The 144179-nt window shown below is 44.2% G+C and overlaps 1 long non-coding RNA gene across 1 annotated transcript; it reads left to right on the top strand.

Annotated features, from left to right (window-relative positions):
- Positions 1-53799: 53799 nt before the first annotated feature.
- On the top strand, positions 53800-132914 carry LOC141086052 (uncharacterized). The gene is made up of 3 exons (XR_012231487.1): positions 53800-54035; positions 54127-54198; positions 131483-132914. It is a non-coding gene; the product is annotated as an uncharacterized lncRNA (long non-coding RNA).
- The last annotated feature ends 11265 nt before the right edge of the window (positions 132915-144179 follow it).

The raw sequence follows: 144179 nt of genomic DNA, 5'->3' as shown, positions 1-144179 counted from the left end.
ACTTTTTTGATCGCTTTTTATTCCGATTTTTGGGACGCAGAATGAACAAAAACCAGCGTTTCATGAATTTCTTTTTGGGGGGTGTGTTTACACCGTTCCGCGTGTGTTAAAATTGATAAAGCGGTTTTATTCTTCGGGTCAGTACGATTACAGCGATACCTCATTTAGGTCTTTTTTTATGTTTTGTCGGTTTTATGCAATGAAAACTATTTTATATAAAAAATTATTATTTTTGCATCGCTTTATTCTGCGAGCTATAACTTTTTTATTTTTTCGCTGATGATGCTGTGTGGCAGCTCGTTTTTTGCGGGACAAGATGATGTTTTCAGCGGTACCATGGATATTTATATGCGTCTTTTTGATCGCACGTTATTACACTTTTTGTTTGGCGGTATGATAATAAATCATTATTTTTTGCTTTGTTTTTTATTTTTATTTTTTAAGGGGTTCGCTAAAGGGGTTAACTAATGGGACAGTTTTATAGGGCGGGTCGTTACGGACGCGGTGATACCTAGTATGTGTACTTTTATTGTTTTTTTTTTTTTTTTTTCAAAAAATGGATTTATTTGGGGGAATATTTTTTTTTTTTTGTAATTTATTTGGCGATTTTTTTAAAATTATTTTAACACTTTTTTTTATTTTTTTTTACTTTATTAAATAGTCCCAGGTGGGGCATCACTGTTCTGTGACAGATCGCTGATCTGTCACATCACAGATCACTGTGACAGATCAGCGATCAGTCACAGGCAGTGCACAAGGCTTCCTCATGCCTGCGCTTTGCAGGCACTGAGGAAGCCAGCTTCCTGCAGGTCCCCGAAGGCCCCCGTCGCCATCTTGGATTCGGGGGCCTGCAGGAAAGGAGCCCCCGGCAGCAGCGCTGCACATTGCGCTGCCGTGGGGGGCTCAGGGAAGCACGGAGGGTGCCCCCTCCCTGCCGATGCTTCCCTTTAACCCCCGGTACACCGCGATCATGTTTGATCGCGGTGTGCAAGGGGTTAACGTGTCGGGGGCGGTCCGTGACCGCCCCTGACACATTGTGCCGGGTGTCAGCTGTGATAATCAGCTGACACCCGGCCGCGATCAGCGGCGCTCACCACGGCTCGCGGTAGACGTACTATCCTGTCCATGGGCATAGGGGCCCAGGTCCCATGGACGGGATAGTACGTCTGATGTCAGGAAGGGGTTAAGGAAGGTGAAGAGTTCTTAGACAGAGCAGAATTATCTGTTCATGTTACAGAAAGAGAAGAAATTCGAAGTTTACCTGAAGAAGCAGAGGAATGGAGACATGTGACCCAGAGAAGCAGGAGGATCAGGAGGCAGTCAACACCCATACTGCTCAGGAACCAGTACCAGGCTCTCACGCAGGAAAATGATGAAGAAATACATCAGGATAAGACTTTTCCCACAAACAGCAACCTTGTACGCCTTCAGAGTCCTCCTGGATGGAGAAAGAAAAATGCTGTGAAGAAGAAACGGAGAGTGGTGGTCATGGGGGATTCCCTGTTGAGAGGAACAGAAGCCGCTATCTGCAGACCAGATATAACTTCAAGAGAAATGTGCTGTCTTCCAGGTGCAAAAATTAAAGATGTGTCTGACAGGATATCAGGACTCTTCAGACCTACAGATGACTACCCATTCCTGCTACTACATGTGGGGAAAAATGACACCGCAAGAAATGACCTGGAAACCATCTTCAGAGACTTTGAAGACTTAGGCAAGAAAGTGAAAGAACTGGGAGCGCAGGTGGTCTTCTCTTCCATCCTCCCAGTGGATGGCCATGGAACAAGGAGGTGGAATAAGATTCTGCAGGTGAACAACTGGCTACATCGATGGTGCCGTCAGCAACGATTTGGATTTATGGATCACGGAGTGAATTACCTTTATGATGGACTACTTGCTAGAAGATGGGGTGCACCTTACGAAGACTGGAAAACATGTATTTGGAAGTCGCCTTGCTACACTTGTAAGGAGAGCTTTAACCTAGAACAACATGGGAAGGGAAGCAAAGACAAAAGAATCTAATTAATAAAAATATTGGAGAAAGAGAAAACAATCACAAACTAAAATGTTTCTACACTAATGCACAAAGCATGAGCAACAAACAAGGAGAATTGGAACTACTAACACAGGAAAAGAAATATGATGTCATTGGAATCACTGAAACTTTGTGGGACAATACACATGATTGGAATACAAGACTAGAAGGATACAACTTATTTGCAAGAAACAGACTTGATAAACGAGGAGGAGGTGTCGCATTGTATGTTCGAAACGCGTATATCTGCACAGAGATTGAAGCTTCTGAGACCGGGAGTTCTGTGAAACTGTTTGGGTAAGAATACAAGGACAGAACAATGGAAAGGACACCATTGTAGGCATTTACTACAGGCCACCTGTGCAAGCTGAAGATATGGATGAATTCTTTATGCATCAAATGGCCAAGTTCTCCAAAAAATATGACATAGTTGTCATGGGAGATTTCAACTATCCAGACATTTGTTGGGAATCTCTCTCAGGCAAAACTAACAGGTCAAGAAAATTCTTATCCTCTCTTGCTGACAACTTTATCTTCCAAAAGGTAGGGGAGAAAACAAGGGGAACTGCTACCTTGGATCTAATCCTTATAAACAGGGAGGAAATGGTTGAGGAGGTAAAAGTGGATGGGACCCTAGGAGGTAGCGACCATGCTATTTTAGAATTTTGGATAACTAGAGGAGGAAGACCTGTGAAGACTCAGACGTCAAGGTTAGATTTCAGAAAGGCAGATTTTAAGGGATTCAGAAAGAGAATTGGAGGGATCCAATGGCTGGATATCCTTAAAGACAAAAATGTCCAGGAAGGATGGGAAATCTTGAAAAATGAAATTCTCAAAGCACAATTGTTAACAATTCTGAAAAGAGGGAAGAATAGGAAGCATTTAAGGAAACCAGGATAGATGATCACAGAACTTAAGCACATGCTAAAAAGGAAGAAAGAAATGTTTATAAAATGGAAAGAGGGAGGCATATCTAAAGAAGAATATAATGCTGTCTGCAGAACCTGCAGGGCACAAATCTGATTAACTAAAGCTGAAAATGAATTGAGGCTTGCAAGAGATGTCAAAAGCAATAATAAAGGATTTTGGGGATATGTCAAAAGAAAAGTCAAAGATGCTATAGGATTTTTACCCAAACACCGGGTGTTTCTCGCTTTGCAATGTGCTTGACAGGGCGGAAAACACTGCCTCTGATTGTTGGTAAAATCAATACTGCTGGTCAGACAGTTGTGGTTTGTCTCCAGTCACTGGCGTCAATTGATGCTCCCCATAAGTGTACGCCTGCTGCCCCTAGTAACAGTGAGAGCAGGTGGTGGCTGACGGGAGTATTCATCAGCCGGCACCTGCGCTATAAATAATTTAAAAAAGAAAACTGGTGTGGGTTCTACTGTATTTTAGATTAACAGCCAGGTTATCTAAACAAACGCTGGGAGAAATTTTTCATTTCTGCACTGTGAGACTTTTCCTCCAGTGCTAATGGGGGGAACCACACGTCATTTTAAAATTATTTATTTAAATAATTTTAAAAAAAATGGCATGGGGACCCCTCTATTCTTAATAACCAACCTTGCTAATGCTGACAGCTGAGGGTTGCAGCCTGCACCTGTCATTTTTAAGAAAAATGTGTAATGTCCAGCTCAACGAAATAGTGAAGGCAAAATATTTATTCACTGAAACGTGCTCAGATGATAAAAACATCAGCACAGTGGAAGTTAAGTAGTGATATTGACGCGATTCTGGTGGCTAAGCACCCTTGAGCACGTTTCAGTGAATAAATATTTTGCCTTCACTATTTCGTTGAGCTGGACATTCCACATTTTTCTGGGATCTCTTTATGCCTTGACACAGCGGGTCAGTGCTCCGACCATCACAAGATGCATGTATCGGTGAGCTGGATGTTTCTTTCTAAGTATCTGTCAGTTTTGCCTGGCTGGTTATCAAATGTATAGGGAAACCCACACCAGGTTTTTTAAAAAAAATAATTTATTTTAAGAGCGCAGGCATCGGCAGATGAATACTCCCATCAGTCGCCTGCTCCTGCTGTTATTAACAGCAGGCATAGGCTGACGGGGAGTAGTAGACCCATCAGCTGAAGCCTGAGACCGGAGGTAAACTCACGTTGTCATTTTGACGAAAAAAAAGTTTTTCATATTTACCTCTCATACGATCCTCAGCAGCTCCACTTCTGAACTGGCATCCTGGTGAGTGGCACGCATACATGACATGGCATTATTTTGTACGTGCCATCACTAGCGTGTCACAGAAGAAGCGGAAAAACCCAGTTGGAGCTGCACCGTTCAGTTTTGACAGCCATGGAGCTCCAATAAGCCTCCCCGGGCAGGTATGTGCACCGCCAATGGCGTCACGCCATCGCATGCTACTTTATTGTACCCCGATGCCCGGTAGTCAGAAGCACAAGAGAGGGGTTCCGGTCTGGCACCGTTCTCCTCTCTTTACTTCTGTTCACCGGGCCCCATACACCAGTAAGGGCAGTAATGCTCAGATGGGGGACCAGAGTGCAGAAGCTCAGCCATTAGCAGTTCTAAGCTCCTTCTATGGTTGGTCCGGAGGTGCAGATTGATTGACTGATCACAGCCCTCTGACTGCGAGGACCGATGGTATGGGTCACCACACCTATTCCAATGCCACTCAGGTGTCACTGTCAGCTGTCAGCATGGGACTATCACTGCATGTTTGCATGCAGTGACAGTTTAAAATCGTGATGGACATAGCAAGTCATGGTGTGGGATTTGACACTCGTTCATGATGTGCTATGTCCATCACTAGTCATAAAGGGGATAAAGAAACCCGCCAATGATGAATCGGAAGCATTTACGAATGTAAGAACTCCATTGGAAAATGTTCAGTCAGTTAGTAGTAATTCTCATACTGTAATTTCAATGTTAAAAATACAGAAATAAGCAATGAACCAAAAATAAAATTAACACAGCAGTTCAGGTATCCCTCACAATACTTTCATGTTTTTGACAGTTTATAATTAGGTTAGCGATTAAATAACATGAATCAAATTAACACTACATTAATGTGACAAGTCAACATTCCAGCCCTTTTAATGGATGCAATATAAATAGTTGGGTTATCAAATATATCTCAGTTCTTCCGGAGTAGCAAATCAAGACATGCAAGGTAAAATGAGTTAATGAATTTCCCACTGCAATACAAAATAAGCCAAATTCAATTGTATGCCAATAGCTTAGAGCTCTTGGAAATTCCCTATCCTTGCTCTACGAAATTCAAATGCCTGTAAGGGCTTCATATGTTGATATATTGATGCAGATGTTGATATTTATCATACTGAGCTGATTAATTGTGTTTTAGTAGCTAATAGGTGTTACATGGCTCTGTCAGTTGTTGCCTGTCAGCTCTAAAATGGTTACCATGAACAGGCTTAACACAGACTATTTCATATACCAAATCACAGGAGTTACCCTGAACTTCCTTTTTAACCCTGTATAGGAGTAGGAATTTACATAGGGGCCCCAGGGTTGGGGCCAAGGAGCCCACTGTTGATCAATGGTGCAGGCTGTCCAAAATAATCTGGTTGCTGGCTCAGAACCAAGGGGAGCAGTCAAGGAACAAATGAATGATACCAATCAAGCAGAAGCAGCTAGCACAAGTGTGAACCAGAGCAGAATTAACTGTATCTGGCAGCTGTCTGCACTAGCCTGGTAGTATTTGTAGGGTGTGGTGGTATCCAATTGGCCAATTAATTGGATGTCACTATAGGTTCCAGCTACCATAGTCTCAGTGGCTGGACACAGCCTATGTAACCCCTGGGATCTGGTAGATGAAGTAGTTTGCAGATCAATACGCCCTAACTACAGTATTTAAGAAAACCAATAAAGTAAATTTCCATATTAGCAATACCTGTAAATAGTGTTGAGCATTCCGATACCGCAAGTATCGGGTATCGGCCGATACTTGCTGTATCGGAATTCCGATACCGACTTCCGATATTTTTTCAATATCGGAAGTCGGCATCGGAATCGGAAGTTCAAAGTTGATTGACAGCCTGACGTCATCATGATGCGCGGTGTGTGCGCATCATGATGCACCGTCATTTCGGGCCTTCCGGGGGTCTCTGACGGCCTGCCGGGGGGCTGTGTGGACTGCCCGGGGTCTGTACCGGCCTGCCGGGGGGCTGTGCCGGCCTGCCGGTGGTCTGTGCACCCTGTGGGGGTCTGTACCGGCCTGCCGGGGGGCTGTGCCGGCCTGCCGGTGGTCTGTGCACCCTGTGGGGGTCTGTACCGGCCTGCCGGGGGGCTGTGCCGGCCTGCCGGGGGGCTGTGCTGATGTCCGGGGGTCTGTGCAAGCATCGTCCGATGGGACTACAAGTCCCATCTGGCGATGCCTGCTACCATGACAGTGATTGACACATTAGCCAATGATGGGACAGTAGTAGTCCCATCATCCGGCTAATGTGTTAAATGTTAAAAAAAAAAAAAAAAATACTACATACATACTACATGCATGCTACATACAGTACATACTACATGCTACATACATACTACATACATACCACATACATACTACATACATACCACATACATACCACATACATACTACATACATACTACATACATAACACATATACTACATGCATGCTACATACATACTACATTCTACATATATACTACATACATACTACATACATACTACATATATACTACATGCATGCTACATACATACTACATGCTACATATATACTACATACATACTACATACATACATACTACATATATACTACATGCATGCTACATACATACTACATGCTACATACATACTACATACATACTACATACATACCACATACATACCACATACATACTACATACATAACACATATATACTACATGCATGCTACATACATACTACATGCTACATATATACTACATACATACTACATACATACATACTACATATATACTACATGCATGCTACATACATACTACATGCTACATATATACTACATACATACTACATACATACATACTACATATATACTACATGCATGCTACATACATACTACATGCTACATACATACTACATACATACCACATACATACCACATACATACTACATACATACTACATACATAACACATATATACTACATGCATGCTACATACATACTACATGCTACATATATACTACATACATACTACATACATACATACTACATATATACTACATGCATGCTACATGCTACATGCATGCTACATACATACTACATACATACTACATGCTACATACATACCACATATATACTACATACATACTACATACAATACATTCATACAATACATACATAGACATACAGTACATATAACATAGAGTAACATACTTACCAATACTTGTCACATTGTTCCCCGAAGCCATTGTCTTTTACGGAATAAATATTAACATAACAAACCACAAAAATACTCACCCACGATCCGAAGCAGTCCACGAGTGTGTCCCACGACGATCTTGGGTAGAGAACGGCAGCATCAGCTGTTGCTGCCGTTCTCTATGGGCTGCAGGAATCCAATGACGGAAGGTAGGTATCCTTCCGCACTGTATTCCTCCGCCACTTAAAAAAAAAAGTCCCTAGTCTCACTTTATGCCATTGCTGTGTGGGAAATTCCCACACAGCAATGGCATAAAGTGAGACTAGGGACTTTTTTTTTTTTAAGTGGCGGAGGAATACAGTGCGGAAGGATACCTACCTTCCGTCATTGGATTCCTGCAGCCCGTAGAGAACGGCAGCAACAGCTGATGCTGCAGTTCTCTACCCAAGATCGTCGTGGGACACACTCGTGGACTGCTTCGGATCGTGGGTGAGTATTTTTGTGGTTTGTTATGTTAATATTTATTCCGTAAAAGACAATGGCTTCGGGGAACAATGTGACAAGTATTGGTAAGTATGTTACTCTATGTTATATGTACCGTATGTCTATGTATGTATTGTATGAATGTATTGTATGTAGTATGTATGTAGTATATATGTGGTATGTATGTAGCATGTAGTATGTATGTAGTATGTATGTAGCATGCATGTAGCATGCAGTATGTATGTAGCATGCATGTAGTATATATGTAGTATGTATGTAGCATGTAGTATGTATGTAGTATGTATGTGGTATGTATGTAGTATGTAGCATGCATGTAGTATGTATGTAGTATGTATGTAGTATATATGTAGTATGTATGTAGCATGTAGTATGTATGTAGCATGCATGTAGTATATATGTAGTATGTATGTATGTAGTATGTATGTAGTATATATGTAGCATGTAGTATGTATGTAGCATGCATGTAGTATATATGTGTTATGTATGTAGTATGTATGTAGTATGTATGTAGTATGTATGTAGTATGTATGTGGTATATATGTGGTATGTATGTAGCATGTAGTATGTATGTAGCATGCAGTATGTATGTAGTATATATGTAGTATGTATGTAGCATGTAGTATATATGTAGTATGCATGTTGCATACATGTAGTATATATGTAGTATGTATGTTGCATGTAGTATATATGTAGTATGTATGTTGCATGTAGTATATATGTAGTATGCATGTTGCATGCATGTAGTATATATGTAGTATGTATGTTGCATGTAGTATATATGTAGTATGAATGTAGCATATATGTAGTATGTATGTAGCATGTAGTATATATGTAGTATATATGTAGCATGTAGTATATATGTAGTATGTATGTTGCATGTAGTATATATGTAGTATGTATGTAGCATATATGTAGTATGTATGTAGCATGTAGTATATATGTAGTATATATGTAGCATGTAGTATGTATGTAGTATGTATGTGGTATGTATGTAGCATGTAGTATGTATGTAGCATGCAGTATGTATGTAGTATTTATGTAGTATGTATGTAGCATGTAGTATATATGTAGTATGCATGTTGCATGTATGTAGTATGTAGTATGAATGTAGCATGTATGTAGTATGCATGTTGTATGTATGTAGCATGTATGTAGCATGTAATTTTTTTTTTTTTTTTTTTCTACATTCAACACATTAGCCGGATGATGGGACTACTACTGTCCCATCATTGGCTAATGTGTCAATCACTGTCATGGTAGCAGGCATCGCCCGATGGGACTTGTAGTCCCATCGGACTATGCCTGCACAGTGCACAGACTACCGGAGCCTGCACAGCCCCCCGGCAGGCCGGCGCAGCCCCCCGGCAGGCCGGCACAGACCACCGGAGCCTGCACAGCCCCCCGGCAGGCCGGCACAGCCCCCCGGCAGGCTGGCACAGCCCCCCGGCAGGCCGGCACAGCCCCCCGGAGCCTGCACAGCCCCCCGGCAGGCCGGCACAGACCACCGGAGCCTGCACAGACCCCCTGGCAGGCCGGCACAGCCCCCCGAAAGGCCCGTACAGACCCCAGAGAGGCTGTACAAGGGAAAAACAGGATTTTTCTTATTCCGATACCGGAAGTCCCATAGACTTGAATGGGACTTCCGGTATCGGAATCGGCGATACCGATACTTTTTTTTTAAGATCGGCCGATCCATTCCGATCCGATACTTTGAAGTATCGGACGGTATCGCTCAACTCTACCTGTAAACAATGCAGCATATACTTACTCAATGTACATTAATATTAATTAATCCAAATTGTCTACAAAAGACGAAAATTATCTATGGCACTTCAAAAAATTCATATATCACAAACCAGAGTAAATAAACTCCAGATAGAAGAGTTCCATTTAAAATAAGGTTTATTTCAATATATTTTTTTAAAAAAGACATACACAATAAAATGAAACAAGATGTCTCCAAAATGAGACGTCACCACAAATAAGTTAACCACCATCTATACAAATTTTATGGTAAACAAAATTATACAATGAATAAATTCACATTCATATGCAAGCTTTGATTACTCGGACCCTGGCTGATTCACTGAGGCTGGTAATTTCCTTTTTTCCTTCCTTTTAACCTTAATATGCCGAACGGCAGTACGCATGCGCTGATTACCCAGACCCAGGCCAATTCACTGAGGCGCTCATTATGTGACCACATCTAATTGCAGCTGTGGTTCACTGAGCGGTTTCTAGGGAATCGATGGTTACCATGGGGCGTGGCATCAGCGTTCATGCGTCACTATGCCGCCGGAAGGTACTTATTAACCCGACACTGCTATTGAACACCGGTATATTTAAATACCTTTCTTCCCCCACTAAACCATGCCCCCCGAAAGAAGCAAACCGCGAAATGCGCGTCGGGGTAGTGAGACGCCGCCACCACATATTACCAGGTATAAATTTATTCCTTATAAGAAGCGCTTAATATGTACTCTGTATCACCTGATATATCTAATTTATCTCACTGAAAAGAAGCATATGATTACGGGGTTAATATAGTTGGGCTCCGATTTATATAAAAGATACATTACCTGGTATTTTTTTCAATAAAACTTATATCAGTCCACTATAATTGTTTGGTATTACAATACATTATATACTTTGAATTTGATGATTGTAAATAAGTACACTTAGGTATATGACTTTATAGCCATGTGTATTTATATATATATATATATATATATATATATATATATGTATAGAAGGAGAGATATTTTCTTGTGAATTTATTCCTTGTATAATTTTATTTACCATAAAATTTGTATAGATGGTGGTTAACTTATTTGTGGTGATGTCTCATTTTGGAGACATCTTGTTTCATTTTATTGTGTATGTCTTTTAAAAAAAAATATATTGAAATAAACCATATTTTAAATGGAACTCTTCTATCTGGAGTTTATTTACTCTGGTTTGTGATATATGTACATTAATATTAGTAGAAAAGTTATCAAAACCATTATGGTGATGACATTGCTCTGTGCAAAATAGTGGAGATCTAACGACCCTGACAGGAATATAGTTCTATAGTGAAAAACTTTATATAGTTTAAAAAATACACATTTCTATCAAGTTCAACAGAGGGATGCAAAAGAATAAAGGGAATGGGGAATGGGGCTTAGGTACATTCATAAAGAATGATAAAGTCTGTACTAAAGAGCAAATTTTAAGTTACTCAATACTGATCAGTAGCGTAGCTACCGGGGAGCGGTGGCCCCGGGGCCCACGCTCTGAGGGGGTCCACCCGGAGCTACGCTACTGTAACTGTATCGGCGTGTGCAGCGTGCCGATGCAGTTACATTCTGTGGCAGAGCAGGGAGAATCGATCTCCCTGCTCTGCCGCCCGGCTGCTATGGGCCCCTGAGCAGGCGGGGGGCCCGGTGCCAGCAGTGGGCCACCCCACCTGTCATTGATCGCAGGTTCAGCTGCCGATACAGCTGACCTCCCAGGCTCCCATCATCCTCCTCTCGCTGACAACAGGCGCAATGACGTTACTACCCAGTGCCCGCTCTCAGGAGATGAGCGGGAGCAGTGAGCAGCGCAGGAGTTGGGAGCAAGAGAGGTGAGTACTGTATTTATTTTTTTATGGGGTGCATTATACTACAGTCTGCCTATAGGGGGACTGCCTTATGCTACAGTCTGCCTATAGGGGATGGGGAGGCTGCCTTATACTACAGTCTGCCTATAGGGATGGGGAGGCTGCCTTATACTACAGTCTGCCTATAGGAGATGGAGAGGCTGCCTTATACTACATTCTGCCTATAGGGGGACTGCCTTATGCTACAGTCTGCCTATAGGGGATGGGGAGGCTGCCTTATACTACAGTCTGCCTATAGGGATGGGGAGGCTGCCTTATACTACAGTCTGCCTATAGGAGATGGAGAGGCTGCCTTATACTACAGTCTGCCTATAGGGGATGGGGGTGCCTTATACTACAGTCTGCCTTAGGGGATGGGGGGTGCTGCCTTATACTACAGTCTGCCTATAGGGGGGAGTGTTGCCTCATATTACAGTCTGCCTATGGGGGGGGTGCTGCCTTACATTACAGTCTGCCTATGGGGGAGTGCTGCCTTATATTACAGTCTGCCTATGGGGGCAGTGCTGCCTTACATTACAGTCTACTTATGGGGGGCTGCAATATACTATTAACTCTGTCTATGGGGGGACGGGGCTGCATTATACTGTAGAGTCTGCCTATGGGGGCTGTATTATACTATAATTAGGACTATCTTGTGTATTATACTATATGGAGACAATCTAGGAGGCCATTATACAGTGTGGAGATTACAGTAAGGGGCCATCATACAATGTGGAGATTACAGTGAGGGGGCCATCATACAGTGTTGGAGCCATCATTGGGGCATACTAAGGGGTCTGTATGTATATGGTGAGGGTGCATTATACTGTGTATAGGGGAGCTGTACAGGGGGAGAGACTCAGGACATTATTAAATGTAAAGTGGGCACTCATTGTTATAGGGGAAATCAGGTTACTGTGACTGTCAAACGGGGCACACAGAGGGCATTATTACAATCTAGGGAACAAAATGTGGGCACTATTTTCTAGGACACTTGCACCCAGCATTACTATATTATAGAGGGATGCTTTAGAATTTAGAGGGCACACAGAACCACACAATAGGTGAAGTAATAGGGACACATACAGCGGCAGCGGCTCAGCCTTGGGGTATCAGGTGCAGTAATAGGGACACACACGGCAGCAGCAGCTCAGCATTGGGGTATCCGGTGCAGTAATAGGGACACATATGGCAGTCGTGGCTCAACACTGGGGTGTCAGCAGGATGAGAGGTTTGTGCAGGTTTGGGATACATGGTGATGGGGCTGAAATATGAGACGTGAAACGTGTCTTTGTTGTATTCTCTGCCGCCGAGTCCTGGCTGGAGACGTTGTCATTGTCGGTCTGGGCCAGATGGAAAAGACGTGAAAAGTGAACGATTCCATCAGAAAGAACATCAGCGGTAAGTCACCAACTATAAATGTGCAGTAATCACTTATATGTTTTGTAGGACTGGTATTTACCACTGACCATATGGTGGTAATATCCATGTTGGTCTTTATATAGAGATTATTTTTAGTAACAGTGCAGTCATCTCCTACATCCACTATTAGGGGGCGTCACCGAGTTGTAATCAAAGTTACCTGGTTAGGAGCCCACTCAGAAGTTTTGCCCCCCCCGAACCAATACCCTAGCTATACCTCTGTGACCAGCTGATGAGATTAGACTGTTCCACAGAATAATAGTTCTCATGATAAAACTTTTTTTCTCCAAACGCAGGAAGTGCCCTCTTGTCTTTTCAGAGGTTTTTACATGAATCTGCTTTTGACTACACATAGTAAATAATTTTGAAATTCCAATTTGTCAGATGCGGTGCATTTTTCTTAAAAATTCAACTAGTGGCAAATTTTTTAGTGTTACATTTCACAGAGTCCATTGCCTATGAACAGTGTGTTGCACATTTTGCCATTCTCCATTTTGCCATAGTCATTCAAGGAAAAGTACTGCCCCAATCCACAAAACAACCAGTAAGCAAAGAGAGACTGCATACCTCAAGAGACAACTTGAGAATACCCATTTGAGCTTATAGGTATGTAATTAACAAAAGTAACAATGTTCCCCGTCCTGAACCCTATGTTCCTCCATCCTGGGTCACCATGTCCCCCATACTGGACCGCTATGTTTCTCCATACTGAGCCTTTATTTTATTCCATCCTGGGCCCCTATGTCCTCCATCCTAGGCCCTTATGTCCTACAAATTGCACCCCTATTCCTGGATCCTGGACCCCTATGTCCCTATGGCTCTAATCCTGGGCCACTATGTCCCCCATACTGCAGCATCCACAGAAAGTAAAAGCCCACCTCAAGCGGCATCCTCTTGCTGCTTCATATCCATTGCGGTCATTAAAATGGCCACTGGCCTATCAGAGGCCAGCAGCTAACAACGGACACTCTGATCACAGCTGCTGGGCAAATGATAGGCCGTCAGCCATTTTTATTATTGTAGTACAGGAAGCTGGTGGCTTTCTGCACCACAATACATTTCGACTGAATAAACATCTGAGGACACACATTCAGCTGAAGCCAGTGCAGTTATCAGTGGGTTCCTCTTGGTCCTGTTCGGGGGCCCACCAAGGACACGGGGCCCATCGAAGAATCCTCTGGTGTCACACCGGGCCAATCAGACCCTGCCTAGATCTATGAAACCATATGAAGAAATTAAAAAAACATGAAAATATGTTTTCCAAAATGAAAAAAATTCTAAAATAAATAAATGTTTTATAAAATATAGAAACAACTTATGATTGTATTATTCTTATTATTTAACATGTTACTTGCTCATTACTTCTTTATTATTGTATATTTTTTTAAATAAAAACATCATTCTATAAATGGGTTAATGGTAGGTTAATTCCTCCTCAGTCCTATGCTGCCTTATAGATAGGAGTGTACTTTTTACTAAAACCTCTATATGAGAGAACAGCTGTAAAAACATCTGGTTGATTCATCATTTCCTGAATATGGTCATAAAAAAAGACATGTATGGTAGTTTTAAAGAATATTTCTACTTAAATTTGCTGAATGTCTTCTGGGAATGATTTAACCAAACATACCCATATACAGTCTATAGTCGTTTGCACCTGTAGCACCTGAGATGTATTAATAGCAACCTATTATCTTAAATAACATATTGTGTTATATATGGAGGGTACTTTTTTTTGAGTCGTAATCATGCAGGAAGTATATATATTGCCGTTATGTTATGTCAGCAGTAAAATACTCTACAAACTACTAGTTCTTCCTGCTACAATACACAAAAATTAATACAAAACTGAATGAAAGAAAAATAAAATACATTTTTCCTCTAAAATGTATCTTTAGCACCAATCTTTTTAATTTTACAAGGGATAGTAAGAGAAAATGGATCCCCAAATTTGTTATCCAGTTTCTCCTAAGCGCACTGATATCTACATGCAGTTAGAAACCTGTGTTTGGACAAATGGCAGGGCTCGGAAGGGAAGAAGAAGCACCATTTGAATTTTGGAACGCAAATTTGGCTGAAATAGATTGCGTGTGCCATGTCACATTTGCATAAAGTACCTAAATCCCCAACAAGTGACCTCATTTTTGAAGCTACACCCTCAAGAATTTTATCTATATGTATAGTGAGCATTTTGAACCCACAGTACTGTACAGAATTTGATAACATTAAGTCATGATATTGAATATTGTCATTTTTTTTCACAAAAAGGTTGCTTTAGCCCCACATTTCTCACTTTTGCAAAAGGTAAAATTAGAAAATGGAGCCCACAGCTTGTTAGCCACTTTCTTATGAGCACAGCGATACCCCACATGCAGTAAAAAAGTTTGGTTTGGGCAAATTTGCATAAATGTTTTTTTTTGTAAATTATGCCATTCAATGTATTTATATAGGGAGGTAGTGAGTAGTGTGATTCCAACATTTTTTATGCAGTTGATGCAATACAAGTTTGAAAAAGTACAATTTTCATTTCTTTTCACTGTCACATTTATGAATCTTTTGGTATGTTCTGAGATACACTCCTCAAATTTTATTACACTAGTTTTTCAGTGTTCAGAAAAACATTGAATATGGCACCAGTTTGAGTACTGGCCTTATGACTGTGTCTACAATAAACAGTGCACCATTTGGTCTTCAAGGTAAAATTCATTGAATTCCAGGAACCATTTCAAACCTTACAGAGACTGTAAGAAGATGAGCCAAACAGAGTCAGCGGTTCTCTATGCACGTTAGGGCCGGAACTATCGGTACTGTCACCACTGTTCCGGGGGATGATTTATCCGAGTGGAGAAGACCTTTGCAATGGACAGTAGGGGGCATGGGGGAGAAAAAAATGACTGAGCACGGGAACAGGGGAGATTTGGCAAGAATTCGACACGAGAACATGGTGAAGGTTGACTCCGTCCCCACTTCTCTGACGGCGAACGCCACAGACTCGAGTTCCCTGCAGATTGACTTACCCTCGGAAAGTGTCCTTACTGAGCTGCCCTTAAATGTTCCTGTACTGGCCCGGTCCTTATCGCTCACAGTGAAAGATACTTTTACTCATCCTGAACATAGTGAGCCCGATAGAGGTCCGCACGCTGCCGTGGCCTGCGAGCTGCTCGTGTTCTGCAACATCCTGGAGGAATCAACAAAAGATATTGTTCCCACATAACAACATACTCAAGCCAAGCAAGCCCGTATACATCGGCACAGTCGGGAGGCAGTGCATTTTGTTCCTCCGCAACAGAGCCAGAGACATTGTCCATGGACTACGATGCCGGCAGGAGATATTCCAGCCTCTCTCCAACAAGACCTTCAAGCGATAAGTTACCTCTTTCGTACATCTCCTTTCCCCCCAAATATTGTGTTTTTGTGCATATTCTGTTGTTGCACTCAGTGTTCCTGTGCTATTTTGTTGTTGATTTCATCTCCTTGTGCAGAATATCCCTTGAACTCAAAAAATCCTGTTTAAAGTAAACTCTGTTAACCCCTTCTCTGCCTCCTGGTCTTCACTGCATCCAACGAACCTCACTTCCAGTATCATTTACAAGACACTGAGCTACCAAACAAGAAAATCCTTCCATGAATTAATAATCACAAACGGAGTCATGCCTCTAATATCATATATGCTGATTATAAAACTTGTCTTGCTAACAAAACAGTTGTCCTACCATTGCGTATATTCAGAGGTGTATCTAGGCTTTCTGGCACCCGGGGCAAGAATTTGGTTTGCCCCCCCGCACACATGCAATTTGCACCCTTAATCATGTACCCACGGGCTGCTCTTAATAATGCTCTCAATGTTCAGTAAAAAACTGAAAGAAGCAGGAAGAGAAGCTCTTGTCACAGAACCATAAGTATTAAAATTGCATATGAGTAAAGTGTCCATGTGATGACTGCTGGAACCTGCAGAGCTGAATCCTGACATTGCAGGCTTCTGAATTCTCACAACGAATGCACTGCGCACATTTAGGATCCTCCCTTGCCGATGTACAGTCATGTCAGCACAAGTATGTGATTTGTATACTTCTGGCCACATTCCGACTAGACGTGCCCTGCTTTGCTCTGTTCATTTTCATTGAGTGAGGCCAGTCAGCATGTGACTGCATGTATGTAAATTACCAGCTTGAGAGAATCCTAACAGCGTTCAGTGAGCACTGTGAGAATTCAGAAGTCTGCAGTCACATAGAATGACTGCAGACTCATCACAGACCTGGACAACCCCTTTAATGTTCCTAACGAAAATAAAAGCATGAGAATAAGTCAGTATCACAAATAACATTTACATCCCGGTACCTTATAGATGACGTTGTCTCTGCAGTACTTCTCCTTTTCTTCTTCTTGTCCAGACCCCATGATTAGTTTTCTCATCTACAGCCGTCTCTGCAGACTTCCATCTTCTCTGGTCTTCTGCACCAACTCTCCACACAATGCCCTTAAAGATAGAAGTGTCATTATAATGCTCCTAAATAAAAATAGCTGCAATATACTGTCACTTCACACTTTCCCCTCCCTCCTCATACTGTCTCCTCTAACATCCCACCTGTTCACCATACTGTCTCCTCATATATTTACCCCTTCACTCTCTATATTGTCTGCTCACACATACCCCTGACTCTCCCCATACTGTGTCTGCACACATCCCATCACCCTCACTCCCCATACTGTGTCCACATACATTTTTACCACTGCTACTCATACTGTCTGCACCCATCCCCATTCACCATACTGTGTCTGCACCCATCCCTCATACTGTTTCCTCATACATGCCCTCATACATACTCTTCATTTTGTGTTCTCAAATCTCCCCACACACATTAAATCCCCCCATCACCACTCCAAATCCCCCACACACATTAAATCCCCCCATCCCCACTCCAAATCCCTCACACACATTAAATTACCCCCTATCCCCATGTCAAATCCCCCCCATACATTAAGTATCCCCCATCCCCACTCAATAACCCCAGTTCCTACTCAAAATCTCCCCACACATTAAGTACCCCCATCCCCACTCCAAATCCCCCCACACATTATGTACCCCCCACTCCAAATCCCCCCACACATTAATCCCCATCCCCACTTCAAATGCCCCCACACATTAACCCCCATCCCCACTCCAAATCCAGCCACATATTAGCCCCCATCCCCACTCATTAACCCCATCCCCACTCCAAATCCCCCACACATTAATCCCCATCCCCACTCATTAACCCCATCTCCACTCCAAATCCCCCCACACATTAACCCCCATCCCCACTCATTAACCCCATCCCCACTCCAAATCCCTCACACTTTAACCCCCATCCCCACTCATTAACCCCATCTCCACTCCAAATCCCCCCACACATTAACCCCTATCCCCACTCATTAACCCCCATTCCCACTCTAAATCCCCCCACACATTAACCCCCATCCCCACTCATTAACCCCCATCCCCACTCCAAATCCCCCCACACATTAATCCCCATCCCCACTCATTAACCCCCATCTCCACTCCAAATCCCCCCACACATTAACCCCCATCCCCACTCATTAACCCCCATCCCCACTCCAAATCCCCCCACACATTAATCCCCATCCCCACTCATTAACCCCTATCCCCACTCCAAATCCCCCCTATCTCCCATCTTCAGTGGTTCTTCAGCTCCACAGTGGAGCACAATTACCACCAGCGTTGGCTCTGGGTGCCAGTACAATTGATCCATGGGAGCTGGCGCGCTGCAGCTTCTCTGCGTCAGCTTGACAGCCGGCACAGAGAACAGCCGACTCCCTGTTCGGGGGGCGGCGGAACACAGCCACCAGGGGAGACACTGCGGACCGCCGCATTAGTGTTCAAAATTTGGAGGAAAATGCAGCAAACTATGTGGCAGACCAGAGTTTGTTCCAAAGATGAAAGAACACCAGGAGGGCTAGAATGACAGGTTTACCTTTCAAAGAGATTGGTTGTACGTTGGTTTAGCTCCATCAATATAAAGGACAAATGTGCCAAGTGACGTGGTATACCATAACAGGCTCCTGCCAGCCAAGGTAGGAAATTCTATGGGCACAAAAACAACCAATCCCCTACAAATTTTTAAAAGTAGTTATTGGTACTGGAGGTTCAGCAAGAACCATGCAGTAAAGTCCATAGTGTACGATTATAAGTACGGAACAGCCTCATTGTTAGAGATCCTCTAATAAAATGATCATGTCCGTATCACCAATATAAATACATAAGTAACATAAATGCAAAGAAAACTTCTGTGTAGCAAGACTTACAGTGGAGAAAATAAGTATTTGATCCCTTGCTGATTTTTTAAGTTTCCCTACTGACAAAGACATAAACAGTCTAGGTAGGTTAATTTTAGCATTGAGAGATAGAATATCAAAAATAAAGTCCAGAAAATCACATTATATAAATTATATAAATTTATTTGAATTTTGTCGTGAGAAATAAGTATTTGATCCCCTACCAACCATTAAGAGTTCTGGCTCCTACAGACCAGTTAGACACTCCTAATCAACTTGTTACCTGCATTAAAGACAGCTGTCTTACATAGTAACCTTTATAAAAGACTCCTGTCCACAGACTCAATTAATCAGTCAGACTCTAACCTCTACAACATGGGCGAGACCAAAGAGCTTTCTAAGGATGTCAGGGACAAGATCATAGACCTGCACAAAACTGGAATGGGCTACAAAACCATAAGTAAGATGCTGGGTGAGAAGGAGACAACTATTGGTGCAATAGTAAGAAAATGGAAGAAATACTAAATGACTGTCAATCAACATCAGTCTAGGGCACCATGTAGAATCTTACCTCATGGGGTATTTTTGATCATGAGGATGGTGAGAGATCAGTCTAAAACTACACTGGGGGACCTTATTAATGATCTCAAGGCAGCTGGGACTACAGTCACCAAGAAATCCATTGGTAACACATTACGCCATAAAGGTTTAAAATCCTCCAGTGCCCCCAAGGTCCCCCTGCTCAAGAAGGCACATGTGCAGGCCCGTCTCAAGTTTGCCATTGAACACCTGAAAAATTTGACCTCTTTGGCATTAACTCAACTCGCCATGTTTGGAGGAAGAGAAATGCTGCTTATGACCTAAAGAGCACTGTCCCCAGGGCCGCAGCTGAGGCAATTTGAGCCAGCTGCTCAAGTGGCAGGCAGCAGGGGGCGGCATTATGCGCTCCTCTACCCGCAGCACCTACAATTTAGCCTCTGCACGCTGGTGCTGCGGTCGTGCAAGAGGCTTGTAATTGATGAGGTCACAGGAGGGAAGGAGTCAGGGCCCCCTGATCATGTGACCCGTGACTCCTCCCCTCCTGTGACCTCATCACAGGTCCTGTGCGTATCAGCCCTTGGTTTATGCAGGACTCTGCTGTGCTGCTTGTCATCATGCTGGATGAGGGACGTTTATGTGTGGGGTCAGGGGGGTTTACAGGGTGTACGGAGCAGAGCTGAGTGTGTGAGGTGTACGGAGCGGAGCTGTGTGTATGCGAGGTGTTCGGAGCGGAACTGCGTGTGTACGAGGTGTAAGGAGCAGAGCCGCATTTTTATGAGGTGTACGGAGCGGAGCCGTGTGTGTGTACAAGGTGTACGGAGTGGAGTCGTGTGTGTGCGAGGTGTACGGAGCGGAGCCATGTGTGTACGAGGTGTACGGAGCAGAGCCGCGTGTGTGTGAGGTGTACGGAGCAGAACCGTCTGTGTACAAGGTGTATGGAGCAAAGCCGCATGTGTACAAGGTTTACGGAGTGGAGCCATTTGTGTACAAGGTTTTCAGAGCATGGCCACGTGTGTACAAGATGTACGGAGCAGAGCCGCATGTGTGCGAGGTTTATAGAGTGGAGCCATGTGTGTACTGAGTGGAGCCGTGTGTGTGCGAGATGTACAGAGCTGAGCTGTGTGTGTACGAGGCATAAAAAGTGGAACCGTGTGTGTATGATGTGTGCGGAGCCATACGTGTCCAAGGTGTATGGTGGGAAGCATTCATACCTCCCAGTGGGACAGTCCCGATTTTGAGAGAGATTCTACCCCACTGCCCCAGCTGGGAGCTCACTTTTCCCGCGGACACAGGAGTACATGGCGGAGCCCCGAGGAGCACTTTAAAATTCACTTTAAAATTAACATGTGACGTTCCACCGGAAGTGACATGCTAGAAGCTGACCAGAAATGAGGTAATTTCGGGAGGAGATTGTGACGGAACCATGGAGGCACTTCAGGGAATGCTTCAGATCCATCACCTTGTCCTCCTCCAACAGCATGGACAGCAGGATCGCCTTGGACTCGGGGATGCCGGCAATGTGAGCGAATCATGATATGTCCTGCATCGGGAGGCTCAGGTGGGCACTACAGTGGGAGCTGGGCTGCTATAGTATCTTTATAGAATCTTTCTTTTTCTCTCTGTTTCTTTATCTCTCTAATCTTTCTTTTTTTCTTTCTCTCTCTCTGTTCTTTCTTTCTCTGTCTGTTTCTCTCCTTTTTCACTCTTTCTTTCTTTCTTTCTTTCTTTCTTTCTCTGTTCTTTCTTTCTTTCTTTCTTTCCCCTTTCTTTCTCTCGCTCTTCTTTCTTTATTTCCCCTCTTTCTTTCTTTCTCTCTCTGTTCTTTCTTTCTTTCTTTCTCTGTTTTCTTTTTCTCGCTGTTCTTTCTTTCTTTTCCTCAGTACCAGTCAGTGAGCCCACAGTACCAGTAGAATAAGAGGGGTAGGAAACTAGGTGGCACTGGTCACATTGAGCCTCTCATACTTTTTACTGGTGTATAATCATATGTCCTGAGCACCCCCATAAAGTGGGCCAGCCCCAGACAACAGGGTACAAACAAATCACTTTTACTTTCAGTCCAAGTGGACAATTATATATGTAAAGTTAATGATGTCCCTGTGCCAAGCAGTGCAGAGGATCAGAATACACTGAGGAGACCAGAGCAGCGGGGTTTGGGGAGAAGAATTATATGGGGCCCATTATACTGTATGAAGTAATATATGGTGCCCATTATGCTGTATGAAGTAATATATGGTGCCCATTATACTGTATGAAGTAATATATGGTGCCCATTATGCTGTATGAAGTAATATATGGTTCCCATTATACTGTATGAAGTAATATATGGTGCCCATTATACTGTATGAAGTAATATATGGTGCCCATTATACTGTATGCAGTAATATATGGTGCCCATTATGCTGTATGAAGAAATATATGGTGCCCATTATACTGTATGAAGTAATATATGGGGCCCATTATACTGTATGAAGTAATATATGGGGCCCATTATGCTGTATGAAATAATATTTGGGGCCCATTATACTGTATGAAGTAATATATGATGCCCATTATACTGTATGCAGTAATATATGGGGAACATAATACTGTATAGAGCATTATGTTGGGATAGGGGATGAATTTCTGTTTGTTGTGGATCTGACCGCTGGGACCCCCATCCTAGGAAACATAGCTTTGAAGAGCACCATGTAAATGGAGCTGTGGTCAATCATACACACTGTGGTGCCATTCACATGTGGCTCTTCAAATAACTCTTTAAAGAGAGTGATGAGGGGACGACAAAGTATAGAAAAAATTCACTGATCGGGGTGAGGAGTGTTATAGTTTGTGGGCTGGTGGGATTTGTGTGGCAGGGCTGTTTTTTTGTCTCAGTCCGACTCTGTGCCAGGCCTACCATTGCCATTAATGACCCTTGTTCTGGAAACTTCTGTGTTGTTCTTGTATGTGCATATGGTGGCGCTGACATCCTTGTGTTTGGACACCTTTTTTTTCTATTTATCTAAATCAAAATGTTCACTATTGTACTCAGTTTTACAGGATAGATATGAAAATTTATTTTGTGTGCGGGGGGCGTCATTTTGCTGTTCGCCTCAGGCAGCAGAGAGGCTAGGTTCACCCCTGACTGTCCCCACTGTCAAGCATGGAGGTGGAAACATTATGTTTTGGGGTGTTTCTCTGCTAAGGGCACAGGACTACTTCACCGCATCAATGGGAGAATGGATGGAGCCATGTAGTGTAATATCCTGAGTGACAACCTCCTTCTGTGGCACCCTAGGAGTCCGGTTGCCACAGTGGTATTGCCTCCCTCACTGGGGGTGATACCATGCCTGGAATCAAGGAGGGTTTCAATAGCCAGATACCACCAGCATACAACACCTTTCCTGACTCCAGACCAGAAGGGGGAGCTCAAAACTTGGTTTCAGGAAAGCTTCCTTATTAGATCTTGCCTGGAGGTGGGGTTAGTCAGTCTGTGAGAGTCTGTACAAGGGACAGGAGCTATGAGGAGCTTGTCACAAGAGCAGAGTGAAGAGAGAGGAAAGTGGAAGTTTAGGAAAACCTGGGGATTGGAGCTGTGACCAAGCTCACCCCAGGGAAGAGCGCTTGACACCAGACGCCGGAGTCCGTGGCTGCACAGGTACAACAGTCCCAGCAGCCAAATCCGGAGGGTAGGAGACTGCAGGCGTCCTGGCCCCATCACACACCTGAAGGCACAGCAGAATACCAGAGCCGAAGCCACCACAAAGGAGTGACATACAGGCAAGGACTAAGTACAGTAAGGAACAGAGGACTGAGCATAGCTTCAGGCAGCAAGGACCTCAGAGAACAGTGCAGTAAGGAGGCCTCCAACACCATCTGGCTTAGGGGATCCTAAATTGCTCCCAGGCTGTCCAGATTTCCATTACCATCTGTAATCAGTGCCCTGGACTGCACCACAAATCGTGAGTAAAAGTGTGAAGACTGTACCCTGCTGTGCCCTCAGAGTTATTTACTGCACCATCCACTCTGTACTACAATCATCACCACTATCTTTAACATTATAAGTGCCGTGGGACTTAGCTCTACCTGTGGAGAGCTGTACCAACTGTACTGCATCACCATCAGCCCCAGCAGTCTCTTTAAGCAGCATCGGCTATCCTTTGCCGAATACCACAGGTCGCATCACGAACTATATCTTATAAACGTTATTCCCCTTTTATCATCATTTTCTTTGGATGCCCTGGGCCACAGACCGGATCACTGCTGCCGTGACACATCCCAATACCGAGTATCCCCACGGCCTTGGCGGGCACTCCACTTCCCTCTGCCAGGACATTAAAAATGGGTCGTAGCTGGGTCTTCCAGCAAGACAATGACCCAAAATATACATCCAAGGCAACAAAGGAGTGGCTCAAAAAGAAGCAAATGTCATGGGAAGCCTACGTAACTTTAGGCTGAAACCCCGGGGCCCCTGCGGTGTCCCTCAGACTAGGGGAAACCCTGTCTGTCCCTCAACCCAGGGTTTACACTGAAGGTGTGCCTGCCTGGGCCTCCACCCTGTCCTTGTCTCCTGTCCAGCCCTAAGCTGAACCCACCACCCTCCACCCAGTGAGGAGACCAAACACCAGACCCCACAAATAAGTATGGACAGGGATAACGGAAATGCACCACACCACGTACACTCAGGGGAATACAGTAATGTGCAAGGGCAACCAAATAATACAACACAGGGAGGCAAAATGGCAACAATGGAATATACTACACCAGCAACCGTATGCTCCTTAGACCACCACTCCAGACCGGTATCGCTTAGCAAGAGCTATAGTCGGCAACGCCCATAGTCACACAGGGCAATTTAAAGACAGAGGGTGTGGCTAAGCCCTCAGCCAGAATGACAACCTGGTTAACCCAATCCAAGCCGGATCAGAAGACCAACCAGCGCCGCTGAGAACCATGTGGTAGGATGTGGTATTACCGCTGTCTGCCGGACACCCTGGTGCGAACAGTGTCCAACATGATAGTACCCCGCCTTCTACGAGGGACCCCAGGAACCTCACAATGTCGAGGACCCGGCTTGTTCGGATGGCGGCGATGAAACACTGTAATCAGTCGGTCCGCATGTATGTCCGAGGCCGGCACCCAAGTCCTCTCCTCAGGACCATAGCCACGCCAGTGGACCAAGTACTGTAGAGTGCGACGCACTACACAAGAGTCAACCACCTTGGACACCTCAAACTCCAATGTGCCATCCACCAAGACGGGAGGTGGTGGCACGGGAGAAACATCAACAGCACCCACGACTTTCTTAAGTAACGCCTTGTGAAACACATTATGTATCTTGTATACGGCAGGTAACTCTAAATGAAATGCCACAGGGTTGATAATTGCGGAGATCCTAAATGGACCAATGAACCTGGGCCCCAACTTAAGCGATGGTATTTTGAGTTTGATGTTCCTTGTAGACAACCACACCCAATCACCCACACACAGGTCCGGACCAGGCACACGTCTACCGTCAGCCACACGTTTATACCTAGAACCTACATTCAGCAAGCGCTGCTTTACTCTCCTCCAAACGGATGACAATTGTGCTCCCAACTGGTCCTCCTCAGGGACGCCCGCAGAGCTCCCTTGGCGCAAGGTACAGAATTGGGGATGTTGACCATAAACACAAAAGAAAGGAGATTCCCCAGACGATTCCTGATAATGATTGTTTATCGCGAATTCAGCCAGAGGAAGAAACGCCGACCACTCTTCCTGATTATCAGACACAAAACAGCGTAAGTATTGTTCCAGGTTTTGGTTCATACGCTCAGTCTGCCCATTCAACTGAGGATGGAAAGCCGATGAATGAGACAATTTAATCCCTAGGCTTGAACAAAAAGCTCTCCAAAATTTTGCCACAAATTGTGTACCTCTATCAGATACAATGTCAGACGGGACACCATGAAGTCTGACCACCTCGCGAATAAATACCTGAGCAAGGGTCTTCGCATTGGGCAAAGATGGCAAAGCAACGAAATGCGACATTTTAGAGAACCGATCAACTATTACCAGAATGACCGTGTTCCCAGCCGAGGAGGGCAAATCCGTAATGAAATCCATGGAAATCTCAGTCCATGGCTTACTGGGCACAAGGAGAGGATGCAATGTGCCAGCAGGACGGGAGCGTGGTGTCTTGGCCCGTGCGTATGTGGTACAGGCTGACACATATGAGGCCACGTCCTGCTGGATTTTGGGCCACCAAAAACGACGTGATACAAGTTCCAGAGTGCCCTTAACTCCTGGGTGACCCGCCAGGACAGTATCGTGATGTTCCCCTAACACTTTTAAGCGTAGGTGTAGTGGCACAAACGATTTATTAGGAGGCAGATCCGGCGGTCACTCCTCCTGAGCATCAGCAATCTCTGCCTCAACCTCTGTCGTGAGAGCCGAGACCACAACTCCCTTTTGGAGGATAGGCACCGGATCCTCACGTGGCTCTTCACCCGGAAAAAATCTGGACAAGGCGTCCGCCTTAGTATTCTTAGAACCTGGTCGGTATGTCACAAAAAAATTGAACCGGGTGAAGAATAACGCCCAGCGAGCCTGTCTGGGGGACAGGCGTTTAGCAAACTCTAAATAAAGCAGATTCTTATGGTCTGTTATAACAGTAATCTGATGGACAGCCCCCTCCAAGAAGTGTCGCCATTCCTCAAATGCCAACTTGATGGCCAACAATTCCCTGTTACCAATATCGTAATTACGCTCGGCCGGCGACAGTTTCTTGGAGAAGTAGGCACACGGATGCAATTCGCCCAAGGATGGACCCTGAGACAGTACCGCCCCCACTCCAACCTCAGATGCATCCACCTCCATGGTATGTGGTAGGGAGACATCAGGCTGAACCAGGATGGGAGCTGAAGCAAAACTGTTTTTGAGGAATTCAAACGCGCCCACAGCAGCCTCAGACCAGTCAGAAAAATTGGTACCTTTTTTAGTCATGTCGGTGAGCGGCTTAGCAATCATAGAAAAATTCTTAATAAATTTCCTATAATAGTTGGAAAAGCCCAGGAATCGCTGAAGCACCTTGAGATTATCAGGCCGATCCCACTGCAGCACCGCTTGCACCTTAGCGGTGTCCATTTTAAACCCTGAGGCGGAAATTACATAACCCAAAAAAGGTAATTCTTGGACGACAAATACACATTTCTCAAGCTTGGCATAGAGCTTGTTTTCCCTGAGCAACTGCAACACCTGCCTAACATGCTCTTTGTGTGCATCACGGTCGTGTGAGTAAATAAGAATGTCGTCAAGGTATATAATAACAAATTTCCCCAAGAGATGAGAAAAGACATAATTTATGAAATGTTGAAATACTGCTGGCGCGCCCGTCAACCCAAATGGCATCACCAAATTCTCAAAATGACCCTCAGGGGTATTAAATGCTGTCTTCCATTCATCCTCTTGACGGACTCTTATGAGATTGTACGCCCCCCTGAGGTCAAGCTTGGAAAACCATTTGGCACCAGACACCTGGTTGAACAAATCGGGTATCAGTGGCATCGGGTAGGGGTCACGAACCGTAATCTGGTTGAATTCCCTGAAATCCAGACACGGGCGTAATCCGCCATCTTTCTTCTTGACAAAGAAGAACCCCGCCGCCAATGGAGATGATGAAGGCCTCATGTGCCCTTTGCTTAGACTTTCTGCAATGTATTCTTTGAGAGCCTGCCTCTCAGGACCTGAGATATTAATCATCCTGGCTTTTGGTAACTTGGCCCCCGGTTTTAACCTAATAGCACAGTCATAGGGTCGGTGCGGTGGCAGCTCTGAACAACCTCTTTCAGAAAATACATCAGCAAAGTCCAGCAGTGGCTCTGGGATGCTGGGAGTCACAGCAGAGATACACGTGGCCAGACAACTCTCCTGGCAGTATCTGCTCCACTGAATTATGTCCTGGGTTTTCCAATCAATCACCGGATTGTGCATAGACAACCATAGAAAGCCCAGAACTACCTGAGTAGGTAAATTACTGAGCACCTCACATGTTACCCGCTCAGAGTGTAGGACCCCAATGTGGAGTTTTACATCAGCCACAAACTCTTTAATCTCCCCTTGTGAGAGAGGGGAGGCATTGATGGTAACCACCCGGATAGGATTAGGCAGTGTCTCCACCTTAAATCCCGCAGTACGCGCAAACTTTTCATCAATGAGATTAGCGGCTGAACCACTATCTACAAATACAGTAATCGACAGCTCTTGGCCCCCGATAACTACCTTGGCAGGGAGCATACACTGGGAGACCACCACGGACGATATGCAAAGGCTCAGACTAGACTCCTCCAAACCTTCTGAGCCTAGCAGTTTTCCGCCGGCACGTCTTTCTTAGGTACCAGGGGGCAAGCATTAATAAAATGTCCTTCTTTGCCACAAAAAAAAACAGACCCCTTGCTTTCTGGGCAAGGGACATTTATGCTTGTTATTATGTGCATGTGATATACCAGCGATCTGCATAGGTTCCACGGATTCACCTGAGGCGACCTCACCAGAGACTGCCCCTCCCCCCACAGGCAATGTCTCCTGCGACCTCTGACGAAAACGGCGATCAATGCGTACTACAAGCACCATAGCAGCCTCCAGAGAAGCGGGAGTCTCATACATTAGCAGAGCTTGTTTAACTCTTTCAGAAACCCCATGCAAAAATTGACTCCTTAGTGCAGGGTCATTCCATTGCGTGTCCACAGCCCAGCGACGAAATTCCATACAATAATCCTCCGCCAGTCGCTCACCCTGGAGTAGAGAGCGTATTTTAGACTCTGCTAACGCCAGTCTGTCAGGATCGTCATAGATTAAACCCAGAGCAGAAAAAAAAGGTCTACGGACTCAAATGCAGTTGAATCAGAAGGTAGTGAAAACGCCCATGCTAGTGGATCACCACTCAGCAAGGAAATTACCAACCCCACACGCTGAGCCTCATTTCCTGAGGAGAGTGGACGCATCCGAAAATACAATTTGCAGGATTCACGAAGTACAACAAACTTACAGCGATCACCAGAAAATCGTTCAGGAAGAGGCAACTTGGGTTCAGCTGCCCTGACTGCTGCCTCAGTTTGCACAGCAGGAACTGAGAGGCCTTGATGCTAGACCGCCCCCCTCAGTTCAGTGACCTGTATGGACAGAGCCTCCAGCTGCTTGGTTATGGAGACTATAGGATCCATGGTAAATAATTCCTTTTTTTTTTTTCTTCCTCTTTTTGGGCCGACTATAATGTCATGGGAAGCCTAGGTAACTTTAGCCTGAAACCCCGGGGCCCCTGCAGTGTCCCTCAGACTAGGGGAAACCCTGTCTGTCCCTCAACCCAGGGTTTACACTGAAGGTGTGCCTGCCTGGGCCTCCACCCTGTCCTTGTCTCCTGTCCAGCCCTAAGCTAAACCCACCACCCTCCACCCAGTGAGGAGACTAAACACCAGACCCCACAAATAAGTATGGACAGGGATAACGGAAATGCACCACACCGCGTTCTCACAGGGGAATACAGTAATGTGCAAGGGCAACCAAATAATACAACACAGGGAGGCAAAATGGCAACAATGGAATATACTACACCAGCAACCGTATGCTCCTTAGACCACCACTCCAGACCGGTATTGCTTAGCACAAGGCAAGAGCTATAGTCGGCGACGCCCATAGTCACACAGGGCAATTTAAAGACAGAGGGCGTGGCTAAGCCCTCAGCCAGAATGACAACCTGGTTAACCCAATCCAAGCCGGATCAGAAGACCAACCAGCGCCGCTGAGAACCATGTGGTAGGATGGGGTATTACCGCTGTCTGCCGGACACCCTGGTGCGAACAGTGTCCGACATGACAGCACATTAAGGTCATGGAGTGTCCTAGCCAGTCTCCTGACCTTAATCCCATAGAAAACTTATGGAGGGAGTTGAAGCTTCAAATTACCAAGCGACAGCCTCAAAATCTTAATCATTTAGATATCTGCAAGGAGGAGTGGACCAAAATTCCTCCTGACATGTGCGCAAACCTCATCATCTACTACAAAAAACGTCTGACTGCTGTGCATGCCGACAAGGGTTTTGCCACCAAGTATTAAGTCTTGTTTGCCAAAGGCATCAAATACTTATTTCTCACTGCAAATTGCAAATAAATTTATACAATGTAATTTTCAATGTAATATCTCAATGTTAAAATTAACCTACCCTTAAAATTATAGACTGTTCATGACTTTGACAGCGGGCAAACTTACAAAATCAGCAAGTGATTAAATAATTATTCCCCCCCACTGTAGTCATAAAAACAGTCAAACTAAGATAAATGGTCAAAAAATATTTATGTGAGTAATCAAGTCCTAGAAATAATTGTCAGATGACCTGACTTTTCTAAAACAGTTGTGGGGTTCACATTCTAGCTGTTACAGACGTGGGTACGTGGAAGAGAATTTGTCTGAATAATAGTTGGCATGTGATAATTGTGTCCTGGTATTCATTGTGGAATGGGGTAGGATGTGGTTTACTGATGAAAATAGTAATTTTTATGGGACCAGTAATAAATAGAATTTTTACTGGGGCCCACTAAATAGAAAACATAAATTATTTAAAAAAAAAGACTCTACCGCACAATTTGGTGTAATCCATGGTAATTTGATTCATAAACTCTACCATTTTATGATTATACGAAAGGGAAGTTGTATGGTATTTCTCAAAACAGGTCTTGACACACAGGCCTGGTTGAGATAGGCATATGAGGCAATAATATATGTGCTTACTACAAACCCAGAATCTTTATTGGGACGATTTTGGGTAGGAGTGGCAGGGACAAGGTGAATAAAATGGCACTCTGAAAGTCTCCAGACATCTTCGGACTCGAAGACTGCCTCCTGTGCCCTTGAGTCAAATAGGAGACACTAGATCATTTTCTCCTGAAACTGGAGAAAAGCAAGTGCTCCTTGAGACTTCTTGTAGAGTAGGACAAAGCTGTTGTAGGTGTTGTAGGTATCAATCTGAATGAGGTAAATTGCTACCTTTTTCTATCATGACCAGGCCTTTCCCTTCACCAGATAAGGTTGAAGCACGTGATCTGACAGGTCGACGTCAGCATTAATACATTAGAATATGTTACACAGACTGGTTTCTGTTTGTCCCTGGTGGCACACCTGTCCCTGACAGTCAAAGTGGTGTCTGCAGGCAACGTGGTGAGCTTATAGATATCTTTCCTGTCATTCCACTTTAGTGCCAGAAGTTGGTTGGTCACTGGCCAGTGAGACTGATGTGTCCTTTTCCAAATGTCTGGACACCAACTGTGAGGAAAAACCTACTCGTTTTTTTTTACTGTCCCACAGGATCCTGTATTTGCAGCGTGGAAGGATTTGTATAGGGGGATACTTGTGTTATCTGTGTACACGTGGTAAGTTTGATGTAAGAATGGCTTCTTTAGGTTCCCTGACAATTTTACCAGGGAAGCCAATTGACTGGGGGCAGTTTGGTGGGTTTACCTGGTTGTCCCCATCTTCTTAAATGATAAAGGTGCACATATAACCTGATGTGCTGTGCACATTTTTTATAATTTGACACCATGTTTGGCTCGCTTGGAGGGGATGAATTAGCAGAATGACAGACAGCCCTTGAAACTAATAAGGAACTCATCAACTGCATCAGTTTGTTCAAGGGTATAGGAACTTAAAAATAAATACTTTAGGAGGGACATTGAGAGTCTCAATTTATTTAGGCGACCATAGTTGGGTCATTTCTAGGGGAGACTAGGGAATTATTACTAGAATGAAGGAATCTACTTAGGGTTTCATAACGGGTTAAGGACATGACAGCTGCAAATTCAGAGGTGCTGTGGACAAATTTTGTTGCCCAGTAGAAACGGAAAGTCTTTTTTTTATTAAACCCATATTGAGGGCAATGTTCCTTTTATTTTTTATTTCACTTATACTTGTGGGAATCCATGAACAGGAATGGAGAGATCTGGGATTTTGGGAAATGTGTTTTTGGAAAAATAAATTTGGTGGGTAATAAATTGTAGGACTTCTTGGGTTACAAAAATTTGAAAAAAAATCAAAAGGAGGTAAAATGAGTGACTTTTATACCAGGGGTTGCTAAACAATGGGGAATTTTGAGGGAAAAGGAATGGTTGGAATACCACAATGGAGGGGGGAGGTCTGTGGAACTTGCCCTGCCTTGGACATTTCATCAAGTTGTGGGATTCCGTGGAGGAAGAGGAGTCGTGACTGGCTGAAAACAGTTCTGATCCAGAAGCAGATTCTGTATCTGTCCCAGGACTGCCGAAGCACAGCAGGGTGTATGCTTGCTACACAGTAAACATTCTTTGGGCAGCACGGTGGCTCAGTGGTTAGTGGAGTTCTGGGTTCGAATCCCACCAAGGACAACATCTGCAAGGAGTTTGTATGTTCTCCTCGTATTTGTGTGGGTTTCCTCCGGGTACTCCGATTTCCTCCCACATTCCAAAGACATACTGATAGGGAATTTAGATTGTGAAGCCCCATTGGGGACAGTGATCATAATGTGTGCAAACTGTAAAGCGCTGCGGAATATGTTAGCGCTATATAAAATAAAGATTATTATTTTATGCCTAACTAAAAAAAATAAACCTAATCTAACACTACTATTTAGCTTTTTCCTTAACCCTAATCCTATCTCCTAACCTTAGCAAATAAAGAGATAAAAATTATAAAATAAAAAAAATAATAATCTGATAGGTGGATGACATGGGGGACCAGGAGGGTGCTTAGGAAATTGGATTTATTGAAATTTATCTAAAAAAGGGATTATTTTTTTCACTGACAGGGCAGCACTTGAGCGCAGTGTATCTCTCTTATCTCCCAGAACAACTACAAGGGGAGAAGAGAGAGGCCCAGCCCAATTGCTGTCCTATTTTGTAAATATTTTGGGCTTTTGATCACTGTGATAGGGTCTATCACAGTGATCAAACATCAGGAACCAATGAGCTTGGTTCTTGCTGTTGCCGGGCAAGGCCGACAGAATATGCGCACACCATTTTACATCGGGAAGAAGAGGAGGTGGGTCAGGTGATGGCGTCACCGGTACCAATGTACCATGGAGTACTCAGGGACACCATTTCTCTCACCTCTGACATATTATATCATGTCAGAGGAGAGAAAAATTATTCTTTACTGAGGATCATGTGAAAGAGGGTCATACAAACTGGCACCGATTGTGTTCTCCAGGTTCTCAGCTACTCCCGGCGCTACATACTTATTTGTCATTGCTATTTTAAAATGACAGTGAGGAATAAACTCCCTTAACGACTGCCGTTTTAATCCATATTGGTGGTGTTTAAGGGGTTAAGGGATCATTTCCCAGATTTTCAAAAGACTGTAATCGTCCACCAATCCTTCTGTTTCCCTATTGGTTATATTGCACTCTTTTCTCTGTTTCTACTATTTTAAATTTATTTTCTGATCTAAATGTATTTTCTACTTATATAGCACAAAGGACAACACCTGTCTATACGCGATAGCTAACATAAAAAATACTACAGTGGATTGTCCTGAAATGTTTCCATAACTTCCATCACTTCTGGTAGTCAATAAAACAGCCTGGCACTGACCACTCTGCTGTTCCTGTTATCCTGGCTACTGCATAAAACCAGGTATTCTCATTCCAGTCATGAATAGCTAATTTGGAAATGCCACTTTAAGAAAAACATGTTCCTTCAGTAAATACAAGATGGGAATAAGTTACTATTACTACAACATTGAATCATTATCTCCAATTCTACTTGTCTGTCTCAACCTGTTAATGTTCATATTTTATCGATTATGGTTTCATTTGTCTAATTGTAAACAATTTCTCCTATCAGTGTGTCTGAACGCAATGAATAATACTTCTGCAGTCCAATCTAGGATAAAAGTGTGATAAGCTGTCAGTATTGTGATTGACAGCTCAGCTGTCCAATCAGATACAGAGGCGTGCTGTGCTGTCAGTGTCTTGAGTGACAGTTTAACGATCCAAACAGGACCAGGGTGTGCCGGGGCCTATCCATATGTCTCCTGTTCAGAGTGTTGAGGTAGCGATGTCATGTAAGTAGGGGGTTTTCGCTTGCAGCGATCAAAAACACATCCGGCACAGGATTTTCCAACAAATCATAGTCCATGAGGTTTATTCATCCTTCATAAACCGTCACAGAAACAGAAAACAGCATATAGCCAGCATTGCGTCCCTTACAGAGTTCAGCTCTGTTATCCTTGCATCACACAAGATATGCACTGTTAAATGCGCAGGCTTTCCAGCCACCAAGTTATCTCACCCACGTCAGGGTTGCCTCGTGCTGTTTCACCATGCTGCACGTTCATTCCCTCCAGGGAACTAACAGGCACTGTAAGAAAAAGTTCTATTGAGAGGTGGAAGAGTCGGGAAGAAGTTCCACAGACGATCTCTTATCAAGCTGAGGTTGAAGGTTTATTCCGAGATACACGGCAAAACAGATACAGAACAATAGAGGAGTTGGAATATGTGGGCAAAAACAGGAATACAGACAGGCAGAGATTCGCTAGGAAGTCTGGCGATGGTAAGGCTCTGTGCCCTGGCCATGGTGAGGCACAGTGGCATGATGGCGATGGAATGGCCCCGATCAACAGTAACAGGGGCTTCTTATACATTACCAGAACAAAGAAAGCTGCATTTTGCCGCAGAGGGCGTTAACATTATAATTCTAAGGCGTTTTCATGTAATCTACAGAAACATGGTTTAGAACAGAGAATATAATGACATAATACAAAGATATTAATTAACATTTCTCCAAGCAACACTAAAACCCATAAGTCATTGGTATCTATGGCTACTGTCCTAAAATCTTATCATTGTCTCCAATCTATGTCCGTAAATTCTTACATCCTGACATTTTAACTACTCCACACTTCGCTACCACACTATCACGTATAAGCATACTGACCATATATTTGGTGACCCTATTCCCCTATTGATCCAATCTTCCTCTACGCACATCGGCTGAGGTTGCTAGGAGACATGATCTCATTTTCCATCCTCCATTTAGTACATTTTATCAGCTCTTTTGTAAAAGTTGAATCTTCTCTAACTTTCAACAAAATAGCTGCTAGAGACAACATGGCCGCTCAGTATATTATGGCTGACCATTCTCTTACAGGCACACACCGCCATTACACACAGCGTCCAGACGTGCTGTTAGTGAGGAGATCCTTCTCCTCAAGGGACCTTCCAAACTGGACCAATCAGGTCCCAGCATTCACCCCCTGTGACCAGACCTCAGGTACCTTATATGGTCCATAACCACACCCACAGGTGATCACATGACTATGACCTCACACAAGGTCCTATTGCACACACAGCCACACACAGGCTTCCCTGACACATTGTAACGGAACGTACTACTCAGCAGTACCTCTGCTGATCATTATGATCTTTCAGTATCCTACACCTATCAGGGTAATGGAAATGCTTATACTGCTGTCCTGGGACACCCACACAGCGCCCCCTAGCGGACACAGCGGTCACTGCACCACATACCTCTCCCCTATGTTCAAACCTGTGGGGTTGAACACACAGCATAACCCCCAGCTCTCGAGACTGGGCACTCACTACACCTTGCCCACCAGGTCGAGAGAACCGACTCCATTTGTCATACGGCCTCATCTCTAGGTTAGGCCTCCCCCGTTCCCAGTGGTCATAATACCGGTCATTGTCTTTGACCCTCCCGTCACGGTTTGTCTGCGTCATCAGACACTCTCTAGTCTCCACCTGTCTGCAGTATGCTTCGTCACCTGATCTTTCGCTCACTGACCGTCTCTCTCGGTTGGTGCGGTCATAAGTCTTAGTAGAGCCTGCTGTCTGGTCTGAGTCTGACTCAGTCAGCATCTCACAGGAACTATGGTCTTTCAATGTCATCCTGCCAGTCAAACTACCCCTTGCTGACACTCTTCTGCCATCTGCCCTGTCACTTCTTGGAGGAACCGTTTGGGTCCTTACATCTTGGGTTGGAGGCGGCCGCCACCTGGTATTCTGTATATCTTTATTAATTCGCCGACGGTCCAGCCTCAACTGCTCAATTTCTTGCAGGTACTCCACTCAATACTCCACGAGCATCCGAAAGTCTCTCAGGCTATCAACGGAGCCAACCACCATGATTGAAATCCTATCCACTTCCCTGGATACCTGGTCCTCATCAGGAGGGATCCTCACCCTCACCACACCGGAGATATTCACAAGGTCTTGCATTACCTTCCCGGACCTTCCAATGATTCTCCCAATCAGAGCTTTGGGTACCGGAACCACATCTTTCCTCAAACCCAACCGATCCATTGCCTCTCTTGCTATCTCTAGGCGTCGAGCAGCCTTCATATTACTCTGCCTAACCAATTGTTTGACACGTAGACACTGTAAATGCATCTCTTTCAGGACAGCTACTCGGTTTGATGTATCTTCCCTGGCTGATACTATCACCAACTGCCAAGTCTCCGGTGCCCAGTGCACCTCACATGCTTTGACCACCTCTTTGAAAGCCTCATGTACCCCTTCCTCCGCACAGGCTTCTTGCATGTCTTCGGGTACCTCGATCACAGATTTGAAGGTCGTGGTCTTGCTCTCTTCCTGGACAGAAGACTCTGGCTTTACCACGGACACATCCCTCACTACAGTTGACCCGACCGGGTGACTGTCTTCTTCGGCTCTTTGCTCACCAACTTCAGGAGATTTTATCTCTTCGCGAGCCTTTGCCAAGATAGGTACCGGCAGTTCCGTCTTGTTATCACTCGGACCCAGCTGCTGCACATCTCCGTCCAAGCTCTTCTATCACAGAAGACCTTCTACTACTCCTCTGAGTTCCTCAATCTCTTCCATAAGGCTCTTGTTCACACTTTGCCAGGTGGACAGGTGACCTCTGAGCTCCAAGACTTCTTTCTCGAGCCCCTCCACCTTGTGCTCGGCCAATTGTCTCAAGATTCTTTCTTGCTTGACATGTTCTTCCACTGTCTCTTTTATTAGTTGTATCTCCTGATCTTGTTCTCTTTTGGCCAGCACATGTCGCACCACTAATTCTTTAATTATATCGTCAAAGGGTACCACTGCGTCAGTCCTATCAGTCAAGTGAACCCCCCGGCTACCCTCTGACTGTGTTTCTATTCCCGTTATCTTCTCGATCAGGTTACCACCAGTCCTGTCACGAGTTTCAGTCAGCACAGCATTAGATTCTGTCCTAGTGGTGGCTACTGGCAATAACACGTCACAGTCGCACCACACCGTACGGTGAACCCCCAAGACACTCTCTATCCGTGTGTCAGCTCCGCTCTTTTTGTTTACCACACCATTTTCATTCACACTGTGGTACGCTTCAGGTGACGTCAGGTCAATAAATTCGTCTGACGCAATTCTTTCTCCGGTCGCCCTTACGTCTGGCCTGTCCACGTTAGGAGGCGTCAGCATCTCAGTGTCTGCTAGCCCTACAGTAGAAACATCTCTATCGTCCTGCCCCACATCTTTAAATATGACAAAGTCCCGGCGCCTCTCAAAGGTATGCACTAAGTTTGGTGGCTTACTACCACCTTGGCACTCCCCCTTTGTCATCTCAATTAGGACTCTGTCCACCTTATAATTCACAACGACCCCGTGGACGCAGCGAACTCTGACGTTTTTCTCGGTCAGAGATAAAATGAGCGGAGTTCCTGTCAGAGTCACCTGACTCCTTGAGTCCAGCCTACCAGGAACTCCTTCCCGATGCAGCATCACGGTACACACCTGCGGCCCATCGTCACTATCCGGAAAGGATATCCCACATTCTGACCAAGTCATACACACACACTGCGGTACTCCAGACATACCCACTGAGCCATCCAGTGCTGTCATTTCTTCAAACTTGGCCCCTTTCTGGACCACCACCCCACTTTGGGTTGCCGCCCCCTCCCGAGACTCCACCCCTTTTTGGGTTACAGCAACAATTTGGGACTCCACCCCCTTTTGTGCTACTACCCCGATTTGGGTCACCGCCCCTTTTGGGACTCCACCCCCTTTCGGGATCTCCCCATGTCTGTTATACCGGTCTTCTCAGACCACAGTTCACACCTCCCAGTTTGTGTCTCTTACGATACCACACAAGTCTTTGTTGGCACCACCACAGTTCCTGCTGTCACCGATCACCGGCACCACCGGCTGCTGTTCACACACAGCTGCTGGTGTCACTGCAGCTCCTGCTGCGCCGTCTTCGTGGACCCGCCGATCCACTGGAAGCCGCTTGTCCCCTTCGTAACCCCGCCGGGTTACCGGAAGCCGCTTGTCACCCTCGAAGATAAAAGAAACCACAAAAGCACACTCATAGGGCCTTACCAGTGCAGGTATAATGGGTATAACGACATAATACAGGGTACTCACCCTTAATAGTTGTGTAAAGCCACAACTACTGTATCCGCTTAGACATATGTAATAAAGTTGCAGCAGGATGGTGTAGACAGACAGTGTCTGCTACCAATGCTCAAAGAGGAAAAATACCAGGTTCCTGTGCTGCGAGACCTTCGTGACCCCACTGAGCCACAGCAAGCACCTTCAGGTTTTGCAGAGGAAAAAAGAAAAAACACATGCACGAAAAACGCCAGAAACTCACGTATCTTGTCTGTGCGCTATTCAGGATGTACCGTCTCCACCTGAGACCATCCAACACACAGGGCACACCGGGTGTTATTCAGGGAGCCGACCCTCCTCCCAGGGTCTCCCAACACACCAGCCTCACCAGGTCCAAGGTCATATCACGTGTTCCAGGGATCCGATTCCTCTCCCAGAACCTCCCAACACTGACCCTCCAGGACCTTGCTCACTGATCCAGGTCAGTAAAACAACGAACACCTGTCGTTACCTGTGTCGGCCACACAGGTCCTCGGGTACCTCTTATCCGCAGAGGCACCCTAGCAATCACCAGTCTCTTCCACTGAGCTGCTGTCAGTATACGGCTTCCACAACAGTCAGCCCTCCTGGCTCAGCGTTGCCATCACTGCAACATGTGCTGTTGGAACCGCAGCCCTTAGTAACAAAGTTTTTTTTTTATTTTGGCAGTACTTTTCCGTTGCCCCCAGCAAAAAGGCTACTATATTGCCCGCATCCTCCACCATTTGTGAGGTAGCGCTGTCATGTAAGTAGGGAGTTCTCGCTTGCAGCGATCAAAAACACATCCGGCACAGGATTTTCCAACAAATCATAGTCCATGAGGTTTATTCATCCTTCATAAACCGTCACAGCAACAGAAAACAGCATATAGCCAGCATTGCGTCCCTTACAGAGTTCAGCTCTGTTATCCTTGCATCACACAAGATATGCACTGTTAAATGCGCAGGCTTTCTAGCCACCAAGTTATATCACCCACGTCAGGGTTGCCTCGTGCTGTTTCACCATGCTGCACGTTCATTCCCTCCAGGGAACTAACAGGCACACACCGCCATTACACACAGCGTCCAGACGTGCTGTTAGTGAGGAGATCCTTCTCCTCACGGGACCTTCCAAACTTGTCCAATCAGGTCCCAGCATTCACCCCCTGTGACCAGACCTCAGGTACCTTATATGGTCCATAACCACACCCACAGGTGTTCACATGACTATGACCTCACACAAGGTCCTATTGCACACACAGCCATACACAGGCTTCCCTGACACATTGTAACGGAACGTACTACTCAGCAGTACCTCTGCTGATCATTATGATCTTTCAGTATCCTACACCTATCAGGGTAATGGAAATGCTTATACTGCTGTCCTGGGACACCCACACAGCGCCCCCTAGCGGACACAGCGGTCACTGCACCACATAGGCTATTTAGCCAGTTCTCTACCTTATATTTCTGCCAACTGTAGCTTTGCTCAGGAGGTGTGTGTTTGCTCTGTGTTCCTAGTCTTGTATTATGATCTTTGCTGATCAAACTTGGATTTGTCTCGACCATCCGTTTGCCTAGCCCTTTTGTCGTGACCCGCTGCCTTCTTGGAATTCTGACCTGAGACTGTTACCCAGCTTAGCCTTTGTCTCACCCCTCTGTCTATGGTGTATCCTCCTGGCTCTTGACCTAGGACCTCTCGACTTTCCATCCTCACAGTTTGTCCATGAATAGTGACTAACATCCCACTAATATCTCCTTTCATTGCACGCAATTGTACAAGTCTTTTGCTTTTTATACATAGCGTGTGAATCTGTTATATTAACAATTTATGCTTGATAAAACTTGATAGACTTTTTTCATTTATTTTAGAAAATTACTATTAAAAAAGGAATGTATTACTAGAAATTAGCAAAATATTTAAATCCCATTAAATACACCGTTTTTTGTCATGACTATCTTGAAAACAATATTTTAAATATTCCAGTTTTCACACTGGGCACTCTAGCAGTCACTATATGCTGCTACCACTTGCCTCCAGCTCATCAGGCTTGCCAACTTTGCTATGTAGACTGGGACAAGATCTACAGAGTGTTACCTGGTGGAGGCCTAGGTTATGTAGAATAGCAACACTGAACACATACAAGGCTGTGTAAGCATCATCAAGGTCTCTTCAGGAGGAGAATCAAAATTTCCTAGAGACTGTCATTTTCTATGTACAGGGGTGGGCAATTAATTTCCCCAAGGGCCACATGTGAGAATATGACTGTTGTGTAGGGTTGAACCAATAGGCTGAAATTAATTCTGATCAAAATTAATATTACCATATTAATTTTAATTATTTTATTCGAATTGTGTCACTTAATATTGAACAGAATTAAGTATGCTAACAGCCCTCTATATACAGTATTCGGCACTCGACAGAGCCCCCTTATACACAGTATGGAGCCGCCATTCAGCCCCCCAAGTACAGTATAAGGCCACTCACACAGCCCCCCATGTACATGGGAACATCCCAGACACATGGAAAAAAAACAACACATACTAATGTTACTCTCGCTCCCCCGGCGCTCTGTTCCTGTGCACTGACTCTCTGCACAATTGAAGCAATTGATGCGAAGTCTGCGTCTGCTGGCTCAGTCACACATGCTGCTTGGCGGAAGAAGGAGCCATGGCTTCGTCCTCCACCAATGTATTCACTGCTATCTGTATTCTGAGGTTGCGGATAGCAGTGACAGCAGGCAGCTAATCTACCGTGGTCCAAAGCATGGTGCAGTCCCTGGACAACTGTTTCAGCCCTTCGACATTCTTGGTCCACTTTGTGGCACTTTGATCAGCTCTGTTCTATAGCAATTTCTTTACAAAAAAAAGCCACAGCATTCTAGTGAATATGGTGTATCAAAAATCTACTTGATTCATCAAATAACGTAAGAAACCAGATACGTTTCGACTGAGTTTTTATTCTAGTTCTTTTGGTATTTTTGATGGGGCTACATGATCTAAGCTTGGCACTGCAAGCAAGAAAAACTGTTTGGATACACCTTGAATGATGGTGTTGCCTTCTATATTTTCTTTCTATGACATTTCTCTGTCAATTAACTCTAAGATTAGGTTCCAACAATGAGCTTTTGGTGAGTTTCTAATGCTGTGTATTTCAGCATATTAGTTCCAGCAAGGTGGATGGGATTTATAGAAATCTCATGTCCACTGTGGGGTTTTTTAAAAGCAGCATTACCTAACCTACAGCGCATGTTTGAAATTCACAACATGTGCAATTTCTTCTTTCGGGTACGCTGAGTTTTATATATAGATTTTCCCCATAGAATTAGATGCAGGAAAAAAATGCCACAATAGTATAAATATTAAACACAAAACATACAGGTATGACCACACATATTAACCCTTTTCAACATCGGACTCCCCCTGCTTGGTGTGGACTCCGGCGCTGAGCCTGCACCTTTCCCATCACATGACAGCTGATATATAAAGCTAACATGTGCCCACAACAGCCGTGGATGGAATCGCGATCCACCCACAGCTCTTAACTAGTTAAATACCTGTCAAGAAGTGACTGGCCCTGTGTGACATGACCCAACAAATGGTTGGTCACTAAACGGTAAACAAACAAGGGAAACCCGGGGACACAATTACAACGGTGGGCCCTGCGATAGGGAAAGGGGAAATGGACACCTCCTGCACTCTCCTGAGGCTGTGCCCTGGTCTATCCGGAAGTCCCGTCGCCAAGCAGGATACCTTTGCCCTCACTTGCCCTGCACCTATCCCTCAGTAGGGAATTGGCAAGTGCGGACACTGGTCCCACCGCTGCACTAATACAACACCATGGGAAAATATAACAGACAAGGTAAGACAAACAACACTTAGCTTTCTCTGCTGCAATGCACCACACAGCAGAGTAAGGCACCTGATCACAGCATACAGCTGATGCACCACTGCACCAGAAAGCTCCTGTCTTCAGCATGGTTGGTATCCAAAAGGACCTGTATAACCAACAGTTAGCTGAAGAATCAGGTGACCTTTTAAAGGAAGGTGGGAGTGGTCACCACCTGCATCAGCAAACTTACCAGCAATGTAATTACACCAAAAATGGATCGTGACAATACCGCTGTCAATCTCTGACAGTGGTATTTAACTCACGCTTTTGGCAAGCAGGCTGTAAATCAAGTCCATCGGTGACCCTGTCACGTGATTGTGGGTCACCGATCGGTCTCCAGCAGACCTCTATGGTTGTCATAGCCGGATTGCTATGAGCACTGCCCGGTGGTCGGTACTCATAGCAAGTAATAATTTCTGCTACATATAGGTGATCTGATCATCGCCTGTATGTAGAAGAGCTGATCGGACAACTGCACCTTCTAGTCTCCCATAGAGACTATAGAAGTATGCAAAAAGAAAAAAAAAATGTTTTTAAAAAAAATTTAAAATTTTTTAAAAAATATAAACATTCAAATCACCCCTCTTTCGCCCCATTCAAAATAAAACAATAAAAAAATTAAAGATACACATATTTGATGTCGCCACATTCAGAATCGCCCAATCTATCAATATAAAAAAATAATTAACCAGATTGCTAAATGGCATAATGAGAAAACAAGTCAAAACGCCAGAATTACGTTTTTTTGGTGTCCAAAACATTGCATTAAAATGCAATTACGGATGATCAAAAGATCGTATCTGCACCAAAAAGGTATCATTAAAAACGTCAGCTCTGCACACAAAAACCAAGCCCTCACCCAACTCGAGATCACGAAAAATGGATACGTTACAGGTAATGGAAAATGACGCAATTTTTTTTTTAAAAAAACTTTGGAATTTTTTTTCACCACTTAAATAAAAAGAACCTAGACATGTTTGGTGTCTGTGAACTTGTAATGACCTGGAGAATCATAATGGCAGGTCAATTTTAGCATTTAGTGAACATGGTAAAAAAAACAACAAAACTGTGGGATTACACTTTTTTTGCATTTTCACAGCACTTGAAATTTCTTTTCCTGTTTTCCAATAAATGATATGTTAAAATCAATGGTGTTCTTCAAAAGTACAACTCGTCCCGCAAAAAACAAGCCCTCAGATGACCATTTTGACAAAAAATAAAAAAGTTATGGCTCTGAGAAGAAGGGGAGCAAAAAGTTATAATGCAAAAACAAAAATACCTCTGGTCGTTAAAGGGTTAAAATAATAATTTTATTTGATCAAGACATAAAATATACACTCACGATAAAAAGTGGATGATAACATTAGATAAAATTGCAAAAGAAGTATGATAAACCACCCTACGTCCAAGGACAGTACAAAGGAGGTACAATCCTTCTATTTAGACTATCACATTCCAAGGACACTATTTAAAGTGTCATAGTGAAAGAATATATAATAAATATAATCTAAGCAGAAAATTTAGCAAAACTAAAGAAAATTATATCCCAAATATGCAAACTGTGCAAATTGCATATTAAAATAACACTGCAATATGATGAACATGGACTCTGAGTAGTACACATGTGAATTACATCCGTATGTATTTGTCGTGGAACATTTATAAGGTGCCAGTTTGTATTATCTTATTGTTCCCGATGCGCGTTATGTCGTCTCTTCGTCTAAGGGCAGCTTTATTTAACACATGACATACAAAAAAGAGATCTAAACCACAGCGTCGAAAACGTGATGAAAACGCATGTAAAAATAATACACCCAAAAACACAATGAAAAAAATGCAAATAGGTGGAGAAATTCTGCAACATCAAAACCTCACCAGATACTCATTGTGGGAGCGTAGCATAAGATTGTGCTCAGGCTACGTTCCCACGATGAGTATTTGGTGAATTTTTGATACTGCTCATTTTCTGCACAATTTCTGGAACTAACAAGTAAATTAGGTTACTTGCATTTTTCATTGGGTTTTTGAGTTTTGTTTTCTTTAGATTCATTTTTATCACAATTTTGACACTGTTTTTTGTCTTTTTGGTATGTCCTTTTTTAAAGAAAGCTGTTTAGTTTTTGATACTTCTTTGTATTTGGCTTTGGCAAATCTATATTGATACAGTAGTGTGCAGATTACATGCTTTCTTGATGTGTTTCCACTATGGATCCAAGCGGTAACATTGCTCCTTGCGGAAAGTAACATGTCAAGCCTGACATGCCAAGCTGAGAAGACTTTTAAGCCTTACCAAGCTCCTCTGGGAAATATGCAATTGTCTCATCAGAGAAGAGTAGTACTAGAACTCTTGTGCAGAAATCCTAAAAGTCAATATCTACCCTCTAACAAGCCTTGCCACATGACATAGGATGAAGCAAAAACCAAAGACACTGTTTCGGGGTACTGCCACTCTTCAGTGCAAAGTGTGAGATCTGGTTTTGCTGAGTGAGCGGCGTCTAACCGGGATCCAAAAGGTAACGTTTCTCCTTGAGGAAAGTGACATGTCAAGGTGAGGAGACTTTAAAGCATTGCAATACTCCTCTGGGAAATACAGTGTGTTCATAAAGTCATGGTACATTTTTGACCAGTCACAGGAAAGTATACACAATCCCCAGAGACTTTTACTTTTGGGGTTGTGTGAAGCAACATGTGTACATTGAACATATCAACGACATTAATCAGTTAAAACAGAGAATCACAGACGTTATTCACTATGTTACACAAGACATCCTTACCCGTGTGTGGCAAGAACTTCACTATCGTTTGGATGTGTGTAGGGCAACAAATGGAGCCCACATCAAACTGCACAAAAGTCTTTTGTTGCTTTCCAGTGACTGGTCAAAAGTGCACCATGACTTTATGGACACACTGTATATAAATTGTCTCTTCAGAGAGGAAGAGGACAAGAACTATAGTGTCACCTATAGGAAGTAGCAATCCTAAGGCTATGTGCCCACGTAGTTTTTAGGTTGTGCGGATTTTGTTGGAAAATCTGCTGGTAAATCCGCGGGACAAAAGTCCTGCGGTTTATCTGCGGTTTCACACCTCTACAATGGAGCAGGTGTGAAACTGCAGTGGAAACCGCACAAAGAATTGACATGCTGCGGATTGTAAACCGCAGCAAATCCGCGAGGAAAAATCCGCAGCATGTGCACAGCGTTTATTTTTTCCATAGGAAATAAAGGTACTGTACACCACAGCAGAATCTGCTGCCGACCCGCAGAGCCAAAACCGCTACAGATCCGTAGCAGAATCCGCAGCGTGTGCACATACCCTAACAGTCAAGATCGAGCCTCTAACAAGCCTTGTCACATGACTTAGGATAAAAGTCAATATCAAAATCTGAATTTGCAGACGTTTCTCATTGCAGGGAATGACATGTCAAGCCATGGAAACAAACTAAATGCATTTGCATTTTTTTACCTGCAGATTTTCCACATTTAATGTAAGTCTACGGGTAAAAATCCATACATAAAACTCAGTGTGACTGCAACAGAGAATGACATGTTGAAGATTCGAAACATGCACCGCAGGTCAGTTTACACTGAGTAAAAAAGAAGCACAGTGGTCATGAGATTTCTATAAGTCTAACCCTTTTTGCTGGAACTGTAAGATGCTGAATTTTAAAAGCAGCAAAAAAATAATTAAGAAATACTAAGGCCATGTGCACACGTTGCAGATTCTGCTGCAGATCCGCAGCGGTTTTGGCCCTGCGGATCCGCAGCAGTTTGTGCTGTGGTGTACAGTACCATTATAATCAATGGAAAACAAAAACCGCAGTGCACACAGTGCGGAATTTTCTGCATGGATTTGCTGCGGTTTCAAAACCGCAGCATGTCATTTCTTTGTGCGGAATCCGCAGAGGTTTTACAACTACTCCATTGTACAGGTGTCAAACCGCAGAGCAAAACCACAGGCTAATCCGCAGATAAACCGCAGGTCTTTTGACCTGCTGATTTACCTGCGGATTTTGCAAAATCTGCGTGGAAAAATCTGCAGCACAATCCGCAGCGTGTGCACACACCATAATTCTTGTGATGAATCAAGCTGAATACATAGGGCATTCACTGTAGGTGTGCCACATATTTTCTGAATATAGCTTTATGTAAACTCTTTAACCCCTTAACGAGCAGGAGCCGAGTGTCATGGAACAGTGCTCTGAGCCTCTCGCACAGAGCAGATCGAAGCACAGCTGTGGACGAGGCAGAGAAACTAATTTCTCCATCTCCTTCACTGCCGGTGTTGGTGTATAGCTCACAGCACTCGGATGATATCCAAGTGATGTGCACTGTGTCACTTGCACCCATATGCTTATATGGGTGAGAGTGCGTGGAGACTCGGCCGAGTGCTGGTGCTAAGCGCAGCATACTGCAATTTCACTCGGATGGTGAAAACGGCTGAGAAAAAAACATTTATGGGAGCTGCCCCACAGAGAAGAAGAGCAGAAGGCGCTGGATCCTGAAAAGAGTGGTGGTTTATGCGTATATTAATACACTCACTACATTACATACACACACACTTTTAATACATAAAACTAGGTGGGATTTAACAACATGCACATATGTGACAAAGCTTAGTGAACTAGCGTACTTAAGTTATGAGTAACTGTGGCTTTAAATACAAATATCTGCGAACCTTAAAATTAAACATAAAATAAGTCATGCTGCACTTGCAGAAAAGCAACATGGTGCTAATCGTATACTGTATAAATTATTACTCCATTTCAAAACAGGATACGCTTGTTAGTGTCCTGATATCACTGGAAGCACAAATTAATTACACCTTTTGGCAATAAAATGGAAATACTGTGTATGTGCTGCACTGGTTTTCATGCTCTAGTTTTATGCTGTTATTCTAGGTTGTTCTTAAAAACCCAACAAGCTGCCCTCACAACAATAATTAATTAACATGTTCAGGCAATCATTAAAGTGACCCCACTCTCCTAAATCATTTAGCAGTCTTCTTTTCATAATGGATGCATCTTGCCTTGCAGTAGGAATTCTATTTTTTTATTAAAAAAAATATAGCTTTTAGGTTTCTATAATGAAAATTTATGTCATTCCTTTATTTTTTCCATCATGTATCACAAGCGACGTGTGCAGAGGTGATAACCTGCAGCTAAGCAATGAGGAGAGATATAAAGTATGAGAAAACCGGACATCGGCGGGTAACCCCTGACCCGGTGCTTGCAGAGGCGGACTCTGTTACTCCACAGAGTCCACACCAGCTGGTGCGTAAGCGAGACCTGTTAACGTCACAGGTCACTGCTATATGTAGCACCGCTCAGAGCGAATGCAATGTCTGCCCTGGTGATAACCACCAACCAGCCTAACAACTGTGCTGGTAAGTGCACGCAACAGAGCATGGTGCTGCTCTGGCAGACACAGCAGTAGCAGCGGTACGTAAGGCCTGTACTGGCTGACGCCCCAAGGCGCTAGAGAACGGTGAGAGACTAGACTGCGGCGCTAAGCAGTGCTAGAACTATGGTGCTACTCTGATTCCTGAGCCCTAACTCATACGTATGAGAGGAGGGGGAATCTTAATGAGTCAGTCACCAGTCTCATACATTCGTCATCTCACACACACTAAGCGTTATAACATCAGAGTCTATCATAGCGCATGGCAGGGCGGCCATGCAAACCTTTTATAGCCGCATCCTTCCGGGACCCCCCTGATGGTCCAATCTGAGCTGGAGAAGGACCTGAACATGTGACCTCCGATCTCCAATGAGAGATCGTCCCACGGGCATGCTCAGTGGACCAAAAGGAGGACTTAGTCCCTGGAGTCATTCGCTGCTGGCCAGCATGCGTTACTATAGCTGGACCAGAGGTGGCAGCATCTACCAAACCCCCAATGCTGGTGCGAGCAGAGCGCTGGGATCGACGAGCCCGCTGAGCAGGCTCCACTGTGGCCGGAGAGGAATGGGAGACCGCCAAAGGCAAAGCTTGGGATTCCCTCTGTGCAGCGCAAGGAACCCAATGCCTAACAATGTGTTTAATATATAATTTTACATATTCAATAATTGTATATTTCACATCATCCACCATGTTTACACTTCTGGAAATTATGAACAGGATCATACAACAGACTAATATTACTGTCTGTCTGGCTCTAATCTGGTCTACGCTACATGGGGTTACTAAACCACTGATATAGGTAAACACAGGGACAACTCATCACAGTGGTATTTAACAGTTTGAACCAAATACCCTCCACAGCAGAACCTCCCCCTTACCTTCACACATACAGGGCTGGGGTTAGGGGCTGGCAAACTAGGCAGCCAGTGGCGTGTCGCTAATAGCGGCATACCACCCAGCCGCTATGAGGCCAGTGAGTCAGGGGGGCCTGTCCGGTACCAGTGGAGCAGCAGCGGTGGATCAGCGGGTCACAGGAGGCAAGAGCTGGCTTCTGTGGGTAAAGTCTGTGCCCGCTGTTAAAGAGAAATTAATATTCACTGCTCTCCATGCCCATAGTCCCTCCCATCTCTATGCACTGAAGGAAGTGCCGAGAGATGGGAGAGACTATAGGAGTGGAGGAAGTGGGCAGCGGACAGGTGGGAGATCACGTGTGCCCACTACTAAAGAGAATGAATATTCACTGCTCACCATGCCCTTGGAAGTGGGCAGAATGGGAGGAGCTACATGGAGACACAGAACATGACTTCATGGTAGTTAGGCATATAGGGTCGAGCTGGCAGTAGTAGCAGAATTTAGGTCTCGCTATTTAGCAGAAGTGTTCCAAGAGGAACATCTGAAATACAGATAGTAAGATTCCAAGGAAAATGAAGGCACAGTAAGAGGCCACAATACAGGTAGGATATTCAATAAAAATGGAAAGGAGGAACACAAACTGTGGCCTAGACCAAAAAGCCCAACGGGATGGTGTGAAGTCCTAGAACTGGTAACAGGTGACTACAGTGAAGGGGAGCAAAAGGAAGAGAACTGAAACAGCGTTGTAGTAACAAAGTGTTTATACCAAGTAGGTGCCATATTGGAACATAGAAACTAAAAAGTAGAAAGAGAGACGCATTGCAGCGGAATAGAGTCTATGACTTTTGCTGACTGAACTTTAGTGGTGTTGCTGAGAAAAACTGAAACTCTAAAGATCTTACAGTACGGCATCCAGCAAACTGACAGTAGAATCATAGAATCATAGAATCATAGAATCGTAGAGTTGGAAGGGACCTCCTGGGCCATCTGGTCCAACCCCCTGCTCAAAGCAGGATTCGCTAAATCATCCCAGTCAGATGTCTGTCCAGCCTCTGTTTGAAGACATCCATTGAAGGAGAACTCACCACTTCTCGTGGCAGCTTGTTCCACTCATTGATCACTCTAACTGTCAAAAAGTTTTTTCTAATATCTAATCTGTGTCTCCTCCCATTCAGTTTCATCCCATTGCTTCTAGTCTTTCCTTGTGCAAATGAGAATAAAGTTGATCCTTCTACAATGTGACAGCCCTTTAGATATTTGTAGACAGCTATTAAGTCTCCTCTCAGTCTTCTCTTTTGCAAACTAAACAATCCCAAATCCAGCAACCTTTCCTCATAAGACAGGGTTTGCAGACCGGTCACCATTCTGGTTGCTCTTTTCTGAACTTGCTCCAGTTTGTTGATGTCTTTTTTAAAATGTGGTGCTCCAAACTGGATACAATATTCCAGATGAGGTCTGACCAAAGAATTGCATTTGCCTTTTCTGCTGCTGCATCACACTGTTGACTCATATTCAGTCTGTGATCTATTAGTATACCCAAGTCTTTTTCACATGTGCTGTTGCTTAGCCCTATTCCTCCCATTCTGTATATGCTTTTTTCATTTTTATTGCCCAGATGTAGTACTTTGCATTTTTCCCTGTTAAAAACCATTCTGTTAGTTGCTGCCCACTTCTCCAGTTTATTTATATCTTTTGAATCCTCTCTCTCTTCTCTAGTATTAGCTATCCCTCCTAGCTTTGTGTCATCAGCAAATGTAATCAGTTTACCCTCAATTCCTTCATCTAAATTGTTGATAAAGATGTTGAACAATACAGGGCCCAGGAGAGAGCCCTGTGGTACCCCACTTGAGACATTCTTCCAACTTGATGTGCAGCCATTTACGACCACTCTTTGGGTCCGATCACTAAGCCAGTTATGAATCCACCTAACAGTTGCCCTGTCCATTCCATACTTAGTCATTTTTTCAATAAGGATTGTATGAGATACTTTGTCAAATGCTTTGCTGAAGTCAAGATATACTATATCTACAGCATTTCCTTGATCCACCCAATCAGTGATTCCGTCATAGAAGGAAATTAAGTTAGTCTGACATGACTTATTAGTTACAAACCCATGCTGACTCTGTTTAATCACTTCATTCTTATCCAGGTACTGACATACATATTGTTTAATAATTTGTTCAAAGATCTTTCCTGGTATAGAAGTCAGACTCACCGGCCTATAGTTGCCTGGGTCCACCTTCTTCCCCTTTTTGAAGATAGGAACAACATTTGCTCTTCTCCAGTCTTCTGGGACTTCTCCTGTTCTCCAAGAATTTTCAAAGATTATGGAGAGGGGTTCAAAAATTTCTTCTGCTATCTCCTTCAGTACTCTGGGGTGTAATTCATCTGGACCTGGAGACTTGAATTCATTTAGGTTAGCTAAGTGTTTCCTCACTATCTTTCTGTTTATAGATATCCTGGACTCTTCTATTCCCTTAATAGGACAGTGAAGAACAGTTGATGTCACATTTCCTTTCTGAGAGAAAACAGATGCAAAATAGGAATTTAGAAGTTCGGCCTTCTCAACAACCTGTCTTACCATTTCATCATTTTCATCCTGTAAAAATCCTATAGCATCTTTGACTTTTCTTTTACTTTTGACATATCCCCAAAATCCTTTATTATTGCTTTTGACATCTCTTGCAAGCCTCAATTCATTGTCAGCTTTAGCTAATCTGATTTGTGCCGTGCAGGTTCTGCAGACAGCATTATATTCTTCTTTAGCTATGCCTCCCTCTTTCCATTTTATAAACATTTTTTTCTTCCTTTTTAGCATGTGCTTAAGTTCTGTGTTCATCCATCCTGGCTTCCTTAAATGCTTCCTATTCTTCCCTCTTTGCGGAATTGTTAACAATTGTGCTTTGAGAATTTCATTTTTCAAGATTTCCCATCCTTCCTGGACATTTTTGTCTTTAAGGATATCCAGCCATTGGATCCCTCCAATTCTCTTTCTGAATCCCTTAAAATCTGCCTTTCTGAAATCTAACCTTGACGTCTGAGTCTTCACAGGTCTTCCTCCTCTAGTTATCCAAAATTCTAAAATAGCATGGTCGCTACCTCCTAGGGTCCCAGCCACTTTTACCTCCTCAACCATTTCCTCCCTGTTTATAAGGATTAGATCCAAGGTAGCAGTTCTCCGACTGAGATGAGTAGAGCAATTTCAGAAAGGAATAAAATGTGTCTGATGTTTTGTTACTAAAGAAATGTCCATGAAGATTCTTACCTATTGTCTGCTTGTCTGCTGTACACAGTACCTATTAATTTATTCTACAGTACAAAGAAGTTTATTTTTGAACTGATTACACTACACGAGGCATAATTGATACTAAGACACGTGACTTTTTGATCAAAACAGATCCCATCACTCCAGTATTTTACATCCTTCCAAAAATTCATAAGAGATTGGAGTGTCCTCCGGGCCGACCCATAGTGGCGTCAACAGATTCCATTTTATCACCACTATCCATACTTTTGGAAAAAATTCTAACCCCTCTCACTAGACAAGCATCTTCTTTTCTATTAGACACAGGGGATTTTCTTAAAACTCTACGAAATTTGGGTCCTGTCCCTGGGGACTCTTTTCTAGTCTCCTTTGATGTAAAAGATTTATACACATCAATTCCACATGAATTGGGGATTGATTGCGCAAAGAGACGCTTACTGAGATCTGAGTTGGATAGGGACATGATTGACTTCTGTATTGAATTATTGACCCTCGTTCTCACCAGAAATTATTTCCTCTTTGGCGGTACATTCTATCTACAGACCAAGGGGACTGCGATGGGGTCTAATGTCGCGCCCCCTTATGCTAATACATTTATGGCAACATTTGAAGAGGATATTGTCTACTCTGACCCTCTTTTTAAAACCCACTATAGACTATGGAAAAGCTTTATAGATGACATTTTTTGCATTTGGACAGGGTCGGCTGATACATTAGACATATTCTATAATAAATTGAATATGGCCTGGCCAGGTCTAGCCTTTACCATGACTAGGGATTTACAGGTGGTGAGTTTCTTGGACACTAAGGTCATCAAGAGTGTGGAGGGATATTTGAGCACTGACCTACACATCAAAACCACAGACCGGAATAGTCTGTTGCACTACAAGAGCTTACACCCTCCCTCCACCAAGAAATCCATACCAATATCACAATTCAAGAGGGTTGAACGGATTGTTTCTGAGCCGTCAGTTAGCCATATTAGGTTAAATGAGATGCATAAGAAATTTCGATCGAGGGGCTATCCTTCAAGTTTACTTGATCAAGCACGACAACCCCCGGCCCCAAACCGCAGTGGAGTCTCAGGACGTCTACCCTTCGTTCATACATATCACCCGTATGTACAGATTTTACACCGTTCCATACGGAGACATTGGGGCATCCTTAAGGAGGCTCTTCCAGAGGTCACAGAATTTCAGCACAACTTTCTACCATGCTATAAACGCCCCAGAAACATTAGGGACACCCTGATTAAAGCAGATATAGGCCCAGGAGTGAGGTCAACAACACAAAGATTTCTTTCCACACCCAAAACAGGGACTTATCCGTGCCTTCATTGCAATCAATGCAGCAATGTATTAAAAGGGGATTATTTTCACCACCCACACTCTGGTAAATGGTACAAAATTAAAGACTACTCCACTTGCGATACATCGCATGTGGTATACCTGATCAAATGCCCTTGCGGTCTTTTGTACATTGGTGAAACCACCCAGTCTATCAGGGACCGCATAAGCAAGCATAAATCCACAATCAGGTGTGGCAATACACTATTACCCCTACCATATCATTTTATTACAGCTGGGCACACCATCCCTCAATTGAAATTTTGTGTTATTGAGCACGTACCCTTTCCTCGGAGAGGTGGTAATCGTATCCAACTCTTGAAAAGAAGAGAGGCCTTCTGGATACATGAATTACAAACTCTCACACCGAGAGGTCTCAATAGAGAGTATGATTTATTATCTTTCATATGATGGGTCTAAGACTATACTTCTTCACAATTTTGTAGAAATTAGATGGTCATTATTTTTGTCAATGAGTCATGTTATCATTACAGGATTACTAACATATTTTCTTAATTTTACAGAGTCGTCGATTTTGAACTACACGCAATTGTCACCGATTGTCCTTGTTTCTCCCTCGGACTCTCCTTCCCTGCCTCCTTCAAGCTAATTCTTTTACTTATCAGCATATCTAGACTACCTTTTGATTCCTGTATTCAATTGTGTCCTTTTTCCTTTTTTTTCTATAATATCAATAGATATATCCCTCCTCACTTTGTAACAGGAAGCTTTAATTTATTCCCCTTCACCACTGGTTTAATCATTGTACAATACATGTGTGACACTTTCATATCATCCCCAATGACTAATTAATTAGTTATTTACCATTATTTCATACACAGTTCATGTCTTTCACACATAGCCTCCACTCAATCTGATTGATACATGAGAGTTCCCTCTTCTCTTTCTCCCACAAGCTCCCTCCCAATATAGGAACCCTGACAGCATGAAAGCTGTTACACACATGGTTAATCGCTGTGCAGTCCAGCGTTACCTCCCACAACACGCCCCTCTGTTTCTTTATGCCTGATCTCACGTTCACATGGGCGGCAACGTCACTTCCGGTGACGCGGCCCAGTCAATCTGAGGCTGTCCCGCCCACCGCCTATTTAGCAATCACATCATGGGCCTTGTACACCCAGGCTACAAGCGGTGGATACCGCGTTTTCCAGGACACATTACGCCGCCACCCACTAACGGTAAGCACATCTCCTCTGCATGCATTCAGGCATGTAAATAGTTTACAGGGAGACTTAACCCCTCATGCACTATATATATCGTCCCATACAGCTACATCACTCAGAGTGACATACCTGATCCTATGCAGCATTGAGTCCTAAGCGACAACAGACTTAACACCAAGTGAGTGGGTACATATGGGATATGATGATCATGTATTTTTGAGCATCTTGAGTGAATTCCTCTCATCCTTTGTTTTGATCTACAGACTTCTTATTTAAACCTCTTATGGAATTACTTCCTGCTAGTCCAGCCACAAATTATTGCCGGTTGGTATCTTACATACACTTAGCACTTTATCAAGGTGCAACCATATGGCAGCACTTTATTGTGGACATTTTTCTTTGTTTTTATTTTATTTCATTATATCTTTTCAAGATAAACGCAAGGATAATCTTTAAAAAGGATCGCACTATCCCCACCATCAATATAGTGGTGACTAGATATTAAGTGAGTAGTAACAAATCTAAGATTAGTTTACGCTTTCTCGTCTACACAATTGATACGATTATCTCACATATATATACTGTTTACTCTAGATACATTGCAAATCTTTCCAAGAGAGCAATCTGTGTAGGTTACAATACTTCCGCCTTTTTCCTTTTTTTTCCCTAATCCCTCATACCTCAACCCATCCCTTCCATCACTATTGCACTTTTTTGAATATTTATTTTGGTATTTACTTGATGTTTGAACCATATTGATTGTACATTATGTAGCATCTGACTTGTATTCTATACCTGTATCTGATTTGCAGCATACTGATGAAGGCTTGTTTGTATAAGCCGAAACGTCTAAATTTGAGACTGCAAATAAAATCTTCACTTTGCGACAAGTTGAGTGCCAAAAATTTCTTTCATTATTTACACTGGTGTGGGAACCTTCTTTTGTGCACCAACGCAGTAGTGCCACGATATACTTGTTGTTATTTTTGAACTGTGAACTCCCTCAATTAACTCTGTAACAACCAGTCCTGGCAGGCTGATTACAATGGCACCATGTGGTCTGCAGAAGCGAATCGCCGAGATCGTCAAAGTCTACAGACCCATCCAGGACCCCCATTTTCATGTAGCGTGCCTGGACGTGGAAGTTAAGTACCTTGACAATGGCTACCACTCCACGTTATATTACATTAATATCAGCAGGATAAGCAGAGAGTCTTATGCCTTTCCTCTGAGAGATGATTGGGAGAAAGAAGAAGGATCCTGCTTATCTCTGCCCCAATCAAAAGTATTGGCCATTGAATTTCAACATGCAGAATCTTTCTCTCATCCCAACATCATTCCTCAAAGGAAAGTCCGGAGACCTTCATACTCATCAGACTGTTGGCTGATCATGTTGATATCAACAAGTTTGTTCATTTTTAGCTGAACCCCTTAAGGACCAAGCCACTTTGTAGGTTAATGACTAGGCCTTAATTTTGAAATCTGACCACTGTCACTTTATGAGGTCACACCTCTGGAACGCTTCAATGGATCCCGCTGATTCTGAGAATGTTTTTCTTGACATATCGTACTTTATGATAGTAGTAAAATTTCTTCAAAATTTCTTGTGTTTATTTGTGAAAAAAATTTAAATTTGGTAAAATTTTGAAAATTTCACAACTTTCAAACTTAAAATTTTTATTTAAATCAAAGCGTTATGTGACACAAAATAGTTAATAAATAACATTTCCCACATGTCTGCTTTACATCAGCATAATTTTTGAAACATAATTAATTTTGTTAGGAACGGATGTTATAAGGGTTAAAATTTGACAAGCGATTTCACATTTTTTCAACAAAATTTACAAAACCATTTTTTAGGGACCACCTCACATTTGAAGTCACTTTGAGTAGTCAATATGACAGAAAATACCCAAAAGTGACACCATTCTGAAAACTGCACCCCTCAAGGTGCTCAAAACCGCATTCAAAAAGTTTATTAACCCTTCAGGTGCTTCACAACAATTGAAGCAATGTGGAAGGAAAAAATGAACATTTAACTTTTTTTCACAAAAATGTTACCACACAGACAGCCACAGGGGAAGTAGCGCTATGATGTATTATTTCATTATTCTTACTGTGTGTGTGTTTATTTTACAATTTTCTTACTATAGAATTCTTATTGGATAGGTGTTTTATTGACACCTCTCCATTACTAAAGGGCCTGTCACACTAAGCGATATCGCTAGCAATATCGCTATAACGTCACTGGTTTTTGTGACGTTATAGCGATATCGCTATGTCTGATACTTACCTCCGACCGCCTCCCCCGCTGGTTATCGCTTACCGCGCGAGAACGTCCTGGACTGTTTCTCGTCGTCAGCTTCCTGCTGGGCTTCCTGTGGAGAGACGAGTGACAAGCATGGACGTGGGTGGGAGGACGTCAGGATCACATCGTCTGACAGGTAAGTAGCGACCCCCGTCCTCTGCGATGTCGCTGGTGAGATCTGCCTGTGTGGCAGCTCTTTAGCGACCACTTAGCGATGCACCAGCGATCCTGACAGCGTCATATCGCTGGTCAGGATCGCTGGTGCATCGCTAAGTGTGACAGTACCTTAAGTCGGGCTTAATGTCACCTTACAATAGAAAGGTGACATTAACCCCTTATTACCCCACTTGCCACCCCTACAGGGCAAGTGGGAAGAACCCAACAAAGCTCCAGAATAGGTGCATCTAATATATATATTTTATAGAAAAAATAATTATTTTAGCATTGCTTTATTCTGAGTGCTATAACTTTTTTATTTTTCCGCTGATGGAGCTATATGGTGGCTTATTTATTGTGGGACAAGATGGAGTTTTCAGTTATACTATTTTTATTTACATTCGTCATTTTGATCTCGTTTTATTCCACAGTTTCCAAGTGGTATGATGATAAATCATAATTTGATATTTTTTTTGTTTTTTTACGGCGTTCACTGAAGGGGTTAACTAGTGTGACACTTTTATAGATCGGATTTTTACGGACGCGGCGATACCAAACATGTACTTTTTTGTTTATTTAATTTTTTTTACATAAAAATGTGTATTTATTGATGGATTTTTTCTTCTTATTATTATTTTTATTATTTTTTATATAATTTTTTACATATTTCTAAAAAATGTTTTCTTTTTTACCTAGTCCCTTTAAAGGACTTTCACTTTTTTTTCACTTTGGTTGCAGGTATAATACATTGCAATTAGTGATGAGCGAGTATACTCGTTGCTCGGGTTTTCCCGAGCATGCTTGGGTGTCCTGCGAGTATTTTGGCGTGCTCGGAGATTTAGTTTGTGTCGACGTAGATGCATGATTTGTGGCTGCTGGACAGGCTGAATACATGTGAGGAATGCCTGTTTGTTAGGGAATCCCCACATGTATTCAGGCTATCTAGCAGCCGCAAATCATGCAGCTGCTTCGACACAAACTAAATCTCCAAGCACGCCAAGATACTCGGAGTACACCCGATCATACTCGAGAAAACCCAAGTAACGAGCATACTTTCTCATCACTAATTGCAATGCTTCAGCATTGCAGTTCATTAAACCTATGCTGAAAGCTTCAGACACCATGCTGTGAGCATGGTCTAAGAGGCTTTGCTGTAAGTAGCTTGATGACCCGAGGGTCGTCATGATGACCTTGTGTCACCATGGAAACAATCGGGCCCCGCGATGACGTCATGGAGACGCCGATCTGATGGCAGAGGGAGCTCCCATCCCTCTGCCTCCCTCCTGAACGCTGCGATCGTGCTCGATCGCAACAATTAGGGGGTTAACAGCCAGGGGGCGCAGACACCACTGGCAGTGCTGAGCTCCTGCACTGACCGGGCGAGAGATGCTGATATTTCAGCATCTCCTGCATGGTCATGCTGTGATCGGTCAGTCAGATTGACTGTCCGATCACAGCGATCTGGGTGCGTGGACCAACGGCATGGGTCCCCGCACATCTTCCCGTGCCTCTTAGCTGTCTGTGACAGCTGTCGGCACGGAACTGTCACTGCATGTTTACACGCAGTGATAGTTTAAATGCATGATGGGCATAGTCCGTCATGGTGCGAGAACTGACATCGTGCCATGACAGACTATGTCTGTCTATGGACATTAAGGTGTTAAAGGGAATCTGTCAGTATGATCATCCTCCTACACAGTCTATATGGATACAATAAATTCCCTATCACTGGAAAATAGCACAACTCAAATACAATGCAATACCAACATATCCTCTAAGAATCAATTAAGAGAAGAGAATATCACGAGTTTTTAAAGCTAAAATATAAATTTTTTATTATACACGAGTAAAACATGAAACAGAGCATAACTACTGAAGAATGACACAAGGCAAAGTTTATACACCTTATAAATAACACTAGAAACTAATAGCATAGAAAAAAAAACAAAATAATAAATCACTTATAAATATTCATAAAATTGACAATAGTATATAAAGTGCACATGCGCTGTAATAAACAGAAACTGTAAGTCAAATGTGCTTTCACAAAATAAAGTGCAGAAATCCTACCTATTATGTAGTACACTTGGCTTTATGCCTATTGAGATTACTGAAAGAAAGTGCTTCAGTGCTCTTGGTGCCAAAAGGAGTAAGGCTTTAACCAGATAGCACTAACAATTGCACTAGTGCCCATGTAACGAAAATACATGCTCTAATCCAAACTAAGGAAAAAGCGTGGATATTAACTGGGAAACAGAGACCTGTGAAACCCATAAAGGCAACAGGTTTCTGCTAATAACCAAGAAAAATTATCCTTCACAATTGGTGCAGAATCCAACCAGAGAAGCAGCACTTTTAGACCTAATACTATCTAATACTGTAGGTCGTCGGGCATCTAGGAAATAGCAACCACAAATATTGTACAGTTTCACTTGTCTTTCACTAGGGGGACTTGTCAGGGAGTCACAAAAACACTGAACTTTAGGAAGGCAAAGTTTGACCAGCTTAGAGATGCCCTTAAGCAGGTTGACTGGGTTGACTGGTTGTCCTCAGAAATAAGAATACAGATAATAAATGGGAAATGTTTAAGAACATCCTAATTAGGCACTGTAAGCGGTTTATACATTGTGGGAATACAAGGACAAAAAATAGGAAAAACCCAATATGGCAAAACAAAGAAGTAAGAGGGGCAATTAACAGTAAAAAGAAAGCATTTACACTACTAAAGCAGGATGGCACCATCTGTCCAAATTCCCTCTATAATGTAAAGTGCTGCGGAATATGTTGCCGCTATAGAAATAAAATTATATTATATTATTGTTATTATTGAAGCTCTAAAAAACTATAGGGAGAAAAATACTTTATCTAAAAACTAATTAAAGCTGCCAAAAAGGAAACAGAGAAGCACATTGCTAAGGAGAGTAAAACTAATCCCAAACTGTTCTTCAACTATATCAATAGTAAAAGAATGATAAGTGAACGTGTAGGCCGCTTAAAATATTGTGAGAAATGAATGGTTGTAGATGACGAGGAAAAAAGCTAATATATTAAACACCTTCTTTTCCACGGTATTCACGGTGGAAAATGAAATGCTAGGTGAAATGCTGCAAGACAAAGAAAACTCTATATTAATGGTCACCAATAGAGATGAGCGACTTTGCCTTTTTTCGGGTCGAGTCGTGTTTCATGAAACCCGACTTTCGCAAAAGTCGGATCGAACGCAATCGGCCGATTATCGTGAAAAGTCGAAGGCCGACTGAAACACGAAACCCAATGCAAGTCAATGGGGAAGAAAAGTCGGCAGTGAGTGGAGGACAGGAAACACACCTACAGTGCACATTTTAATGCCAAAAACATCAATTATTATTACTTAAGCTTGTCAACCTTAATTTACTTTATAATAATAGTTAGGCATTGAAAACTGGGAGTTATTTAGCTAAAGTTGTGGGGGGGGTAGGGCTGGCTCCAGATTTTCGTGGGCCCAGGGCCAAAGAGTGTCACTGGGCTCCTTTAACACATAGCACAACTCATGATGCTCCGATACGGCAGATAAATAGCGGTATAGTACAATGAAAAATACTTCACTTCTTACATCACATGACTGATATTCATTTTAAATTCTCCAATAGCTCCAAAAACGGACAGTATATTACTCCATACAGTATTATGGCCACCGCATAGTGCGCCATACAGAGTAATGAGGCCCATATATTTCCCATACAGAATCATTGGTCCCATATAATGTTTGAAACAGTATATGATAAGCTCCACATAATGCTACAGTATATGTTTGTCCCCATGGATGAAGCTCCACTGTCTTATGGGCCCAAATAATGCTTCATATATAATGTGCCCCATTTCTAATGCTCCAGTGTATAATGGGCCCTGTAAATGCTGCTCCAGTGTCTGATGTCCCGCATTTGGAAAGCTCCAGCATATGATGGGCCTCACGGATGATGCTCTAGTATACGATTGGTCCAAATAATGCTCCATATATAATCTGCCCCATTTACAATGCTTCAGTATGGGCCCCATGGATGATGCTCCAGTGTCTTATGGGCCCAAATAATGCTCCATATATAATGGGACCCATTTCTAATGCTCCAGTGTATAATGGGCCCTGTAAATGCTGCTCCAGTGTCTGATGTCCACCTTTGGAATGCTCCAGTGTATGGTGGGCCCCATATATCATTCTCCAGAGTATAGTGCTCTCCAAAAATTGCTCCCAACCTTTAAAACAATTAAATAAGTCCCCTCGCTAGGGAATCCCTGTACTCGTCCCCATCTTCCATCTCTCTGCACTTGGACTGTTTAGGCAGAGGGCGTACAGACGTGATGTCATTGCGCTCTCTGACCAGAATGTCACTGTCAGGAAACGCGGAAGATGTCACGGGGTGGAGCAGGGAGAGGTAAGTATTTCAACTTTACAAGTGCTGTGATCCTGAGCAAGCATGGCGGGCCCACTCATTGGCGACGGCACTGGCACAGGGCCACTCATAGTACGGCGGTGTGTCTGACGGAGGGTGGCCTCCCACCGGCAGAGACACCTTTGCGTACTATGATGGGCCCTGTGCCAGTGCCATCGCCCATGAGTATGCCCCTCCCCACCTGCTCAAGGAACCTGCACTTTCATCTGCACCTTCCTCTTTGTCACCCTGTAAGGCGGTATAGTATGCGGGAAGGGGAACCAGAGTTTCATCAGGGTCAGATTCTGGCTGTGTAGAGTGCAAGGGTGTTAGGGTGGAAGGTCTAGAGCCAGAGACTCCAGGAATGGACCATCTGGGCCATGGCACTGAGGGGCCCGGGCGAATTGCCAGGTGGAACCGACCCCTATACAGGGACCGTTAGGAGCAAGCCCAGGGGTTCGGGTACCACGACAGCCGGTACCGAGAGGGGCGGCTCACAGGAGACACGGGTGAGTATGTCTGAAGAACGGTACTGGGTACTAGGAATACCAGGGGTGTACACGGAAGTGCGCTAACTACTGGATAGTGCGAGACAGGTACACGTGAGCACGTATGGCGTGTAGCGAGTAATACATCAGGGGGTAAACAAAGTAGGACGCGTGCAAGGAGCACGACAGAGTACTGAATGGAGCAGCAGTTGTGCCAGGAGGAGTAATGGAGCGCAGGGACAGAATGAGTGCCAGGAAGCACGACTGAGCAAGAGACAGAGAACAGGATACGAGAGTGTGCCTGGAGGCACAACTGAGCATGAAGCAAGTGAGAGTTCGGAATGAGTGCTAAGAGCACAATAGAATACAAGACAGAGCAGAGGACCTGAGAACAGCGCACAGCCAGGCAGGGACACAGCAGACCCAGCCAGAAAGCACAACAATAATCAGGCACCTCCCATAGGGGAAGGTAGCCTGATATAGCACATGACCATGACAGGTTCTGGGTCAGATCCTAGCCAGAAAGCACATGACCACTACAGCTTCCAGGTCAGTTCCTCCATTACCATAGGGAGGACCGACCTGGAGACAGCACTGGCAGGAGCGCGCAAGCGCAAACGTGACATGGAGGAGGAGCCCCGGGGACGAGAGCTATGCGTGCGCACCCGACGGGAGCCCCCGAGGGACCGCTGTACCAGAGGGAGTGACGTCAGGACCGAAGCCCCGCCTCCTGGTGAGCACGGCATAACAGAGGGGAATGTAGTGGTCTGGGTCAATGTACCAGCAGAATCATCTAGCAGTGGCTGGGCATCAGTGCACTTGTGTCGCCCCCAGGAGTTCGGTCGCCACAGTGGCATTACCTTCCTCCTAGGGTGTGTGATGTCATGCTTGGGAGCAACGAAGGATCTCTCTAGCAGTTAAACCAACACACAACACAGTTCCCACTCCAGGCCAGCAGGGAGAGCTCTGAACCTGACTGCTGAGGAGCTGCTCTCTGTGGTCGGGAGGAGGGAAGTTAGGGCAGTCTGTGAAGGGAAGGGGAAGTGTGTAGACATGAGAAGGGGAGCTGGAGGATGAGCAGAGTTAAGGCTTACTCCTAGCTGGAGCGCACGGTCTGGATTCCGGTCTCCGAGTTTGTAGGGACACTGACGGTCCTGCAGCAGAAACCGGAGGATGTAGCAGCTGTAAATGCTCTGTTCCCAACTAAGGCTCAGAGGCCCCAGCAGCAACGTGTGTGAGCCAGAAGGAAAAGGCTACGGCTGCCTGCCATACAGGAAAGTTCCAAAAGAGAGTCAACAGGGGGAACTTCAGTGAACTCAGTACTGCGAGTACCTCAGATAAGCGCTAGAACGGAGGCCACAATACCTATCTGCAGAGCGAGAATTCCTAACTTGCTTCCAGGCTGACTAACTCCTTCTCCATCTGTACTCTGGGTCCTGGACGGCACTTACCAAGTACAGGTAAAGGAACTGCACGACTGTGTCTGTCATCTTTCTCCTGTGCCTGGCGCACGGCTCTGCTACATCCTGCACTGCACACCATCTACCAACTCTTTCATCTGCCCTGCGACTACGGCCCTACCTGTGCAGGGCTTCTAAATCTTAGCTGCACCACAACATCTGTCCCAGAGAAGCGACACTGCAGCACTGGTCAATCTGTTCAGAAACCACAAGTGGCGTCACATATCATTCACCTATAAACGTTATTCACCCCTTTGCATGGACACCCAGGGCCACGGACCGGGTCACCACCACCGTGACACATCCCTCTGAGACACCGGCCCGGTACCAATTAACCCCACTGCCCTGGCTGGCGACCCAGACTCCATGTCAGATTCATCCCGCACTGGGGAATTCACGATTTGACTTGATAACCCAAGCATGGTATGTGAAAAGAGCTCCATGGAGTAATCTGTGTGTGGCTTGCCGCATCCTTCACTTTTGGTAGGGGTGAAGGACACAAGGAAAGGTGTTGTTCCTGACCAGGAGCCTCCACTGATGACTCAGTGCTTTTATTTTTTGAAACTTTAGAAGAGGAGGCGATAGAGCTGGAGGCTGTGTCAGCAATGTAAGCCAAAACTTGTTCCTGAAGCTCTGGCTTTAAAAGTGATTTACCTACTCCCAGAAAAGGGAGCCTTCGAGGCCTTATGGAGCCAGACGATGATGCAGGCTCAACACCTCCTGCTCTTGGTGCTATTGTGCTTTTGCCACTACCAGCAGATGCACCACCACCATCACCACCATCAGTACCAGCTGGCAACCCCCGCCCACTTCCACGGCCTCTTCCACCATACTTCCTCATTTTTGGGAAAATGTACCCAAAATACCACCAGCTATATGGTACTGTAAAACAAGGTACAAGGTGTACATCGTGTTGGAGAGAATTTGAATCTCCCTAGAGATTTTAGGAGGCTGAACAATTATCTCAGGCCCACTATAGATTACACCTCAATTTAACAGGCTGAAATAGGCTGGTGTATGAGAAGGTACAAGGTGTATATAGTATTGGGGAGAATTTGAATCTCCCTAGAGATTTTAGGAGGCTGAACTGTTATCTCAGGCCCACTATAGATTACACCTCAATTGAACAGGCTGAAATTGGCTGGTGTATGACAAGGTACAAGGTGTGTATAGTATTGGGGAGAATTTGAATCTCCCTAGAGATTTTAGGAGGCTGAACTATTATCTCAGTCCCACTATAGATTACACCTCAATGTAACAGGCTGAAATTGGCTGGTGTATGACAAGGTACAAGGTGTATATAATATTGGGGAGAATTTGAATCTCCCTAGAGATTTTAGGAGGCTGAACAATTATCTCAGGCCCACTATAGATTGCACCTCAATTGAACAGGCTGAAATAGGCTGGTGTATGAGAAGGTACAAGGTGTATATAGTATTGGGGAGAATTTGAATCTCCCTAGAGATTTTAGGAGGCTGAACTGTTATCTCAGGCCCACTATAGATTACACCTCAATTGAACAGGCTGAAATTGGCTGGTGTATGACAAGGTACAAGGTGTGTATAGTATTGGGGAGAATTTGAATCTCCCTAGAGATTTTAGGAGGCTGAACTATTATCTCAGTCCCACTATAGATTACACCTCAATGTAACAGGCTGAAATTGGCTGGTGTATGACAAGGTACAAGGTGTATATAATATTGGGGAGAATTTGAATCTCCCTAGAGATTTTAGGAGGCTCAACTGTTGTGAACTCATTTTCTGGTCTGCCTCTGGTTTCTGGTGAGGGAACTGTTTGTGCTGACAGAGGAATTGTGAGTTCTCTTTCCAGGCTCCCTCTGGTGGTGGAAGGAGGTAATGAAGCTGATCTAATTAACAGAGACCTGCCACCTGATAATGAGGACGACGATTGGACATCTGGAGTCTCAGACTGGATTTAAGACAGCCGACTCCCTATTCCCATGCTGGTGATTTTTTCCTGCCTCCTGAGGTATTAGTTTCCAGCTCAGTTCCTGCCTTCTCAAGCTAAGTTGCCTTTGCTAATGTTCACATTTGATTTGGTTTGGTCTATTCAGTTTTTTGTGTGGTCAGCCAGCCCCGGCTGGGGCTGTGCTGAGTTTCCACTCTTATGTCACTGTATGTGTCAGTTTGCTTTTTGTCCCTTATTAGATTGGCCTCTTTTTGCTCTGTTCTCAGAATATGCCAGAGTGCTGATATAGTGGGTGAAGTCTAGTGACTTCAGGGGTTTTTTTGCTATCAGAAGTGTTGGACATTTTTTGCAGGGTGTTTTGGCATGATTGCAGACAGTATCTTTCCTTTCCTGTCCTTTCTAGTTAGTGTGGGCCCCATCATTTGCTCAGCCTATTTTCCTACCTGTGTTTGTGCTTTCATCTTGTTTCACCATCAATACATGTGTGGGGGCTGTCTATTTCTTTGGGGTCTGCTCTGGGGCAGTTTAGATTTCCCCTTTTCTTGCTTTAGGCTTATTTAGTCCTCCGGCTGTGATGAAGCATCTAGAATCATCATAGGTACGCTCCACGGCTGCTGATAGTTGCGTGATTAGGATCAGGGGTCTGCAATCCCCGTAGTTACCAACCTCTCTGGTTTTCTGTGACTTAGCTTGGTTTTGTTTTCCTCCTCGGTAACCCAATCATAATAGAATCACCAGCCATACCGCAGATTCTAGGGTACTCAATAGCAGGAAAGAATTGTTAAAAAAAAAAATAAAAAGTGTCAGAATTCTTTTTTTTTATATGTATTTTTTCCTCTTTCGCTCTGGGGCCATAGGAGGATTTTTCGCTAATGGAGATTAAGCAATTGTCTGATTGTGTGGAGCAGCTCGCTGCTGAAGTGCGGGGAATTTCCGCCTGTCTCACTCAGTCACATGCTGTTGAACCAAAGATCCCTGCTCCTGATGTGTTTTCTGGGGTTTGGTCTAAATTTTTGAATTTTAAGAATAATTGTAAATTATTTCTTGCCTTGAAGCCTAACTCATCGGGGAGCTCTATGCAGCAGGTTAAAATTGTCATCTCCTTGCTGCGCAGCGATCCCCAGGATTGGGCTTTTTCTCTGAGACCTGAAAATCCTATTTTGACTAATGTGGATGCATTTTTTCAAGCCTTGGGGTTGTTGTATGATGAACCTAATGCTGTTGATCAAGCTGAGAGAACCCTGTTGACATTAAACCAGCGTCAGGATTCTGCAGAGTTATACTGTCAAAAATTCCGAAAGTGGGCGGTCCTTACTACATGGAATGATGGTGCCTTGGCAGCTCTCTTTCGGAAGGGTTTATCACAGACCATAAAGGATGTTATGGTGGGATTTCCTGTTCCCTCTGGTCTGGATGATTCTATGTCATTAGCCATTCAAGTTGATCGGCGCTTACGTGAACGTAAAACTACACGAGAGGCGTTGCCGCCTTTTGAACAAACGTCTGAACCTATGCAATGTGATAGGGTTTTGTCTAGGGCGCAACGTCAGGAGTTTAGAAGGTGTAATAAGCTGTGTTTTTTCTGTGGAGACGCCTCTCATACTATTTCTGTCTGCCCTAAATGAGAGAAACGTTTTGCACACACATTTGCTGTGGGCAGTGTACAACCTAAGTTTCTTTTGGCAATTACTCTGATCTGCTCCTTATCCACATTTTCCGCTTTTGTAGATTCAGGAGCAGCTTTGAATCTGATGGATTTGGACTTTGCTAAACGTTGTGGTTTTCCTATGATACCTCTGCGGATGCCTATTCCTTTGAGAGGTATTGATGCTACTCCTTTGGTGGAGAATAAACCTCAGTTTTGGACCCAGGTGACAATGCGAGTTGCCCCAGACCACCAAGAAAATTGTAAATTTTTGGTGCTGCACAATTTGCATGATACTATTGTTCTGGGTTTTCCCTGGTTGCAAACTCATAATCCAGTTTTGGATTGGAAATCTGTGTCTGTAGTGAGTTGGGGTTGTCAGTGTGTTCTTAGGGACACTCCTGTTTTCTCCACGTCTCCTCAATCTCATGATATTCCTGATTATTTGGCCGATTTTTCTGATGTATTTAGTGAGAGTAAGTCTGCGTCTTTGCCTCCTCATAGGAGTTATGATTGTGCAATTGAGTTGATGCCTGGGTGTAAATTTCCCAAGGGTCGGCTTTTCAACTTATCAGTACCCGAACATGATGCTATGCGATCCTATATTAAGGAGTCATTGGAGAAGGGTCATATTACACCATCCTCTTCACCCTTAGGTACTGGGGGGTTTTTGTGGCCAAGAAAAATGGTTCATTAAGGCCATGTATTGATTATCGTTCCCTTAACAAGATGACGGTTAAATTTCAGTACCCGTTACCCCTGATGTCTGATTTATTCTCAATAGTTAAAAGTGCCTGCTGGTTTACTAAGCTTGACCTCAGGGGGCGTATAATCTTATTCGCTTCAAGCACCGGGTTGAATGGAAGACGGCATTTAATACTCCGGAGGGACATTTTAAGTACCTGATGATGCCTTTGGGGCTCATTAGTGCCCCTTCTTTCTTCCAGTCCTTTATGAATGATAATTTCCGGGACTTTGTGGATAAGTTTTTGATCATCTATCTGGATGATATTTTGATCTTTTCCAGTGATTGGAATTCTCATGTGGAACATGTCCGGACTGTGTTCCGGATTTTGAGGGAGAATTCCCTGTTTGTTAAGGGATCGAAATGCCTCTTTGGTGTACAGAAGATTTCATTTTTGGGATTTATTTTGTCTCCGTCGACTATTGAAATGGACCCGGCCAAGGTACAGGCCATTTATGATTGGGTTCAGCCCACTTCTTTGAAGGCTCTCCAGAAGTTTTTGGGTTTTGCTAATTTCTATCGTAAATTTATAGGTAATTTTTCTGGTATTGTCAAACCACTGACTGATCTGACCAAGAAGGGCGCTGATGTGCTGAATTGGTCTCCAGAGGCTGTCTCAGCATTTCAGGAGCTTAAGAGGAGATTCACTTCTGCTCTGCTTTTACGGCAACCTGATGTCTCACTTCCATTTCAGGTAGAGGTAGATGCTTCTGAGATTGGTGCAGGAGCTGTTTTGTCCCAAAAAGATCCTGTGACTTTTAAGATGAATCCCTGTGCCTTCTTTTCTCGAAAGTTCTCCCCATCTGAACGCAACTATGACGTGGGGAATCGGGAATTGTTGGTCATGAAATGGGCATTTGAAGAGTGGAGACATTGGTTGGAGGGAGCTAGACATCAAGTTATGGTCCTCAACGACCACAAGAATTTGATTTCTCTGGACTGTAGTCGGCCAAACGCTTGAATCCTAGACAGGCTAAGTGGGCCTTGTTTTTCACGCGTTTTAATTTTGTGGTCTCTTTTCTTCCAGACACTAAGAATGTTAAGGCAGACGCCCTTTCTAGGAGTTTCTTTGCTGATTCTCTTATTGTGACCGAGCGTACTTCCATTATAGGTGAGGGGGTAGTTCTTTCTGCTATTTCGCCCGATTTGAGACGCGCCCTGTAGGAATTTCAGGAGGATAAACCTGAGCGTTGTCCTATGGGAAAATTGTATGTTCCTGACCAGTGGAGGAAGAGAGTGATGTCTGAAGTTCATTGCTCCGCATTGGCTGGTCATCCAGGTATTTTTGGTACCAGAGATTTGGTGAGTCGGTCTTTTTGGTGGCCTGCCTTATCTCGTGATGTCAGGAATTTTGTGCAGTCCTGTGAGACTTGTTCTCGGTCTAAGCCCTGTTCTCGTTCTAGTGGGTTGTTGATGCCCCTGCCAGTGCCCAAGAGGCCATGGACCCATATCTCAATGGATTATATTTCTGATCTTCCTGTCTCTCAAAGAATGACTGTTATCTGGGTGATTTGTGATAGATTTTCTAAGATGGTCCATCTTGTACCACTCCCAAAGTTGCTTTAACGGTTCCAGCCCCAGGCCCCACTTACTGCACTGCACGCGCCCCTCGGCGAGCTCCTGCTTCTTGGCACGTCCCCGCGCCCGGCCTCCGGCTCCCTTCTCGTCGGGCACCTGCGCACTGCGTGACTCCCGGCGCGCAGCCTCCTGGGTAGAGTGATGCGCTGGCCCCGCCTCCAACATGGCGGCGCCCATCTCTACATATGTCCGGCGTCTGGACAGGTAAGACGCCTGCCTATCAAACGCGGTAGCGCTGTCTCGTGCGGCGTGCTCTGTTTCCAGGCTCCTTCACCCTTTCCTCTCTCAGCGCTGCGCTCTGTGTCTCTGGGGCTCTCTGCCTGCACTGTCTCTGCCTGTTCGTGCCTCCGTGCTTCTCCCTCCATCTCTGTCCTGCTCCTGCCGCCTCTCGTCCTACCCTGTTACCTTCCTTGTTGTTGCCTACCCTCCTGCCTAGTGTATCTTTGTGCTTCCTCTCTTTTGCAGCCTCCCGTCCCGGATGCCCCTGGCTTTCCGGTCCTGTGCACAGCTTAAATCTCTGTGTTCTCTGGTGTCCTCCTGTATGCATACGTCGGTGCCTCCTTCTAGTCTTTTGCCCCAGTCACCCCTTTGGTTCTGGCTGTCGCGGTTCTATCCCCTGGGGGTCTGTCCCTAACACTCCCTGTATAGGGGGTGGTCCTCACCTGGATGCCCACCCTCGGGGGCTCTGGAACTATGACCCAGAGGGTCCACTCTCGGGTAACCTTTTGCTTTCCTCTTTTGCAATAGCGAACCGTAACAGTTGCCATCTTCCTCAGAGTTGGTGCCCTTGTTTTTACAACAGGTGGTTCGGTTGCATGGGATTCCTGAGAACATTGTGTCAGACAGAGGAGTCCAGTTTGTTTCCAGATTCTGGAAAGCCTTTTGTTCCAATCTGGGAATTCAGTTATCTTTCTCCTCTGCATTTCATCCTCAGACCAATGGGCAGACTGAGAGAACAAACCAGACTTTGGAGTCCTATTTGAGATGTTTTATATCTGCTGATCAGGATGACTGGGTCTCATTTTTGCCCTTGGCCGAATTCGCGCTAAACAATAGAGGTAGTTCTGCCACTTTGATGTCCCCCTTTTTCTGTAACTTTGGGTTTCATCCTCGATTTTCTTCAGGGCAAGTGGAATCTTCGGCCTGCCCAGGTGTGGACACTGTGGTTGAGAGAATGCAGCAGATATGGGAACAAGTGTTGGATAAGTTGTCACTCTCTCAGGAAAGGCCCAGCGGTTTTCCAACCGGCATAGGACCATTGGTCCCCAGTTTAAAGTGGGTGATATGGTTTGGTTGTCGTCCAAGAATATTTCTATGAAGGTTGCGTCTCCAAAGTTCAAGCCAAGATTTATTGGACCTTATAAGATTTTGGATATTCTTAATCCTGTTTCTTTTTGATTGGCTCTTCCAGTCACGTTTAAGATCCATAATGTATTTCACAAATCGCTGTTGAAGAGGTTTGTTGAGCCAGTAGTTCCTATAGCGGCACCTCCTGACCCTGTTTTGGTTAAAGGCAATGAGGAATATGAGGTAGAGAAAATATTGGATTCTCGTTTGGTTAGACGGAGACTCCAGTATTTGGTCAAATGGAAGGGTTATGGCCAGGAGGATAATTCTTGGGTCTCTGCCTCTGACATTCATGCCAATAGATTGGTTCGTGCTTTTCACCGGGCCCATCCTGATTGGCCTGGTGGCGTGGATGAGGGTTCGGTGACCCCTCCTCAAGGGGGGGGTACTGTTGTGAACTCATTTTCTGGTCTGCCTCTGGTTTCTGGTGAGGGAACTGTTTGTGCTGACAGAGGAATTGTGAGTTCTCTTTCCGGGCTCCCTCTGGTGGTGGCAGGAGGTAATGAAGCTGATCTAATTAACAGAGACCTGCCACCTGATAATGAGGACGACGATTGGACATCTGGAGTCTCAGACTGGATTTAAGACAGCCGACTCCCTATTCCCATGCTGGTGATTTTTTCCTGCCTCCTGAGGTCTTAGTTTCCAGCTCAGTTCCTGCCTTCTCAAGCTAAGTTGCCTTTGCTAATGTTCACATTTGATTTGGTTTGGTCTATTCAGTTTTTTGTGTGGTCAGCCAGCCCCAGCTGGGGCTGTGCTGAATTTTCACTCTTATGTCACTGTATGTGCCAGTTTGCTTTTTGCCCCTTATTAGATTAGTCTCTTTTTGCTCTGTTCTCAGAATATGCCAGAGTGCTGATATAGTGGGTGAAGTCTAGTGACTTCAGGGTTTTTTTTGCTATCAGAAGTGTTGGACATTTTTTGCAGGGTTTTTTGGCGTGATTGCAGACAGTATCTTTCCTTTCCTGTCCTTTCTAGATAGTGTGGGTCCCATCGTTTGCTCAGCCTATTTTCCTACCTGTGTTTGTGCTTTCATCTTGTTTCACCGTCAATACATATGTGGGGGCTGTCTATTCCTTTGGGGTCTGCTCTGGGGCAGTTTAGATATCCCCTTTTCTTGCTTTAGGCTTATTTAGTCCTCTGGCTTTGACGAGGCATCTAGAATCATCGTAGGTACGCTCCACAGCTGCTGTTAGTTGTGTGGTTAGGATCAGGGGTCTGCAATCCGCGTAGTTACCAACCTCCCTGGTTTTCTGTGACTTAGCTTGGTTTTGTTTTCCTCCTCGGTGACCCAATCATAACACTGAACTGTTATCTCAGGCCCACTATAGAGTACACCTCAATGTAACAGGCTGAAATTGGCTGGTGTATGACAAGGTACAAGGTGTATAATACTGGGGAGAATTTGAATCTCCCTAGAGATTTTAGGAGGCAGAACTCTTCTCTCGGGTCCACTATAGATTACACCTCAATTTAACATGCTGAAAGTGGCTAGTGTATGACAAAGTACAAGGTGTATATAGTATTTGGGAGAATATGAATCTCCCTAGAGATTTTAGGAGGCTGAACTATTATCTCAGGCCCACTATAGATTACACCTCAATTGAACAGGCTGAAATTGACTGGTGTATGACAAGGTACAAGGTGTATATAGTATTGGGGAGAATTTGAATCTCCCTAGAGATTTTAGGAGGCTGACAATGATGCTCTCAGTCCAAGTATGGCAGCAGGCAGCCTAATAAGCAGGACTGCTGCACACAAAAGTGTGAAAAAATGAACGCTTGGTAACTGTGCAGAAAAGAGGAAGAAAAGTATTTTTGCTTTTAAACAAGCAGTTTGCACAGCAGTGTGCAAACAGCAATGCAGCTATCAGGGAGCCTTATAAGGCAGCCTAATAACCAACAGAGCTGATGCACAGAAATATATCCTCCCCTGTCACTGCACGCAAACTGTTGTGTTGTACAGTGAAAATCGCTACAAGCAGAAGCAGGTTTTTTTTCTTCTTCCCTGCCTAATGCTCTCCCTTATTCAGAATCAGCAGCAGCAACCTCTCCCTATGCTAAGATCGGCAGAAGTAAGATGGCGGTCGGCGTGCATGCCCTTTTATAGCCCCTGTGACGCCACACAAAGCAAGCCAATCACTTGCATGCCCTTCTCAAAGATGGTGGTGACCGCTGCCCATGTCATCGCGTTGTCCAGAGTGTGCATCCTCCATCATTGGCTGAAAAAGGGCGCTGGAAGCATCATTTGAAACGCGACTTTAGCGCTCTGGTCGCCGACCTCATGGCCAACCTCACGCTATGGTCGGGTTTCGTTTCATGAAACCCGACTTTAGCGAAAGTCGGCGACTTATGAATTTGACCGACCCGTTTCGCTCAACTCTAGTCACCAATCTAACTCAAGAAGAGGTGTGAAACCGGCTAAATAAGATTAAAATAGATAAATCTCCAGGTCCGGATGGCATACACCCACGAGTACTAAGAGAACTAAGTAATGTAATAGACAAACATTATTTCTTATATTTAGGAACTCTATAGCGACAGGGTCTGTTCCACAGGACTGGTGCATAGCAAATTTGGTACCAATATTCAAAAAGGGCTCTAAAAGTGAACCTGGAAATTATAGGCCAGTAAGCTTAACCTTTATTGTTGGTAAAATATTTGAAGGGTTTCTTGAGGGATGTGATTCTGGATTATCTCAATGAGAATAACTGTTTAACTCCATATCAGCATGGGTTTATGAGGAATCACTCCTGTCAAACCAATCTAATCAGTTTTTATGAAGAGGTAAGCTATAGACTCGACCAAGGTGAGTCATTGGACATGGTATATCTTGATTTTTCCAAAGCGCTTGATACCGAGCCAGACATGAGGTTGGTACACAAAATGAGAATGCTGGGTCGGGGGGAAAATGTGTGTAAATGGGTAAGGAACTGGCTTAGTGATAGAAAGCAGAGGGTGGTTATAAATGGTATGTTCTCTAACTGAGTCGCTATGACCAGTGGGGCACTGTAGGGGTCGGTGTTGGGACCTATTCTCTTCAACATATTTTTTAACGATCTGGTAGAAGGTTTACACAGTAAAATAGCGATATTTGCAGAAGATACAAAACTATGTAAAGCAGTCAATACAAGAGATGATAGTATTCTGCTACAGATGGATCTGGATAAGTTGGAAACTTGGGCCGAAAGGTGACAGATGCGGTTTAACAATGATAAATGTAAGGCTATGCACATGGAAAGAAGGAATCAATATCACCATTGCACACTGAACGGGAAACCACTGGGTAAATCTGACATGGAGAAGGACTTGGGGATCCTAGTCAATGATAAACTTACTTGGAGCAGCCAGTGCCAGGCAGCGGCTGCCAAGGCAAACGGGATCATGGGGTGCATTAAAAGAGATCTTGATACACATGATGAGAGCATTATAATGCCTCTGTACAATTCCCTGGTTAGTCCGCACATGGAGTACTGTGTACAGTTTTGGGCACCAATGCTCAGGAAAGATATAATGGAACTAGAGCGAGTACAAAGGAGGGCAACAAAATTAATAAAGGGGATGGGGGAACTACAATACCCAGAGAGATTAGCAAAATTAGGATTATTTAGTCAAGAAAAAAGACGACTGAGGGGCGATCTAATAACCATGTATAAGTATATAAGGGGACAATACAAATATCTCTCTGAGGATCTGTTTATGCTAAGGAATGTGACGGTCACAAGTGAGCATTCTCTGTGTCTGGAGGAGAGAAGGTTTTTCCACCAACATAGAAGAGGATTCTTTACTGTTAGGTCAGTGAAAATCTGGAATTCCTTGCCTAAGGACGTGGTGATGGCAAACTCAGTCGAGGGGCTCAAGAGAGGCCTGGATGTCTTCCTGGACCATAATAATACTGTATCAACAGTTATTAGGTTCTTTAGAAGGTCGTAGATCTTGGGATTTATTCTGACGGAATATAGGCTGAGCTGGATCAACAAATGTCTTTTTTCGGCCTTGCTAACTATGTTACTATGTAACTATGTTACCCCCTTATTCGCACAGTATCCCAGTACCCAGCATGCATCATGCTCTCCTTCCCCATTCAGCCACCCATCATGCAGCCCCTCATAAGGAACATCACTACCTTCCTCACACAGCCCCCAAGCATGCATCATCATCATTTTCCTCTTCCCCGTGCAGCCCCCCAGCATGCAGCCCCATGCAAGGAACATCACTCCTTTCTCCACACTGCTCTACTGCATGCAGCATCACCCCATTCTCTGCATAGCCCCAACAGGACGAAGCATCACCCCACTCTCTACACTGCCACCTCACAATACAGCATCACCCCATTCTCCGTACAGCCTATCCAGCAACATTGGATTGTCCATACAGTCCCTCAGCATGTAAGTCCTGTCAAGTAATTCTTTCATCATGGATAATGCATCTTATATTTATATATTTTTTTATTATTTATTTTGTTTTTGCGTATTTTTTGCTCCTATTTTAGGTTTATCATATTTATCATACTATTTAGCAACTTTATAATTACGGACTCCTGGTTAGACATGGTATTTAGTGCCACTATTTCACTAAGTTTCTAGGAGGAACATTTTATTAACCACTCTGTGTCTCCGGAGACATTAATAAATATCCCTCACATTGGGGCTCTAAGAGCAACATTTTTTGTATGTTTTTCCTTGAACCCCTCTTTTCTTTCTGTGTGAGGACACACTATATACTAAGTTTGGCACACATTCTTTAACTATTTGAGCGCCGTTTTGGAAGTTTTTAGTATACATACACTTTATATTATTTGACAGCAGGTGATGGCTGTTATCCAAAGAGGCTGCTCGAAATTAAACTATCTTTGGGCCAAGCGCCAGTGAACCAGTATATATTTTAATGAACAATTGTGAAACTTATCCAGTCCTTTGGGTTCCTCCTCCACAGATGATCCCGCAGGGGTTGTAGTACCGGCAACGACAGGGAAGATGTCCACAGAAGGGGTCCTTTAAATGACGGTCCATCTTTTGGGGGCAGCGGTCAGTCTCCGGTACCTTCCGCTGAGCCCCTAGTCCAATAGCACATGAGGCTGAAGCAAACAGGGCCAGAGTACTTCCAGAGTCAAACGTGAACTGGCGTACAACATCTGGCAGAGAAGGCTGCAAGCGTATGTCCGGCACCCGACTTTCTCCCTTCCGCACATGCGCGGTACTCACGATCACTGAGCGCACGGCACCTCTCTCTCCAACGGTCCCGCTGAAGATGGCGGAAGCCGACAAACACAGCCTGTCAAAGCGCTGGTGCTCAGGGGATGGAGCAAACAGCTCATCCTGCTGCATGCTGCTGGTTCGCACCAAACTGCCTGCCACCATGCGCGTTTTTTCTTTTATCTGGCCCCTCCTACCCGGGTCATGAAGTTGATCTAGTCCCTCATTTCTTCCCCCAGGCAACATGGGAGGCTGCCTCAATAGTTCCAGACCTGGCTTGGTACAGGCACCCGCAGCCTGGTCTTCCTCCTTACAATACGATTCATGATGCACAAATATGGCAGAGAAATATAGGTCTAGGACAATGCAAAAGTTTTCACTTCTTACATTACATGAGTGATATCTATTTTAAATTTTACAATAGCTCAGAAGAATAGTCCTCTATACAGTATTATGGGCACCATATAGTGCTCCATAAAGCATTATGGGCACCACATAGCCCTCTATACAGTATTATAGGCACTACATAGTCCTACATACAGTATTATGGGCACCACATTGTCCTCAATACAGTATTATGGACACCACATAGTCATCCATACAGTATTATCGGCACCACATAGTCTTCGATACAGTATAATGAGCCGATATATTGCTCCATACAGAATGGGCTCCATATATTGCTCCATACAGTATGGGCCCCATATATTGTGCCATATATAATAATGAGCCCCATATATTGCTCCATACAGTATGGGCCTCGTATATTGCTCCATACAATATGGGACTCATATATTGCTCCATAAAGCATGGGCCTCATATATAGACCCATACAGAATGGACCCCATATACTGTAATATTCCATACAGAATTGGCCCCATTTAATACTCTATCCAGAATGGGTCCCATATATAGCACCATACAGTATGGGTCCCATATAATGCTCCATACAGACTGGGCATCATATAATGCTCCATAATGAATTGGCCCCATATAATGCTCCATACAGTATGGGCCCCATATACAGGTGCATCTCACAAAATTAGAATATCATCAAAAAGTTAATTTATTTCAGTTCTTCAATAAAAAAAAGTGAAACTCATATATTAGATAGAGTTATTACAGACAGAGTACTGTATTTCAAGTGTTTATTTCTGTTAATGTTAATAATTATGGCTTACAACCAATGAAAACCCAAAAGTCATTATCTCAGTAAATTAGAATATTTTATAACACCAGCTTGAAAAAAATATTTTAAAATCCGAAATGTTGGCCTACTGAAATGTATATTCAGTAAATGCACTCAATGCTTGGTTGAGGCTCATTTGGAATGAATTACTGGATCAATGCAGCGTGGCATGGAGGCGATCTGCCTGTGGCACTGCTGAGGTGTTATGGAAGCCCAGGTTGCTTTGATAGCAGCCTTTAGCTCATCTGCATTGCTGGATCTTTAATCTCTCATCTTCCTCTTGACAATACCCCATAGATTCTCTATGGGGTTAGGGTCAGGCTAGTTTGCTGGCCAGTCAAGCACAGTGATATTGTTGTTTTTACACCAGGTATTGGTACTTTTGGCAGTGTGGACAGGTGCCACTTCCTGCTGGAGAATTATATTTCCATCTCCAAAAAGCTTGTCGGCAGAGGGAAGCATGATGTGCTCTAAAATTTCCTGGTAGACGGCTGTGTTGACTTTGGTCTTGATAAAACACAGTGGATCTACACACTAGACCTCAAACAGCTTGGATTGTGTGCCTCTCCACTCTTCCTCCAGACTCTGGGACCTTGATTTCCAATTTCTATTGTGAAGTGTCCACAATCAATGATGGTTTTGGGAGCAATGCCATCTGCTGGTGTAGGTCCACTGTGTTTCATCAAGATCAAAGTCAGCGCAGCCATCTATCAAGAAATTTTAGAGCACTTCATGCTTCCCTCTGCCAACAAGCTTTTTGGAGATGGAAATTTCATTCTCCAGCGGGACTTGACAACTGTCCACAGTGCCCAAAAGTACCAATACCTGGTGTAAAAACAACAGTATCACTGTGCTTGCTTGGCCAGCAAACTTGCCTGACCTTAACCCCATAGAGAATCTATGGGGTATTGTCAAGAGGAAGATGAGAGACACCAGACCCAACAATGCAGAAGGCTACTATCAAAGCAACGGGGGGTTCCATAACACCTTCGCAGTGCCACAGACTGATCGCCTCCATACCACGCCACATTGATGTAGAAATTGATGCAAAAGTAGCCCGACCAAGTATTGAGTGCATTTACTGAACATATATTTCAGTAGGCCAACATTTCGATTTTAAAATAATTTTTCAAGCTGGTGTTATAAAGTATTCTAATTTACTGAGAAAATAACTTTTGGGCTTTCGTTGTCTGTAAGCCATAATCATCAACATTAACAGAAATAAACACTTGAAATAGATCACTCTGTTTGTAATGACTCTGTATAATATACGAGTTTCACTTTTTGTGTTGAAGAACTGAAGTAAATTAACTTTTTGATGATATTCTAATTTTGTGAGATGCACCTGTATATATTTTGCCTATACAGAATGGGCCCCATATAATGCTCCATACAGAATGAACCCCATATATTTTGTCCATACAAAATGGGTCCCATATAATGCTCCATGCATAATGGGTCCCATCTATTGCTCCATACAGAATGGACCCCATATAGTGCTCCTTACATTAAAAAAATAAATAAATAAAGTACTCACCTCTCCTCGATGGCCGTAGGTCCTGTCTCTTCAGTGACTTATGTCTCTCTTTTACCGCTGAGTACAGAGGGCGCGCTGTAGTGACGTCATCACGCCCTCTGCCTTGAGACGTCACTGAGTCACAAGACACCGAAGAGATAAGACCTGCGGCCAGCACGGAACAAGGAGAGGTAAGTATTGCAAACAGTTTAAAGCACGGGGGACCATGGAGCTAGTGCCCACAGGCCCCATAGCTCGCCGGTGTCCCCAACGGCGAATGGGTCCCCCCACTTGCTCAGGACCCCGGCACTTTCCAGGGACCAGGGTGAGAGGCCACAGTCTCAGTGACACTTGGTCACGTGTTTGTGATTCAATGTCAACTTCCATAGCTCGTAAGTTGACATGACATCATAGGATATGAGCTCCAGCTGCATCTCAGATCACATGTTCAGCACTGAGAGTACAGGGATAGCGCCTCTCATTAGCTGAGATGAGAGCAGAAGGTATTTTTAAGGAGTGCTTGTTTTAGTGATCTAAATTGAATTGTTGCACATGTAATGTAGTGGGAAACCTCTTTAATTTAAGTTAAGATTTCTTATTTTCATTCTATTTATTATTTACTACAATTTTATCTTGGTTTTAAAGGGAACTTGTCAGCCTTTTTTGCACTATTAGCTGCCGGCATTGACATCAGGGACTTATCTACAGCATTCTGTAATGCTGTAGATAAGCCCCCCGATGTAACCTGAAAGATAAGAAAAACACGTTAGATAATACTCACCGGAGGGGACAGTCCGGTCCGATGGGTGTCACGGTCCGGTCTGGCGCCTCCCATCTTCATACGATGCCGTCCTCTTCTTCCCGTCCTGTAGCTGCTCCGGCGCAGGCGCACTGCTCTGCCCTGTTGAGGGCAGAGCAGAATACTGCAGTGCGCAGGCGCCAGACCTCTCCCGACGCCCGTGCACTGCATGACTCTGCTCTGTCCTCAACAGGGCAAAGCAGTGCGCCTGCGCTGGAGCCACTACAGGACGGGAAGAAGAGGACGGCATCGTATGAAGGTGGAAGGCGCCAGACCGGACCGCAACACCCATCGGACCAGACCGCCCCCTCCGGGGAGTATTATCTAACGCGTTTTTCTTATCTTTAAGGTTACATGGGGGTTTATCTACAGCATTACAGAATGCTGTAGATAAGCCCCTGATGTCAATGCCGGCAGCTAATAGTGCAAAAAAAGGGTGACAGATTCCCTTTAGCACACTAGAAATAAAGGAGGGAAGTCAGGAATGACGCATTAAAAAATGTGTATTTGCAAAGATAAATGATTTTATGCATGGAAAACACAGTCACCAATGTGATCTTGCAAATACTCAAATACCCCTTTACAGGGGGGTTGGCAACTACAGGACAATCCCAGATTAAACAATTCAGGACTCTACTGAAAATAAAAACATTGCATACTCATCTCTTCAGCGGTGCTGTTCCAGCAATGTCGACACTGTTGTTCCTGGAGAGTGACGTTACCTGTTGTGTCACTTGCCGGCTGTAGCCAATAAGCGGCTGCTCTTTGGTTGAGGGTAATCAATATTCTGTCAGGACGGACGTCCACTGTGACTAAATAGTAAAAACTGCAGCTGATGAGCAAAGGCCCTTTGGCTGCAACTTCCATATGACCCACCATGTCACGTCACTCTCCCAGAGCATTGCCGCTAACTTTACTGAAACAGCGTCACTACATGAGATAAGTATACACAGAGAATTGATTGAGCTGGAGTTGTCTAAAAGTGGAAAGCCCCTTTAAACTCACTTGAGCATGGCAAGCTATCAGGACTGCAACCCCCATTAAAGGGCTCACATTGCTGAGGACCCTGATTTACATTTTAACATGTAGGGTCTTAATCATAATTTGTCATTTATGTTTAATTTTTCAAAATGTAAAATGCTGTTGTTGTTGTTGTCGTTAAACAGTTTTTGCAAGTTTTTGACACCAAAAGTCGCAAAACCTTCAAGTCGCCAAATTGAAACCTCCCATAGAAACCTTACTCCATGGGGAAACTAGATTAAAATGTACCAAAAAAAATCAACATTTAATTCTTCTGACACATCAGGATAAGTAAAGCTGTTGAGGAAAACAAAAACTTAAAAAAGTCTTTGAAATGATATACTGTAGACAATAATGCACAAATACTAAAGCCACTAAAAAGGAGCAAATTAATCCAGAAAACTGGAAAAAAGCAATGATGAATTTGGCCATGGTTTCCAGTTTAATCCACTCCCTTGCTTAAGCAGCATTTTGCTGTTCAAAATGATTGAACAAAAAGTCAGTAACCTTAGGATGGATGCGGCCCAGGTCACATCTTGCTCTGTGCTTCTCACTGAAATAAACAATATATGCACCAAAATGTACCAAATAAGTGGATTGAATTTAAAATTATGCAACAGCTATGATGATATGGTTTCAAATAAACAGATACTTTTAAAAGCAATGCAATTAGCAATTTAGATTATGGAGGCACAAATGTGATTGAATATTGGAAGTCTCAACTCTTAGGTCTTGACTCAGCAACCAGTTTTTGCCAAAATTCTCTCCTTATGCAACCTTTAGCGCTTTCACCCCATGCATGTCCAGTTCCACCAACTTTTTGACAAGTGGGAAGCCAAAGGGGTGCAGCTGGACAAAGTTAGCATAATTTATATCACAAAAGTGGTATAATAAATGCTGTGCACAATTCTTGCGATGGTGCTCAGCAGCCGAAAGGTACACCAAATTCATAAAAAGTGTTGTTCGGTACTTATCTTTAGGATAGATCATCAATATCACATAGGTGGCGGTGCATCACCCAGCAACCCCGCCAATTTGCTGCTGTTGGTGCCTCCAGTGGCTGGATGTTCTCAGTTGGGGAGCGCAATGTCACAGCTCTATCAGCTATTTGGGGTGGATCTGCAGTACCCCACTGGGGCCAATATACAGTTGATGAAGATGTGTCCGAAACTGAGCACTTTCGAACATTTGCTGACACCAAGAACAGCTGATCGTCTGGGGTGCTGGCTTTTGTAACCCACCGATCGACCTATCTTAAAGATAGGCAATCAATATGGATATTGAGCTTTACATATATATTCCAAGAGGCACTATCTGTATCAAAGAGACATGATGGACAATACCACGCCCAATGCTCCACTGGCTTACAATGAGGTCTATAGGATTTCTTGATAATGTACATGAAGGTATAGCCCATTTAATGAAAAGGACAGTGTTCTAACATTTTTCATGTACTGTGGAAACTTATTTTGTACCTATATGCTGACTCCCTTTTAATACTATACCATTGTAACCACACATTTCCCCACTTACACTACAAAATGGCAAAGGTTAAGAGGTTTGTGTGGCCACATAAGGAAAGCTCGTATCCACCTGCAGGAACTGCCTGTCTTCAGCCCTGATAAGTTTAACCGGCAGTGAAGAGTCTTATTTCAGAGTGTTTGGTAAAGGAAGCAGAGAAAAGTATGTTTCCCAAACACCTTTTGTTAGCGGCAGAAAGGGAATCGGCTGTCATTCAGGTTGTGTTTCTCAACTGAAGACCGGTATTGTGGTCACTGCTTTTTCAGAAAGATAAGCCAATCAGGCATGGTTAAAGCAGCATTTAAATGTATATCCTGCTAACAAAAAAATCCACACCACAGAAATGTGTGAATCATAGCTTTGAAAGTGAAAAGCACAAGCAAATAAAATGATTTGCACAGCCGGCAGGGATTGGTTTTAGACTGAGGTTTTTTAGGCTTATGGACTGACAATAAGATACACAGAGCCATTCCGGTCAGCTGAGGCGGAAACTCAAAAATAAAGTTAATGTCTTTAACTGCACTTTTTTGAAATGTTAAGAAGATGTTTTTCGAGCAGCGGAGTATATATGGTACAAATAAAATATACTTTTAGTGTAAGTAGAAATCCCATAATGTCTCTATATGTCATTTCCAGCCAGTTATACCTTTAGGACAAGGAAGTTGGTCACTAATTGAATTCACATTTCAAATAATACAGTTAGGCTAACTTCCTACTTTGAGTATTTGGAGCGTTTTTTCTCTGATGGATAAATTTTAAAATTCAAAGCATGTCAATTTGTCTTGTTGAAAATGTGTATTTTATTTGTGGATCTTCCCCATACCATAGAATTTGAAACGGAAAATCCATAAATCAAGAACCCCATATCCATTTTAGTGCGTTTCCACACATGACTTTATGAATGAAGTTTTATCAATGGTAGATAACTCAGAACAGGGAATTTCTAATTCAAAGTCGCTTTAATTAACCATTTTTGATTAGGCACATTTTTGAGTTTTATTGTACATGTGCTTTTAGCACCGCTAAAAAAATTTCTCTTTCAGATTTTAAAATAATTTTTTTCCTCTTTTTTGCAATACATGGGGCTTAATTTTTAAATCTTTTTTTCATTGCTGATAAATACATAATAAATTGCTGGTAAAAAAAAATAAATACATGTCTATTTTTCACATGTTGGACATATTTTTGGGGATAGTTGGGAGCAGGGCTAGAAGCCATGATTCTGGCTGGTGGTGTGTTTTTTTTTTTTTTAAGTTTAGTTTTAATTTTTTTCATACTTTACTTTTCAAACTGTGCCACACATAAGGTCTTAAAAGACCTTTGGGGGATATTTGAATAAATACATATGTTTTATTGCTGATATTCCCTGAAACCGGGGCTGATGTTTTAGCCCCAATTACAGGATAAGATCAGTTTCTTCTATGCACAGCAGAGCTGACTGGGTTTCCTAGGATTCAGCAGCTAATGTAGTCTCCCTACATCCACAGATCATGTGATCACTGGGTTCACAGGAGGAAATATGGTCACCGCTTCCTAATCCATGCACAACGCTTGTTTAGTGCTGTGGATCAAGAAGGTAGACAAGATAATAAATCATGTCTGCCTTCCCTGCAGTGAGTCTATTTGTGTATGCCCTCACAACTGCAGAATGTGTCTAGCGATTTTAGAATGTTGCTGCAGAACAGAATGGGGACGGCCCAGATGTTCATAGTCTATAGGCAGTCCTGAATTTGTTAAAATATAACATACCAAAAAAGACACAGAAACCCCAGCTGAAAAAATGTGATAAAGTGCATATGGGTCGCCCTCCCAGGGCTGTGGGGTACTCGGTACCGGGCCGGTGTCAGTGGGATGTGTCACGGCAGCTGTGATCCGGTCCGTGGCCCTGGGCACCCAAATCAATTGAGGTTTGAGATATAGTTTATGTGATAGTTCGTGACGCCACCTGTGGTGTTTGGCAAGCAAGATGTTAAGCCAACGCTGCGTGCAGATCCTCTGGGGTTAATGGTGTGTTGCAGCATAGATGGTGTAGCTCCCCACAGGTGAAGCTGTAACCCCAGGGCAGTGTATAGGCGCAGGCGGTGTGAGGAATGTTGGTACCCAGATGTAGCAGTGCTGACGGTGTTGGCGCACAAATGAATGGAAGACACCAGGGCATGCAGTTCCAAAGCTTTACTCACAGTTCGTGGTACACACTTGTGCCTGCCTCCGTGCCGTGTCCTCCGGGGTAGAGACTCAATCAACCTCCCGGGCAAGTCAGGATTCTCCTCTCCAACACCCTGCCAACATGTACCTGAACGACTCCTCTATTGCGCCTTTTAGTGTGAAGAGCTCCAGTACCGTAGTTCTCTGGAATTCCTCCTGTCAGATGTTCCTAACAACTCTACTTGTATGACAGACAGCTGTAGCCTCTCTCGGGGACTCCCTTCTCTTTAGTCCTGGCTCTCTATTCAGTTGCTGTTGTGCCCCAAGTCTTGGATGGGAGTAGTGCATTTACAGCCAACTACTCCACTGGTGTCTGGTGCAGAACCATAAGTGTCCATACAACCTCGGGGACCGGGCCCTGGCCTTGCGCTGAGAACCTATAGGCAGGGTTCCTCTTCCAACCCACAACTCCTCTCTGTTCTCCTCCTTCGTTCAGCGCTGTTCCTTCTCTCTCTTATGGAAGCTTAGGTTGCAGTTTTACGTCTTTCTCCTTCTATTCCTTTCCCGTGCCAGCTGGCTCAGGTCACTGAGGCAGCTGCAGCACTCCTTTCTCCATCCCTTCTTCCAGGGATCCGTCCTCAGACTTTCCTGACTGACTGATCTCCAGACTGAACCTCTCATTCTAAACCTTCCCAACCTTTTACATATCTCATCTCCACCCACCTCCCAGCACACCTCGTGTTACGAAGCAAGGACCCACGAAAGGTGCTCTGCTACCCTCTAAGCATGAAACCGCAATGTGGTCAGTGCTGAACTATCCTGTGTGTGGGATGCAGGTGTTGGAGTGTGGAAAGGAGTTCCCAACTTACCTAGGTGGTGGGACACTACACCTTAGGAGAAGGTGCAGTACCTCTGTGGCGACTGAGCCTCAGGGGCGCCACACATACACTTGTAGATCAGTTGCTATGTCGATTAAACCAGATGTAGTAATCAATGGCTTCATTAGTGGCATCAGGTATGTTTCAGATAAAATACATCAAATACCAGGACTGGCTAAAGGTTTTTTGACACTAATGTTTTATCACATTGAAAATGTGGTCAAAATGTGAATGTCAAGAGAGTGGTCCACAAAGTTAAAAGAAGAGATAGCTACTTTGCACAAGTAAAGGCATTAAATGTTCCTAGAGATAATGTAGGAAACATACTGTAATTCACAAAGTTCAATGTTACTGAAACACTGCGAAGATTTTCAGTCTGTTTCATTTTGCACAGTAAGGCTTATACTAAACACTGATGGTTTACTAGTCCCACCTCCAACATGCACACCTCTGCTAATCCAAAAATTGACCTCTCATGTTCCAAAAGTTCACTCTAGTATGCTGAAAACCATGTAAATAAGCCACAGAAGTCTGGTGATTCTGTTCTATAGTACGATTAAACAAAATGTGCTAATCCACAGGCCTCAATCTGTTTATTTCTACTCATCGTTCATCCTCCTCAAGACAAACCACTGTGCAAGTGGCTCGGTGATGCTCTGGGGTTGCTTGCTTTGTTTGGCATTGGAAACCTGCTTTGTGAAGGTTAAGATTCAATCAAGTATCAGGAAATCCAAGGAGAAAATGTAACGCATTCTGTGAAGAATCTGAAGCTTGGGTGTCAATGGGCCTTCTAACAGAGCAATGATTCCAAGGGTACTTAAAAGTCGACCAATGTTTGGATTCAGAATAAGTCCTGGTAGCTTCCTGAATGGTCATCACAGCCACTTGACTTGAACTGCAGAGAAAATCGTTTGAGGGATTTGAAGGGGGTTATTGCAGCATGCAAACTAAAGAAAATTCATCAACTGGAGGCCACTGCCCTTGAGCAATGTGCTACCAGAATTTTGTCTGGCCAAGCAACAGGACATAACAGCCAAAGAAGCTCTACAGAGTACTAAAGACGCTTGTCATGAAGAGTTTGAATAATTCACAGACTGCAGTAGTCACAATAAAGTGAATTTTGTGTTGAATTTGAATAAACAATTTGTAAAATTAGTTATTGTCTTGACAAAGCTGTTGGGTGACCCGGGAAGAGGGGCTCCTTCCCTGTCCCTAACACTAGGGGGCACCCTAGTGTAGGGTTGAGCGGGAGGAGCCAAGGCTGAGGCTGAGTCAATTAAGTGATGATGAGGTGATATTGATGCTGATAGGCGGGGAAGGTGTGCTGATCCCACTGAACTGGGGGGGTGACCCACTTCTTAGTGCAGACAGACTGGAGACTGGGACAGGAAAGCATATTCAACAGGTCCGTGTTTTATTCACCACTCTACTGACGACTTCCACAGTACCCTGACAGGACTTTTGGCAATTGCTTTTTAAGCAGACCTGGGTACCTTCTTTTTCTCTCTGTGTCACCGTCGTGGTGTCCCCTGCGGTTCTCCTCACTGTGGCTGCCCTAGGCACTTCCACCACAGCGCTTCACCGTTCAGATTACACCGTTGTCATCACTCTCAGGGTGTCACCGTCTGCCGCCACCGTCCTTTGGGTCACCCCCCATGACCGTCTTCACTGTCAGGCTCTCTCTGAGGGCTCTCTGCTGCCTTTCTCCTAACAGCAGACCCTCCTTTCTAGTGAGCTCCCCTGGCTGACTGAAGCTTCTCGAAACTTCCCTCAGCCTTTATACTATCAGCCCAATTAGCTCCGCCCACTATCACCCGACAGAGACCTCTGACCAATCACGGTGACCTTGACCCCTGGCAGTTATGTAACCACTCTCTCCTGAGCTCCTCACTGCCCTCTAATGGCCACACTCAGTACGACACCCCTTTCTCTTTATCTCAGTGTTTTCCATTCTTACACTGTCACTGATCGATTCCTCTGCCTCTCACTAAAAGCAGATCTCTCTGTCAGGTCCTCCTCCCCACACTAGCTCGCCATGTTCCCCGGAATACTTCTGAAGGTGAAGATGCCGGGGCCTCCACCCCTGCCTTATCTCCTGAATCAGCCCTCCATCTGTTCTCTTCCCCCACCCAGTGTGAAGGGGGGCTCTACCGTGCACCTTAGTACATCAACCCGACAAACAAGGCAACATGTACAAGGGTAACTGAAAATACCAGGCATAGAAATATTCACTCACATATACAGAGGAATGCACTGGGGAGTGGAGAACGGGGGAAAAACTAAAGTAAGAGGAGGGAAGGGTATTATCACACTTACAAACCCACACAACAGTCACAGATGACTCCTCCATAACTCCTTCAGCTATAAACATCTCTCCTCCAAGCCATGCAGTATAAGCTAGCTCTGACATGTGTTTCCATCAGGACTCAGATTATATAGGGGATAGGAGTGGCTAACCAAGCTCAGCTGAGAGCTCAGACTTCTAGAGCTCCCAACATGACCGATTAACCCCTGTTCTGTCAAAAGAAATTAACTCTATTTAAAAAGAAGGTGAAGTGCTTCTTTTCAGCACAGGAGAAGGAGCAATCAGATGCTGTGGTCTTCTGGCTCTTCTCCATTGTGGTTACCCCGTGACAGTTATGTTGAAATGTTTAAATTGTTTCTTGTTTTCTTGGTTTATTGCAAACGGCATAAAGTTTGCAAATTTTGCTAATGAACCTATTTTGCATTGGAGGCTGAATAATTTTGATTGCCACTTTATGTACTTGCCCATGGTATATGTGTAAAAGTACTGTCCGGACACTTAAGACCAGCACTTATGTTAAGTATCCTAGCTTTAAATCAGTCAACCTAAATTTTGTTATGCTACTTTGTTTTATTGGAAGCCCGACACTCCGAGCTTGGTCTGCTTGTTTATTTACCTTTTAGCAGTGATGACAAGCCAAACGACACTTCCAAGTTGGTGTCTTTTTCTGCTTAATCACCCCTGATGATATGAATGGCCTACTTAATCTTAGCTAGGAATACGCTAAACAAATAGTTTATTACTACAAAGTGGCCACAGTTCTAACATAACTGTTGGCTAAGTGATCGTTCAAATAACAGCCACTATCCACTGAGCCACGGGCAGCATGGGGGCTCAGTGGATAGCACGGCAGCGCTCGAGTCCTGGGTTCGAATCCCACCAAGAACAACATCTGCAAGGAGGTTGTATGTTCTCCCCGTGTTTGCGTAGGTTTCCTCCGGGCACTCCGGTTTCCTCCCACATTCCAAAGACATACTGATAAGGAATTTAGATTGTGAGCCCCATCGAGGACAGTGATGAAAATGTGTGCGAACTGTAAAGTGCTGCGGAATATGTTAGCGCTATATAAAAATAAAGATTATTATTATTAACAGCTATTCCACCTGAGCCGCTTTTACACATGGCTAGCATGTGTTTGGAATAGGAAGTGGGGAATAAGCCACTGCCAATGAGTTCTCTCTCTTCAGAGCAAGGGATTATTCATGTTAAAATCTTACATTCCCAATCCTTCTTTTTCCCAACATCCACCATCAGGGAATGTTCAGAACATGCATACAATTGCCACATAATTGTCAATTATCAAAAGATAGGGTAGGGGAAAAGGAAAGTCAGCTCACCACAGCATGCTGGTCTGTAATAGTGGAAGTCCTCTGCACGGAGCTGTCCAGGGCAGTCCAGGGCGTCAGCAATCAGCAGAAAAAAAGGAGAGATATGCTCCAGCGATGAAACAATCCACTGATGTATTAAAAGTAGTCTTTTATTTGCTTTTTAAAAACATGAAAAAACAATGTGAGTAACACAAGAGGCAGAAATATGACCAACGCGTTTCAGCAATTAAGCCTTAATCATGGTATACACATACACAAAGTCATCTAAGTTATATACTCTACCATAGAGTGCATCAGGTGGAAGGTCAATTTCAAATCACACATCAAGAAATTAACCATTCCTAGTAAAGAAGGAAAATAGACAGGAAAAAAAAATTATATAAAAATACGTATAACAACCAGGAAAAATAATTAAAAACAGGACACTGAAAAAACATCTATTAATATTGCAATATCAGATCTTTTCTAGAATTCATAGCCAATGGGACCTGTTATGCCCACAGGGCGTGAAGGTGTATAGTGGACTCACTGGACCACTAATGGTGCAGTGATAGCTGTATACCCGATACACAAGAAACAGGAGAATGAGCTTCCAAAAACCAAGGATGTTTATTAAATGAAGCAAACAAACAGAAAAGGTGTCTGAGGGAAGAACCCTCTGGACCACGACACAGAACCACGTAGTGGAGCACCGGGCAAGGTGTACCCCTATACAGGGGCTCCCAGTCGCAACACCAGGTGACCTTAATGCCGCGATACCCGGACCAGAGAGACAACCCAAACAGACCGAATAGAGGAGGTGGCAGGAATCCTGGAAGGTCTGTGTGAACTTCTAGCCGGCAATGGTAACTGGCTGATTCCAAGATGAGAGCCTTGGTCAGTCTGGGGTAGAAACTGAAGTGTCCAGAAGGATCCAAGAAAGGGTACTGCCAGCAGAGGATTCTGAGGAGACAGAGATATAGGATATTGCAACAGCCTTCAGTATGCAGAGCAAAGCAGAGTGTGGCCAGAGTGGAAGGCAGAGATCCCACAGAATGAACACGTTGTTCAGGCACCTCCCTCAAAGGGAGGATGCCTTTTATGCACAGAGCATCATAGCCCTAATAGAGAACAGGTGCCCTGCTGTTTTAAGTATGTGCAGGAAGCGGTGCGCGTCTCCTAAGAGCATTACCAGGAGACCTGCCAAGAGCATGCAGGTTCTTAGCAGAGAAAGGGGCCGCCGATTGTCTGGAGCCACGGACAGGGTGAGTAGTACCAGTGGAGCTGTGTGATAGGCACCGGTCTCCCTGAGCAGCAGAGACCAGGCCTGCAGCTGAGGGCATGACAGTACCCTCCCCCTTACTCCCCCCCTTCTTCAAACCTGCCAGGAACTTTCTAAAAGAATCGGGCATTAATGTTCTCCTCAGGCTCCCAGGATCTCTCCTCAGGACCGTATCCCTTCCAGTCAACCAGAAAGAGCGACCTGCCCCCTCTTCTCTTCATGGCCAGGATGTCCTTCACTTCATAGACATCCTCAGAACTGACAGGAGAAGGAAATTTACCTGGATCCTGGGTGAAGCGACTGAGAACAACTGGCTTCAGCAGGGAGACATGGAAGGAGTTGTGGATCCGTAAGGAGGCTGGCAACTTCAAACGATAGCACACATCGTTGATCCGGTGGAGTACTTCAAAGGGACCGATGAAACGAGGAGCCAGTTTATAAGAAGGGACCTTAAGACGGATGTGCCTGGAAGACAGCCATACCTTATCTCCGGGTTGATAAGGTGGTGGATCCAGACGTCTCTTATCCGCATGCTCCTTGGTTCGAACCGATGCCTGCTCCAGTGAGGTCCTGGTCTCTGTCCAGACCTTTGAGAAGTCCTTTGCCAGGGACTCAGCTGCAGGATTGCTGGAAGCAAGAGGCAGTGGAGTCGGGATCCTAGGATGCTGTCCATAAACAATGAAAAACGGGGAGTTAGAGGAGGACTCACCGACATGATTGTTGTATGAAAACTCCGCCCACAGCAGCAGGTTAGCCCAATCGCTGTGGTGACCATTCACAAAGTTTCGCAGATAGTTTGTGAGGACTTGATTCCCTCTCTCCACTTGGCCGTTAGATTGTGGGTGATAGACCGAGGAGAAGTCCAGGGTGACATCCAACAACTTACAGAGGGACCGCCAGAAGCGGGAAATGAACTGAACTCCCCTGTCAGAGACAATGTGGAGTGGAAGTCCGTGAAGCCGAAGGACATGCTGAATGAAGAGCTCTGCGAGTTTAGGAGCGGAAGGAAGACCGGAGAGCGGAGTGAAGTGTCCCATCTTGGAGAACCGGTCAACAACAACCCAGATTACTCTGCAACCAGATGATGCTGGCAGATCCGTGATGAAGTCCATGGCAATGTGTTGCCAGGGAGCAGACGGAATCGGGAGCGGAAGGAGGCAACCGGGTGGCAGTTTCTTTGGTGTTTTATTACGAGCACAGGCAGGACAGCCTGCAACGAAGTCCATAACATCTTGGCGCAAGGTGGATCACCAGTAGTGTCGAGATATTAGTTGTAACATGATCTTTTGAACGGCGTGTCCGGCCAGCTTAGAAGAATGACCCCAGCATAGAACTCTCCTCTTGTCTCTTTCAGTTACGAGAGTCTTACCGGGCGGGATCTGCGAGAGACTGACTGGAGCCACCGTGATCATCTTGGATGGTTCAATGATATGCTGAGGCTCCTCTTCAAGGTCGTCTGACAGGAATGACCTGGAAAGGGCATCGGCTTTGATATTCTTCTTTGCAGGACGGAAATGGAGAGAGAAATTGAAACGAGCAAAATTATAAAGACTAACGAGCCTGGTGAGGGTTGAGTCTTTGAGCTGACTGGAGGTAGGACAGGTTTTTATGATCTCTGTAAATGACTGGATGAACTTCACCTTCAAGCAGATATCGCCACTCTTCTAAGGCTAACTTAATTGCCAGTAACTCTCTATCCCCACTTGATAAGTTACGTTCGCAGGGCAAAAATGCCATGGAAAAGAATCCACAGGTCACCATCTTACCGGTAGACAGTTTCTGTGTGAGGACCTCTCCGGCTCCTGATGACGAAGCGTTCACTTCCAGGAAAAACTGATTGTTGATCATTGGTCTATGAAGAGCCGGGGCAGTAGAGAAAGCTTGTTTAAGGGAAGTGAATGCCGACTCGGCCTCAGGAGTCCAATCCCTTGGTTTGGCACCTTTACAAGTCAAAGCGGTGAGTGGTCTTACCAGGGAGGAGAAGTGAGGGATAAATGGCCGATAGTAATTGGCGAATCCCAGGAACCGCTGTATGGCCTTGATTCCCTCAGGTCGGGGCCACTTAAGCATGACGGAGACCTTCTCTGGATCCATCTCGAGACCTGTATCAGAAATGATAAAGCCAAGAAAGGGTAATGATCTCTGTTCAAACAGACATTTCTCAAACTTCGCGTAGAGACGATTCTCTCTCAATCGTTGGAGAACGAGACGAACATTCCTCCTGTGAGATGGTAAGTCGGGAGAAAATACTAGGATGTCGTCCAGATACACTACCACACAAACATAGAGCAGGTCACGGAATATGTCATTGACAAACTCCTACATCACGAAACAATCACTGACCTCAGGGAGACCAGTCAAAGAAAACACTGCGGCAGCCGGCAAAGGAGCTCAATCAGTGAAATCCTAGGTGCATTGCTCCCTGGGAAATACGAATATGCAAATAAAGTCCGTGGAGCCTCATTTAAGAGTCTCAAACACGGGACTAGCCAGATCCTCTTCCAGGGAAGGACCCAGCCAAGGAGTGGCTCCTTTCGGAAACCACCATTACCATCATATTAAGTGGCGCTTTAAGTCAATATCCAGCTCTTTACGAGTTTACAGATATGACAAGGGAAATACCAAGGCCAGGTATCCATCCACAGACAGCTGTTTCAGGGTGCTGCCCCTCATCAGTGTGGAGTAGGATTCTGGCTAGGTGGGAGCAATGCCTAGTAGACCAACATCACGAAGCAATCACTGACCTCAGGGAGAACAGTCAAAGAAAACACTGCGGCAGCCGGCAAAGGCGCTCAATCAGTGAAATCCTAGGTGCATTGCTCCCTGGGAAATACGAATATGCAAATAAAGTCAGTGGAGCCTCATTTAAGAGTCTCAAACACGGGACTAGCCAGATCTTCCTTCAGGGAAGGACCCAGCCAAGGAGTGGCTCCTTTCGGAAACCACCATTACCACCATATTAAGTGGCCCTTTAAGTAAATATCCAGCTCTTTACGAGTTTACAGATATGACAAGGGAAATACCAAGGCCAGGTATCCATCCACAGACAGCTGTTTCGGGGTGTTGCCCCTCATCAGTGTGGAGTAGGATTCTGGCTAGGATTTCACTGATTGAGCGCCTTTGGCAGGAATCCTGGAAGGTCTGTGTGTACTTCTAGCCAGCAATGGTAACTGGCTGATTCCAAGATGAGAGCCTTGGTCAGTCTGGGGTAGAAACCGAAGTGTCCAGAAGGATCCAGGAAAGGGTACTGCCAGCAGAGGATTCTGAGGAGACAGAGAGATAGGATATTGCAACAGCCTTTAGTATGCAGAGCAAAGCAGAGTATGGCCTGAGGGGAAGGCAGAGATCCCACAGAATGAACACGTTGTTCAAGCACCTCCCTCAAAGGGAGGATGCCTTTTATGCACAGAGCATCATAGCCCTAATAGAGAACAGGTGCCCTGCTGTTTTAAGTATGTGCAGGAAGCGGGGCGCGTCTCCTAAGAGCATTACCAGGAGACCTGCCAAGAGCATGCAGGTTCTTAGCAGAGAAAGGGGCCGCTGATTGTCTGGAGCCACGGACAGGGTGAGTAGTACCAGTGGAGCTGTGTGATAGGTGTCGGTCTCCCTGAGCAGCAGAGACCGGGCCTGCAGCTGAGGGCATGCCAGGACCCTAGTATTTAGTTTAAAAACCAATAAGATTCCCTATTGAGGATTTTTCTTTTATAATCTCCTCCTCTCATGGGTCTGAATACCCTCTCTATACCATTGAATTTAAGACACCTAGTATCTCCATTATGTATATACTTAAAATGTTTGGAAACCGCAGAAATATTTAACGCAGTCAGACTATTAGTGTCTGATATATGTCTTCTAATACGCTTTTTTAATGGACCAGTGGTGCAACCCACGTATTTTAACACTAGAACTACCGGAGGGGTCATTTTGACCCTTTTGCTATTTCTTTTTCCTATAATTTCTAAAATTTTAACAAATGAGTTCTCACTTTTTGTGACTTTTATTTATTCATGATAATGTATATTTTAGGACACAAAAATGAAATGTAACTTTTTCAGGGGCCCAGATTTTACAATTCATACCTATAAGTACTGAAGGGGTCAATTTGACCCCATACATAAAAGTAGTAGTAGGCAAGTCACCTAATATTACAGAGTACAGAAAATCACTGTGCTTCTCCCTAGTTGTAGAGTGTAATTGTATCTTTGCATATCAGGGATGATTCAGCATTTTGTTTTGTCTAAACTTGTCTGAACATGTTTGATCCATGTCTCTTGTAGCGATTTCTGTCTGCACTTCAGTAGCAAATATTACAGTTGAAGCTACAACTCTGCATGTTTGTACAGTGTCGTTTTATTACTTCTGTGATCTTACAAGACCATTTTTGCGACGTATATTTGAAGCATGAGTAAGCAGAGGGGTCTGACAAGTGATGAAATTTTGAAATGTCTTCAGAATTTATCTGAAAATGAGTCAGGAGAAGTGGCCCATCATCCGCAATGTCTGAACCATAAACAAAAGGACAAGAAATCCGCAAGCGTCGAAAATGTGGAGATGGAAGATGCAACGAAAACAAAACAACTAAAACTTGCGCAAGCTGTAACAAACCAGTTTGTGGAAAATGCACTGGGAAAGTGGAAGAAAGTACTGTTTGTGTTAACTGTTGGACACCGCATGCTATGACCATGTAAAAGGAAAATGCGTGCTGTACTTGATCTTAACACTGTTCCTACTAAGTTAAAATAAATGTTCTTTAATTTGTTGGCAACAAAAAAATTATTTTTACTCCAGAGTCAGTACTTTTGAATGGGGGTCAAAATGACCCCTAATGGTAGTTATAGGTATTATGAAACATGCAGTAGTTCTAGTGTTAAGTTGCACTGAACACACTAATTGTCAATTAGGGGTATTCACGTATACAATATATTCATGCTTGGACCACTTTTCTTAACAAGATAAAATAAGCTCTTACGTACAGGGCTGCCACTAGGAATTTCAGGGCCCCATACTGGCAAAATTTTGGGGGCCCTCTTGAGACTCCACCCAGGCTCCACCCCTTGAACTGTCCGTCAAAACATTTTTTTAACCACCACCACAACAAGGTAGATTCTTTTGGCCCGGCCCTACTCTAACCTATTAAACATTTGTTAAAATATCCAATACAATTTAGATACATTTTTAGCTATTTTTCAATTTTTAAAATGACCAATAATATCACATACAGGGAACAAATACCACCACACCATGACCAGACACCATATTACCACCACATAGCGACCAAATAAGAGCACATACAAGGAACAAATACCAACACACCATGTCCATACCAAATATTACCACCATATGATGACCAATAGTACCACATACAAGGAACAAATACCACCACATGACCAGACCATATATTACCACCACATAGTGACTAAATAACAACACATACAAGGAACAAATACCGCCACACCATGGACCGACAACATATAACCACCACATAGTGACAGAATACTACAATACTGATCAGTAATAAAATAACAAAATACTAATGTCACCATAAGTGCCATTATACACAGGAGATCAGTACTTAGTATGCAGTGTCTGTGTACAGGTAATGCAGTGATCATGGTGACATTATACACAGGAGCTCTGTATATAATGTATATTGTAAAGGTAATACAGTGATCACTGGTGACATTGTACACAGGACCGCTGTATATACAGTGTACAGTGTCAGTGTACAGATAACACACTGACTCACCAGTGATGTATCTAGCTGAAGTCCTACAGTACAATTATAGGTGTAGAGCATGTGACAAAAGGAGACACAGAAAGGTTGTAAGAAACAATGGCTCTTACCTTCACCGATGATTTTGGTCTGTGTTTCCTCTAGGCCTCAGTCTGCGGCTGCCGGATCTCAGATGCCGGGGGTCTTCTGTTGCGACCAGCCCACCCAGGGACGCCAACTGATGGGTTTTTGATCTTTATCTCTCAAGGGGAGATCTTCAGATTATACCGGATGGTAGCCAGATTAATAAGCTTATTGCCCAGGCAATGTGACAGATCAACACAGAGACAGGGTGTATTTGTATCAATGATGCTGTCCGTGCACACTTTAATGAGACGGTTTGTATATACCCTTTATATGGGTGTTAACATTACATAATTACATTTCATTGGACAATAACTTAATCAGAAGTAAGCATAAATTGGTTTTCAACCAATCAGATTCTTGTTCCTTGTATGTTAATCATTAGAAGTTATTAATACATTCGGGAAATTCCAGAAAAAGGTGGAAACAGGTATTAGTTACACAAGACCCTAATATTAGTCTCATTAACCTGTCTTAGTGAGGGTTCATAGCCCCTTTATCTATAATGATTCATCTAATTCTAAGACTGTGTCCTCATTAGCTGCCTAGCCTGATCATTAAGCCTACGTGTAACTTGTGAAATGCCCATTAGTTACATGAATCATAAGAGGTACAGAGGTGAGAGGCAAGAATAGCTTAAGTAATGAGAATAACAAGATTTAGGTAAGAGGTGATCTATCTCTGAAAGCTCATATATGAAATGTTTCATATAAGTATGGAGAGCAGGACCCTAAGAGTGCATGAAGGGACCCCAAAGAGTCAGGACTTCCCTTTCAGTTGCTAGTAGTTATTTCCAGGAAAATTATTACAAAGGGAGGGTAGGTTACCGTTCCTTTGGCAGGTAAGATGATCCAATGCTGAAATTGATAGAGCGATGGTGAAGGATTTTATGTAGCAGCCTTGGTTGTAGACAGAGATAAGAGTGCTGTTCGGCCGGTGACAGCTACTCTGTACAGCTGCTCTAGCAGTCAGAATGGATGTGGTCACTTTGTTCAGGACCTGTGCTCAGGCTGTGGCAGCACATGCAGGACCTACATGACGTCAGTGTGCACGTGATGTTCATGTGACTATGGCATGTATGAAGCGTGTGGAGGACTAATTTTCCTTCCGACACACTTTGCAAACTCAGAACACCCTCAAACACAACAATACTCAGAACATACTCAAACAAATTAATTGTGTATGTCAGACCTGCTAAAATTGACAGATTTGAATGAAATTCATCTAATACGTATGGTAGCCTTTACACTTAACCTTTTGCTGACCTCACATTTTGGAGCCCATGGAACTAGCTCATCAGCTGCCCACACTCAATACATTGTGGGTGATGCCACCTGCTTGTACTGTCAGTGATTGGAGCTGGCCCCAAATGCTAAAATATAACCCATTAAATGACATGGTTACATCTGTCATCCTATGGCTCCACTCCACAACACAGGGTGCTGATGATATTGTCATGGCAGCTACAGGCGAACTGAAAGTCACTGTGTCTGCCATTTGGTGCTTCTATAAAGCCTTATCACAAGAGATTGTTAAATTTCGAATACACTGTAATACTAAAAACAGTAAATTGAAGTATGAGATGGCTGAAACGGGAAGCAAAAGTGAAAAATAGTCATTTTTATATTCAAAATATATGTTTTTGTGTATGGATCAGGAATAGTTGACTTGAATTTTATGTTATACCTCTAAGCCTTTGATATTTCATCTTGACGTGTTTTACTTAGCATTTTCTCAGCTAGATGGTTTGCAAAATAACCCCCATAACCTCTATGTATTAGATTTACAGAATATGAATTTGAAAACAGAGGATTCCTAGACGTGAGAACAATGTATCAGACGTGTCATTCAGAATTTGTTTAGATTGCACATAATATAGATCAAGACTGTTGTTTTGTAAAGGTGAAAATCTAATAAAATCAATTGGACCAATAGTATGATGGCCTACATTGCGTTGCAAAAGTATTCGGCTCCCTCGAACTTTTCAACCTTTTCCCACACCGTATATACACATCACAATATTGATTAATAATAACAAAGCATAAGATGGATAGACCACTTATTATAAGAGATGAGCGACTTTGCCTTTCTTCGGGTCGAGTCGGGTTTCATGAAACCCGACTTTCACAAAAGTCAGGTTGAACAATATCGGCCGATTTTTGTGAAAAGTCGAAGGCCGACTGAAACATGAAACCCAATGCAAGTCAATGGGGAAGCAAAGTTGGCAGGGAGTGGAGGACAGGAAACACACCTACAATGACCTTTTGAATGCCAAAAGCATCAATTCTTATTACTGAAGCATTTCAACCTTAATTTACTTCATAATACTAGTTACGCACTGAAAAATGGGGGTTATTTGGCTAAATTTGTGGGGGGGTAGGGCTGGCTCCAGGTTTTCATGTGCCCTGGGCCAAAGAGCGCCCCTTTAACACATAGCACAACTCATGATGCTCCGATACGGCAGAGAAATAGCGGTATAGTACAATGAAAAATACTTCACTTTTTACATCTCATGACTGATATCCATTTTAAATTCTCCAATAGCTCCAAAAACGGACAGTATATTACTCCATACAGTATTATGGCCACCGCATGGTGCGCTATACAGAGTAATGAGGCCCATATATTTCTCCATACAGAATCATTGGTCCCATATAATGTTTGAAACAGTATATGATGAGCTCCACATAATGCTACAGTTTATGTTGGTCCCCGTGGATGAAGCTGCACTGTCTTATGGGCCCAAATAATGCTCCATATATAATGGGCCCCAGTTCTAATGCTCTAGTGTATAATGGGCCCTGTAAATGCTGCTCCAGTGTCTGATGTCCACCTTTGGAATGCTCCAGTGTATGATGGGCCCCATATATTATTCTCCAGAGTATAGTGCTCCCCAAAAATTGCTGTCCCAACATTGAAAACAATTAAATAAGTCTCCTCAAATAAGTCTCCTTGCTAGGGAATCCCTGTACTAGTCTGGGCGTACAGACGTGATGTCATTGCGCTCTCTGATCATAATATCACTGTCAGGAAACGCAGAAGACATCATGGCGGTGGAGCAGGGAGAGGTAAGTATTTCAACTTTGCAAGTGCTGTGATCCTGAGCAAGCAGGGGGGCCCACTCATTGGCGATGGCACTGGCACAGGGCCCCTCATAGTACGGCGGTCTGATGGCGGGTGGGCAGAACCTGCACTTTCATCTGCACCTTCTTCTTTGTCACCGTGTAAGGTGGTACAGTATATGGGAAGGGTAACCTGAGTTTCATCAAGGTCAAATTCTGGCTGTGTAGAGTGCAAGGGGAATGTAGTGGTCTGGGTCAATGTACCAGCAGAATCATCTAGCAGTGGCTGGGCATCAGTGCACTTGTGGCGCCCCCAGGAGTACGGTCGCCACAGTGGCATTACCTTCCTCCTAGGGAGTGTGATGTCATGCTTGGGAGCAACGAAGGATCTCTCTAGCAGTTAAAACAACACACATTTCCCACTCCAGGTCAGCAGGGAGACCTCTGAACCTGACTGCTGAGGAGCTGCTCTCTGTGGTCGAGAGGAGGTAAGTTAGGGCAGTCTGTGAAGGGAAGGGGAAGTGTCCCAGAGAAGCGACACTGCAGCGCTGGTCAATCTACTCAGAAACCACAGGTGGCGTCACGCATCATTCACCTATAAACTTAATTCACCCCTTTGCATGGACGTCCAGGGCCACGGAACGGGTCACCACCACCGTGACACATCCCTGTGAGACACCAGCCCGGTACCGATTAACCCCACTGCCCTGGCTGAGCCACCCCGCTATTGTTTTGGTTAGTCGCACAGGAGGCAAGTTCATCGAATGTTCATCGAACCACATTGAAAACAATGGCAGGCAAACACAAACACATAGAAAACAATTACAAAACACCTTAAAAGGTGTCCCAAAGCCGAAAAAATGCTCAGAAGACAAAAATTAACATATGGAAAAGGGCAACTACATTTAGAAAAGAGGTGGAGGAGTAAAAGGAGGAGGTGGAGGAGACACAGATATAGGCTTGTCATGCCCTTATGAAGTCAAGAAAGGCTGGAATAAAAATGTAAAAAACAAACCAAAAAAAAAACATTCTGAAATCGAACACGATTATATACCGTCGGACTTCCCACCAATCAATTATGCCAACTGGCGATCGGCAGCGTTATTCCCACGAACCTCCAAACAGCGTCCATGAAGGCAAAGTGTTTGCTTTCCGGGGGCAGTATGATTGCAAAGCTGAACCTTAAAGGAATGTCCAAAAGGGCACCACCAGGAGGGGAGCCTGCGGCTTAATTGGACTCCACCCGGTAAACCACAACCATGCCACCTCAAGAAAAGATGCACACATTGAAAGTTTTGTCGATTCTGTGTGTGGTGTGGTATGTCCGTTTGTAGTTGTGCTAGTGATTTGTCAGCTTTATTCCGTTAACGAACGAGACTCCGGCATGCCCCGGCGGTACACGTCAAGCTTACTAGAGGGATACGCGAGGCTCTGGCAAGCGAGATCGAGCAATAACAGGTCTATCATGGCCTTACATGTCCGGGGCTGCATGCGTGCTACACTGAAAGGACCAGCTTTTGTCGCTTACAGGTGCAGATAACCCGCTGAACACCGTTAGTGATGGGGTTCTGTGATTCCAATTATTCCCCGCGAACGATGATTTCCCAGTAAGTGCAGGTCAACCGCAATTCCTGAATTATGCCTAACCGGCATTCCTGAAAAAATGCAAAAAATTACGTGTCCAAACCACAGGTGCTGTAGGTTGCTTAACAGCTCGGCAACTGTTCTCAGGCCCAGTATGGATTCGACAAGATTCTAGAAAGTTGATAAAGGGTACAGTTTCACCGGATAACACGTATATATGTAGCATAGTTTACACATTAAAAACCTATGCCTATATATCAGGAGGCAGGCTCAGACGGTCTCAGGCCCAGTATGGATTAGATGTGATTGGACAAAGGTGAGAAAGGGTACCTTATCACTGGATAACAGGTATGTATACCATAGTTTACACATTAAAAACCTATGTCTACAGATTAGAAGGTAGGCTCAGACGGTCTCAGGCCCAGTATGGATTAGACGTGATTGGACAAAGGTGACAAAGATTACCGTATCACTGGACAACAGGTATGTATAGCATAGTTTACACATTAAAAATATATGTCTATCGATCAGGAGGCAGACTCAGACATTCTCAGGTCCAGTATGGATTTGACCAGATTGTATAAAGTTGAGAAAGGGTACATTATCACTGGATAGCAGGTATATATAGCATAGTTTAAACATTTAAAATCTCCGTGTTCTCAGTATGGATTAGACAACAATTTAAAAAGTCGAAAAAAGGAAATGTATTTGGAGCGTACACCAGTATACACTTCTGGTGGTATTTTTTAATCTTCATATATGTTACGTGTTACGGAACCACTCAGCACCCAGAATATGTTGTGCAGTTATATGTATGTACAGTATAATAGGTTCCATGGGAGATGCATGTCCCTAATGCATCAGTTCACAGGCTGCGCCCCTGGGCAGAGGGGACACGATATTCTCCTTTTCTCCGCCCTCCCCCCACCTTTGTAATTCCCACAGTAAACATCGTCAGGCTCCGGCCACCTGCGGATTTTGTAATACATGTCTGGCCTGCCGCTTTTCTATTGGCCTGCCCTCTGTATCTGTTAGATATATTCTGTGCCCTGTGAGTAAAGTGTTGTCAGACTGGAAATACGAGGACAAGCAGTGATCTTTTATATGCGCCCATGTAACCAAGGAATTCCAGTCAGCGTCATTCATTCAGACTCCAGCCAACGCAGAGAGGACTTCCGAAAACACGGGGTGGTACTGAAAGAGGTACTCCAGCTTAGTAGACCCCGTTACACTGGTGGCAGCAGTGGGATATGATACCCCTTCTACAGGAGGAAAGGAATGAATGGAAAATAACTACCAGAAGTTAAAGAGGACTACATTAAAAGATCTGGTGGAAGCCCGAGGGTTGATCGCCAGCAACAAAACAAAAGCGGATTTGATAGCAGCCATCCTGGAACACGACAGTGCAGCGCCCCCCAATGTGAATGTGGAGGAGACCGAATTCCAGAGGGAGGTAAAGAACAGACTGGCATTCTATGGCCCAAACCCTGCAGTAGAGATCATACGAGAGGTGATGGCTGATGTGCGTACTGATCTGAAGGAAAAGATGGCCGAGCGGACCAGGATAGAGCTAGCCAAGATGGAGATGGCAGAGCGGACCAAAGTGGAGCTGGCCAAGATGGAGATGGCAGAGCGGAGAGAGGAGAGTCAGCGAGCAGGGGGAGCTCTGGCCTTCGACCAGGTACCTTCAACAGTAAGCCACAAAAAGATCCAGTATAATGCCTTCCGACAGTTGGGGGAGGCAGAGGAAGATATTGATGGCTTTCTGCAGGACTTTGAGCGGCAGTGTGCCCTTCATCAAGTGAAGCCGGAGGAACGGGTTCAGATTCTGGCCAGCAAGCTGACAGGCCGGGCAGCGGACGCCTATCGCACGGTACCTGATGAGGACTGTATGGACTATGAGCGGATCAAAGAAGTGATCTTGGCCCGGTATGCACTGATACCAGAGGCATACCGCCAAAAGTTCCGCGGACTTATAAAACGCGTAACCGATACCCACGCTGAATGGGCCTGTAAACTATGGCGGTCACTGCTACAGTGGGTACAAAGGAGCCGAGTAACCACTGAGGAGGACGTCCTCCAGCTCTTCCTGTTAGAATGATTCTTTAATGGACTAAACCCCGAGACACAGGAATGGCTTCGGGACAGGCGGCCAACGACTCTTGAGGAAGCCGCTCGTCTGGCCGATGAACATCATGATGCCAGGAGGCCGCAGTTGTCCGGATCAAAGGTGGTCACTAGGGGCCCGCCCATGGACCTGGAGGGCCCCAAACCACCGAAGATTGCAGGGGGACCAGCTAGAAACCCGGCCTACCACAGTCCTCCTGGGGCGCGATGCCACACCAGTCGTCAGCTGGGCCACCTGCAAAGGCAATGTCCCAACCGGACTCAGCATACCCAGTGGCCAAAGGTGGGAACAGCTACCTTCAGCCGGGCTGCTGTACACTGCTACCAAGGCGAAGCTGACCCGGCATTGGGGGCTACGACTAACCAAGGGGTGGAAGAGATGGAGGAAGAGCTGCATGAAGTAGACCCCGTGCAGGCAGCCCGGGCAGATAATCGACAACAGCATCGACAGGTCGTGTGGGTTAATGGGAAACGTATGCAGGGACTAAGAGATTCTGGGGCAACTTTGACCCTTGTGAAGCCTCATCTCGTCTGGGACCAAGAGAAGACGGACCGGACAGTGGCAGTCCGTGTAGCAGGGGAGCTATACATCGACTGCCCACTGCCAGGATTCACCTGAACTGGGGAGTCGGGGATGGCCTTGTTGAGGTCGGCTTGATGGAGGATTTGCCTGCAGACGTCTTGCTGGGAAATGACTTGGGGCCCATGTTGTCTGCATTCTCGGTGGCCCCTCTGGCTGAGACCTATCCTGTGACCACCCGGAGACAAGCTCGAGCTGCGGAGGCGGAATCACACTCAGAGGAGGCTCAGGTAAGACATCCCAGCCCTACACGTATTACCATAGCCAGACACATTTTTTGGGCCACCCCAGATGAATTTAAGAGGGAGTTACTTGAGGATCCTTCATTAGAGGGATATCGTGGGAAGGCACAGGAGGGGAGAGGGGTACTGGAAGGGGAACAGTTTGTATGGAAGCAGGGACTCCTCTACCGGATCACAGGGACGAGCCCCACTATAAAACAACAGCTGGTAGTTCCCAAGAAGTATAGGCAGGAGTTATTGCAAATTTCTCATGATATACCCTTGGCCGGGCACTTCAGCGTCAGTCGCACCAGGCATCGTCTGACACAAAACTTCTTTTGGCCGGGGGTAACCTATGATGTTCATCAGTACTGCCAGACCTGTGACATTTGTCAGCGCATTGGCAAGAGGGGGGATCAATGCAAGGCCAAATTACGCCCCCTCCCCATTGTGGAGGAACCATTTTGCCAAGTAGCGGTCTACCTGACAGGGCCGTTAGCCAAACCCAGTCCGTCCGGGAAAAGGTATATATTGACAGTGGTAGATTATGCCACACGGTATCTAGAGGCGGTTGCGTTACCTAACATACTGGCAGAGACGGTGGCGGCTGCCCTGCTCCAGGTTTTCTCACGGGTTGGATTTCCCCGGCAGATTATCTCAGACCAGGGTACCCAGTTTACAGCAGAGGTGACCAACCAACTGTGGAAGCTGTGCGGCGTAAAGTCCATTAGAAGCACCCCGTACCACCCGCAAACCAATGGGTTGTGTGAACGCTTTAACGGGACATTAAAACAGCTCATTGGGACTTTTACCAGGACCTACAGGGACTGGGAGAAATTCTTGCCACACCTCCTGTTTGCCTATCGGGAGGTACCCCAAGAATCCACGGGGTTCTCCCCGTTTGAGCTGGTAGATGGGAGACGGGTAAGAGGACCCCTAGACTTAGTGCTGGAACACAGGGAAGGGGAGGGCCTCATAGAAGGGGTACCTATTGTACCCTATGTGCTTGAATTCCGGGACCGCCTGCAGGAGCTGACCCACGTTGTACGTGAGAACCTGCAGGCGACCCAGCGGCGCCAGCGCGTATGGTACGATCGGAGGGCCAGAGAGCGCACTTTGGAAATAGGACAGAAGGTCCAGGTGTTAGAGCCCACTAAGCAGAATAAGTTTCAAGCTGCATGGCAGGGGTCCTACCAGGTAGTGGGGAAAATAGCCGACACAACCTATAATGTCGCCGATTGTGACAACCCCAGGGTTATCCGCATGTTCCACGTGAATATGCTGAAGCCCTACCGGGAGCGCCCTGAAGAGGTAGTGGCCATCTGTGCACCTGAAGCAGAGGATTTAGCCGGACTTCCCTTGCCGGATGTCTTAGGGGAAAGGACTCAGTTTAAAACATGGGACCAGGTACACTTGGGTGAAGACCTAGGCCCCCGGGAGAGACAGCAGTCAGTAAGACAGTCCAGACTCTCTGCAATAGGAAATGAGATGCATACAATTACTGACATAAAGTCTAGTGATTGCAGAAATCTAGGAATTACTATTCACGGGAAAAACTTCCGTTACAATTCTCAGAGGCGATCCTGACCCTCAATTAATTAGTGTGTGGAGACAGCAAAAACCTTTCTTTGTGAAGAAAGTGTTGCTGTATCGCAGTACCGTTGATCCCATCGCCGTTACTCATATCCATCCAATTTTGATCACAGGGAGAGATGTAAACATGGTGCTCACTGCCTATCATGATCTGTCATGTAACTTTGGAGTGCAAAACACAGAAGCCACAGGCCGTAGGCGATTCAATTGGATTGGCATGAGAGGGCACATTTAAAAATGTGCGCTGGAATGTCACACGTCTGTGGGTAGGAAAACTGTGAAAGCTGATGAGAAACCACCACTGCATCTCATTGTGAGTCGACGTCCATAACAAATGGAAGCCATTGATCATCTGAAGCTAGAGCCTGGCCAGCTGGACAGGGCACAGCTACGTCTTAACCATCATCTTCTATCAGTTCACCAAATTTGTAGTGGCAGTCCCAGTGAAGGATTTGACAGCCCAGACTACACAGCGGAGGAGCAGGGATAGGTAATCATTGCAAATGCTGGGGCCCTGCCCAAGCAAGGGGGGCCCACTCGTGGGCATCGGTACTGGCACTGGGCCCCTCAAAGTATGGCGGTGTGTCTGACGGTGGGTGTGCACCCCCACAGTCAGAGACACTTGATTGCACTATGAGGGACCCTTTGCCAGTGCCCGCGCCCAAGAGTTGGCCCACCCACCTGTCCAGGGCAACAGCACTCGCACGGTTGCGTGCGCTAGGTGGTGACCCCGGCCATGGGGGGAGGAGGCAGCCCAGAAAGGGAGGTTTACAAAATGGCATATGTTGATGTGGGACATTCACCTGCTGCTAAAGGCGAAATTGGTCAAGTCCCAGGAAGAGGAGGACCAAAGAAAGCCATTTTTCTGGCAACATATGAGTCATCAGGGTAAGGTGTGACAAAATCCTTGGAAACCCATGCATGGTTCATTTTAATGAAGGTTAGATCATCCACATTTTGGGTTGAGAGACGGGTCCTTTTTTCTGTCAGGATTGATCCAGCAGCACTGAAGACTCTTTCCGATAGCACACTTGCAGCTGGGCAAGCGAGCTCCTGTAAGGCATATTGTGCCAATTCAGGTCAGGTGTCCAGTTTAGCGGCCCAATAGTCAAATGGGAATGACCTGTGAGGGAGAACATCGATATGGGACGAGAAGTAGTTTATAACCATAGTTGATAAGTGCTGTCTCCTGTCACTTTCAATCGATGCAGTATTACCAGTCGTGTGAGCGGGAATTGAAAAATCAGTCCACAACATGGTCATGAAACACCTGTCTCCAACGCCACTTCTGATGTGTTGCACCACCAGCACCTCTTCCAAGTTGCCCCCGGCCTCTACGGCTCGTGTGAGAACCATCACCACTGCTGTGTGCTGGGAATGCCTCAACCAACCGGTTTACCAGAATTGCTTGTTTGTAAGCCAATATTAGGTCAAGGTTCTCCTGTGGCATGATGTTTTGGAATTTGCCTTTAAAGCGTGGATCCAGGATGCTGGCCAACCAGTAGTTGTCATCGTTCATCATTTTGGCAACGCGGGGGTCCCTTTTTAGGATCTGCAAGGCATAATCTGACATGTGGGCCAATGTTCCCGGTGTCAATGATGCACTGCGAGTGCTGGGTGGAGGAGCACTTTCTGGCAAATTCACATCCCTCCAGTCACGCACAAACCCTGTACCAGACCTTGCCACACCAACATTTTCTCTTGCCCCATGAGAAGCATCCTCCTCCCTTAAATAATCATCCCCATCTTCATCCTCCTCCTCCTCTTCCTCTTCTTCCTCCACCTCGTCCAGGAGATTTCCCGGAGCAGACAATGGCTGACTGTCATCAAGGCTTCCCTCCTCCTCTTCCTCATCATCCTCGGCTGCAGACGCCTGCTCCTTAATGTGCGTCAAAATTTGCATGAGCAGATGCATAAGTGGGATGCTCATGCTTATGATGGCGTCGTCTGCGCTTACCAGCCGTGTGCATTCCTCAAAACACTGAAGGACTTTACAGAGGTCTTTCAGCTTCGACCACTGCACACCTGTCAACTCCATGTCTGCCCTCAAAGTGCCTGCCCGTGTATCCTCCCACAAATGCATTACGGCCTGCCTCTGTTCGCACAGCCGCTCAACCATGTGCAGGGTGGAGTTCCACCTGGTTGCAACGTCTATAATTAGGCATTGCTTGGGAAGGTGGAGCAATCGCTGCAGATTCTGCATACGACTGGAGTGTACCGGCGACCGGCGGATGTGCGAGCACAGTCTTCGGACCTTCTGGAGCAGGCCTGTTAACTCCGGATAATTATCGAGGAAGCACTGCACCACCAGGTTCAAGGTGTGAGCCAAGCAAGGTATGTGCCTGAGTTTTGAAAGGCTATGGCTGCCACAAAATTCCGGCCGTTATCACTAACTACCTTGCCTGCCTCAAGATGTAGACTGCCCAGCCATGACTCAGTTTGTCGCTGAAAGTAGTTGGCCAGTACCTCTGCGGTGTGTCTGTCGCCCAAACACATCATCTTCAACACAGCCTGCTGCCGCTTTCCACAAGCTGATCAATAGGGGGACACCTTGTGTGCAACACTGGCAGCTGCGGATGGAGTGCTCATGCGACTACGTTCTGTGGACGTATTTTCGCTTCTGGAGGAGGAGGAGGAGGGTCGAACGCCTACAGCCAACTGTTTCCTATATCGTGGGCTAGGCAGCACTGTTCCACCACCGCTTACCCCTGTGGACCCTGCATCCACCACATTAACCCAGTGCGCAGTGATGGACACGTAACGGCCCTGGCCATGCCTACTGGACCATGCATCAGTTGTGAGGTGCACCTTTCCACTCACTGATTGCTTGAGTGCATGTACAATGCGATCTTTCACATGAAGGTGGAGGGCTGGGATGGCTTTGCGAGAAAAGAAGTGGCGACTGGGTAGGTCATAGCTTGGTACTGCGTAGGCTATGGGTTCGCGGAAAGCTGCGCTTTCAACCAACCGATAGGGCATTATTTCTAACGAGATTAGTTTGGCAAAGTGGGCGTTCAAACCCAGTGTACGCGGATGAGAGAATGAGTACTTTCTTGTCCTACTCATAGCCTCTGTTAGGGTGAGCTGGACTTGAGAGCTGCATTTTTTCGAACCAGCGGTGGACATGGCGGACTGAGAGAGGGTTGATGATGGTGATGGAGTTGGTGTTCTTTTTGATGGCCTAGATTCAGTCTTTCGTTGCAATAACAGTGTGATTCCCTGACTGATTTGCCCTTGCGACGACAACTCCACATTTGCTGCTGGTGGTGTGCTAACCGGTGGGCTTACAGAGGGGGAAACAATGTACACTGTGTTCCAAATTATTATGCAAATGATATTTTTCTATGATTTTCCTAAATAGTCAGTACAAATGACAGTCAGTCTAATAAAAGTCATCACCCGTTAGAGTATACATTAAATTTTATTGAAGAAACCTCCCAATGATAACAGTATAATCTCCAAAATGAATAAAAACTCAAATTGCACTGTTCCAAATTATTAGGCACAGTAGAACTTCTAAACATTTGATCTGTTTTAAAGAACTGAAAATGTTCATTTGCGGAATTTGCAGCATTAGGAGGTCACATTCACTGAACAAAAAAGCTATTTAACTCCAAAACATCCTAACAGGCCAAGTTACATGCTATCATAGGAACCCTTCTGTGACATCACCTTCACAATTCTTGCATCCATTGAACTTGGGAGTTTTTGGAGAATTTCTGCTTGGATTTCTTTGCATGAAGTCGGAATAGCCTCCCAGAGTTGCTGTTTTGATGTGAACTGCCTCCCTCATAGATCTTTTGCTTGATGATACTCCAAAGGTTCTCTACAGGGTTGAGGTCAGGGGAAGATGGTGGCCACACCATGAGTTTATCTCCTTTTATGCCTATAGCAGTCAATGACTCAGAGGTATTCTTTGCAGCATGAGATGGTGCATTGTCATGCATGAAGAGGATTTTGCTCCTGAAGGCACATTTCTGCTTTTTATACCATGGAAGACAGCTGTCAGTCAGAAACTCTATATACAGTACTTTGCAGTGGTCATTTTCACACCTTCAGGAACCTTAAAGAGCCCTACCAGCTGTTTCCCCATGATTCCGGCCCAAAACATGACTCCTCCTCCTCCTTGCTGAAGTCACAGCCTTGTTGGGACATAGTGGCCATCCACCAACCATCCATCTGGACCGTCCAGGGTTGCTCGACACTCATCAGTAAACAAGACTGTATGAAAAATAGTCTTCATGTATGTCTGGACCCACTGCTACAATTTCTGCTTGTGAACACTTTTTAGGGGTGGCCGTATAGTAGGTTTATGCACCACAGCAAGCCTTTGAAGGATCCTACACCATGAGGTTCGAGGGACTCCAGAGGCACCAGCAGCTTTAAATATCTGTTTGCTGGTTTGTAATGGCTTTTTAGCAGCTGCTCTCTTAATCCGATGAACTTGTCTGGCAGAAACCTTCCTCATTCTGCCTTTATCAGCACAAACATGTCTGTGCTCAGAATCAACCACAAATCTCTTAACAGTACGATGGTCACGTTTAAATTTTTGGGAAATATCTAATGTTTTCATCTCTTGACCAAGGCATTGCACTATTTGATGCTTTTCAGCAGCAGAGAGGTCCTTTTTCTTTCCTAAATTCCTTGAAACCTGTGCCCTGCTTAATAATGTGGAACATCATTAAGTAGTTTTCCTTTAATTGGGCTCACCTGGTAAACTAATTATCACAGGCATTTGAAATTGATTTCAGTGATCTAAAGAGCCGTGATACACAATGCCATCTATGAGTTTATTTGAAAAACAAAAAATTACATCTTTATGACACTTAAAACCAATTTGCATAATAATTTGGAACGCAGTGTAGTATTGCTGACTACCTTCTTTGGGAGCAGTTGCACATGTGGTACGTGAGTTTTGGTAGTCCGTTCACGCTTGCAAGTGCATGGTGGTTAAATGTCTTAGCATGCAACTGGTATTCAAATTTCTCAGATTTTTCCCTCGGCTAAAGGTCTTTGCGCGCTTCTTACAGATAACCTTTGCCTGATCATTAGGATTTTGTTCAAAAAAGTGCCACACTGCACTCTTCCTACTATGGAAGACATTTTGAGGCCTTGCACGCTGTGCTATTTTGACCGTCTGGTCAAGCTGTCCTGCAACTCTTTTGGTTTTTGTAACCTGTTTTTGGACTGCTCCGGGCCTGCCAGATAACAGCTGTTGTGATGTCGATACCCGCTGCGGAAGCTCCTCCTCCTCTTCTGAGCTATTGGCAGCGGCACCCTCTTCCCCCAATGGATGCCAATCTGGGTCAACAACTGGGTCATCCATTACCTCCTCTTCAATGTCATGTGCACCTTCCTCTGTGTCTCCGTGTATGGTGGTATAGTGTTCGGGAAGGGGCACCTGAGTTTCATCAGGGTCAGATGCTTCAGTACACTGCGAGGACAATGTAGTGCTCTGACTGAATGTACCAGCAGATAAATCTATCAGTGGCTGTACATCAGTGCACTCCATGTCAGATTCATCTTGGCCTGGCTAATTCACGATTTGACTTGATAACCCAGGCATTGTATGTGAAAACAGCTCTATGGAGTAATCTGTAGTGTGGCCTGCCGCATCCTTCAATTTTGGTTGGGGTGAAGGACACAAGGAAAGGTGTGGTTCATGACCATGAGCCTCCAATGACGACTCAGTGCTTTTATTTTTTAAAACTTCAGAAGAGAAGGCGATAGAGCTGGAGGCTGAGTCAGCAATGTAAGCCAAAACTTGTTCTTGAAGCTCCGGCTTTAAAAGCGGTTTACGTACTCCCAGAAAAGGGAGCCTTTGAGGCCTTGTGGAGCCAGATGATGATGCAGGCTCAACACCTCCTGCATTAGGTGCTATTTTGCTTTTGCCACTACCAGCAGATCCACCACCAACACCGACACCATCAATACCAGCTGCCAACCCCCGCCCACTTCCACGGACTCTTCGAACCACACTTCCTCATTTTTGGGGAAAATGTACCCAAAAAAGCACCAACTATATGGAACTGTAAAACAAGGTACAAGTTGTATATAGTATTGGGGAGAATTTGAATCTCTCTAGACTTCAGGACACAGTTGGATTCTGTCAGGCCCAGTTTATATTATGCCGCAATGTGACAGGCAGATTCTGGATGGTGTAAGAAAGGTGTATAGAGGACTGGGGAGAATTGGAATCTCTCTAGACTTCAGGACACAGTTGGATTCTGTCAGGCCCTGTTTATATTACACCCCAATGTGACAGGCAGATTCTGGATGGTGTAAGAAAGGTGTATAGAGGACTGGGGAGAATTGGAATCTCTCTAGACTTCAGGACACAGTTGGATTCTGTCAGGCCCTGTTTATATTACACCGCAATGTGACAGGCAGATTCTGGATGGTGTAAGAAAGGTGTATAGAGGACTGGGGAGAATTTGAATCTATCTAGACTTCAGGACACAGTTGGATTCCGTCAGACCAGTTTATATTACACCGCAATGTGACAGGCAGATTCTGGATGGTGTAAGAAAGGTGTATAGAGGACTGGGGAGAATTGGAATCTCTCTAGACTTCAGGACACAGTTGGATTCTGTCAGACCCAGTTTATGTTACACCGCAATGCAACAGGCAGATTCTGGATGGTGTAAGAAAGGTGTATAGAGGACTGGGGAGAATCTGATTCTCTCTAGACTTCAGGACACAGTTGGATTCTGTCAGGCCCTGTTTATATTACACCGCAATGTGACAGGCAGATTCTGGATGGTGTAAGAAAGGTGTATAGAGGACTGGGGAGAATTGGAATCTCTCTAGACTTCAGGACACAGTTGGATTCTGTCAGGCCCAGTTTATATTACACCGCAATGTGACAGGCAGATTCTGGATGGTGTAAGAAAGGTGTATAGAGGACTGGGGAGAATTGGAATCTCTCTAGACTTCAGGACACAGTTGGATTCTGTCAGGCCCAGTTTATATTACACCGCAATGTGACAGGAAGATTCTCGATGGTGTAAGAAAGGTGTATAGAGGACTGGGGAGAATCTGATTCTCTCTAGACTTCAGGACACAGTTGGATTCTGTCAGGTCCTGTTTATATTACACCGCAATGTGACAGGCAGATTCTGGATGGTGTAAGAAAGGTGTATAGAGGACTGGGGAGAATTGGAATCTCTCTAGACTTCAGGACACAGTTGGATTCTGTCAGGCCCAGTTTATATTACACCGCAATGTGACAGGCAGATTCTGGATGGTGTAAGAAAGGTGTATAGAGGACTGGGGAGAATTGGAATCTCTCTAGACTTCAGGACACAGTTGGATTCTGTCAGGCCCAGTTTATATTACACCGCAATGTGACAGGAAGATTCTCGATGGTGTAAGAAAGGTGTATAGAGGACTGGGGAGAATTGGAATCTCTCTAGACTTCAGGACACAGTTGGATTCTGTCAGGCCCTGTTTATATTACACCGCAATGTGACAGGCAGATTCTGGATGGTGTAAGAAAGGTGTATAGAGGACTGGGGAGAATTGGAATCTCTCTAGACTTCAGGACACAGTTGGATTCTGTCAGGCCCAGTTTATATTACACCGCAATGTGACAGGCAGATTCTGGATGGTGTAAGAAAGGTGTATAGAGGACTGGGGAGAATTGGAATCTCTCTAGACTTCAGGACAAAGTTGGATTCTGTCAGGCCCTGTGTATATTACACCGCAATGTGACAGGCAGAAATTGCCTAGTGTATGACAAACTACAAGGTGTATATAGAATTGGACAGAATTGGAATCTCCCTAGAGTGTAGGTCTGTAAGAATGGACAAACTCCTCGGCTTTTCCTTACAGAGTCACACACTTAGATAGCTTCAATTTGGCCATGATAACAGCAGTTACATGGTACTGTGAGAGGAGCGTACACGTACACCGCTGTACGGTGTATGTAAAATTGTCAAACTCCGTGTTTTTGTATACAGACTGACACACGCTGTCTCTCTCTAGTTTTGAATGTAATCAAACAGCAGATATACTAATCTATTTGAAAAACGGACAAAACTATAAGGTGTAGGTCTGTAAGAACGGACAAACTCCTCGGCTTTTCCTTACAGAGTCACACACTTAGATAGCTTCAATTTGGCCGTGATAACAGTCGTTACAAGGTACTGTGTGAGGAGCATACACCGCTGTACGGTGTGTGAAAAAATGAACACTCAGTACCTCACCAGGACAAAACAATAAAATTTGGATTGCTTTTAAAAAAGCAGTTTGAACACCAGTGTGCACACAGCAATGCAGCTAGCCTTAAAAGGCAGGCTAATCACCACCAGCACTGCTGCACAAAAGCAAAAATCTTCACCTTTCACTGCACAGTAACTACAGTGAAAAGCGCTATCAGCAGAAGCATTTTTTTTTCTTTTTGCCTTCCTAACGCTCTCCCTACAGAATCAGCAGCAGCAGCTCTCCCTATTCTGAGATCAGCATGAGTAACATGGCGGTCGGCGTGCACGCCCTTTTATACCCCCTGTGACGCCCCACAAAGCAAGCCAATCACTTGCATGCCCTTCTCCAAGATGGTGGTGACCGCTGCCTATGTCATCACGTTGCCCACAGTGTCCGTTCTTCCTGATTGGCTGAAAAAGGGTACTAAAGCATCTTTTGAAACGCAACTTTGGCACTAAAGTCGCCGACCTCGTGGCCGACCTCACGCTAAGGTCGGGTTTCATTTCATGAAACCCAACTTTGGCGAAAGTCGGAGACTTTTGAATTTTTTCGACCTGTTTTGCTAAACTCTACTTATTATATGTACAAGACCATTTTTATTGAGCTTTTCTGCTAACACTCTAACCAATAGAAAATGTAATAATTTGACAAGTAGAGACAACCATCGGTAATAATGCAACCCCAAATCTAAAAAGGTTGTTATTCTGTGTAAAGTGTAAAGAAGGGAATGCAATTATTTGGAAATCTAAGCTAGACATACAGTAGGTGAAATAAGTATTGAACAGGTCACCAAATGTCTAAGTAAATATATTTCAAAAGGTGCTATATACATGAAATTTTCACCAGATGTCGGTAACAACCTAAGGTGTCACATTACCAAGGTGCCACATAAGATATATCTCATGATGGGTAAAACATGTGAGCTGTCTCAAGATCTTCGCTACCAATAAATACTTATGGCATTGGTTACAGAAGGAATTCTAAACTACTGAAGATTCCAGAGAGCACTGTTGGTGCCATAATCCAGAAGTGGAAAGAACATCTTTTCACTAAAATCTGATCATGATCATGTGCTTCTGGCAAGATTTCAGACAGAGAAGTGAAAAGAATTATCAGAGGCCAAGTATTCTTGCTTTTTTTTTAATTTTACACAGATTCCCAACTTTATGAAATTATGGTTATAGTTTATCTCAGGGGTCTAGAGATGTTGTACCTACAATAATTAGGTCAGCCATTATATATTGTGCATATAACTGGCCGTACATGCCAGACAGCTGTTGGGCAAATGCCTGTTCTTTCAAGCCAATATCACCTGCCCACCCCACAATTAAATGTAGAGTGGGTGCGGAAAGTATTCAGACCCCTTTAAATTTTTCACTCTTTGTTTCATTGCAACCATTTGGTAAATTTAAAAAGGTTCATTTTTTTTCATGTACACTCTGCACCCCATCTTGACTGAAAAAAACAGAAATGTAGAAATTCTTGCAAATTTATTAAAAAATAACTGAAATATCACATGGTCACAAGTATTCAGACCCTTTGTTCAGTATTGAGTAGCAGCACCCTTTTGAGCTAGTACAGCCATGAGTCTTCTTGGGAATGATGCAACAAGTTTTTCACACCTGGATTTGGGCATCCTCTGCCATTCTTCCTTGCAGAGCCTCTCCAGTTCCATCAGGTTGTAAGGTGAACACTGGTGGACAGCCATGTTCAGGTCTCTCCAGAGATGCTCAATTGGATGTAGGTCAGGGCACTGGCTGGTTCAGTCAAGAATGGTAAGAGAGTTGTTCTGAAGCCACTCCTTTGTTATTTTAGCTGTGTGCTTAGGGTCATTGTCTGGTTGGAAGGTGAACCTTTGGCCAAATCTGAGGTCCAGAGCATTCTGGAAGAGATTTTCATCCAGGATATCTCTGTACTTGGCCACATTCATGTTTCCTTCAGTTGCAACCAGTCATCATGTTCATGCAGATGAAAAACACACCGCATAGCTTGATGCTGCCACAACCATGTTTCACTGTTGGGATTGCATTGGGCAGGTGATGAGCAGTGCCTGGTTTTTGCCACACATACCGCTTAGAATTATTACCAAAAAGTGCTATCTTCCTCTCATCAGACCAGAGAATCTAATTTCACATAGTCTGGGAGACCTTCATGTGTTTTTTAGCAAACTCTATGCGAGCTTTCATATGTCTGGCACTTAGGAGAGGCTTCCGTTGGCCACTCTGCCATAAAAGCCCAACTGGTGGAGGGTTGCAGTGATAGTTGACTTTGTGGAACTTTCTTCCATCTCCCTACTGCATCTGTGGAGCTCAGCCACAGTGATCTTGGGGCTCTTCTTTACCTCTCTCACCAAGGCTCTTCTCCCACGATTGCTCAGTTTGGCTGGATGGCCTGGTCTAGGAAGACTTCTGGTGGTCCCAAGCGTCTTCCATTTAAGGATTATAGAGGCCACTGTGCTTTTAGGAACCTTGATTACTGCAGAAATTCTTTTGTAACTTTGACCAGATCTGTGCCTTGCCACAATTTTGTCTCTGAGCTCCTTGGGCAGTTCCTTTGACCTCATGATTCTCATTTGGTCTGACATGCACTGTGAGCTGTGAGGTCTTATATAGACAGGTGTGTGCCTTTACAAATCAAGTCCTATCAGTTTAATTGAACACAGCTGGACTCAAATGAAGGAGTAGAACCATCTCAAGGAGAATCACAAAGAAATGGACAGCATGTGATTTAAATATGAGTGTCTGAGCAAAGGATCTGAATACTTATGACCATGTGATATTTCAGCTTTTCTTTTATAATAAATTTGCAAACATTTCTACATTTCTGTTTTTTTTCAGTCAAGATGAGGTGCACAGTGTACATTAATGAGAAAAAAATGAACCTGTTTAAATTTACCAAATAAAAAATTTGAAGAGGTCTGAATACTTTCCGTACCCACTGTATGATCACCATTGAGCATGTGCATATGTTTTCAATAGGGAGATGGAAGTACCATATATACTCGAGTATAAGCCGAGCTGAGTATAAGCTGAGGCACCTAATTTAAACTCGCGTATAAGCAGGGCATGTATTGTCCCCCTCATCCCTGTCCTGGTATGCGTGGCTCCCCCCCGTTGCTGTTCTGGTATGCGTGGCTCCGCCGTGCCTGTCCTGATATGCGTGGCTCCCCCCCGTCGCTGTCCTGGTATTTGTGGCCCCCCGTCGCTGTCCTGGTATGCGTGGCTCCCCCGTCGCTGTCCTGGTATGCGTGGCTCCCTCTCCCGTCCTTGTATGCATGCTTCCTATTACCAAAAAAACAGCACCTCGTTCCAGCTTCCAGCAGCTCATCCTGTGCTGAGCGATCACGTGGCACCGCTCATTAAAGTAATGAATATTCCCTCCATGCCTATGGGAGTGGAGATACGTGCATATTAATTACCTTAATGAGCGGTGCCACATGATCGCTCAGCACAGGAAGTGCTGCCAGAAGCCGGCACCAACGAGATGCTGTGAGAGTGCCAGGACCAACGAGATGCAGGTCATGCTGGAGGGCGAGTATGATGTCTCCTGGAAGCCAGCAGCTGTGGCTGCAGCTGTCACATTTTTCTTTAGCAGCAGCACAGGCTGTAGCCACAGCCACCGGCTCCTTCCTCTGTCACGTGCTGCTCCCCCTCCCCCGCTGGCCCTCTGGAACAATTGACTCGTGTATAAGCTGAAGGGGCGTTTTCAGCACAAAAAAAATGTGCTGAAAAACTCGGCTTATACACGAGTATATATGGTAAGCGGCTGCAGGACACCTTTACCAATGGCTTATCCACCTGGGAATAAAAGTATCAAGCAATGAAACAGACATCATCTAACAGACAAGAGTTGTGAGGTCCCTGGGCAGCTAGTGTGGGGAGGAGGACTCCCGTAAAGTGTCTGGACCGGAACCAAGGGGATCGCCATCTGGGTTCCTGAAGAAACGGTACCAGGGGGCCAACGAAGGAAAGTGGGTGACTAGAGGTAACAGGGCAGCAGGGGGCGGGGCTAGGGAAAAAGGAGCAGGGAGCGCGCTGCGAGTTAAGTTGGCAGAGAGGCTGACAGGACAAGAGAGACTGTGGAAGGTAGAGGGAGCGGGCTTGTCAGACGTTGATCAGCGAGGAGATCGTCAGTGGTCTGTGGAGGGTAAGCAGCGAACTGCCCGACAAGAGGCTTGTGCTTCACCCCAACCCTGGGCGACTCTCCGTCCACGGTCGGCCACCTGGGAATAAAGGTATCAAGCAATGAAACAGACATCACCTAACAGGCAAGAGTTGTGAGGTCCCTGGGCAGCTAGTGTGGGGAGGAGGACTCCCGTAAAGTGTCTGGACTGGAACCAAGGGGATCGCCATCTGGGTTCCTGAAGAAACGGTACCAGCGGGCCAACGAAGGAAAGTGGGTGACTAGAGGTAACTGGGCAGCAGGGGGCGGGGCTAGGGAAAATGGAGCAGGGAGCGCACTGAGAGTTAAGTTGGCAGAGAGGCTGACAGGACAAGAGAGACTGTGGAAGGTAGAGAGAGCGGGCTTGTCAGATGTTGATCAGCGGGGAGATCGTCAGTGGTCTGTGGAGGGTAAGCAGCGAACTTCCCGACAAGAGGCTTGTGCTTCAACCCAACCCTGGGCGACTCTCCGTCCACGGTCGGCCGCAGCTGTTACCGCTGTCCCTCGCTCTGGTGCGACTGGTCCATGACCCCTAGCTGCCGCTGTCACGACACACCAGCCCACTGCGGCGACGTGCACACTGCCTCCCTGCCTCAGCCCGTGGCTGCGGCCCCTTCATCACCAGCCACAGTGGGCGCCATCTCGCCACAGTCGGCAGTTGAGGCCTACTCCCCGCCTACAGAGGGACCCTTAGCATAGTCCTGCCAACGGTCACTATTGCAAACTGCATCACAACCCCGCTTTGAGAGAGAAGCCTGACAAGACTTGAAAGGCCAACCCCGCCATGTTGACAGGGGGTTATCTCTACAAAGGATCACTCCAGGGCCTGTTGTGCCCTGACAGCCAAAATCCTGAAGGGCCTGTTGTGCCCCCAGTTTCTGGATTACTCCAGGGCCTGTTGTGCCCCGACAGCCAAGATCCTTCAGGGCCTATTGTGCCCCAGCTTTTGGGTTACCCCAGGGCCTGTTGTGCCCCGACGGCCAAGATCCTTCAAGGCCTGTTGTGCCCCCAGCTTCAGGATTACTCCAGGGCCTGTTGTGCCCCGACAGCCAAGATCCTTCAGGGCCTATTGTGCCCCCAGTTTTTGGGATACACCAGGGCCTGTTGTGCCCCGACGGCCAAGATCCTTCAGGGCCTGTTGTGCCCCCAGCTTCAAGATTACTACTGGGCCTGTTGTTCCCCAACAGCACAGATCCTTCAGGGCTTGTTGTGCCCCAACTTCTTTTGGATACTGAGATGCCTAAGATCACTGCCATCCTTTAGTAGCTGGGCCTAGCGGTTGCGACGTCAAAGCAGACACATCAGTGACGTCAGTCATAACAGCCGCAACAGAGACCTCGAAGCAGACCCGCCAGTGACACCGAAGGACGACCAGAAGGATAAGTTGACTTTAGGAAATAAGTACTCATAGTTGGCCGTACGTGGCCTATATTAGCCGGCCCTGCCGGGTTAGTCGTAGTCTCGATAAGAAAAGTATTGTTATTGTTGTTGAGTCCCTGCGTGGACAAATAAGTGTTACCCCTTTTTGGTTGTTCAGCATAGCCCTAGCGGCTCCAGTTCATAAAAGTTGCTTTCCAAAATCTAACTCAGTCTCGTGTCTTGTCACTGCATCCTAAGAACCTGTTGGTACCTACATTTGGCGTAGTCGGCAGGATGCAGTCTCCGAGCACGGACAATGATGCCCCCGAGCAGGACAGAGTTGTGAACTCTACCAATAATGAGGGTCCTCATTCCAGCATTTCATTGGGGGCTATGCTGAACAACCTGACTAAATTTTCTGGCTCCATTACTATGCTATGGAGCTGGACAGAATGGATGCGGGGACTCTTTCGGATGCACCCAATGACTCCTGACCAACTATTGTGGGAAAAATAAGGACCCGATTGTACGATCTCTCAGTATATGAATTTCCTGCAAGAATTGCATGCAGCTATTGAAAGGAAGGACGAAGAAGGGGTAGGACCTATTGACATTACCCTGCGCGACATGCTGGTGACTGGACTGCGAGATCCATTAATAAAACAGGCATTACGGGAGCAGATCAGAATGAATCCCCTTATAGACTTTTCAGAGGTGGGAAGTCAAGCACGGGCTCAAGAGCAAGAGCAGGGGATGGCGGTCCCCATGGGGAAGGTCCCGGGTGTGGAGGCTTCCGTGAACGCAGTCGAGAAGCCTCAGTGGGTGGAAGAGATGGAACAAGAGTTGAAGAACTTTAAGGGCGAGTTGGCCGAAGTGAAGAGAAGGACTGAGACCAGGACTGGACGACCTAGTTTCCACCCTGGTCCCTGGGGGTCACGCTCCGCACGGGGCAGTCAGCCTGCACAGGCCCGATGTTATGAATGCGGAGAACAAGGCCACTTCACCAGAGAGTGTCCGCGGCGTGGGAAATACCCACCCTGGCGGCCATTAACCCCTTAAGCCCCAAGGGTGGTTTGCATGTTCGTGACCGGGCCAATTTTTACAATTCTGACCACTGTCCATTTATGAGGTAATAACTCTGAAACGCTTCCATGGATCCCGGTGATTCTGACACTGTTTTCTCGTGACATATTGTACTTCATGATAGTGGTAAAATTTCATTCAAATAACTTGCGTTTATTTGTGAAAAAAATGGAAATTTGGCAAAAATTTTGAAAATTTCACAATTTTCCAACTTTGAATTTTTATGCCCTTAAATCACAGAAATACGGCACACAAAAAACTTGATAAGTAACATTTCCCACATGTTTACTTTACATCAGCACAATTTTGGAACCAAAATATTTTTTTGTTAGGAAGTTATAAGGATTAAAAATTGACCAGCGACTTCTCATTTTTGCAACACCATTTTATTTTTACGGACCACATCACATTTGAAGCCACTTTGAGGGGTCTATATGATAGAAAATACCCAAAAGTGACACCATTCTAAAAACTGAACCCCTTAAGGTGCTCAAAACCACATTCAAGAAGTTTATTAACCCTTTAGGTGTGTCACAGGAATTTTTTAAATATTTAAAAAAAATGAACATTTAACTTTTTTTCACAAAAAAAATACTTCAGGTTCAATTTTTTTTTATTTTACCAAGGGTAACAGGAGAAATTGGTAAGCAAAATTTATTGTGCAATTTGTCCTGAGTACGCTGATACCTGATATGTGGGGGGAACCACTGTTTCGGCGCATGGCTGAGCTCAGAAGGGAAGGAGCGCCGTTTGACTTTTTCAATGCAAAATTGGCTGGAATTCAGATCGGACGCCACGTCACGTTTGGAGAGCCCGTGATGTACCTAAACAGTGGAAACCCCCCACAAGTGACCCCATTTTGGAAACTAGACCCCGCAAGGAACTTATCTAGATATGTGGTGAGAACTTTGAACCCACAAGGGCTTCACAGAAGTTTATAACGTACAGCGGTACAATTAAAAAATCATATTTTTTCCACAAAAATAATCTTTTCACCCCCAATTTTTATTTTACCAAGGATAACAGGACTCTAAAAGTTATTGTGCAATTTGTCCTGAGTACGCTGATACCCCACATGTGGGGGTAAACCACTATTTGGGCACATGGCAGAGCTCGGAAGGGGAGCAGCACCATTTGAAGTTTTTGGCTGGAATTGAGATCGGACACCATGTTGCGTTTGGAGAGTCCCTGATGTACCAAAACAGTGGAAACCCCCCACAAATGACACCATTTTGGAAACTAGACCCTCCCAAGGAACTTATCTAGATGTGTGGTGAGCACTTTGACCCCTCCAGTGCTTCACAGAAGTCTATAACGCCCGGGCGTGAAAATAAAAAAATCGTATTTTTTCCACAAACATGATCTTTTAGTCACCAATTTTTTTATTTTCCCAAGGGTACCAGGAGAAATTGGACCACAAAAGTTGTTGTCCAGTTTGTCCTGAGTAGGCTGATACCCCATATGTGGGAGAAAACTACTGTATGTGTACAAGTCGGGTCTCGGAAGGGAAGTAGTGACGTTTTGGAATGCAGACTTTGATTGAATGGTCTGCGGGTGTTATGTTGCTTTTGGAGAGCCCCTGATGTACCTAAACAGTGGAAACCCCCCACAAGTGACCCCATTTTGGAAACTAAACCCCCTAAGGAACTTATCTAGTTGTGTGGTGAGCACTTTGAACCCCCCAGTGCTTCACAGAAGTTCATAACGCCCAGGCGTGAAAATAAAAAAATCATTTTTTTCCACAAAAATGATATTTTTGCCCCCAATTTTTTTATTTTCCTAAGGTTAACAGGAGAAATTGGACCCCAAAAGTTGTTTTGCAATTTGTCCTGAGTAGGCTGATACCCCATATGTGGGGGTAAAACACTGTTTGGGCGCATGGCAGAGCTTGGAAGGGAAGGAGCACCATTTGACTTTTTCAACTCAGAATTGGCTGGAATTGAGATCAGACGCAATGTTGCATTTGGAGAGCACCTGATGTGACCCAACAGTGGAAACCCCCAATTCTAACTCCAACCCTAACCCCAACACACCCCTAACCCTAATCTCGGCCCTAACCCTAGCCCTAACCCTAACCATAGCCCTAACCCTAGCCCTAGCCCTAACCATAGCCCTGGCCCTAACCCTAGCCCTAGCCCTAACCCTAACCCTAATGGGAAAATGGAAATAAATTCATTTTCTTTTAATTTTATTATTTTTCCCTAACTAAGGGGGTGATAAAGGGGGGTTTGATTTACTATTTATGGCGGGTTTTTATGTTTGGCAGCTGTCACACGCTAAAAGACGCTTTTTATTTAAAAAATAGTTTTTGCATCACCACATATTGAGAGCTATAATTTTTCCGTATTTTGACCCACCGAGTCATATGAGATCTTATTTTTTGCGGGACGAGTTGGCGTTTTTATTAGTACCATTTTCGGGCAAGTGACATTTTTTGATCACTTTTTATTCCGATTTTTGGGACGCAGAAAGATCAAAAACCAGCATTTCATGAATTTCTTTTGGGGGGGTGCGTTTACACCGTTCCGCGTGCGGTAAAATTGATAAAGTGGCTTTATTCTTTGGGTCAGTATGGTTACAGCGATACCTCATTTAGGTCTTTCTTTTATGTTTTGTCGGGTTTATGCAATGAAAACTATTTTATATAAAAAAATAATTATTTTTGCATCGCTTTATTCTGCGAGCTATAACTTTTATATTTTTTCACTGATGATGCTGTATGGCAGCTCGTTTTTTGCGGGAGAAGCTGACATTTTCAGTGGTACCATGGATATTTATATGCGTCTTTTTGATCGCGCGTTATTGCACTTTTTGTTCAGAAGTATGATAATAAATCATTATTTTTTGCTTCGTTTTTATTTTTATTTTTTAAGGGGTTCACTAAAGGGGTTAACTAATGGGACAGTTTTATAGGGCAGGTCATTACGGATGCGGCGATACCAAATATGTGTACTTTTATTGTTTATTTTTTATTTCCAAAAAATGAATTTATTGGGGGAATATTTTTTTTTTTCCTAATTTATTTGGCGATTTTTTAAAATTATTTTAACACTTTTTTTTTTTTAAACTTTATTACATTGTCCCAGGTGGGACGTCACTGTCCTGTGACAGATTGCTGATCAGTAACATCACAGATCATTGTGACAGATCAGCGATCTGTCACAGGCAGTGCAGCAGGATTCCTCATGCCTGCGCTTTGCAGGCACTGAGGAAGCCGGCTCCCTGCAGGCCCCCGAAGGTCCGCATCGCCATCTTGGATTCGGGGGCCTGCAGGGATGGAGCCCCCTCCCTGCCGATGCTTCCCTTTAACCCCCGGTACACCGCGATCGTGTTTGATCGCGGTGTGCAAGGGGTTAACGTGTCGGGGGCGGTCCGTGACGGGTGTCAGCTGTGATAATCAGCTGACACCCGGCCGCGATCAGCGGCGCTCACCACGTGGGCGCCGCTGATCGCTATGACGTACTATCCCATCCCTGGGAATTAAGTCCCAGGGCACATGGACGGGATAGTATGTCATATGGGATAAGGGGTTAAACTAGAGGGCTCCGGGCTGGGGGGACGCCGCTCGGAGCTGAAAACCACAACTAGGGGTGGTGGAAGTCCAGAAGATTTGGTTGCAAAATGTCCGGTGGTCTGGGCAGAAGTGGAGGGCAGGGCCGTCCGGTGTCTGGTGGACACGGGGTAACAAGTAACCAATATGCCCGCAACTTAACAAAAATTACCCGGAGGCAACAAGACCTCAGTGGGGGCCCATGATCAGACTAATAGCCGCCAATCAACTACCAGTCCCGGTTGCCGGGGTGGTGTGGGTGCAGGTGACATTGTGCGGTAAATCCCTTGGTCGCAGAGGGGTGGTACTGACCCAAGGAGAAACCGATAAGCAGCATCCAGTCACCCTAGGCATGAACATATTACGGGAGTTCAGCAACCTACTTCTCAATTATCCTACGCAGAAGATTCTGAAGCAGTGGGGTTCTCGCACGGCCCAGGGACAGGTATTCCAGCAGTTGGTGTGGGAGGCGCGGGTACATCAGGACTACCAGGAAGGCGAGGCTCTAGGCAAGGTCATCGCCCCCACGGCCCCCCTGCTTGTGCTACCTCCTGGGCAGACTATGGTGGCCCTGCCAATTTGAGCCTCGATACCCTTGTACGGCGTGGAAATGCAGGTGGAGCTGTGCCACTCGGAGCGCTTACCTCCAGGCATACTGGTGGCCCTTTCCTTGGCTACCGTGCAAAAAGGAACAGTCCTGGTGCGCTGCGTTAACCTCGAAGATCAAGACATTGTTTTGAAAGCGCGGACCGAACTGGCCAAGCTAGTAAGGCCTTTAGAGGAAGTGTTGCCGGCCCCTGCGGTACAATTGAGAGTACAATCCGAGGATCCTTGGGAAACAACGATTCAAACTCTACAGGCTACCGAAGTCTCGGCCCAGAAGAAGGGTCGAAATGTCCTGGAGCAGATGCGGGCCGAGCTCTCCGGGTTAACCTCAACCCAGCTCTCACAGATAAAAACATTGCTCGGACAGTACCATGAAGTATTTGCCAGTCATGAGGAAGATTTTGGGTGTACCACCGCCATCACTCGTGAAATTCCCACGGCAGGAGCGGCCCCCATCCGGGAACGATATCGACAGATTCCCCCACAACTCTACCAAGAGGTGAAAACTTTGCTGGCCCAGATGTTGTGAAAAGGGGTGATACGGGAAAGCCAAAGCCCCTGGGCGGCCCCAATCATGCTGGTCCAGAAAAAAGATGGTACATTACGATTCTGTGTGGACTATCGGAAGCTGAATGCTTGCATGATAAAAGACTCATACCCACTGCCCCGCATAGAAGAATCCTTGTCCGCCTTGGGGAAGGTGACGTATTTTTCGACTCTGGACTTGGCCAGTGGGTACTGGCAAGTGCCCATGTCAGAAGAAGATAGGGCCAAGACGGCGTTCATATTGCCTATGGGACTATTTGAGTTCAATCGAATGCCATTTGGACTGGCCAACGCCCCAGGGACCTTTAAGCGGTAGATGGAGCGGTTTCTGGGAGATCTCAATTTTGAGGCCACATTGATCTACCTGGACGATATCACCGTCTATGCTGCCACATTCGAGGACCACCTAAAGCAGTTGGGGCAGGTACTCGGCCGGTTGCAAAAGTACGGGTTGAAGGTAAAACCCCTGAAATGCCACCTATTTCGCTCCCAGATCGAGTATCTGGATCATGTTGTCTCGGCAGAGGGTGTGAGGCCATCTCAGGAGAAGATTGCTGCGATCCAGGGATGGCCTACCCCCGAGATGGAAAAAGACATGCAGGCTTTTCTGGGGTTGGCCGGATATTACCGTCATTTCGTAAAGAATTTTGCATGTCGAGCTCGAGCCCTGCATGACCTGCTAAAGGGGGCTCCTGCTGGGGCAAATGGACGAAGAATCCAGTGACAACAACCTCAGGAAGAAGCCTTCCGAGACCTCAAGGCTGCGCTCTCGGATGCCCCGGTGTTGGCTTATGCGGATTTCTCACAACCGTCGTTCATCTTGCACACTGATGGGAGTCTTCACGGGCTGGGGGCTGTGTTGTCACAAGTTCAAGACGGCCGAGAAAGAGTGATCGCATATGGAAGCCGCTCATTCCATGACTCCGAGCGCAACCCTGACAATTACAGCTCCTTCAAGCTCGAGCTCCTCGCGATGGTGTGGGCCATGATGGAGAGGTTCACAAAGTACCTAGTGGGCTCTGAGGTAGTGGTGCGGACCGACAACAACCCACTGGCTCATCTGGAAAATGCCAAATAGGGGGCTCTAGAACAACGATGGCCCAGATGGCGAAGTTCAATTATAAAATCATCTACAAAAGAGGGGACGAGAATGTCCATGCTGACGCTCTCTCCAGAATCCGACATACAACTCCAGGAAAGAATCGAGACAAAGAATTAGAGGGGGAGGAGATACCGTTCGCCCTCACCACTGCCGTGCTTACAACTGCTGAGCAAAAAGTATCTTCCCCAGAGACCCCAAGGGGCATACTGGAACAATCTCGGGATAAGTGGGTACAACAAGAACAAGAAGACAAAGAAGTTGGACTTCTCCGGGCGTGGGTTGCCGCTGGCTAATTACCCACTGACTCCCAATGTCAAACTTTGACTCAAGACCTGTCGCTGATGTTGCGACAAAGGGAGAGGCTGGTTTATACGAAAGGGACTGTTGTGCCATAAAATAACATCGCAGGCAACCTTAATGACGGTTTGGCAGGTTAGTCCCGGAGCACAACGCCACGAACTGGCTCGAGAGGCTCACGAAAAAGGGGCTCACTTCGGAGCCAAAAAGACCTTGCAGTGGTTGCAGCAGAAAGTTTATCACCCACGCTTGCCAGCTGTTGTGGACGAAATTTGCCGGACCTGCCGCTTATGCGAATTAGCCAATCCACCCACTCAGCAAGCCTCAATACAGACAATTGTGACCTCAGCACCCCTTGAACTTCTGACGGTAGACTACCTGACCATTGGTCCCGCAGTTCAGGGATACGAACATTGCCTCGCCATGGTGGATCATTTCGCCAAGTTCGCTGTGGTCACCCCCCACTCGGGACCAGACCACAGAGTCAGCTGCCTGCGCAATTTGCAGAAACTTTATACAAGTATATGGCTGCCCCCAACGAATACATTCTGATCAGGGAGCATATTTTTTGGGAAAAGTTATGGAGGAACTAGGAGAGGGAGGACTGGGAGCTTGCATCGCATCCAAATGAGAACCACTTTGGGCTGAGTTCATTAATCCATAGGTGGGTGCACGAATTCGCTGGTGAGCACAGCAGATGTCCACAAGAAGAAGAAAGTTCGTTCAGCACACCGGCATAAATGAAAAAAACTTTATTAGGCTAATATGCCATATTAAAATGCAAAAAACACCTGATGCGTTTCTGGTGCACAAAGGCACCCTTAGTCATAGGTGCCTATGACTAAGGGTGCCTTTGTGCACCAGAAACGCGTGTGTTACGACACACAAGCCCACTGCGGCAACGTGCACACTGCCTCCCTGCCTCAGCCCGTGGTTGTGGCCCCTTCATCACCGGCCACAGCGGGCGCCATCTCGCCACAGTGGCAGTTGAGGCCTACTCCCTGCCTACAGAGGGACCCTTAGCATAGGCCTGCCAACGGTCACTATTGCAAACTGCGTCACAACCCCGCTTTGAGACAGAAGCCTGACAAGACTTTCTGAGAGGCTGACCCCACCATGTTGACAGGGGGTTATCTCTACAAAGGATCACTCCAGAGCCTGTTGTGCCCTGACAACCAAGATCCTTCAGGGCCTGTTGTGCCCCCAGCTTCTGGATTACTCCAGGGCCTGTTGTGCCCCGACAGCCAATATCCTTCAGGGCCTATTGTGCCCCCAGTTTTTAGGTTACCCCAGGGCCTGCTGTGCCCCGACAGCCAAGATCCTTCAGGGCATGTTGTGCCCCCAGCTTCAGGATTATTACTGGGCCTGTTGTGTTCCAACAGCACAGATCCTTCAGGGCTTGTTGTGCCCCAACTTCTTTTGGATACTGAGACGCCTAAGATCACTGCCATCCTTCAGTAGCTGGGCCTAGCAGTTGCGACGTCAAAGCAGACACATCAGTGACGTCAAAACAGCCACAACAGAGACCTCAAAGCAGACCCGCCAGTGACACCGAAGGATGACCAGAAGGATAAGTTGACTTTAGGAAGTAAGTACTCATAGTTGGCCGTACGTGGCCTATATTAGCTGGCCCTGCCGGGTTAGTCGTAGTCTCGATAAGAAAAGTATTGTTATTGTTGTTGAGTCCCTACGTGGACAAATAAGTGCTACCCCTTTTTGGTTGCTGAGCATAGCCCTAGTGCCTAGCGGCTCCAGTTCATAAACGTTGCTTTCCAAAATCATACTCAGTCTCGTGTCTCGTCACTGCATCCTAAGAACCTGTTGGTACCTACACTAGTCCCGCCAAACTCGGTAGGTTCAGCTGACATTAATCTAATGTGTGAGACAACTATTTTATTTACCTGTTATTAATTATATAATTACATGTGTATCTAGCATCATTTATCATATGAACAGGATAGCAGGAAGCAAACAATAGAAAGTTATATTGAGTGAATGAAAGCAGCAGAGATATTGAAAACTTTGAGGAACCGATACAGAAGGTATTTTAAATTTTTTTATTTTTTTCTTATATAAAGAATCAGATCTAATACTTTTCACTGATAAGGGGCAATTCCCTGAAACACTGTGTCTGAAAATTGGAATTATTTTTTTGTTTTTATCCTAAGTCATATTGCAAGGCTCATTAAAGGGTCGATATTGACTTGTAGCATTGCTACTTCAAATAGGTGGCACTGGAGTTCATGTCCTCTTTCACTCTGAAGAGACAATTTTCATATTTAATTTCCCAGAGGAGCAAGCAAGGCATTTAAGTCTCCTCATACTGGCATGCCTGACCTAGTATGTCACTCTCCATAAGGAGAAACCTTACCCCTTAGATCGCAGTAATTCTTGCTAAAATCTACACTATGTGATTCAGTAAGATACTGGAGATATAAAATGAATTTTTATTTAAAACAAAAGTAAGAGCAAGACAAAAGGACGCATTAATAGATTAAATCTAAAAAATATTTCCTATTATATGACAACGCACTGGGGACACGTCACATGCTACAGAGGACATGACAGGTTCACTTTAGTATGAGACTATTAGGGTATGTGCGCACGTTGCGGATTCATCTGCAGATTTTTCCGCGCGGAATCTGCAGAATCCGCAGGTCAAAATGCCTGCATATTACCTGCGGATTTACTGCAGATTTCTTGCGGATTTTGTGCGGATTTCGCCTGCATTTTTATACCTGCGGATTCCTATAATGGAATAGGTGTAGAACCGCTGCGGAATCCGCACAAAGAATTGACATGCTGTGGAAAATAAACCGCTGCGTTTCCACGCTGAATTTTTCGCAGCATGTGCACAGTGGTTTTTGTTTTCCATAGGATAACATGGTACCGTACATCCCATGGAAAACGGCTGCGGATCTGCAGGGCCAAATCTGCTGCGGATCCGCAGACGAATCCACAACATGCGCACATACCCTTAAAACATAAAGGGACCAGGACTTGAAAGTAGGTGATATAAAATACTCAAAAATCAGATGAGGCAATGTTTTTTGAAAACCATATAACCATATTCCACACACATCAAGTACTGTCACCAGTATATTTTTAATATATGCAGCAGCATGTTCAGAAAACTATATTTTCCTTTTTTGTCATGCAGATCAAGGTGATCTCACATTTGGAATTACTTTGAAGGAAATTCCTAGCAGGTTTAGACACCTGAAATGCAATTTTATACTTTGCTATGGAAGCAGAAAATATGTCTCTGGTATGTAGTGTGTTTATGCTAATATGAAAACATACCAGATGTTAAAAGTATTAAGAAGCCTTGACAGCTGCAGGATGTATGAGTCAATGGCTGATACTAGAAAGTCAGCCTGTATCTACGTGAGGGAGATACATAAGAGCCAGACTCCTGGAACAGACTTTAACAGTGGAGCAGATGTTACGTGTCAGCAGGTGTCAATACAAGTGTGCAAAGTCACATCAGAAGTGGATTATGAATGTCCCAACACTAGTGAAGGGATTAAGGGCAAGAAATGATTTATACTTTAGTATATAAATGACCAATGCAATCCACGTAGATTAACAAAACACTAATACTTCAAATTAGCATTTAAAATACACATTATAATGCTCGTTAAAATAAATATATAGTTTAAGGATTAATCTAATCTTGCTAAATGAGTGATTGCAAAGTGCTTCTAAAAACAAGCAACTTTCTTAAAAATCTTCATTCTTAACAGAAAGTACATTTTTATTTAGTAGTTTACTGCTTGTTGTATAGATTACTGACCACCTCTGCAGTCTATCAGTGGTGGCCGATATTAAGGCATAAATCACACACTAGCAAGCTCTTTGCTTTAGAGAAGTGTTCCCAAACTCCAGTGCCCAAGAGCCACCAACGGTTCATGTTTTCAGAATTTCCTTTGTATGGCCCAGGTGATAATTGCAGTACCTGCACAGGCAATAATTCCATCACCTGGGTAATACTAATGAAATCCTGATAAACATGACCTGTTGGTGGCTCTTGAGGACTGGAGTTGGGGAACACTGCTTTAGAGCATGCAAGAGCTGCTCCATAACTGAGTGGATCACTGGAAAAACCCAGCTTTAGTGCCGCTTCGCTCCTCCAATGCTGCAGCGGCAAAGATGCTGCTGCCTCTGATTATGGCATGGGAGAGGCAACAGCGTGGGCCAGTGCTGAAACCAAGCCGTTGGACCAAAATATTAACACCTCTCCTGGTAAAAGCCAGGAGGTAGGGGAGGGGTGCTTCTGAAGAACCACCATATGACAAACCCTCTAACATGCTTTATAATTCATAAGAAAAGAAAGCTGCAAAGCATAACTTCATTTATAAAATACAAATTAAAATAGAAATATGTTCCTCAAAATGAATTTGCAAAATCAAGAAGGACTAGATTTAAGGTTATGTAAATCATGGAAGTAGCAGGTGTGGCTAAGATCTGCAAATGATCACATTTTTAAACACCTTAGGGCTCATGCAGATGTCTGTGCAAATCAGTCCAAGCTTGAACAACTATAGCATGGCTGCGGCTCTACAAACCCAAGTATATGAAGCTGTCACGATTGGGTTGGGAGACCAGCGGTCAGTCCATGCATTGCAGTCTGAGATCAAACCAAAATCCAAGAACATCTGCAGGAGTCTCAACTATACTCTGCATCATGTGGAAGAGGCATTTAAACAAAAATGTTTTCAGCCATGTGAAAGTTCAAAAATTGGATCAAGTCTAGTGGGTTGATTGTGCAATGTCTCCTGTTCATCAATGTGCCAGCTATCACCACTAACAAACTGAGAGGGACACAATCCTTGAACTGAAAGTCCTTGGTATACCACTCCAGAAGAACACTAAATGGGTAGGTCAAGATGCTTTTATTGTTCAGTGCTGCCTGTACCAGTGTCAGGGAAAACGACAAACTGAAATGACAACAAGAGGTGAACCTCTGCACAGATGGTTCATCAGAATATACAAATAGCACATAATGATCCGTCCTATACTGCAAATGAAATTGAATGTCACATACCAAGCCTAAGGCATCTACAAAAACCATTGAGGCTGGAATGGAGGTCTATGTTCTCTAGCGATGAGTCCTGCTTTTGTCTTGAAGGCAATGATTGCCGGAGAAGTGGCCTACAGAAACAAAAGTAGCTGGACCTCTCTGGTCTCCATTCCAGGTACACTAATGGCTTGGCTTTACATTGATTTGGTTGTGGAACCAACAGTATGGCCATTTCTACGGTTAACTAAAAACCTTAGCCATTTCCAAAGTTTGCCAAGAGCCATTGTTCAACATGACATAATCAAGCCTTATGTTGCTCATGCTGCTGTGAGCAGCCTGGGTGGCCTAAATGTGCTACCATGGTGTGCAACATCTCCAAACTTGTATCTCATTGAGCACATCATTGGTCAGCAATAGTAAAGGAAGCTGCCAGCAGGGGATCTGGATGACTTGCCCAAGTGCATCAAGTATGGCAGAACATTCTTCAGACGATTGAATACCTTACTGACAGTAGCTATGGCGAGTAAGTGTGTATATTTCTGCGAGTGGAGCTCATGATCGATACTGAATTAATCAATGTGTTTTGAAAATGTTGTTTCCATGTCTTGTTTTGTGTGTGTCCTAAGATTCGTAAAGTGGTTGATGGTCTTCAGGCCAAACTGCTCACAGATAGATAACGCTTTAGAATAAAAAAGCTAAGAATTATTTAAATATGGAAGTCTCTGTCGCTCCAGCGCTTCAAGCAATTAGTGGTGGAGGTCAGGTGTTGTAGATGTGCTATATTTCTGCAGCGCTGTAAACTTAGGACTCCAAGAAGCAGAGGTGCCGCTTCTGCTGTTTTTTTTGTTTTTCTCTTTTAAGGAGCAGTAAATTATTTTGTAGGATTAGTAAAACTGATATGTATATAGCCACCTTTACCCTAACCTTTGATTTGACACATCAATCATAGTAGTCCTAGAGTAAAGGATTAAGCAGTATTCATTTTCCTCAGCTCACCTAAAACCACCTATTTGATTTGCTTTTGGTTGGGTTTACATTATAATCCTTATAACTCTAATAGTTTGTTCTTATTTCATTAAATGTTACCAGTAAGATGTCAGTGACAGGTTTGTATATTTATATATGAAGTACACAGTTAGACCTGCTGGAGCATCTTTTTATCTGCTAATCCGCTTTAAAAACAAACCTTTTAATCCTTGCCATAGTATATGGCGTTTTTTCCTCTCATGCTTCTGAAGCAGTTAATTTGTTTATGGGTAATTTCTTTTTCTTTTATGTGACATTCCAGAACACCTGAATCACTCCAAGAACACACCTGTCACCGTGACTCACCGAGCGCCCTTCTGGATCTGCCACAGACACTTCTTCAAACAAGATCTCAAACCATCCATCTTAACACTGATACCATCTTGTCAGAGCGGACCATTGTGTCTCTCACACACTCCTCTTTTTCATTTCACACCGATGCCTTCTGGAGCTAATAGCTTTTTATTGATATATTTCTTACCAGCTATACAGTATGTTGCCAACTGATAGAAATAAAGGTGTAATAAGAATCCAACTCATCATGATCGAGAAGAGCTATCGAAATGCATCTGGAGAGTACACCGAGATTAAAGTGGTTCGCTTCGCCGACATGGAAGTCATGCCATGAACATATTCTGATTTAATACTTTGCAGAAAAATCTTTTGATCTTTTCAAGCACTAGATCTACTGGCTACTAATTTAATTTCAAAAATGTCTCTTTATTTTGATAAACCACTAAGAGCTATCAAATCCATGTACTAAATCAGAAATCTAATTGTGTTTATTACTAAAATAAGCGACATTTTGTTTTTAGGTCCAAAATTCTCTAATAATTTATACCATGATATGTCCATAGGAGCTCAGTTTTCTTTTCTTTTTTGGTCAATTATTATTAAATTAAAATTCCATTCTTTTATCAAATTAAAATGCGATGGAGTTCAGCCGGCTGTTCAAAAGTAAAAAAAAAACATGATTGCTTCTTTCAAAAATATCACCACATACATTACTAACAGATTGTTTACGGTATCGCCCCTTTCATCTGTCTAATCATCTTGATGCCAAGGTCGTTATAGATTGCAGCATATAGAGGGTTAAACTGGGCTAAGCATTTTTTCCTTGCAGTTGAGGCCGGAACAGGACTCCTGCTGATGATCTCGTAGGTGCACTTGCCTATTAAAAATGTTCGTCACAGGGCGTCAACTGGGAAGTTACAATCAGATAAAAAGCACATCAATTGTACAAGAACCTAGACTACTAGCTCAAATGCGGTATGAAGTTATTCCACATATTGAAAATTCATATTATTCTAAGAGAGGACTAATCCTGTGCATGAAAATGGAAAAGTCCAGCAGTGCAATCTTCATAAAACTAGAACTTTACTAAAGTAAACTAAAAAGGCATGATAAAGCTTAGGCAATTCAGATCTCAACTGGGTTCTTAGTCATACCTACAATAAAAAGACCTAGATAGTCATAGCTATTACTAAGGACCTAGATTAGGTCCAAAAAATGTGAGTGGCTTTTTCATGCGTTTTCAGTGTGATTCAATAAAGTTATGGTTCTATGAAGAGCAAGTATTGTATTTCTCCATTTTCATGTTTGATGTGTCCCTGCTGCACCTGAAAGGGTTCTGCCTGTCTTCTGGTTATCCATTTACATAGCCAAAGAACTTGACTGCAGCTAACTACTGTAATACTGTGCATAGTACATTGTAAAAGCAATGAAATATCCTCAAATTGAATACATCTAATAATTTCCTTCAAATTTCCCTCTAATAAAGTTAATTTTAAAGTTGATTTAAATCAAAACATCTTGGAATAATAACAATTTCCAAGATTTATTAAGTAAAATGATCTTTGTTTGTGAGAGCGTAAAGTGCCAAAGGAAGGTATTTGTGGGCGAGTTGCTGATCCCACTTGCTCTGGCACTCTACAGACAATATGTGTCCCAGTCCCGGTGTGCTGCTGTGTGTGGGGTTCATCACACTAACTTCTGGCCTGCAGGCCCTATTGACTCCAGGCTTCCATCTCCTGAAACCTTGGTGTGTCTTAAAACAGGGACTTCTTATTGGTGGCGGTGAGTGAAGGACGAAATTGTAGCAAATTATTGGAGGCATGGTTTGGAGATATTATATTGATTTTTCTATGTACATTGCACAGGATAAGTCATTCCCTAAAATTATATGAATTTTCACCCAAGTGTGATGAGCTCTTACAGCATTTGGAGTTCTAATTCTAGGTCTTACACAAATGATGCACTTTTTAAATGTTTTTAAAAGTGTAGCCCTCTATTGTTTTCTGAACTGTTTCAATAAACTATTGATTGTGCATGAAATATGTATGAGTGGCCTAGTCTCTGTATGTACCTTTTCTCTATGAACTAGGTTAATCGATGCTTGAACATACATGCACTCCACAGGTTAATCCGTGGTTCCTGATAATGGTAATTGATAGAACACAGGAGGATGCACCATCGTTTCTAGGAGATAGCTGTCTTATACCAATATCTAATTCCACTCTAGCTTCCAGGATTGGAGAAAAGTGATTCAGTTTTTTCGCTATCACCTCTTATACCATCCAGCACTCTGCAATTGCTGGGTGCCAATAAACTGCCATGGCAGCTAAGGGCCTTTAAAAGGTCTGCTATCTGCGGATATACACTCTGAATAAACTTCACATGTCACATAATACAGCATAATGAACATGGTAAAATCGAGTTGAAAATGAAACGTCAAAAATTGCAGGAAAACAAAAAAGAATATACGTTTTTCAATACAAGATGATGTTTGTATCCTAAAATTGTTGTGTTAAAACATACAATCCTTTTAATTTCCAGAAAGCGCGGTTGAAAAAAATATTTTGAGCAGCAATCTATTCTAGATCTTGAGTCAATTTAAAAAAAAAAGTGCTTTTTTTCACTGTTAATTCACTAGAGAAAATTTGGGCAACAGCATATTCATAGTTATGCAAAAAAACTAATGTTTATAAGGAAAGCCTTTTGGAATAAAGAATCACCCTATTAGAGTCTTTCGTATTGCATTAAATCACACAAATTTAATTTGTTTTTGTTTTTTTACACTGGTTAACATGAAAATACTCTCATACCACAGTGAAAAAAAAATCACTTCAATCCATTTTTCAAGTAGTTTAAGCCAGTTTTTGGAATACTCTAAGCCTCAAAAAGTCATAATTTTCACAAAACCTTGAATATATTGCTTGACAAATGTTGGCCTATAAGGTTTCCTTTTGCCAAGAGTAGTTTGGAAGCCTTGAAACCAGTGACAAACATAATGTGGTGATTATTACCACCTTCATGCTTTCTGTACTGCTCCCTTGGAGACCAGAGGCAGCAGCCTGTGATGTAGTGTGGTGAGGGGGGCGAAACAGGAAAGATCATTACAGCTAAACACAAAAAGTCTTGGTAGTTGAACTTGAAAAGACTCGATAACCAACATCAGACTGGATGACATTGACAGATGACATTGACAAAATTTTCACACACATGGTTTAACATGGCAACCTTCTAAAATTCTTCTAAATTAAAATCTCACAATCATGCAGATACATATCAGCAAAATCTATCTTCACTGCTTCCTGCACATCGACTGCAATAGCTACCTTTACAGATGCTCCCATAAGGCAAAACATAGACTTTACTTTATAAATGTTCTACACATGTCTGCCATTTCTCAATTCACCACTGGTACAGAATGACATTGTACAACTGGACTACTGGTAGCTCTGTTCCACTGTTGTTCCCAGCTATTCTCCCATTTAGGCCTCTCCAAGAATGCCACTAAAATATACTCTCTTCCAGGATAACTATTCTGTCACTTAACCCCTTTACCCCCGAAGGTGATTTGCACATTAATGACTAAGCCAATTGTTACAATTCTGACCAGTGTCACTTTATGAGGGAACAACTCTGGAACGCTTCAATAGATTCCACTGATTCTGAGACTGATTTTTCTTGACATATTTTGCTTCATGATAGTGGTAAAATGTCTTCAATATGACTTGCATTTGGGAAAAAAAAAATGGAAATCAGGCGAAAATTTGGAAAATGTTGCAATTTTCAAACTTTGAATTCTTATGCCCTTAAATAAGAGAGATGTGTCACACAAAATAGTTAATAAATAACATTTCCCACATGTCTACTTACATCAGCACAATTTTTCAAACTACATTTTTTTTGTTAGGAAGTTGTAAGGGTTAAAAGTTGACCAGCGATTTCTCCTTTTTTCGAACAAAATTTACAAAACCATTTTTTTTAGGGACCACCTCACCTTTGAAGTGATTTGAGGGGTCGATATGATAGAAAAGTGACACCATTCTAAAAACTGCACCCATCAAGGTGCTTAAAACCACATTCAAGAAGTTTATTAAACCTTCAGGTGTTTCACAGGAAGGAAAGCTTGGAAGAGAAGGCGCGCAATTTTACTTTTTGAATGCAAAATTTGCTGGAACAATTGGCGGACGCCATGTCGCTATAGGAGACCCTCTGATGTGCCTAAACAATGAAAATCACCCACAAGTGGCATCGTTTTGGAAGCTAGACCCCTCAGGGAACTAATCTAGATGTGTGGTGAGCACATTGAACCCTCAGATGCTTCCCAGAAGTTAATAACAATGAGATGTGAAAATAAAAAATTTTGAAAAAAAATCACATTTTCCCCACAAATATGTTTTTAGCCCCAAATTGTGCATTTTCAATAGGGTAAAAGGAGAAATTGCACCATGCAATTTATTGTGTAATTTCTCCTGAGTATGCCGATACCCAATATGGGGGAAAAAACAACTGTTTGACGCACAGCAGGGCTCAGAAGGGAGGTAGCGTCATTTGACTTTTTGAATGTAAAATTTCCTGGAATCAATAGTGGACGTCATGTTCCATTTGGAGAGCCTCTGATGTGCCCAAACAGTGGAAACCCACCAGAAGTGACTCTATTTTGGAAACGAAACCCCTCAAGGAATGTATTTAGATGTGTGATGGGCATCTTGATCCCCAAGGTGCTTCACAGAAGTTTATAACGTTGAGCCATGAAAATAAAAAATCACATTGTTCCCACAAAAATTTTATTTTAGCCCCAAATTTTGCATTTTCATAAGGTTACCAGGAGAAATTGCACAATGCAATTTGTTGTGCCATTTCTCCTCAGTACGTCAATAACCCATATGTGGGAGAATGCTACTTTTGAAGCACAGTGCAAAGTTCAGAATGGAAGAGGTACCATATTGGAGTACAGATTTTGCTGGAATGGTTTGAGGGTGCCACATTACATTAACAGAGCCCCTGGGGTGCCAAACAACAGAAACCCCCTATATGTGAACTGATTTTACAAACTTCACTCCCCAGTGAATTAATCTACGGGTGCAGTGATCATATTAACACCTCACAGAATTTTATACTATTGAGCGTCAAGGAAAGAATAAATTACATTTTTCCCACTAAAATGTTGTTTTAGCCCCAAGTTTTTAATGTTTCTAAGGGCTAATGGGAAGTTTTTTTTACAACAAACTTAGGTCCATTTTATCCTGAGTGCGCCAATACCATTCATGTAATCTTGAAATATTTTTCAGGCACGGTGCAAAGTTCAGAAGGCAAGGAGCGCCATACTATAGTGCAGATTTTACTGCTATGGTTTGAGGGTGAGCCCATGAGGTGCCAGAACAGCAGAACCCAGCATAAGTGACCCCATTTTATAACCTACACCTCTCAATGAATTCATCTAGGGGTGCATTGATCATATTGACCACACTGGTGTGTCACAGAATTTTATAACAAAATTTTGTTTTAGCCCCATATTTTACATTTTCACATAAGAAGTGGGTAAATATGGCACCATAATTTGTCCCGCAGTTTCTACTGAACGTGGCAATGCCCCACATGCGACTGTACAGTACTACTTAGCCATATGGAGAGACTCGGGAGGAACGGAGAGCTATTTGCCTCCTGGAGCGCAGATTTTCGTAGAACAGTTTGCAGATTCCATATACAGACCCCCTAATTGCTGAAAGAGCAGCATCCCCCCTCAAGTGACCCCATTTTGGAAATTATACCCATTTGGGAATTTATTTACAGGTGTAGTGACGATTTTGACGCCATAGGTATTTTCCAGAAACAAGCAGCAATGAATGTTGCCAAGTGAAAATTGCAAACTGCTGTTGTAGTGACCAATACATTGTAGTGACCAGTACGTTGCAGTCACCAGTATGTTATTCCCAACCTGTGCTTCTGAAGACATGCACCTGTAAATTAGGTGGGCTTTCATTGTTTCAGAAAAGCTAAACATGTCGATGCTATACATGGTTTAGGTCTACTGTGGAGCTCAGAAGGAAGGAGGTCATTTGGATTTGGGAGGGCAGAATTTGCTGAATTTCTTTTGGAGGGTGAGGAGCTGTTTTACTTTTCGAGAGGCTTTGTACTACCAGTAACATGGAAACTCCCTATATTTCCGTTAACAGATGACAGACCTGAGTGGGAGTATTTTGGAACATTTTATATAACATTTGGGATCACATTTATCCAACGCTCTATGCTGACCACTTACTTTGAGGTTTCTATCGAAATCTCTGAGTGAAGTGATTCAGATGAAACCCCTGAGGGATCCATTCACTATAATGAGGCAGCTGAGTTACTCTTGACTCCATTTGGCCTCTGTTCAGCGGTATCCTTCTTTACAGAAGTGCACAAAACTGTGGCCGACAGCACTTTTATGCAATCCTAAAAAGATGAACACCGCCAGATCACAGGTCAGACGGTGTCCACAGTGCCTACATCTCCCTCATTATAGGGTTCACTGAGTGTTCTGTCTGAATCACGTATTTCAGAAATTTACATGGAAACCCCTGTGTAAGCACTCAGAATGCAGGATAAATGTGCGCCGAGCCTTACTGTGATCTTTGGGAGGCAGAATAAAAAAAACAGCAGAAGGTGAAGAATTGGTCATATATATATATATTTACGCCGTTCCTCATGCAGTATAAGGCGACTTTATTCTTCGAGTTGGTTCAATTGCAGCGATGCCAGATTTTTGTCAGGTTTTTATGTTTGGCTGCTGTCACACACTAAAAGACTCTTTTTATTGCAAAAAATAGTTTCTGCCTCCCCATATTTTGAGAGCTATAATTTTTCCATATTGTTTTTTCATCGGACAAACTGACGTTTCTATTGGTACCATTTTCGGGCACATGACATTTTTTGATTGCTTTCTATTCTGTTTTTTTGGGAGGCAGAATGAACAAACAACAGCAATTCAGGAATTTTTTGGGGGGTTTATGTTGTTCTGCGTGTGGTAAAATTGATAAGACAGGTTTATTCTTCGGGTCAGTACAACTAAAGTGATACCACAGTTATCTCTTTTTTTATGTTTTGGCACTTTTACACAATAGCAACTATTTTAGAGAAAAAATAATTATTTTTGTAACGCTTTATTCTGAGAGCTTTTTCTATTTTTCTGCTGATGGAGCTGTACGGTGGCTTGTTCTTTGCGGGATAAGATGACATACCATGTTTATTTATATCTGTCTTTTTGATTGCATTTTATTCCCCTTTCTGTTTGGTGGTGTGATGATAAAGCATTGTTTTTTTGCCTTGCTTTTTATTTATTTTATGGTGTTAACTAAAATATACAAAAAGTACACATATTTGGTATCGCTGTGTTCAGAACGACCTTGTTCTGAACACAGCGATACCAAATATGTGTACTTTTTGTATATTTTTTTTAGGAGTACCATATCTTTTGATTCTTTATTATTAAAATCGTTAAAACTCATCTTGGTCCTAAGGATTCTTCATTACAGCAGCACAGCCCCATATCGTGTTATAGTCCTAATTGGTCAGCTATCCTGGAGGAGATCATCCCCAGCGATAAGGCAGCAGCAGCTGATATCTTAAGGTGTTCATAGGATTTGTGCCTGCACACAACCTGCTCAGGTGAGCACCTTCCTTTTACTTTGCACCCTAAAGGTAATCACCCAATCATCTTGTGAGCTTTTGTTTTCCTACAACATTAATTATAACTTCATCAGAGAATGTTGGTCGCCCTTCCACTCTTACAGGCCAATAGATGCTCTATTACAATGCACCTAAATCGTCATCGCCACAGTAAATACTGTGCTGTTAAGTTGCCTCAAGCGTTTCTTATATTAATAGACTAGTAACAAATTTGTAACTCCAACTACCAATGAGATGATTTCCTGGAAATGGTAAAATAAAGTACACCCCAGACAGGTTCTGAAAAGTAACAGTCAGAGGATTGAGAAAAGCATATTTTCTAGTCCAATCTGTAAATTTGATATGGATTTGCAAGCTCATGTGAGATGTAATCATTTTAAATGCTTTTACCCAATTACTTTACAGGGTGCAACTTTAAATGGGGTGACACAGAGAACTTATATTGATTACCACATGCAAGAGATACGTGAGAGAGTATTGGTTTATTGGTCTAGTAAAATAATTTTTGGCCAAGTATAACACTAGCAAAATGCAAAATTTGCATTTAGAAGTATAGTTGTGGTATCACCATAATGTTGTGTAGTATCTCTGTAGGAAAGTCTGTTGCTAATGATATCCCAGCACTAATTCCATATACTTTTGGCGATATATTGTGTTTCCAAGACTTGCATGAAATTTTGCTTTTTTTTACATTGTTTCCTACAATTATCAGCATACAAACATACAGAACAATTATTATCTAGGTCAGTCTTAGCACTAATCTCTGTCCTACTCTTAGTGCCTAAGGAGTAACGCATTGACTCTAAAGGAGTGTCATTTAAGTAGCATCTGCAAGGTTTTAATTTAATTACACAGTCAATACCAAGCTCTATGTGTTACTAATAATCCTAGACAAGTGTCACAAAACATATACCGTTATTAGAAATATTGATTTTTGCCATACACTATAGCCTCTCAGAGGACCAAAAAGAGACCCTTAATACTTCAAAGAGAAAAAAAGGACAAAGTAGACACTTAGGAAAAATTATATATTATATTCAGTACTGTGTGATACAAATTGGTGTTCCATAACTTCTCTGCTTTAATAACTTTCTAGACTGCTAACCTGTATTTAAGGGGAAAATTATTTGTACAGCGCTACAATGCTGTTGCTGCTATATAAACCCCATAAATAGAGAAAACCAATGAGCAGTGCTTAAAGAATTTTAGAACCCTTTTGTTCTGGGAATTAATGTCAAGACATCATCTAGGTTACTTGATCTTGTATGATTTTACCAATACCATCTTTTCAAATGTATTTTTAGAGATGATCGAATCGTTCCCCTCACAGTTGACTTCAAGTTGAATTTCCTAAAATTCACAGATCACAGCGAATTATAACAATTTGCGATTTTATTCAGATGGCTGGCAAAAGAGAAAAAATTTTCCACAATGCTGAAGGGAGACAGGGTTCACATGATATCAAGTATGGCCAAGCAAGATTCCCCATGATGTCTTGTGGCTGTCACATCACAGCCAGCCAATCAGGGGGGACCATTGCAAGAATTATAAATTATATGGGCAGGGAAAACAAAGGACAATTTATGGTTTGACTAAATTGATTGATCTGTGGTAAACTGCATTCAGCACATTAATGACACCATTTCTTTTTACTCTTACTGCGCTAAAAAAAGGGCAATTTAATTCCCCTCCTTGCTAATTTTAATACTGAAGAAAAATTGCCTGTCATGGAAAGTAGGTTTCATGGCTTGTCAGACAGATAAGCCGTAATCATTATGATTTTTTGCATTTCTTTTGCAAATTTTTTATATAAAAATGTGGTAGTTTTTGTTTTTTCAAAGACAAAAGAGAAAGCTCAAAGTTCCAGAAACTTAAATGCAAAGGAAACAAGAAAAAATGGGGACTTGACTCTGAGCTCTGCCGACAAGATAGATTAAGCCGTTGTAGTAGAAAGTGGATTTATTAATTAAAAAAACAATGCATTTTAGGGATGGCTCGTCCCCTTCATGAGGCATATAGAATGTGGAGTAACCCCCTCACCATTTGTACCAGAAGGGAATGATAGGACACACCTTTAGATTGCTGTGGATCAGAGATCATGAGGGTGTTCGATGTGATTGTTTAGACTTGTTGTGGCCCTCCTTGCAAGTACAAATGGTCAGTGGGTTTACGTCACATTCTAAATGGCTGATGAAGGAGACGGACCATTCCTGAAATGCGTTGTTTTAATTATTAAATCTGTTCTTTACTACAACGGCTTCATCTACCTTGTCAGCAGCGCTTGGAGACACTATCACCATTTTTTGCTCTTACCTCTTCACTTTAATCAGCTTCGGTCTGCACGCTTGGAGCAGATGGTGGATGCAGCAGCCTTGGCTGGATTCCATCATATTCAGTCAGTGTTGAGCCTGCTCGAGCACAACCATCACAGGTAAGCACCCAAGCACACTGTGTATTTACATATATGGTTATACTCATCTACACATAGAATGCTTCGGGTTTTTTTTAGAAATTTAAATGCAACTGACTAAGTTGCAAAGTGTATGGGTTTCAAAATAACATGTCATTTTTTTGCCCACTTGTAATAGTCCAATACTACATCCATACACACCATGCAAATACAGTGTTCTGATTTCTAAACAAGAACCTACCAGCTTTATTGTCATGTCTAGAGATGAGTGAATATTTCAATATTTGGCTTGGATTGCGATCGCCGTATTTGCAATATTAGCCGAACACAGCCGAATGCATTTGGAGTCAATGGGAGTGCAGAAGAGTGAATATGTACGGAAACGATCGCCAAACATAAATTTGGCATGAATATAGCAAATTTGGATATGGGGATCGTTTGCCAAACATATTCACTCATCTGTAATCATATCCTTTCTGACAAAGGCCCATTGGTGTAATTTACTTAAAATCATTAAAAGAAGTACACATTTTTTTCATGCTTGTACTTCAAGCCCAATTTAGCAATCATACACACCACAACAATCCTGCTGGCTTTTGCGGCATCTTCCTTCTATGCATGTACTTAATTACCAAATGTACGGTTGAATTAAAAAAAGAAATACAACCCCAAGCCTCTCTAACATACTCTTTTTATACACTTGACTTAGTTGAGAATTTACCATCCAACTGTTTTTCATTAATATCACTTTCCCAGTCTTTTGTTAACCCTGTCCCAACTTTTCTGAGATGTGTTGCTGCCTTAAATTTCTAACTACCGTCCGTATTTTTCTTTTCAAATTAAATGGAATATTGTCTATCTTTCAACTTCTGATATGTTTTAGGTTCTGTTATGAGTAAAATATGGCTGTAAAAGATTTTCAAATCATTGCGTTTTTTTTTTTTTTACATTTTGTAAAGTGTTACAGCTTTTAAAAAAAATCTGGTTGGTTATAAAAATACAAAAAAGGTTACCATTTAGGAGCCTGGCTGCACCCTGAAAAAAGATGAAAAATGTTCAATAAAAAAATATGAAAAAATAGAGTTAGATTTACCGGTAATTTGGCTTTTAGTAACCCACCACGACAGCACACCTGGTGGATGTTCCCCTTTCCTAGTAGGGACAGGAAAAGACAAAGAGGTTAAATACCCCTCCCACATCCTCTCCCTTCAGTGTTATTATAAAGGACCACAGGAGAAGGAATGCTTCAAATTATTTTTACTCTCTCTAGGAGCGTAAATTAAGCAAAGAGAGGGATTACTCCTGCTGTCGTGGTGGGTTACTAGAAACCCCCCCATGACAGCACACCTGGAGCAGTACCGAAGAGTAATGTTTAGGGAGAGACTATAGCTCGAAGGACTTTTCTCCTGAAGGTCAAGTCCTCCTTTGACATCAGGTCTAGCCTGTAAAATGTATGGACTGAGGACCAGGTAGCGGCTCTGCATGTCTGCTCGATGGAAGCACTGGCTTTCTCAGCCCAGGAGACAGATGCTGCTCTCGTAGAGTGAGTTATAAATTTCTTTGGCAGTGGAAGGCCCTGTGCATGATATGCCTCCAAGATTGCTATCTTGATCCAGTTGGCGATTGTGGATCTGGAAGTATTCTTCCTTTTATTTGGACCTTGAAGGTGAACAAACAGGTTTTGGTTCTTCCTAATTTTCTCCATCACCTGGAGATAATGGAGTACTTTTCTTTGAACATCCAAGGTGTGGTATTCTTCTTCTTCATTTCTCGGTTCTTGAAAGAAAGAGGGAAGAATAATCTCTTGAGTCCTGTGGAATTCCGAGACGACCCTGGGAAGAAATGACGGATCCAATTGCAGAATGAGTCGGTCCTGCAACATCTTCATGTAGGGTTCACTGATAGAGAGTGCCTGTATTTCACCCATTCTCCTGACTGTAGTGATTGCTACCAGGAAGGTTGTTTTCCAGGTCTGTTTACATCTTGTTACGACTCTTGGAGTGGAGCTTCTTGGTTATGACACCAACCTACCCTGGGTGGGCTAACCTAGTGAGGACTACCCCCTATATCGGAAGTGTCAGGGGCAGGCCCAGGGGGGGCAAAGTACCTTGACTGCAGGAACCAGGTGGTCGGCTCACAGAAGACACGAGTGAGTGTGTCTGCAAGATGCAACAGGGAATGTACAGAAAGCAAGAGTGTGCAAAGCATGGACACACGGGCACGCAAGGTATAGGACAGTACAGGGCGTGTGCATGGAAGTACGTAGGTTTCAGGACAATACAGGGCGTGTACACGGAATTGCACAAGGTACTGGATAGTGCAAGGCATGTACACGGGGGCACATATGGCGCGCACTGACAAGCACGCCCGGATGCTGGCAAAGCGGGGTGCGAGCAGAGGGGCACGCCAGAGTACAAGGTTAAGCAGAGCACATGCTGGGAAGCACACCTGGGTACAGGGTTAGGCAGAGTGCATGCTGGGTCACACGCCTGAGAGCAAGACAAGGCAGAGGGTGTGCTAAGAAGCACCACAGAGCATAGTACAGGAGCAGAGCATGTGCTCGGAAGCAGAGCAGAGTACAGAAACAGAGCAA

The sequence above is a fragment of the Dendrobates tinctorius genome, unplaced genomic scaffold, assembly GCF_039654945.1.
Source record: "Dendrobates tinctorius isolate UK_male_01 unplaced genomic scaffold, ASM3965494v1 ptg000030l, whole genome shotgun sequence".
NCBI classification, from domain to species: Eukaryota; Metazoa; Chordata; class Amphibia; order Anura; family Dendrobatidae; genus Dendrobates; species Dendrobates tinctorius.
Note: the sequence above shows the minus strand (reverse complement) of the source record. Positions and strands in the feature narration are given on the sequence as shown.